At 39.8% G+C, this 144,179-nt stretch overlaps 2 protein-coding genes and 1 long non-coding RNA gene across 5 annotated transcripts in view; 2 read left to right on the forward strand and 1 right to left on the reverse strand.

The window, feature by feature from the left end:
• Positions 1–11,642: 11,642 nt before the first annotated feature.
• On the forward strand, positions 11,643–60,155 carry STAM2 (signal transducing adaptor molecule 2). Of its 2 annotated transcripts, none has more exons than XM_060016804.1 (14): positions 11,643–12,006; positions 40,062–40,146; positions 41,076–41,151; positions 41,262–41,360; positions 42,487–42,633; positions 44,178–44,247; positions 44,784–44,970; positions 48,208–48,302; positions 50,343–50,422; positions 50,557–50,644; positions 51,623–51,677; positions 55,483–55,636; positions 58,227–58,396; positions 59,876–60,155. In XM_060016804.1, the coding sequence occupies exons 1-14, from the start codon at positions 11,733–11,735 to the stop codon at positions 60,105–60,107; spliced, it is 1,812 nt and encodes a 603-aa protein (XP_059872787.1). In that variant the 5' UTR covers positions 11,643–11,732; the 3' UTR covers positions 60,108–60,155. The 2 variants fall into 2 exon arrangements, with proteins under 2 accessions (XP_059872787.1, XP_059872786.1); XM_060016803.1 differs by having other exon boundaries at positions 11,647–12,006; positions 50,340–50,422.
• On the reverse strand, positions 52,316–58,220 carry LOC132428635 (uncharacterized). The gene is made up of 3 exons (XR_009520167.1): positions 57,823–58,220; positions 53,455–53,566; positions 52,316–53,203 (listed from the first exon to the last, which is right to left on the reverse strand). It is a non-coding gene; the product is annotated as an uncharacterized lncRNA (long non-coding RNA).
• Positions 60,156–78,399: 18,244 nt separating the features above from the next.
• Positions 78,400–144,179, forward strand: part of CACNB4 (calcium voltage-gated channel auxiliary subunit beta 4) — a 266,741-nt gene continuing 200,961 nt past the window's right edge. The window contains exons 1-2 of one of the 2 annotated variants that reach the window (XM_060016805.1): positions 78,400–78,505; positions 79,017–79,100. In XM_060016805.1, the coding sequence (XP_059872788.1) occupies positions 78,446–78,505; positions 79,017–79,100 (144 nt within the window). In that variant the 5' untranslated portion in view covers positions 78,400–78,445. Of the gene's footprint in view, positions 78,506–78,693; positions 78,791–79,016; positions 79,101–144,179 lie in introns of those variants that run through there. The other variant, XM_060016806.1, reaches the window with a different exon arrangement.

Raw genomic sequence — 144,179 nt, forward strand, 5'->3', positions numbered from 1 at the left:
GGCAACCTGTTTATCTTCTTTGGAGAAATGTCTATTTAGGTTTAGTGCCTATTTTTGGATTCGGTTTTTTGTTCTTTTGATATTGAGCTGCATGAGCTGCTTGTATATTTTGGAGATTAATCCTTTGTCACTTGCTTCGTTTGCAAATATTTTCTCCCATTCTGAGGGTTGTCTTTTCATCTTGCTTATGGTTTCCTTTGCTATGCAAAACCTTTGAAGTTTCATTAGGTCCCATTTGTTTATTTTTGTTTTTATTTCCATTTCTCTAGGAGGTGGGTCAAAAAGGATCTTGCTGTGATTTATGTCACAGAGTGTTCTGCCTATGTTTTCCTCTAAGAGTTTTAAAGTGTCTGGCCTTACATTTAGGTCTTTAATCCATTTTGAGTTTATTTTTGCGTATGGTGTTAGGGAGTATTCTAATTTCATTCTTTTACATGTAGCTGTCCAGTTTTCCCAGCACCACTTATTGAAGAGGCTGTCTTTTCTCCATTGTATATTCTTGCCTCCTTTATCAGAGATAAGATGACCATATGTGCGTGAGTTTGTCTCTGGGCTTGCTATCCTGTTCCATTGATCTATATTTGTTTTTGTGCCAGTACCATACTGTCTTGATTACTGTAGCTTTGTAGCATAGTCTGAAGTCAGGGAGCCTGATTCCTCCAGCTCCATTTTTCTTTCTCAAGATTGCTTTGGCTATTCGGGGTCTTTTGTGTTTCCATACAAATTGTGAATTTTTTTGTTCTAGTTCTGTGAAAAATGCCATTGGTAGTTTGATAGGGATTGCACTGAATCTGTAGATTGCTTTGGGTAGTATAGTCATTTTCACAAGGTTGATGCTTCCAATCCAAGAACATGGTATATCTCTCCATCTGTTTGTATCATCTTTAATTTCTCTCATCAGTGTCTTATAGTTTTCTGCATACAGGTCTTTTGTCTCCTTTGGTAGATTTATTCCTAGGTATTTTATTCTTTTTGTTGCAATGGTAAATGGGAGTGTTTCCTTATTTTCCCTTTCAGATTTTTCATCATTAGTGTATAGGAATGCAAGAGATTTCTGTGCATTAATTTTGCATCCTGCTACTGTACCAAATTCATTGATTAGCTCTAGTAGTTTTCTGGTAGCATCTTTAGTGTTCTCTATGTATAGTATCATGTCATCTGCAAACAGTGACAGTTTTACTTCTTCTTTTCCGATTTGGATTCCTTTTACTTCTTTTTCTTCTCTGATTGCTCTGGCTAAAGCTTCCAAAACTATGTTGAACAATAGTGGTGAGAGTAGGCAACCTTGTCTTGTTCCTGACCTTAGTGGAAATGTTTTCAGTTGTTGACCATTGAGAACGATGTTGGCTGTGGATTTGTCATATATGGCCTTTATTATGTTGAGGTATGTTCCCTCTGTGCCTACTTTCTGGAGAGTTTTTAATATAAATGGGTGTTGAATTTTGTCAAAAGCTTTTTCTGTATCTATTGAGATGATCATATGGTTTTTCTTCTTCAATTTGTTAATATGGTGTATCACATTGATTGATTTGCATATATTGAATCCTGGCATTCCTGGGATAAACCCCACTTGATCATGGTGTATGATCCTTTTAATGTGCTGCTGGATTCTGTCTGCTAGTATTTTGTTGAGGATTTTTGCATCTATGTTCATCAGTGATATTGGCCTGTAGTTTTCCTTTTTTGTGTCATCTTTATCTGGTTTTGGTATCAGGTTGATGGTGGCCTCATAGAATGAGTTTGGGAGTGTTTCTCCCTCTGCTATATTTTGGAAGAGTTTGAGAAGGATAGGTGTTAGCTCTTCTCTAAATGTTTGCCATGGGCTTTTAAGATAAACCTTAGTATTTTTCTTAAAAAAACATACACACATGTGCACACACAGAATTTCCTGAATTTGTACCTCTGTTTTTCTTCTCCAACCCTTTTAACATGATTTTTAATGTTATTATCATTTGTTTATCCCTTACTTTTCCAGGTTATCTTTTTCTTTTTTTAAGCTTAATACATTTTTTTCTAGTGACAAATTTTTATTTTTTAAATTTTTTATGTTTATTTATTTATTTATATACAGTATAGTAGACCATGTTATCTTTTTCATAAGCTGATTTTCAAAATGATTTTTTTCTATACTGTCCATACATAGTTTCTCTTTATTTTGCTAAGGATTCAACCTATCCAATTTGTGAGAGTTTAGTTCAAGATAAAATTTCTTAATTACAATCGGAAGCATCCCAGACACCAAAATTTGTTAGGCTAACTACCCTCAACTAGGCAACTAAAATATTTTAAATAGCTACATACCAAAATACCATTGGTCTATATTCCACCAACAGTTGGTAATTCCCTTTTTCCTGTGTATTCTCTTCCATTAATCAATCATTTTCATAAATCACTCTCCTCTTCTAAATATAACTCATTCGAGAGCAGTTATATAATTTTCATGCCCCCATCATCAACTCTTTTTTTAAAAAATTTATTTGTTTGTTTGTTTTTTTGGCTGCATTGGATCTTTCTTGCTGTGCACGGGCTTCTCATTGTGGTGGCTTCTCTTGTTGCAGAGCACAGGCTGTAGGCATGTGGGCTTCAGAAGTTGTGGCTCATGGGCTCTAGAGCGCAGGCTTCGTAGTGGTGCATGGGCTTAGTTGCTCCATGGCATGTGGGATCTTCTTGGACCAGGGTCGAACCCGTGTCATTTTTTTTTTAATTTAATTTATTTTTGGCTGCGTTGGGTCTTTGTTGCTGCATGCAGGCTTTGTTGCTGCTAGGTGTGGCAGCGGGGGCTACTCTTTGTTGCGGTGCGCGGGCTTCTCGTTGCGGTGGCTTTGCGGGCTTTAGAGCGCAGGCTCAGTAGTTGTGGCGCATGGGCTTAGTTGCTCCGCAGCACGTGGGATCTTCCTGGACCAGGGCTTGAACTCGTGACCCCTGCATTGGCAGGCAGACTCTTTTTTCTTTGCCGTACGCGGGCCTCTCATTGTTGTGGCCTTTCCCGTTGCAGAGCACAGGCTCCAGACGCGCAGGCTCAGCGGCCATGGCTCACGGGCCCAGCCACTCCGCGGCATGTGGGATCTTCCTGGACCGGGGCATCAACCCGTGTCCCTTGCATCGGCAGGTGGACTCTCAACCACTGCGCCACCAGGGAAGCCCAAGCAGGTGGGTTCTTAACCACTGCACCACCAAGGAAGCCCCAGCAGGCAGATTCTTAACCACTGTGCCATCAGGGAAGTCTCCATCATCAATTCTTGCCCCTATCACTAATATTTTGTAAATAGTAGGCACCCAATGTTTAACTAAATTAAATGGGAAAAATGTAACGTACCTGAAAATATGCTTTTATTCATTTTGCAGGAGTGGGGAGAATAAAGTAACACAAAAGTAGAATAGAAAAAGATAAGTAAGTATTTTATTGGATATTTGGGCACTTCTTTCAGCCAAATTGGTAGTGGGAATTGGAAGGTGAGAAGAATGAATCAGAGAGGTAAAGGACAAGTAATAAATCAAACAGGGTTACTCAGTGTGTCTTAGTTCGTGCTGCTAAAACAAAGTATCAGAGAGTGGGTAGCTTATAAACAACAGAAACTTATTTCTCACAGTTCAGGAGGCTGGAAGTCTGAGATCTGGGTGCCAGCATGGTCAGGTTCTGGGGAGGATCTTCTTCTGGGTTGCAGACTGCTGACTTATTGTACATTCACATGGCAGAAAGAGAGTGTGCTAGACTCTCTGGCCTCTTCTTATAAGGGTACTAATCTCATTAGTGAGGGCCACACTCTCATGACTTAATTACCTGCCAGTGGTCCCACTTCAGAATACCATCACATTGGTGACTAGATTTCAACATATGAATTTGGGGGAGACACAAACATTCAGTCCATAATGCAGTGTTTACATATTTTAAGTAATGGGCTATTTGCCTTGGAGGGGCACAGAATCAAAAACCACACAGATCCTTATATTATGCTCTTGGGGAGTTACAACTATTGCACAAGATAGGTCAGAAGAATATTAAGTGCTAAGTAGTGCAGTGTTGACCATCTGTTCAACAAAAGTTTCAGAGAAGTGAAAGACGTGAATTGTGACCAACTGAGGAATGCTTCTTGAGAAGATGGGTGTTGAATTGGGTCTTAAATTTACAGATGTGAAAAATGAAAAGAGGTAAAAGATGAAGATAGGTGAATGAAGAAAGCACGCATTTCTAGAAAGGGAAGTATCATGAGATACAAGTAATACAGACAAAAGACACTTCTATTTCCTTCACCTGATTTTCACAATGTTTACTAGTGCTAGCTCCGTCTTAAATGCTAGCCACTAAGCTACATGTGGCTATTTAAGTTTAAATTAATTAAATGAAATAAAATTTAAAATTCAGACACATTTCAAGTGAGCAATAGCCACAGATGCCTAGTGGCTACTAAATTGAACAGTGCAAATAGAAAACACATCTATCATTGCAAAACTTCCTTTTGTAAATGCTACCGAGCACATACTATATGAAAAGCTCTCATGATCCCATTGAATCTTCATAGCAAACTTATGAAGTTATACTTACAAATAAGAAAACTGAGATTCCTAGAACTTAAGTATTTTCCCAAAGTCACATAGTCAGTGGCAAGGCTGTGAAAATTCACCTGACTTCAAAAACTGATGCTTTAAGCCATGGAAAATAAGGTTATTGGGTAGGGAAAAATGAGTTATTTACCACAGACAGTGACAGCCCAGATTGAACTTTCTGTGGCAGGCAAATCCAGTAGGTTCTTGAGGGAACAAAACCATAAAGGTGGTGTTTCAGGATAATTAAGTTGTTTTGTGGGCAGGGATAGGCTAGCCCATATGATGTCTTTAAAAGAAAAAGGCTCCCTCTCTGGGAGAGACGTAGCCTTATGGGTTCATGACTCAGTTAACAGAGCATGAAGTAGATCCCAGCCCCTTCTATTGGGTGCCCTTTCTCAAAGGGAAGAATTGGAAGGCGTGGAGGAAAAGAGAGCGTGGGATACAATAGAGGTGATGCCAAAGGGAGGGGGTGGGTGGACAGCAAAAAGAAAGTTTGAAGACAGAAGTGAAACAATTAGGTTTTTAAAAACTGGAAAAATAGAAGCAGAGTTAGAGCTTATTCTAAGGTTTCTAGTATGTAGGTCCAAAACACTGTAATGCCTATGATAGAAAAGAGAGAGAAAAAGAGAGCCAACTTCTGGTTTCTGGTCTAGAATCCAAGAAGCTTAGGAGTTGTCACTCTGGTCCACACAATAAGAAAAAAAAAGCTGACCTGAAAATCAACAACTCTTTTTAGCTCCCTCAGAGATCTGAGGTCACAGGGCAAACTGCTGCCCCCAAAGTTGGAGAGACAGACAGGCAGCAGAAGCCTCTGCTGGAACAAGTACTGGGGTAGGGAAACCTGAACTGTGATTGATGAACTGCTGGAGGCTCACTGTGGATAAGTCTGAGAGTTAAACACTTCATGAGGACCCAGTAACAGGGAGGCCCCCCCATTATTGTAAGTTTTACCTCTAGGAGCCCTATCAAGTTCCCACAAGGAAGATCAGAGAAAATCCCCTTGTGCTTCTGGCAGGGGCAGGAGGAAAGTAGCCATTCTGAAATAAGCCCAGAGCATTCTATTCTTTTTAAGGAGGCCTGACCTCAAGAGAAATTATTATTTTAGAATCTGGTAAAACCCTAGATTCTAACCTAAACTAGGGTTTTACCAGAGCCTAACTAACTAGGGTTTCACCAGAGCCTAACCAACCTGGCAGAAATTAAGCCAGGTTGAAGAAATGTCTAACATCCCTGCCATGTCTGAATCTAGTTCTGATGCTTGCTCTTCAAACTGTTTTGTTTTCGTTTTTGTCTTTTAGTATGCTTTGTGAGTTTTGGTTAAAAGCCAGACATGATATACTGGGTAAAAGGAACTGAGGAGAATAGGCCTTTTGTGTGAAGTTTTATGTTTACCTGGGTAGGGTTTAGGTTGTGCTCCACACAAGATTTACTAAATCAGAAACTCTGCAGTGGGGTCCAGCAATCTGTGTTTTTAGCAAGTCCTCCAGGTGGTTCTGATGCCAAATGTTAAGAACTACTTCCGTAGCATCACAATTACTAAGATCATGGTAAATTGGAGTTGGGTACAGGTAGAAGGGCATGCACTGGCTTCTATAATAGCTCTAGCATTTGAGAGAGGCGAAGACAGTTATAAAAACTGTGGAATTGGATGGCTGTTGTTAATTACTGTTAATGTGCTTCAGGAAGGAAATAACAAGCTCAGGTTAGCCAGCTCTCTACTTAAGGCATCATGAAGTCTAGGAATCTTCTATGGCAGCCTTTAAAGAGAACGTCAGAACCAGGTTGCCTTCGAGAAACGGTTGATTCTAAGAATGCAGCAGAGAATACACAAGATGAGCCTAGAGCATCTTATAGTACCAGGAAAGTAAAGAAATGCTAAAAAAAAATAGTAACACATCAAAGGGACATAGAAGTCAACTGAAAGAACTCCCAGTGACCAAAGATGGAACACTTTGAGCAAACGCAAACAAGAAAAGAGCAAAAAAAAAAAGTATTATTGGGTTACAACTCAAAGTATAAGATAAATATACATGAGTTCATACTGCTATAAACAATTTAATAAATGGGTAAATAGGATAAAAGAGACAAATTTTCCTTATAGAAAAATTCCAATAATATACTTAGATATTCCCCTCTACAGAAGGTAAAGCTTAATGCCCTTCCTTCCCCTTGAGGGTGGGCTAGACTCAGTGACCTGCTTCCTAAGAACAGAGTAGGGAAAGGGAAAAATATTAACTTTTAAGTGGAGGAACTTGGCAAATGCTACATTTACTAAGTGCTAAAAGTTACCATCACCAGATATCATGTACTCCTTACAATAATGTGATAAGGACACTCTACCTCTGTGAAATACTTTCCAAAATCCTACAACACCCATCTAATCATGAGAAAGACATCAGACAAACTTAGATTCAGAGACAATCTACAGCATATCTGGTCAGCACTCCTCAAGACTGTAAAGGTCATGAAAAACAAGGAAAGACTGAGAAACTGTCACAAACCAGAGGAGACTAGGGAGACATGACAACCAAATGAATTGTGATACTCTGGTATGCAGAAAAGGGTTAACATAGCAGGCCTGAGACCACTATCCTTAGAAAGGCCTGCTTGCCACACCACTATATATAAAGTAAATCAACAAGGATTTACTGTATAGCACAGGTAGCCATATTCAATACCTTGTCATAATCTATAATGGAAAAGAACCTGAAGCTGTACACCTGAAACTAACACAGTATTGTAAATCAATTATAGTTAAATTTAAAAAAGCAATCAGAAATGATCATGCTAAGTGAAGTAAGTCAGAAAGAGAAAGACAAATACCATATGATATCACTTACATGTGGAATCTAAAATACAACACAAATGAACCTATCAATGAAACAGAAACAGAATCAGGGACATAGAGAATAGACTGGTGGTTGCCATGTGGGGGGGCGGTGGGAGAGGGTTGGATTGGGACTTTGGGATTAGCAGACGCAAACTGGTATATATAGAATGAATAAACAGCTAGGTCCTACTGTATAGCACAGGGAACTATATTCAATATCATGTGATAAACCATAGTGGAAAAGAATATGAAAAAGAATGTATATATGTATAACTGAGTCACTTTGCTGTATAGCAGTAATTAACATGACATTGTAATTCAACTATACTTCAATAAAAAATAAATTAAAAAAAAAAGGAAAGTCCTGCTTGCAAAGTTGGCCCTTGACTGGCATCTGGGAACTTAGATTTTGGGAGAGTTCCCACAATTTCCCTGATAAGAATGGCTCATGGTGTCTAAACTGTACAAACAATGTGGTTTATGCTGACCACCTGCTTTCCTTCTGAGAGTCTGGAAACATGGGTGCATGTTAGGTAGAGGGTGCCTGTGTGACTAGACCCCGGTAAAAACCCTGGGCATTGAATTTGCAATGAGCTTACCTGGTAGATGACATTGTTGTACGACTCATTGTTGGAGGATTTAAGCACGTCCTGTGTGCCTTCCTTGAGAGAGAACTCTTAGAAGCTCGCACCTCCAGACTTTACCCTATGTGCCTTTTCCCTTTGCTGATTTTGTTTTGTATCCTTTAGTTGTAATAAAATATAGTCATGAGGATGACTATATGCTGAGTCCTATGAGTCCCAATGAATCATTGAAACTGGGGATGACCTTGGGGACACCTGGCACACCTGGATTGGATCCTGGAAAAAAAAAAGGAGGCCATTAATGTAAACATTGGTAAAATCCAAATAAATCTGTGGTTTAGTTAATAGCAATGAACTAATGTTAGTTTCTTAGTTTTGACAAATATACCATGGAAACGTAAGATGTTAACAGTGGGAAAAAGGGCTGAGGGGTAAATGAGACCTCTCTATACTATCTTTGTATCTTCCTTGTAACTCTAAAATTATTCCAAAATAAAAAGTTTATTTAAAAAACACTCAAACTGAATGCTTTGGAAATTAATGAAAAATAACATACCACTCATCCTAAAGACACATAGAGAAATTATCCAAACTGAAATACAAAGAGAAAAATGAGAGAAGGAGAGAGAGAAAGAGAGAGAGAAAGCTAGCTAGCTTTATTTGCTATGGCCAGAGGGGGGGCCAGAGGGACGGATTACAATTAAAAAAAAAAAATCAGACTCAGGACCTGATTGTGAGAGTAGCAGAATTTAAAAGAAGGTTGAATTCATAACCCATAGCATAATGTAAAGTCAGGACTCTGCAGGGGAAAGAATGAGACCCTGAGACCTAGGATGATGGGGATATCTGGGTGGATACTCTTGAGAACTTTGAGCTGATAGATTCACCTCAGTCCTCTGGACTGACAGAAGTGGTGTGCTTGCCCCTGCTAGAGGATAGTGACCTCCCTTTGCCCGAAGACCATGGAGAAGCCTCATCTGAGGAAGATGCCTTCCAAAATGCTACTTTCCCTTTCAAGATTTCCCTTTTGATCCAGAAAGAACCAAACCACTGCTTTCCCTGCTGACCTCAATCCTTATTCACTGAAGTATTGGGAGGAGGTCATGTTCATTAATCTTTTGCGAGGGAGAAAAAGAAAAAAAGATTTCCCACAACCCCCTTCAGTTTTTCTAGACCAATAACTAGAGTCAAGTTCCATCAAGTCTTGACTGGGGAAGCACTGTCACTGTTTTGGAATAAAAAGGGTTATTCACCAAATACGGACTGGCAGAGTTGGAAGAACATACCTGAGGATGGATCTTGGTGTATGTTCAGAGAAAGTGGTGTGAGGTAAGGATGTAGATTTGTTGACTGTAAACCCAAAATAATAATAACAACAACAAAAGCCCCTAAAGAGACAGAATTTAACTGAAATTGATGAGATTATTTTGTTATCAGGGAGACTGGGGCTCAAAAGAGGTTGTACAACAGAAATTTTGCACACCAGAACTTGTGGGCTGCCACTGACATATCTTTTACTTCTTCAATAACTTCATTAGGTGAAGTAACAATGAACAATCTTTGTATCTTCTTGTTTCTAACACAGGGCCTGGCTCTTAGTGACTATTAAAAATTTTGTTAACTGGATTCACCAAGAGACTGAGTATATGCACAGATGAGTAAATACCCATAGATTGTTTTTGTTTGCAGTACGCGGGCCTCTCACTGCTGTGGCCTCTCCCGCTGTGGAGCACAGGCTCCGGACGTGCAGGCCCGGCGGCCATGGCTCATAGGCCCAGCTGCTCCGCGGCATGTGGAATCCTCCCGGACCAGGGCATGAACCCGGGTCCCCTACATCGTCAGGCGGACTCTCAACCAGTGCGCCACCAGGGAAGCCCAACCCATAGATTCTTGAACATGCTTGCTATTAAAGATGTGGAGGAGCTAAAGGAATCTCTTCAAAATGTGAATAGTTTCCAAAGACAAATCCTCAGACCTTTGTTCTTATCTCAGTACAATCTCCTCTACAATATCTCTTCTTCAAATACTACGTAACTCCTAAACTGTTCCACTGCCTGGTCTGCTTCTTAATATATGTCATGCACACTGCTGTCAGATTACTATCTGGAAACTCTTTTTTGTGTACTCCTCTGCTGCTCAAAATCTTTAAATGATTATCTAGTGCCTTATGTGATAAAATTAAAAATTCTTAGCTTGCTCCTTAAGGCTCTTCCCAATCTGTTTCCTCCTATCTCTATCTACCCTTGTTTTCCATTCCAACACTAAGCCTTAATCCTAGACAAATTCACCTAGAAAGTCTCCAAACATATCTTGAACATCCTAGGTTCAATGGTTTTTGAAAATCAGCTCCTTTCACCTGCTGATGTTTCCTCCTTATTTGTGAACCTATCTTTATGATATAAAATGCAACAACCTTTCTGAACTATTCCATGTATAATGGTTCTCTCTCTTTTGTATCAAGTCTTTACACAGAGGTTGTAAAATGGTCTTGTTTAGCCCATTATTAAAAATGTTGAAGTAATTCTTAACATTAAAAAAAATCATTGAGGGATTCCCTGGTGGCGCAGTGGTTGAGAGTCCGCCTGCCGATGCAGGGGACACAGGTTCGTGCCCCGGTCCGGGAAGATCCCACATGCCGTGGAGCGCCTGGGCCCGTGAACCACGGCCGCTGGGCCTGCGCGTCCGGAGCCTGTGCTCCGCGACGGGAGAGGCCACAGCGGTGAGAGGCCCGCGTACCGCAAAAAAAAAAAAAAAAAAAAAAAAAAATCATTGAAAAACTGGAAGCTCTAGTAGAGCCCACACTTAAACAAATAGCTTAAGTTTACTGGTAGCTGCCATGCACTGTTTGGTTGGATTTGAAAAGTATTTACTGAGCACCTATTACTTGCTGGACACTGTTTTAGATGCTGGGGGTACAGCAGTGAACAAAAATAATCATGGAGTTTATAGTCTAAAGAGGAGAGACAGAAAACATAATTCTATATTAGGAAGTGATAAATGCTATAGAAAAATAAAACAGGGTTTAGAGGGTTTGGGAGCGTGTGGGTGGGAAGGGTGCTTGCACTTACACACTCATTTCAATACCTGGCTGTCTCCGATGGGAATTTGAGTTTGTGACCGCGATTGCATATCAGAACCGTCATGTATTGTCACGTATATGCTATACACTGTCCCCATAAAACTGTCAGCAACTTGAAGGCAGGGACGGTGCCTCATTCGTCTCTGGATTCCCAGAGTCGAGCAGTGTTTTCAGTGTAAGAGCGCGATGTAAAGCGAAAAGTGAGGAGTCCCGATTTCCACGGTGGTTAATTCTGGCGGGGTTTAGGCGCCGAGGAGAGTGTAACCCCAGAACCGCCAGGAGCGGAGCCAAACCTTTCGCCGACTCTCGAAACCAGTGAGGCTCCATCCGTTTCCAGGGCAACGGGACTGTGACGCGAACGTAGCCGCGGGCCCTCAGCCGCGTGGGACTAGCCCATATTTTAGGAAGGAACTAAACTGGAGAGAACTTGGCCGTCGGAACCAGCAGCCCTACGCAGGGAATCCCAGAACACCTCGCCCCCTGCAGAACTGCCGCCGGCATTGCAGCTCCCGGTTCTCTGGCGTCGCCAACTTATAGGCTCGACAACTTCCGGCCCTGAAGGTCCCCCCTCCATGGCTTGCCGGGGTCCTAGCGATGGAAAGGTGGCCTCGGCGGCCGCCTGACCCCTACGGGGGCTTCGGATCAGGGCTGCCGCCTCCTCTCGGAGGGCGGCGGCTACAGGGCCGCTGAGAAGATGCCCGCAGCTGGTGGGACCTCATACCGGGAGGAGAGGTCGGGGCGGAGCGCAAGGGCGGAACGCGGACCTGGAGCTGGTCCGTCAGGCAGGAGTGGGGCAGGTGCGGTGGCGGAAGTGCCGGACGCGACTGGAGCCGAGCCGTCTAGGAAGCCGGGGCCGTGGGTACCCCAGCCCGGAGCAGCTGCAGAGCCTCCGCCTGACCGCAGCAACTTGGGCTCGGGCGCCGGCGAGATGCCTCTCTTCACCGCCAACCACTTCGAGCAAGATGTGGGTAAGTGCTGGGCCGGGGCCCCAAGCCGTTGTTTGTTGTGCTAGAAAGTGGGCGGTGGCGACTTCGGGGACTGGAAAGCCTAGCAAAGGGGGAGGAGGGTGCGGCGTCGCCGCTGCCTGGCAGCCGGGATTTTTCTGGGGGCAACCTCGGCGCGTCCCTAGCTGCCAGGGGAGTGTCCCCAGCCCACCTGAGGTTGGGGACCCCGAAAGAGGACCGTTCCCCTCGCCAGGCACAGGAATAGGGAGGAGCCTGGGGTTCTCTGGAGACCGGACTAATTGAGCAATTGCGGAGTTGATGACACAGAACTTCCAGCTCCCTCTAGAACTGGTTGAGTCTTGTGTCCCCCCCTCCCCACTCCCCCGCCCCGCGGTTAAAAGTGATGCAGCAGACCCTGTTGTCTAGGGCAGCTCAGCACTTAGAGACTTCAACTTGCCCCGGTTCAATAAGAAGAACCTATTTTATCTCGCTTATATATAGATGCGTCCAACCCTTGATCGCACGGCTTCAGGATTTATTTATGATAGTTGGAAGTGTTACACTATCCATGGATAGTGCAAGTGCTATAAGGTGTTCTGCCTTAGGGTATGGAAAGGAAAACCCCAGGATTTCAAAACAGTCCAGAACACCTGTTTTACTTCTTGGGGGGTCGTCAGTGACTATGGAGTGAGAAAAAGATGGATTGGGCATGAGAACTCTTAACTTGTGGCTTTAGAAAAACAGTAAACCAAGCTGGCTAAAATAAATATTTTTGTAGCAGTAGTTAATTCTAGGTAGAGTTTTAGGATTTAGTGGAATGAAAAAAACACATGGCTGCAAATTGCCAGTTATACAGAATATTGCACCTGTTTCATAGTTACAATTTTCTAATTATGGGGAAAGTCTAGAAAGTGCCCTATTTTGGTATATTATGTGATTCCAAAAATGTGTTCAGAAGTCAAATATGATGTATAAGTACCTTCCTTTCGCAGAGAGCTAAAAAACTATAGATTTTGATCCTTAGATAGTCTTCAAATATGTATTTCCATAATTTCATTCAACTTTTTTCTTGGTAGTTTAACATTGCCGACTGCTATAAATCTAGGAAGCATAATGTTGAGGTTCACAGCGTCTGCTTTTGGAACACCTAATGATGTCTTCCTTTGCTGCAGTGAGACCTTCACTTTTTATTGTTGTGAAGACTTTCATTTTGTCATAGTGGAAAAAAAAGGCAAAATAGAATAAGACAAATGATTTTCAAACTTAACAACTGTGGAACTCTTCAAGGGAGATCTTTCCTGGCAGCCCATTGTTTTCTGATTGACAACTTCTCTGGTGAAAGTAAGCCAAGTTGCTTTTCTAAACCTCCCCCTCAGTGTCTCCTGAGGTTCCTACATGGTTTAGTGGATCACAGTTTAGTTCCACTGTAGTAAAAGAAGCACTGCTGTTCAGACAAAAAAAAAAAAAAAATACTGTGTATAGATTATTTCATGGGCAGTGCCATCAGCCAAAACTTCAAGTACTTACTTGTTAACTCAAGTATAACTGACTGAAGTCAGTTTCCAAAAGGCAGTTTAAGATAAAATAGAAAGTTTGATTGTAACCTCTTTTAGGCAAGTGGTTGGAATTAATAGAAAAAGTGGCATGAAATACTAAGGATTTCAAATTGGCTTTATACATCTATCATAGAAGAAAAATTATATATTGCACTTTTCAAAACTTAAAGCCCCTGTTAATTTGAAATACAGTAGTTAAGTAATATGACGATCAAGTCATTGTTTAACTTGAGATGCCCACAGGAATGTTCCTTTGCAGTGTCATTGTCCTTTTCATCTTTCTTTGATTCAGTCAGATTTTTATTACCATTGTTTCTTTTTTGTCATAGCTTTGTTTACCTTTCATTCAACAAACAGGCTTTGAGTGATTACTGTGTGTCAGACAGTGTGTATCAGACTTTGGGAGCACAAATTTAATAAATAAACTGGGTTCCCTCAAGGAACTCTCAATCTAATGGAGGACTCGTACACACATAAAAAGATAATTGTATTTTTCACACCATATTACGATACTAGAAATACAGGAGATGCTTTACATTCTCCCTGTATTTAAAACAATCATCTTCCCTGAAGAGAAGACAAGGACCTTCAGGCAGACACTTTATTTGTAAAAGTGTTGACACTATCCTCTCTCTTCCCCTGCTTTCCTGATAGCACTTACACCTGCAGGAAGTGACCATCTCTTACTATATGTATGGTTTGGTCATTTTTATAATTAACTGTAAAGTTGAAACTACATTCCTTTGGTCGATGCAGTCTCATCAGAGGGTGAACAGTGTTTCTGACATCATTCATGTGGGGAAGAAATCCTTTTCTCAGACCCTGAGACTCTGAGAAAAGACTGTAGTGACTCAAGATGTCTAGGAAGGCACTCATAAGTTGATGATGGTATATGACTTGTCAAATGGTAGCCGGCCAAAGGCTAAGAGGTAAGGAACTCTGGCAAATTCCTGTTTTTTTTCTTTTTTTTCTTGGAGTCAGAACCTACAAATCCTGAAAGGTATGCTAGGTATGGTAGCATTAGAGCTCTTTAAATATTTATTGGATCGCTTCTCAGCCTTTTGATCGGCTAAGATCAAGTGTAAATATTTATTGGATTTCTTCTAATATGGGTTTATTGTTTGTTTTCTTGAATAAAATTCCTTTGAAGCTGTGCTGAGAAAAAAAGAGAAAATATCCACACACATCCCCCCTCACCCCGGCCCTGATTCTTATCTTGAAGGGGAGTGTAGGTTTCCTAAGGTAGAGAGCTGGTTTGGGGCAGCCTTTTTAGGAGATCCCAAGGAGAAAGTAAAACGTGAGGGACAGAGCCACAATAGGAAGATTTAGTGGCAGTGTTAAAAGGGCAGACAGATGTCATTTCCTTACATCCTGTACCGATTTTTCCAGTCTCATTACATTGATTCCTGAGTCATGGATGTCTGTTCTGCTCCGTAACCCCAGTTCTTATTTCCGTGTCTTTTTTCTCCTTACTCAAGCCAGGCAATCTTTCTTGCCAGTTTCTGTCTCTGTGCCGTTTACTACTATTCACTGATAGATTTTTGCTTTTTTCAGCAATACTTGGTATCTCCTTTCTTAAAGATAAACTTACTTGTGTCCCACAGAGCTGAGCTCAAATTCTACTTCTACAAAAACTCTTTTCACACAGTGGATTGAAGTATGAACTTTATCTTAAAAGGAGACTTTTCCAAGTAAAATTTGAATGCATGTATTGCTATGTCTTTGGCTTGTGTTTGGTCAAATAACTTGACAGTGAGTAGCTTGGAGTTTTTGATAATGGAATCGTTTTCTCCAATGAAATTTTACAAGAAACCCTAATATAAAAATAGATATTGGGCTTCCCTGGTGGCGCAGTGGTTGAGAGTCCGCCTGCCGATGCAGGCGACACGGGTTCGTGCCCCAGTCCGGGAAGATCCCACATGCCACGGAACGGCTGGACCTGTGAGCCATGGCCGCTGAGCCTGCGCGTCCGGAGCCTGTGCTCCGCAATGGGGGAGGCCACAACAGTGAGAGGCCCGCGTACTGCAAAAAAAAAAAAAAAAAAAAAAGATATTGATGGCACTCTGGTAATACAAATTTACTTTATACATTTAAATATATTACATTTACATAGTCATTAAGGCAATTCTTGAACACATGAGGTTGTTGCAAAATATTAAAATTAAAAAAATTTTGGTTTTAGGTGAGAATGACAGCTGTAACAGCCAGTTTTTTTCCTATACTTTCTTTTGCTTACATGGTACCAAAAATTTCTAATACCTAGTCCTAATTAAAATAGTTACAAATTTTAATTAATATATTTTGTAATTTTTTAAACGATGAAAAATTTTTAGCATAAAGTACAGAATATAACATAAACTCTATTCCTGTCAGTCACCTCTGTCAAGTCCTAACATTTTGCCACACTTCATTCTTTTTTTTTAAAGAAAACATTCAAAATACAGTAGAAATTATTACTTTTATTTATTAGCTACCTGATAATCTTTTTCCTCTCTTCTCAGAGTTAAACACTCTAAAAAGATTTAAAAGTCTATTTTGTAATATATACTATACATACAAATATACTATATATATTGTTTTGCATGTTTTTAAACTTCATAAAAAATAATATTCTCTGTAGTCATTTGTAGCTTGTCATTTAGCATTTTTTGTGAGAGTTATTCATGTTGATGTTTGTAGCTTTAGTTCATTAATTTTAAGAGCTATGTGATATTCCACATTTTTTAACCCATTCTCCTATTAATGAACATGAAGTTTTTTGCAGTTTTTTGCTATCACAGACAACACTGCAGTGAAAGTTATTATCCACGTTTTCTTCTTCACAAGAGTGAGAGATTCTCAAGGGATTGTATCTTGAAGAGGAATTCTTTTTTAAAAATGCATATAGTGCAAAGTTGCAAAATGTTAAATAATACAGAATTGTTCTTCTAAGTGTTTGTGGGAGATTTTACTCCCACCAGCAGTGGAAGTGAAGTCCCTGTTGTTCCACAGTCTCACTAACGCTGGGTATTGTCAGACTTTAAAATTTATGCCAATTTGATGGGTGTGAAATAGGGCATTGTTTTCCATTTATTTCAGCTTCATTGCAGTTGAGCATCTTTTCATGTCTCTTGGTCAGTCTGTTTTCTTTTTGTATAAATTGCCTGCTCCTTACTTTCATGTACTTATTATTCTGTTGGATTATTTTTTCTTATTGATTTTTAAAGTTTCACATGCGTTCTCTACTAATCTTTTGTTGTTTATGTGAATTGCAAATATATATCCTTGTCTGTTGCTTCTTTTTGTTTTTCTTTTTGTGCTGCCTTTTACTATTAAGAAGATTGAAGTTTCGGTTTAGTAATATTGTCTTTCTCCCTTGATTTTATTTTTCTTGTTCAAGAAAAGCTTTCTCTCCTCCTTGAGTCTATAAGGATCTTGTTATGTTTTCTTCTGAAAGTTTTATTGAAGTTTTGATTTTCACAGTTAGGTCTTTAGTCCACCTGGACTTGGTCTTTATGTAAGGTCTAAGGAGAGATTTGATTGGATAGTCGATTCACAGTAGACAATTATCAGTTGCCTAATCACCATTTATTGAATTATCTATCCTTCCCCCACTAGTTTGGAGCACTTTCTCCTTCATATAGTAAATCCCTTTCCTTGTATGAGGTCTGTGTCTGTGCTTTCTGTTCTACACTGTTCTCTTTATCTATCCTGTACCAATACCACATTCTAATGCCATTGGCCTTTATAGGTGGTAGGGCAAGCCCCCTGTCTTGTTTTTCTTCATTTTTATACTCTTAGCTGTATTTTGCCTTTTTTCTTTCATATGGTTTTATTATCAGATTAGTAAAATCATAAAAGGGAATTTCTTTTATGTTCTTTTAGAATTTGAGAAGACATTGTAGTTTATATTTTTGATTCATATGCACTGATGATGTTGATAGTTAATAATACACTTTTTATTTCCTGATAATAATGTTTAGTTCTAATCTTACTTAGATTATATAGTTGACCCTTGAACAACTCAGGGGGTTAGGGATGCTGACCCCCTGTACAGCTGAAAATCCATGTGTTAACTTTTGACTCCCCCAAAACTTAACTACTAATAGCCTACTGTTGACTGGAAGCCTTACCGATAACAGTCAGTTAACATGTTTTGAAGGTTATGTGTATATCTACATATATTTTATACAATTCATGACATACTTTTTTCTTATTTTTTTTGATATTTCTAGGCTACCCGGTTTGTCTGCAAGTTTTTTCTAATTGTTACAAATCTCCAAAAATTTTTCCAATATAGTTATTTTTAAAAATCTGTATATTAAGTGGATCTCTGCAGTTAAAACCCATGTTATTCAAGGGTCAAGTGTAATTGTAAAGTTAGGTAAGAGAGCAAGAGGATGATTTTTCTACAAGTAAGTATACACATTCTACTACTGTCCCTTGAGGTGGAAGGGAAAGGGAAAGAACTTTTTTTTTTTAAATATTATTGCCTTATTAGGCTTTGTAACTTTACTTGATAGTGAATAAATGTTTGTACTGAGTATAGGGATTGAACCTAAGAAGGTCTATATGACAGATATCAGACATTGCCCCCTGAAAATTATTGACATTTTGAAGCCACCTACTTATTTTTAGCTCATATTACTTCAACTTCATATAAAAAATTTGTTGGTACATGGTGGTGTAATTTTAAGAATTTTAGCCATTCTAGTGGCATCTCTTTGTGGCTTTAATAAGTATTTATTTATCTAATCTTTAATATAGTTGTTCACTAAATTAATATCCTCTTTTTTGAAATATCTGTTTAAGTTTTTCACCCATTTTTCTTTTCACTTAATTTTCACAACTCCTCTTTTAAGCATGGCAGCCATTTTAATTTCCATTTTACAGATGAGAACATGGATTCAGATTTGAGTCAGAGCTGAGGTGAACTACCTAGCAACCTTAAGCTAATATGTAAGTTTCAGAGCTGGGAATAGAGAAGGTGGGTCTTCAGTGTTAGTGGGTGATGTGTGTACTCCACATGTGCGTAATGATTTCCTCAGTCTGCAGAGGTTATGTGGTCATCTGCCCAACCTAACTGCTTTTGATTCTCCATCTGTGATGTTTTGGCGTGTTAGTGGCTACTTTGAGACTCATTTTTCCTTTTCCCCAGCTCTTATTGTGTCTTGCACGTGAAGCTTCCAGATAGGTCTGTTAAAATAGAAATTATACTTACTACATTTATTCTTCTGCCCTGTTTCGTAATGTAAGGATGTTTGTAGAAAAGAGCATGCCTGTTCTGTGGAGTTGTGAGGGGGTATGGCTCTCAATGAACAGGATTACAGAGGGCATCTTGGGAGTATTAGACAAGAAGAAAGTGAACTTGTAGGAATGTAAAGGCTGGCTCTAGACCTTTTACCTTTTAAATAGATGATTTACAATATTAGAAGGAAGTAAAAGATGATTTTAATTTTGTTTCTTCCTTTTTCCTATCTGCCCAACTCTCTAAACTCTTCCTAGTCCCCCCACAAATGTTGGTGGTAACATGTGAAATGAAAAAAGAGTAGCAATCACTCTTCTGTATTCCACCAGAGCAAGAAGTTCTTAAATATGTACATTGTGTTATTAAATGATGCGGTAAATGGAGTTAAGTGTGGCATTGTGTCTGACTCTTTTCTTATAAACAAGAGTTGGTCTTGCATTTGTCCTATTCAGTATGTTTAAAATGTTCATGCATAGAGAAACTGAAAACTAACTTGTTGAAAGAGTTAATTTAGCAGTTTTGAACAAAAATTGCACCCAAGAGGCAGATTAATAGAAAATATGCCCTGAGCCAGACTGCCTAGACTGAAATCCCGCTTTTACTATTTAGTATCTGTATGATCTTGTGCTAGTTACTTTTCTGTCTCAGTTTGCTCATGTATAAAATGGGGCATCTTCATTGGATTCAATGTAAGTAGTTTAGCGTATGTAAAATACTTTGAAACTATTGTTATTTTTTTCTTTTTTAGTTAATTAATTAATTTATTTTTGGCTGTGTTGGGTCTTCGTTGCTGCGCATGGGGCTTTCTCTAGTTGCGGCGAGTGGGAGCTACTCTTCATTGCAGTGTGCAGGCTTCTCATTGCGGTGTCTCCTCTTTGTTGCAGAGCACGGGCTCTAGGCGTGCAGGCTTCAGTAGTTGTGGCACACTGGCTCAGTAGTTGTGGCTCGCAGGTTCTCGAATGCAGGCTCAGTAGTTGTGGCGCACGAGGCTTAGTTGCTCCGTGGCATGTGGGATCTTCCCGAACCAGGGCTCGAACCCGTGTCCTCTGCATTGGCAGGCAGGTTCTTAACCACTGTGCCACCAGGGAAATCATTGTTATTGTTTTTTAATTAATTATTACCTATCATTCATTACTCAGAGCTGTAAGTAGGCTTTCATTTTAGGAAAAGTAGAATTTATATTACTGTTTTCTCCAGAGTAAACTGAAGATTTGTATCAATAAAAATTTTACCCAAACAAATCAAAGCATTAAATGGGGAGGAGGATTAAATGAGAAAATGTATGTTGAACCCAAGTACTCTAAAATGCTAAGTGTGGTTGTTGTCATTGGAGTCAGAGAAGCAGTGAAATATTTATAATCTGTCAGTTTGAAGTATTGGGCGTTTAAATATTTTAATTTAACTACAGAAGAATTGTGTGGTCTAGAAATTTAATAACAAATATGTATTTAATAGTGTAAACATGTAAGATTTCTAAACTAGAAGAAATTGGCTGTTCTGTATTTTCAAGTAATTGTTTAGTTTATAATGAATTGGTACAAAGAAAAAGCATTTTTATATCTTTAGTAAAAGCTGTCAGCTATGGTTTCCTGTTAGATACCAAAATGAATTTTACTTATTTACTTGCTTTCCATTTTCTAGTTTATTTCTTCTTCTGGGAAAAAAAATTTTTTTTTTTTTTGCCAGTTTTCCCCTGTTCTTCTACTATAGTTTTAAGGTATAAAAATAATTGTTTAAAATTAATACATAAGAAGTAATTTTTCCTCTAAGATCTAAGCATTGCTTTAGTCATAGCCCAAGATATTGATATATAGTATCCTAATTATAATAAAATTTTATGTTACCTTCTGTTATAGTCTTAATTATATGTTGTGATTGTTAATGTCCATGTGATTGGCTATTATGTTTGATCTAATACAAATACAGTGTATTCAGAGAACACACTGAGTCTGTTGTCCTAGATTATTTCTAGGTGTTGGTAGTTTTGTGCACATTTGAAGAAATATTTAAACTCTGCTTTAATGTACAGGCAGTCTTCACTTTACGTAATTCCAACATGCATGAATTTAGTTACCATGTGTAATTAATTAACAACAATTCCCCAACAACAAGTCTGTAATAACCTGAGCATAGAGCCCAACTGAGCCTGCTTAGATTTTGAACTACAGAACTATGAGCTAATAATGGGTGGTGTTTTAAACCACTAATTTGCATTTGTTACATAGAAAGTTTAAAAACTTAATATACTGAGACTCTTCAGTTTTCTTAAATCTTTTTTCGCTGTTCTTCAAATTTGATAACTTTTGTTGACTTTTCTTCATGTTCACTAACTTTTTTTTTTTTTTACATGTTCAGGTTTGTATCTGAGGTTATATTAACTGTATAATACTGAAACTTTCTTTTTTTACCAAATGACAACCATTTCCTCCATTACTCAAAACTGTATATGAACACATCCCATAGTAGTTGACAGTTAGGACTTTTGACTTAATTGCATTCATTCACTTGCTCATTCATTCATTCTTCAAACATTGAGTAGTCATTTTAATTTCCCATAGATTGTGCTTATGTGTTTCCTTTCCCATGATAAATTAACTTTTGAGTAAGGATCACTTTTTAAAATTTTCATTTATTTTTTGGTACAGCAAGTTCTTGTCATCCACTTTATACACATCAGTGTATACATGTCAATCCCAATCACCGAATTCATCACTCCACCACCACCCCCCCCACTGCATCCCCCCTTGGTGTCCATACGTTTGTTCTCTTCATCTATGTCTCAATTTCTGCCCCGCAAACTGGTTCATCTGTACCATTTTTCTAGGTTCCACATATATGCGTTAATATGCGATATTTATTATTCTCTTTGTGGCTTACTTCACTCTGTAAGACAGTCTCTAGATTCATCCACGTCTCTACGAATGACCCAATTTTGTTCCCTTTTATGGCTGAGTAATATTCCATTGTATATACGTACCACATCTTCTTTATCCATTCGTCTGTCGATGGGCATTTAGGTTGCTTCCATGACCTGGCTATGGTAAACAGTGCTGCAATGAACATTGGGGTGCATGTGGTTTTTTTTGTTTCTTTGTTTTTGTTTAATACAGCAGCTTCTTATTAGTTATCAATTTTATACACATCAGTGTATATATGTCAATCTCAATCACCCAATTCAGCACACCACCATCCCCACTCCCACGTGGCTTTCCCCCCTTGATGTCCATACGTTTGTTCTCTACATCTATGTCTCAACTTCTGCCCTGCAAACCGGTTCATCTGTACCATTTTTCTAGGTTCCACATACATGTGTTAATATATGATATTTGTTTTTCTCGTTCTGACTTACTTCACTCTGTATGACAGTCTATAGATACATCCATGTCTCAACAAATGACTCAATTTCGTTCCTTTTTATGGCTGAGTAATATTCCATTGTATATATGTACCACATCTTCTTTATCTGTTCGTCTGTCGATGGGCATTTAGGTTGCTTCCATAACCTGGCTATTGTAAATAGTGCTGCAGTGAACATTGGGGTACATGTGTCTTTTTGAATTACGGTTTTCTGTGGGTATATGCCCAGTAGTGGGATTGCTGGATCATATGGTAAATCTATTTTTAGTTTTTTAAGGAACCTCCATACTATTCTCCATAGTGGCTGCATCAATTTACATTCCCACCAACAGTGCAAGAGGGTTCCCTTTTCTCCACACCCTCTCCAGCATTTGTTGTTTGTAGATTTTCTGATGATGCCCATTCTAACTGGTGTGAGGTGATACCTAATTGTAGTTTTGATTTGCATTTCTCTAATAATTAGTGATGTTGAGCAACTTTTCATGTGCTTCTTGGCCATCCGTATGCCCTCTTTGGAGAAATAACTATTTAGGTCTCCTGCCCATTTTTTGATTGGGTTGTTTGCTTTTTTAATATTGAGCTGAATGAGCTGTTTATATATTTTGGAGATTAATCCTTTGTCCATTGATTCGTTTGCAAATATATTTTCCCATTCTGAGGGTTGTCTTTTCATCTTGTTTGTAGTTTCCTTTGCTTTGCAAAAGCTTTGAAGTTTCATTAGGTCCCACTTGTTTATTTTTCTTTTTATGTCCATTACTCTAGGAGGTGGATCAAAAAAGTTCTTGCTGTGATTTATGTCAAAGAGTGTTCTTCTTATGTTTTCCTTTAAGAGTTTTATAGTGTCCTGTCTTGCATTAGGTCTCTAATCCATTTTGATCTCTAATCCATTTTGAGTTTATTTTTGTGTGTGGTGTTAGGGAGTGTTCTAATTTCATTCTTTTACATGTAGCTGTCCAGTTTTCCCAGCACCACTTATTGAAGAGGCTGTCTTTCTCCATTGTATATCCTTGCCTCCATTGTCATAGATTAGTTGACCATAATAGGTGCGTGGGTTTATCTCTGGGCTTTCTATCCTATTCCATTGATCTATAGTTCTGGTTTTGTGCCAGTACCACATTGTCTTGATTATTGTAGCTTTGTAGTATAGTCTGAAGTCAAGGACTCTGATTCCTCCAGCTCTGTTTTTTTCCCGCAAGACTGCTTTGGCTATTCAGGGTCTTTTGTGTCTCCATACGAATTTTAAGATTTTTTGTTCTTGTTCTGTAAAAAATGGCATTGGTAGTTTGATAGGGATTGCACTGAATCTGTAGATTGCTTTGGGTAGTATAGTCATTTTGACAATATTGATTCTTCCAATCCAAGAACATGGTATATCTCTCCAATTGTTGATATCATCTTTAATTTATTTCAACAGTGTCTTATAGTTTTCTGCTTACAGGTTCTTTGTCTCCTTAGGTAGGTTTATTCCTAGGTATTTTATTCTTTTTGGTGCAATGGTAAATGGGAGTGTTTCCTTAATTTCTCTTTCAGATTTTTCATCATTAGTGTATAGGAATGCAAGAGATTTCTGTGCATTAATTTTGTATCCTGCAGCTTTACCAAATTCATTGATTAGCTCTAGTAGTTTTCTGGTGGTGTCTTTAGGATTCTCTATGTATAATATCATGTCATCTGCAAACAGTGACAGTTTTACTTCCTCTTTTCCAATTTGTATTCCTTTTATTTCTTTTTCTTCTCTGATTGCCATGGCTAGGACTTCCAAAACTATGTTGAATAAGAGTGGTGAGATTGGACATCCTTGTCTTGTTCCTGATCTTAGAGGAAATGCTTTCAGTTTTTCACCATTGAGAATGATGTTTGCTGAGGGTTTGTCATATATGGTCTTTATTATGTTGAGGTAGTTTCCCTCTGTGCCCACTTTCTGGAGAGTTTTTATCATAAATGGGTGTTGAATTTTGTCAAAAGCTTTTCTACATCTATTGAGATGATCATATGGTTTTGATCCTTCAGTTTGTTAATATGGTGTATCACATTGATTGGTTTGCGTATATTGAAGAATCCTTGCATCCCTGGGATAAATCCCACTTGATCATGGTGAATGATCCTTTTAATGTGTTGTTGGATTCTGTGTGCTAGTATTTTGTTGAGGATTTTTGCATCTATATTCATCAGTGATATTGGTCTATAATTTTCTTTTTTTGTAGTATCTTTGTCTGGTTTTGGTATCAGGGTGATGGTGGCCTCGTACAATGAGTTTGGGAGTGTTCCTTTCTCTGCAATTTTTTGGAAGAGTTCGAGAAGAATGGGTGTTAGCTCTTCTCTAAATGTTTGATAGAATTCACCTGTGAAGCCATGTGGTCCTGGACTTTTGTTTGCTGGAAGATTTTTAATCACAGTTTCAATTTCATTACTTGTGATTTCGTCTGTTCATATTTTCTATTTCTTCCTGGTTCAGTCTGGGAAGGTTATACCTTTCTAAGATTTTGTCCATTTCTTCCACGTTGTCCATTTTATTGCCATAGAGGTGCTTGTAGCAGTCTCTTAGGATGCTTTGTACTTCTGCAGTGTCTGTTGTAACTTTTCTTTTTTCATTTCTAATTTTATTGATTTGAGTCCTCTCCCTCTTTTTCTTGATGAGTCTGGCTAATGGTTTATCAGTTTTGTTTATCTTCTCAAAGAGCCACCTTTTAGTTTTATTGATCTTTGCTATTGTTTTCTTTGTTTCTGTTTCATTTATTTCAGCTTTGATCTTTATGATTTCTTACCTTCTACTAATTCTGGGTTTTGTTTGTTCTTCTTTCTCTAGTTCCTTTAGGTGTAAGGTTAGATTGTTTATTTGAGATTTTTCTTGTTTCTTGAGGTAGGCTTGTATAGCTATAAACTTCCCTCTTAGAACTACTTTTGCTGCATCCCGTAGGTTTTGGATCGTTATGTTTTCATTATCATGTGTCTCTCGGTATTTCTTGGTTTCCTGTTTGATTTCTTCAGTGATCTCTTGGTTATTTAGTAAAGTATTGTTTAGCTTCCATGTGTTTGTGTTTTTTACGTTTTTATCCCTGTAATTCATTTCTAATCTCATAGCATTGTGGTCAGAAAAGATGCTTGATATGATTTGTTTTCTTAAATTTACTGAGGCTTGATTTGTGACCAAGATGTCATCTGTCCTGGAGAATGTTCCATGTGCACTTGAGAAGAAAGTGTAATCTGCTGTTTTGGGATGGAATGTCCTATAAATATCAATTAAATCTATCTGGTCTGTTGTGTCATTTAAAGCTTGTTTTTCCTTATTAATTTTCTGTTTGGATGATTTGTACATTGGTGTAAGTGAGGTGTTAAAATCCCCCACTATTACTGTGTTACTGTCGATTTCCTGTTTTATAGCTGTTAGCAGTTGCCTTATGTATTGAGGTGCTCCTATGTTGGATGCATATATATTTATAATTGTTATATCTTCTTCTTGAATTGATTCCTTGATTATTATGTAATGTCCTTCTTTGTTTCGTAACGTTATTTTAAAGTCTATTTTATCTGATATGAGTACTGCTACTGCAGCTTTCTTTTGATTTCCACTTGCATGGAATATCTTTTTCCATCCCCTCACTTTCAGTATGAATGTGTCCCTAGGTCTGGAGTGAGTCTCTTGTAGACAACATATATATGGGTCTTGCTTTTGTATCCATTCAGCAAGCCTGTGTCTTGGTTGGAGCATTTAATCCACTCACGTTTAAGGTAATTATTGATATGTATGTTCCTATTACCATTTTCTTAATTGTTTTGGGTTTGTTCTTCTAGGTCCTTTTTTTCTCTTGTGTTTCCCACTTAGAGAAGTTTCTTTAGCATCTGTTGTAGAGCTGGTTTGATAGTGCTGAATTCTCTTAGCTCTTGCTTGTCTGTAAAGCTTTTGATTTCTCCATCGAATCTGAATGAGATCCTTGCCGGGTAGAGTAATCTTTGGTGTAGATTTTTCCCTTTCATCACTTTAAGTATATCATGGCACTCGCTTCTGGCTTGTAGAGTTTCTCCTGAGAAATCAGCTCTTAACCTTATGGGAGTTCCCTTGTTTGTTATTTGTCATTTTTCCCTTGCTGCTTTCAATAATTTTTCTTTGTCTTTAATTTTTGCCAATTTGATTATTATGTGTCTCGGCGTGTTTCTCCCTGGATTTATCCTGTATGTGACTCACTGTGCTTCCTGGACTTGGTTGGCTATTTCCTTTCCCGTGTTAGGGAAGCTTTCGAGTATAATCTGTTCAAATATTTTCTCAGGTCCTTTCTCTCTCTCTTTTCCTTCTGGGACCCCTATAATGCGAATGTTATTGCGTTTATTGTTGTCCCAGAGGTCTCTTTATTTTATAAATAAAGACAGTCCCAGGCTGTCTTTATTTCTTTTCATTCTTTTTTCTTTATTCTGTTCCGCAGTAGTGAATTCCACCATTCTGTCTTCCAGGTCACTTATCCATTCTTCTACCTCAGTTATTATGCTATTGAGTCATTCTAGTGTATTTTTCATTTCACTTATTGTGTTGTTCATTTCTGTTTGTTTGTTCTTTAATTCTTCTAGATCTTTGTTAAACATTTCTTGCATCTTCTTGATCTTTGTCTCCATTCTTTTTCCAAAGTCCTGGATCACCTTCACTATCATTATTCTGAATTCTTTTTCTGGAAGGTTTCCTATCTCCACTCCATTTAGTTGTTTTTCTGGGGTTTTATCGTGTTCCTTCATCTGGTACATAGCCCTCTGCCTTTCATCTTGTCTATCTTTCTGTGAATGTGGTGTTTGTTCCACAGGCTGCAGGATTGTAGTTCTTCTTCCTTCTGCTGTCTGCCCTCTGGTGGATGAGGCTATCTAAGAGGCTTGTCAGGTTTTCTCCACTGATTCTTTCTGCAGTCTTCAATCTGTTTTAAGCCCATTTAGTGAAATATTTTAGTTGAGATGTTGTATCTTCAGTTCTAGGTATACCACTTTTTAAAATAGATCTTTATTGGACTATAATTGCTTCACAATACTGTGTTAGTTTCTGTTGTACACCAAAGTGAATCAGCCATATGCATGCATATGTCCCCACATCCCCTCCTTCTTGAGCCTCCCTCCCATCCTCCCTATCCCACCCCTCTAGGTCATCACAAAGCACCGAGCTCATCTCCCTGTGCTATGCTGCTGCTTCCCACTAGCTAACTATTTTACATTCGGTAGCGTATGTATGTATGTATGTCGATGCTACTCTCACTTTGCCCCAGCTTCCTCTCCCCCCATGCCCCCGCCGTGTCCTCAAGTCCATTCTCTATGTCTACGTCTTTATTACTGCCTGATGAAAAGGTTCATCAGTACCTTTTTTTTTTTTAGATTCCATATATATGCGTTAGTGTATGGTATTTGTTTTCCTCTTTCTGACTTCACTCTGTATGATAGACTCTAGATCTATCCACGTCACTACAAATAAATCAGTTTCGTTTCTTTTTATGGCTGAGTAATTTTCCACTGTATATGTGTGCCACATCTTATTTATCCATTCATCTGTCGATGGACATTTAGGTTGGTTCCATGTCTTGTCTGTTGTAAATAGTGCTGCAGTGAACACTGTGGTACATGTCTCCTTTTGAATTATGGTTTTCTCAGGGTATATCATTCTATTTTTATAGTTTCTATTTTTCTGCTGGGCACTCATCATCTACTCACTTATGACCATCGTTTGCTTTAAGTTCTTGAAAAAAATATATAATATCTGCTTTAAAGTACTTTTTTGCTAATTCTAACATTTGGATTATGCTTTTTTTTTTTTTTTTTGCTGTACGCGGGCCTCTCACTGCTGTGGCCTCTCCTGTTGAGGAGCACAGGCTCCAGACGCTCAGGCTCAGCGGCCATGGCTCACGGGCCCTGCTGCTCCGCGGCATGTGGGATCCTCCTGGACCGGGACACGAACCCATGTCCCCTGCATCGGCAGGTGGACTCCCAACCACTGTGCCACCAGGGAAGCCCTATGCTATCTTTTTTATTGATTATTTTTATCTTGATTGTGGGACACTTTTTTGCACATCTAGTGATTTTTTTATATTACGCTGGTCACTCCTTATTCTTTGTAAGGAGGCTAGATTATGTTGTCTTCCTTTAAAAGAGTGTTGAATTTTGTTCTGTCAGGTAGTTATATTATTGGAGAATCTTTTAGGTTTTTGTCTGGCCTGGTTTTCTTTGTGAGGTAGGCCTATTTCAATATTGTACTAAATTTTCCGGTACCTGTACTCCTAAGGTGTTTTAGCCTTTCGGGGGTTTCAACTGATAGCCTGAAATGTTCTCTCTACTCTAGTTGGGTGGAGTATTAATCTTCTTGGGCTGCCATAGCAAAATACCATAGACTAGGTAGTCAAGCAACAGAAATTTGCTTTCTCACAATTCTGGCAACTGGAAGTCCAAGGTCAAGGTCCCAGCAGGGTTGGTTTCTGGTGAGGGCTCTCCCCTTGGGTTGCAGATGGCTGCATTCTCACTGTGTCCTCACATGACCTCGTCTTTGTACATGTGAGGAAAGACAAGTGAACTCTCTGGTGTCTCTTCTTATGAGGACACATTCTCTTGGATCAGGACTTCGACCTTATGACCTCATTTAACCTTAATTACTTATTTTGTGTCTAGTCTCCAACTACAGCAATGCTGGGGGTTAGAGCTTCAAGGTGTGAATTTTGTGGGGACACAGACATTCAGTCCGTAACAGGAACTTTAAAAGACTCCTTGCATTGCACAACCTTTCAGCCTCATAGTAGGTTATCTGTGCTAGACCTCATAGAGCCTCACCCTGTGTGGATGTGGGTGTGGGTGTGTATAGCACAGCCCTTGAGCAACGAGGACCCATGATTAAATCCCTGTGCTCAGAAATCTGCTGTCTCCTAGCTGCTTTATTTGAGCTAGTCCTCCTTGTGTTGGGACAGGAAAGTGTTCCCAGGCAGAACACTGGGGCCATCGAGAGGCTCACTTCATATTTCCCTTCCCTCAAAGACCTCAGATGTGCACTGCTTGTTATTCATTTCCTGAACACAGTTGCTTTGTATATTTTGGCCAGTTTTATCCTTGTTTTCGGTAGAATAGCAAATCTGGTACCAGATATTCTGCCATGGTTGAAAGCAGACAAGTCATGAGTTTTTATTTTCAAACATAGTAGGAGAAGCTTTAAAGATCTCTTTTGGGCATTCTTGTTTTTCATAGTTAATTTTTTTTTTAATATTACTGAAGAAGCCTATTTTATTAAAAGTTTTATGGGTAGACTTGGACTTCCCTGGTTATGCAGTGGTTAAGAATCTGCCTGCCAGTGCAGGGGACACGGGTTCAAACCCTGGTCGAGGAAGATCCCATATGCCACAGAGCAACTAAGCCCGTGCGCCACAACTACTGAGCCTGCACTCAAGAGCCCACGAGCCACAACTACTGAAACCCACACGCCTAGAGCCCGTGCTCCGCAGCAAGAGAAGCCACTGCAATGAAGAGTAGCTCCTGCTCGCCGCAACTAGAGAAAGCCCGTGCAGCAAGGAATACCCAATGCAGCCAAAAATATATATATAAATAAATAAGTTTATTTTAAAAAAATGTTTTATGGGTAGACTTGAATTCTTTTTAATGCTGTGTGTTGAACATAATGGACTTTGTAGAGGGTGACTCTTTTGTTCGTTATAGGTATTGATGGACTGATTCTTTATGATATTGTTAGAACCTTTCTGAAGTATTTCACTGTGTATTTGAAGCTCTCTATATACAGTAATCAAAACCTGGTGATGAAATGTTATAACTTACACCCACCAAACCCTAGAAATTTAGCATTTATTTAGGCCTCAGGAGGGCTCTTTTAACTCTCTCCCCCATATGAATTTGACATAGGATAATGTGAGATATGGCCCCAACGCTGGGCAAAGTGACATGCTATAAAAGAATGGTTCCTTAATTATAATAGTTAAAATTTTTCCAGGAGTTTAAAATACTCATAAGTACATAATTTAACTGTTACTTCGTTCACTTGAAAAATGAAATCCTTTTTGGCAGGCCATTATAAAGTCTTTAGATTTTATACTTTTTGAAAAGAGTAATTATGAGTCCTGTATTTGTTGAAAGTAAACTATGCTGGATAGAGTAAGTCAGGATTTTTCCATTTTCTATAAGGATTACATCAAGTAAAAACAGTTCTGTTTAGATATTTTTGCAATTGTTAGAAGGATTTTGAGGGGTATTGAAAAGGCTTCACATTTAATTATGTATCACATCGCCAAAATTGAAAAAGCAATCATTAAAAGTTGAGTTCTAGCAGAAATAGGTAGGTTATTGGATGGTCCAAAATCGGACTCATTTGCATGTGGGGGGTGGGTATGAGTGGGTGTGAGTGTGTGTATTTGTACTCATACACATATGTACTGGCAAAATTTGGTAATTGATTATGCTGGCTTCTCAGATCAGAGAGGAAAGGATAGATTCTTAGATGTTGGAACTACTGAAATAATATATATATAATTTATATAAATACTTTTCTGTCCATGCCTCACTCCATGTGCCAAATGAAATTTCAGAAAGACTAAGGATTTGCCTGTAAATAATATATATACAGAAAAATATACGGGTGAATATTTAATCTCAGGTAGTTATAACATTGCCAAATGACATTTAAAAAAAAAAAAGATCAATCTGTACAGCAAAAACAAAACCCCATCGATTATAAGCAAAGAGAAGAGTTGAGCATGAAGCTGGCAAGTCATATGTAATATGTGATTTGTTCTTCAGACTCAAGGTAAAAAGTTAGTCACCTATATATCACTGTACAAGAAGTCCTTTGCCTCCCTCTCAGGCATTCCCTTCCGCACTTACCTTGTCTGCCTGTTGAAATTCCCAGAGGTATTGTCATTCCTCTTTAGTAAACAAGCAGAGAACTGGAACCTCCCTCTTAAGCCCCCGAGTGCTGTTGCCTGTTGTTGCCACAGGGTGTTGCTATTGAAGCTTGATCCTGTGCAGCCCCTTGATGTCTGCTCAGCGGTGAAGCTCGTAACTGGTCCAGAAGTTTGCACAGACTTCACTGGGGGCACATGGGGCCTCTTAAAGGCTTTTAGAGTTCATATAATCAGAAGTTCTGCTATTGTTTCCCACTTTACAGCCATTGTACCAGGGTTATAGGATATGAAGGAGCAATGAGCATCATTCATTCATTCGACAAATATTTACTCAGCACCTGCTATGTGCACCAAATACTGTTTTATGAATTGGAAATAATAATAGTGAACAAAACAAAACAAAAAATTCCTGCCATAATGCAGTCTACATTCCTTCTGAGGATTGGGTGGAGGAAGAGTAACAGTGGCAGAGACAGACAGTAGATAAGATTAAGTGTGTATGCTATGACACATCTACAGAAAGGCCTATGCATGAAGTCCTGACCTCTTTTAATTATTTTGTATTTATTCTATGTGGGACATCAATATGAATGGTAACAGTAAGTGTATCAAAGAAGAGAGGCTGAGTACTTGATGTATTTAAAATTATAGTTTGCTGATGACTTCTCACTAGCTTGTATAGGCACTTTGTGGCCACACTGTATACAGTGGTGCATCATGCAGCTATTAAAAATGTTAGTATAGACATATATTTATGAACATGGAGAGATGTTTATTATAAGTGGAAATGCAGGTTAGGAAATGATACATTTAGTAGGATCACGGTATCTTATCTGATTGGTAAATTAGGGAGTAACTGGCCCTACTGATGCCCTTTGTCAGCATAGCAGCTAGCTAGTCTTTCCACAGCCATTGAGTGATTTCTTCATGGAATAAGTTGTACAGGGGCTCACCCTGAGGGAGAGCTCTTTTTCTTTCTAGTGCTAACATGTCCACCTCTGGAGCTATTAGCAAGCCCATTTGTCCAGCACACCTAAAGCTTCTATTAGTAATGACAGTATAATATTTTATTCTTTGTTTTGTTTCTCAACTTGTTCATTTGGCAGGGAAGTGGTTATCAGCTTTTGGGTGCTCTCTTTGGACACCTTATACTTATAAGCCTATTTTGTTTAGTTTTACACATATTTTTATTATTTTTCCATATACATATATAGGAAGAAGTCTGGGGAAATATGCATCATAGTTTTCCAAGAGGTTTGTAGAATTAGAAGATTTTTGCTTTCTTTTTTTTCTTGTCTGTACTTTTGAATTCACTGGAATTATTAGATATGTAATTAAGAAATAGTTAAGCATTTTAAACCTCTGAAAAATATAGCCTGGTCTGACTTTCCCTGTAGAAGAGTTAGTCATCTTTGTACAAGGGAAGAAGCTGGACCTGAGTAGATGTTTCCACCTACAGAGCTTGGTGCTTGAGTCTAGAACTTATGGTAGGCAAAAATATATTACTTTTCTGAAGTCTCTGACTTGTCATTTCATCACATATGTCAGAATAATTGCCTTTTATCCTTAAATTGTGTTAGGCAATTTGCATGATTTTTTTTTTTTTTTTTTTTTTTTTGCGGTACACGGGCCTCTCACTGCTGTGGCCTCTCCCGCTGCGGAGACCGGGGCATGAACCCGCGGGACCTGCATCGGCAGGCGGACTCTCAACCACTGCACCACCAGGGAAGCCCCCAATTTGCATGATTTTTAAAAGTTTGTTACAGTATTTAATTGAGGTCAACTGGATTCTGTATTTTTCTTTCCTACTTGCAAAGTATAGCTGTTTGCTAATAAGCCTGTTTATTTTTTTGGTTTCTTTTACTATCCCTTGCCTTTAGAAAAGGAGCTACTCTAGATTCCTACCATCCTTTCTGTTTATCATAGTGATAATAGTACCCTTATATGTATATAGTACCCAGGTTTGTCTGTATTTGAAATCATAGGATATATTTATTAAAAGGGGAAAAGACATAAGGAAAATGTTTCTAAAGTGCTAGTTTTTATATCCCCACTTCTCTATACTAGTAGAAAAAAATTGTATTGTCCCTCTTGATATTGAAGTTGTAAAAGAGTAAACATGCTACATAATTAAATTATTATAGTTTGACCATGCTTTTTAAAAATTTACATTTTTAATTTTTATTTTGATCATGAAATATTTCAGACCACAAAAAAAGATACTGAGAATAAAATAAAGAATTTCTGCATACTCACTTTGCAACTTAATAAACAAAAGTTTACAAATACAATTAAGTCCCTGTGTACATTGTTTTAATTCCCCATCCACCTCCAGTTTGGTGTTTATCATTCTTGTGCATATGTTAATATATTTACTGTCTGTATATGTATATCTAAAGAATAGAGCATACTTTTAAATGTTTTTTTAAAACAAAGTTTTAATTTTATATGAAACATTCATATATTGCTAGTAAGAATGTAAAATGATACAGCTGCTTTGGAAAACTGTTTGCCATTTCCTAAAAAAATTGAACAGTTACCATATAACTCAGCAGTTCTCCTAGGTATATGCCAAAGAGATATGAAAACATATATCCACACAAAAACTTGTACACGGATGTTCATAGCAGCATTGCATTATTCAAACTTAGCCAGAAAAGCCACAAAGAAAACCCCACCCAAATGTTCATCAGCTGGTGAACGGATAAATAAAATGAGGTATATCTGTAGAATGAAATATTATTCAACATTGTAAAAAGGAATGAAGTACTGATACCTGCTTCAACATGGATGAGCCTTGAAAACATTATACTAAGTAAAAGAAGCCAGTTACAAAAGACTGTATATTTTATGATTTCATTTATATGTGAAGTCCAGAAAACGTATAGAAACAAAGTAGATTAGTGGTTGTCTAGGGGGAGAATGGGCTGTGATTTCCCATGGTTAGGGATTTATTTTTAGGATGATGAAAATGTTCTAAAGTGAGATAGTGGTGATAATTGCACAACTCTGTGAATATACTAAAAACATTGAATTGTACACTTTAAATGGTGAATTGTATTGGGATGTGCATTATATCTCAATTTAGCTGTTTTAAAAGTTCATGTGAATGTTATATATAAGCTTTTTAAACTCAGCATAAGCCAAACAAATCATTTTGAGATTTACAGATTTTTGGACAGTTCAGTTCTTTATAACTCATTTTCACATTCTGTTATATGAATTTACTGTATTTTCTTAATCCATTTTCCTTTTTGCTCTTAAAAAAATGCTTCAGTGAGCAGTTCACTCCATGTTTCCTTATATTGTAACACATTTTTAAGGCTTTCTTTGAAGTAAGAATTTGGTAGAATTATTGATCATTTGAAATTTATTTAGTATTTAATTATTTAGAAGACATTTTATTGGTGTACCTCAGCACATTTAATTATACAACTTAAAATTGAAATTAATAAAAGTACTCATTGTCTGAAATCTTTCTGTGCAACTTTTATATTTGGCAAAAGAAAAGGTAAGACTTCTCAATCTTAACTACTGTGCCTTTCTTGGTATTTTTATTTTATTTTACTGTAGTTTAACTGAAGTATAGTTAATGTAAAATATTGTTAGTTTCAGGAGTACTACATAGTGATTTGACATTTGGGTGCATTATGAAATGATCACCATAATAATAAGTCTAGTAACCATCTGTGCCCATATCAAGTTATTACAGCATTATTAACCGTATTCCTAATCCTGTATTTTTATCTCTGTGGCTTATTTATTTTAAAACTGAAGTTTTAAAATATTCCCCTCATCTTTTGCCCCCCCCAACCCTGCCAAATCCCTCCCTTCTGACAACCACCCACATTTGTTGAGTCTGTTTCGATTTGTTTCATTTTGTTTTGTGTTTTAGATTCTACGTATGAGTGAGTTCATGCAGTATTTGTCTCTTTGAGTTATTTCACTTAGCATAATATTGTTTATATCCATCCATGTTGTCACAATGGCAATTTTATTTTTTTCATTTTTTTAGAATATTACTGAGTAATATTCCATTACATAACATGTATATACACACACCACATCTTCTTAATCCATTCATCTTTTGCTGGGCGCTTTGATTGCTTCCATATCTTGGCTTTTATAAATAATGCTGCAGTGAACATTGAAGTGCATATATCTTTTAGAATTATTGTTTTTATTTTCTTTGGGTAAATACCCAGAGTGAAATTGCTGGACCACATGGCAGTACTATTTTTAATTTTTTGAGGAACCTCCATACCATTTTCCATAGTGGCTCACCAATTTACAGTTTCACCAGCAGTTCACGAGATTTCACGTTTCTCCACATCCTTGCCAACACATGTTATTTGTTGTCTTTTTCATGATAGTCATTCTGATAAGTGCGAGGTGGTATCTCACTGTGGTTTCGATATGCACTTCCCTGGTGATTAGTGATGTTGAGCATCTTTTCATGTGTCTGTTGGCCATCTGTAAGTCTTCTTTGGAAAAATGTCTATTCATTTCCTCTGCTCATTTTTTAAATTGGGTTGATGGCTTTTTTTGATGTTGAGTTATATGAGTTCTTGGTGTATTTTGGATATCCCTTATCAGATATATCATTTGCAAATATCTTCTCCCATTCAGTAGGTGGCCTTTTTGTTTTGTTGATAGTTTCTGTCACTGTGCCAAATCTTTAAATTTGATGTAGTACCATTTGTTTATTTTTGCTTTTGTTTCCCTTGCCTGAAGAGACATATCCAAAGAAAACTACTAAGACTGATGTCAGAGAGCATTCTGCCTATGTTTTCTTCTAGGAGTTTTATGGTTTCAGGTCTTAACATTTAGGTCTTTAATCCATTTTGACTTTATTTTTGTATATGGTGTGAGAAAGTAGTCCAGTTTGATTCTTTTGCATGTAGCTCTCCAGTTTTCCCAACACCATTTATTGAAGAATTTATTTCCCCTTTATATATTCTTGCCTCCTTTGTCATGGATTCATTGATCATATAAGTGTGTTGTTCATTTCTTGGCTCTTTATTATGTTCCATTGATCCATGTGTCTATTTTATGTCAGGACCATACTGTTTCGATTACTGTAGCTTTTTAGCAGTTTGAAATTAGCTAGTGTGATATTTCCAGCTTTGCTCTTCTTTCTCAAGGTTATTTTGGCTATTTGGGGTCTTTGTGATTATGTACAAATTTTAGAATTATTTGCTTTAGTTCTGTGAAAAATGCCATTGGTATTTTGATAAGGATTGCATTGAATCTGTAAATTGCCTTGGGTAGTATGGTCATTTTAACAATATTCTTCCAATCCAAGAAGACAGGACATCGTTGTTTTCAACTTCTTTCTTCAGTTCTTGTAGTTTTCTAACTATGGGTCTTTTACCTCATTGGTCAGATTATTCCTAGGAATTATATTCTTCTTAATGCAATTGTAAGTGGGATTATTTTCTTAATTTTCCCTTCTGATAGTTTGTTGTTAACATATAGAAAAGCAACATATAGTATATCATTTGCAAACAGTGACAGTTTTATTTCTTCCTTTCTAATTTGGATTCCCCTTATTCCTTTATCTTGTCTGGTTGCTGTGGGTAGGACTTCCAATACTCTGCTGAATAAAAGTGGCAAGAGTGGGCATCCTTGTCTTTTTTCTGATGTTAGGAGAAATACTTACAGCTTTTCACCATTGAGTATGAGGTTGGCTCTGGGTTTTTCATATATGGTCTTTATTACTTTGAGGTATGTTTCCTCTATACCCACTTTATTGAGTGTTTTTATCACAAATGGATTTTGAATTTTGTGAAAAGCTGTTTCTATTAAGATGCTCATATGATTTTTATTCTTCACTTTGTTAATGTGGTGTATCGCATTGATTGATTTGTGGTTGTTGAACCATCCTTGCATCACTGGGATAAATCCCACTTGATTGTGGTGTATGATCCTTTTACTGTATTGTGGAATTTGGTTTGCTAATATGTTTTTGAGGATTTTTGCATCTATACTTATCAGTGATATTGGCCTATAATTTTCTTTTTTTGTGTGATTTCTTTGTCTGGTGTTGATATCAGGATGATGCTGGCCTGGTAGACTGAGTTTGGAAGCATTCGTTCCTCTTCAGTTTTTTGAAATAGTTTGAGAAGAGTCATTAAATATTTGATAGATTCACCTGTGAAGCCCTCTGGTCCTGGACTTTGGTACTTTGGTTTCTTGGAGGGTGTTTTTGTTTGTTTGTTTGAATTACTGATTCAATTTTATTACTGGTAATTGGTCTGTTCATGTTTTTTTTTCTTCCTGATTCAGTCCTGGGAGATTGTACATTCTAGGAATTTATCCATTTTTCCTAGGTTGCCCCTTTTACAGGCATACAATTGTTCATAGTAATTTCTTATGATCCTTTGTATTTCTGCATTGTCAGTCATAACTTCTCTTTTATGTCTGATTTTATTTATTTGGGCCCTCTCTTTTTTTCTTGTTGAGTCTGTCTAAAGTTTTATCAATTTTATTCATCTTTTCAAAGAACTAGCTCTGAGTTTCATTGATCTTTTCTATTGTTTTTTTAGTCTCTCTTTCATTTATTTCTGCTCTGGTCTTTATTTTCTTTCTTCTATTAACCTTTGCATTTTGTTGGTTCTTCTTTTTCTAGTTCCTTTAGGTGTAGGTTGTTTATTTGAGAGTTTTCTTGTTTCCTGAGCCTGGCTTCTGTTGCTATAAACTTCCCTCTTAGAACGGCTTTTGCTGTGTCCCAAAGATTTTGGATCATTATGTTTCCAGTTTCATTTGTCTCCAGGTACTTTTTTTATTTTTTCTTTGATTTTTTTTCAGCGGCTCATGGTTATTTAGTAACATATTGTTTAGCCTCCATGTGTTTGTGTTTGCAGTTTTTTTCTTGTAGTTGATTTCTAGTCTCATACCACTGTAGTCAGAGAAAGATGCTTGGTATGATTTCATTCTTAAATTTATTGAGAGTTGTTCTTTGACCTAGCATATAATCTCTCCTGGAGAATGTTCCATGTGCACTTGAAAAGAATGTGTATCCTGCTGTTTTTGGATGAAATGTTCTATATATGTTTGTTCCATCTGCTCTATTGTGTCATTTAGGCCAGTGTTGCCTTATTGATTTTCTGTCTGGATGATCTGTCCATTGATATAAATGGGGTGATAAAGTCCCTTACTATTATTATATTACTGTCAATATTTCCATTTCTGTTTGTCAATATTTGCTTTATGTATTTAGCTGCTTGAACGTTGTGTGCATAATTTACAATTGTTGTATCTTCTGTTGGATTGATCCCTCTATCATTATGTAATGTCCATCTTTGTCTCTTGTTACAGTCTGTTTTAAAGTCTGTTTTATCTGATATACATATTGCTACCCCAGCTTTCTTTTTGTTTCCATTTGTATGGAACACATACCTTTTCCATCCACTCACTTTCAGTTGGTATGTATCTTTCGATCTAAAGTGAGTTGCTTGTATGCAGCATGTATATACAAGTCTTGTTTTTTAATTTATTCTGCCACCCTGTGTCTTTTGATTGGAGCATTTAGTCCATTTACATTTAAAGTAATTATTGATAGGTTTGTACTTACTGCCAGTTTGTGAATTGTTTCTGGTTGTTATCGTAGTTCTTTTTTGTTCCTTTTTCCTTTGATCTCTTGTGATTTGATGACCATCTTTAGTGTTACATTTGGATTCTTTTCTCTTTTTTGTATGCGTATCTATTGTAGGTTTTGGGGTGGGTTTTTTTAGTAAATCTATTTATTTATTTTTGGCTGCGTTGGGTCTGCATTGCTGCGCACAGGCTTTCTCTAGTTGTGGTGAGTGGGGGCTATGCTTCATTGTGGTGCGCAGGCTTCTCATTGCAGTGGCTACTCTTGTTGTGGAGTACAGACTCTAGGTGCATGGGCTTCAGTAGTTGTGGCACACAGGCTCAGTAGTTGTGGCTCGCAGGCTCTAGAGCACAGGCTCAGTAGTTGTGGTGCACGGGCTTAGTTGCTCTGCGGCATGTGGGATCTTCCTGGACCAGGGCTCAAACCCATGTCCCCTGCATTGGCAGGCAAATTCTTAATCACTGCGCCACCAGGGAAGTCCTTATTGTAGGTTTTTGATTTGTGGTTAGCATGAAGTTTATACATATCAACATATAGATATATATTGAGACATATACATATATATATAATCATATGTATATTTTTTGACTTGATGACTTCTTTTTTTATTATTTTATTTACATACTTGGCTGCATTGGGTCTTTGTTGCTGTGCACAGGCTTTCTCTAGTTGAGGCAAGCAGGGGCTACTCTTTGTTGCGGTGCACGGGCTTCTCATCGCTTTGGCTTCTCTTGTTGCAGAGCACGGGATTTAGGCATGTGGGCTTCAGTAGTTGTGGCACACGGGCTTAGTTGCTCCACGGCATGTGGGATCTTCTAGGATCAGGGCTCGAACCCATGTCCCTTTCATTGGCAGGTGGATTCTTAACCACTGTGCCACCAGGGAAGTCCCGACTTGATGACCTTAAGTTCAAAAACATTCTAACCACCTTACATTTCCCTACATTTTTAATTTTTTTATGTCATATTTTACAATTTTTCATTTTTTGTATCCCTTAATTACTCTTGTGGTTGTAGATGAATTTACTATTTTTGTCTTTTAACCTTCCTACCAGCTTTGTAAGTAGTTAATCTACTACCTTTACTGTATATTTGCTTTTACCAGTGAGATTTTTCCTTTCATAATTTTTGTATTTCTAGTTGTGGTCTTTCCTGCTTAGAGAAGTCTCTTTAACATTTCTTGTAAAGCCAGCTTAGTGGTGCTGAACTCTTAGCTTTTGTTCGTTTGTGAAATTCATCTCTCCTTCAAATCTGAGTGATATCTTTGCTGGCTAGAGTATTCTTGTTTGTAGGTTTTTTCCTTTAATCACTTTAAACATATTGTGCCATGTTCTTCTGGCCTGTAGAGTTTCTGTCAAAAAGTCAGCTAATGGTCTTACAGGAGTTCCCTTGTGTGTAACTGGTTGCTTTTCTCTTGCTGCTTTTATGTCTTTCTTGGTATTTATTGTTATGCAAGACATCCTTATTTTTGTGTGTGCTTATCTCTTATAGAAAAGGCCACAAATGAGTACAACACTACAGAAGATTGGAGTCTTATTATGGACATATGTGACAAAGTTGGAAGCACTCCTAATGGGTAAGATGCCCAGTCATGCCCGCTGAATGTCTAGGAACTTAATAATCTGTGTCTCTTATCCTGATGTAACTTTGGAAGGAAAATGGGATTTTTACTATTTCCTTTTGGGGGATAAAAGTAAAGACATGCTGGGTGGCTGGATTTATGTGGTTAACCTCATCCTGAAAGAACAAATGAAAAGAATTGACCAAAAACTTGAAATATTAAAACACATAATTAAAGCCTTTTTACAGCAGGGACACACGTTAACAATGAATAGACTTAATTATTTAGGGAATTCCCCTGTGACTTAGACATGTTTAATAATGAAGTAGGTAAATACAATAACATAAAACATATATACTAAAAAGACCTTTCAATAATGAATAGGTAAATGCAATAAATCATAATGAAAAAATGAATATAAATAATGGTGCTTTGGGGATGGAATGGAGCAGTCAAGCTGAACTGATTATACGTTAGAAGTTTAGAAGACTGATGAAAGCATTTGTTTTAACATTACAGCTTTTCAAAGTGCATTCATGCATGTTTATACTTAAATCTTTTGAGACTGTATATCTTGCTAGTTTTTTTTCCCACAAGATAAGAATTTGCTCTGTGAAAGCTCAGTCTGTCTTGAAGAAATGAAAAGGTAATTTATATGATATTATTCTCTTGTGTTGACTGACCTTTTTTGAAATGATTTGGCTCTTCATTTTTGATTTTGGAATGTACAACCTTTGCAACAAGTTTTCTTTTTCTTTTTTTTCTTTTAAGTTCTACAAGTCTATGAGCAAAACATTGTGTAAGATCATTTGATAGATTGAGTCCTTTAATGAAGTGACATTTGCAGGTGTATATATAAGGTATTCTGCTACCAAATAAGTTTAAATTTAAAAGTAAATGTTTGAATTGAAATTCTGAATACTTAACCTTCTTCATTTTTTTAGAGCAAAAGATTGCCTAAAAGCCATAATGAAAAGGGTAAATCATAAGGTTCCTCATGTTGCTCTGCAGGCGTTAACTGTAAGTGAAAGTCTTGTTATTATTTGACCCAAATTTTAAATGTGTATTTATTTCAGTTAAGTAAGATAATATCTCAACATTTATATATTGATTTTTATTTTAATTAATAGCTTCTTGGGGCTTGTGTGGCAAACTGTGGAAAGATATTTCATTTAGAAGTATGTTCCCGTGATTTTGCAACAGAAGTACGTGCTGTGATAAAAAATAAGGTAAATTTTAAAAAGAGAAGAAATTTGTCATTAAAAAATATATATGCTGTGTTATTTTAACTATATAAAGCATTAATAGAGTTGTATAGTAAGGGAAATCATTTTAAATAGATTTGAAATGAAAAAAACTTTCTGTTCTAAAATTTGTTGTTTGCATTTGTAACACCAAAAACTGTTTTCCTCCCCAAATCATATATATTAGTGATAATAGCTGATCTTTATTGAGGGTTAGCAGTCACTGCTTTAAGCATTTTATGTATGCTACCTTTTTTAAAGCTCTTAACAACCCTTAGAAGTTAGATTCCCTTATCATTCCTATTTTATAGATGCAGAAACAGACTTAAGAGAAGTTAAGTAACTTGTCTAAGGTTATGCAGCTACTAAGTGGCATAGTTGATGTTCATATTCTGGTTTCTGTGACTTCAGAGTCCAAACTAACCACCATTCTGTCCTGATTCCCATTAGAGATGGTGAGCAAAGGGGGCCTTTATTTTACAGCAGGGTGGAGAGGGTCTTCTTGATGGGGTTGTTATTAATTTATTTCTGTTAGAAGCTCTGAAGCACTATTCTCATGCTATTAGTGGCAAAAATATCAGAATTTTAGTTTAGTTGATATGAAAAGCTTAATCTAATATTGAGAATATTAAGAAAACATAAAAGAAATAACCTCTGAATATAATAGATTCATTGTCATTGTATAAGGCATAAATGTTGATGTTCAAAAAGGGTAATTTTCTGGGCTTCCCTGGTGGCGCAGTGGTTGAGAGTCCGCCTGCCGATGCAGGGGACACGGTTTCGTGCCCTGGTCCGGGAAGATGCCAGAGAGTGGCTAGGCCCGTGAGCCATGGCCACTGAGCCTGCGCGTCCGGAGCCTGTGCTCCGCAACGGGAGAGGCCACAACAGTGAGAAGCCCGCATACCGCCAAAAAAAAAAAAAAAAAGTAATTTTCCAAGAAACAACTATATATTAAAATGTAAATAAGCATTTATCAAGTGCTCATTTAGGCTAAGGATTGCTAGACTTTTGTTGATGTTCATAAAATTAGAGAATTTTGGTGGTAATTCTCTTTGTTAAATAATTCAAGTACTTATTTTAACAATTTTTTTCTTTGCCTTTTCTTTAAAAGGCTCATCCTAAAGTATGTGAAAAACTGAAATCTTTAATGGTGGAGTGGTCAGAAGAATTTCAGAAGGACCCACAGTTTAGTCTGATATCTGCAACTATTAAATCTATGAAAGAAGAAGGAATTACTTTTCCTTCAGCAGGTTCTCAGGTAAGAGATCATTCAGACTCATGGTTGACCCTATACTATTTTGAAGATATATACCTTGGGTAAAAGCTGGCAAGGTTTATCTTAGTCATCATTGCTTACCTGCACTCTACAGGAGTCTGTCTAGCGTAGTGCCTTATATTGAGTAGACATTGTAATTGTCAAGTGAATTACTTCTACAAATGAGAACTTTGAGAAGTGAATCATCCATAAATAATCTGTTTAATGCTACTCTGAATGTAGAGTCATGCAGAAGGCATAGATGTGTGAGAGAGCCCTTATGTTCAAGAAATTTATAGTCAATTTGGAGGGTAACTATATACATGTGAAAAATAACTAGTTATAATTGACAAATATGGATGAGGGATACACAAGCTAGATGCCAGGTTAACTACAGATTGGGATGGTGAAGAAGGTGAAGAGTAGAATTTTTAGGCTGGAATGTATTTCAGTATGTAGAGAGGAGTAAAGAGGTCATCAAGGAAGGAATGACATGAACCAGTTCATGGACTTGAGAAAGCTCAAGACCTGTTTGTTGAAGAGTGAATATGCCTGGAGTGAATAGTGTAGTTTACATATAAGATGGGGTGAACTATAAGATGAGAAATTTATTTGGGGATGTAGGGGGTAGCTTTAGTAGGACAGGGGTGGGAGCAGGGATGATGAGTCTCAGAGTAGGTTGTTTTTTTTAGTCTGTGGGAGAAAAACACTGTGTCTTGGCTTTTGCTCTCAGTGCCTCTTCTTTTCCAGGATGTGGGCTAGGCAAAGAGACTAAGAGAAGTACTGTATATTTTTTTTAAATTTTGGACTGTAGACTGAAGACACAAAAAGAACCTTTATAGCTGACCAGGCCTAAGAGTTCAAGATAGAATTTTGAGATAAAAACCTTATAAGTAACAAAAGTCTAGCATTTTCCTGCTCTGTCCTTTCTGCAGGTCATTCTCAAAAATCTGTGTTAAAGAACTGGTTGATGGTTCAGAATCCTGGAAATCTCTGTCTTCCATGCCTTTAAGTTTAACCATGACCTTCCTTAGTCCTCTGCTATGCCTGAAGAGCCACCACCATTCAAACACAATGAGTAGTAAAAGGGGGCTTAACGTGTATGCCTAGAGCTGCACCTTTTGTCTGCGTCCTCCCTCCTCTTTTCTTCAGTCATTATCATGGCTTCTTGCTTCTACTGCTCGCATAGCCCTGTGCCTCTAGCAGTATAGCACCTCTCACTGAATGAGAGACCTTGGACCACTGAGATCAGGAAGTGCAATCAGGAAAGATTCATATTTAAGTACTTTCTGTATGCCAGGTTCTGTGTCAGATACTAAGATTTATGCAAAATGTAAGCCGGTTCGTGCCCTTTGTGATTTTTTTAATGTTTCTTGAAAATTCTGATGTTCTGTTTTAGTGCTTGAAAACAACTACTTAATATTATCACAAAGACCTTCACTTTTAAGTGGAACTTAATTAACTTTTTAATTAGCATGAGCGAATAATCATAGAGCTTGTGTTTTCCTTGAAAAGGTAGTTGTGTTCATTTTACTCATACATTACAGACTGTCTCAGTTGCTGCCAAGAATGGTACGTCATTGAACAAAAACAAAGAAGATGAGGATATAGCTAAAGGTAAATAAAGGATCATGCACGTGTAATTTAGTGTTGCTAATCTAAAAACTAGTGGAGTCTGAACAGTAAGAGAAACAATTGATGAGATATAAGATTGATTGAACTCATAAGCGTTGTCAGTAACATGTATTTAATGTCCTACCTTTGACGAGATTACATTTCACCTTTTCTTTAATGCCAAAGTTATGAGTCAAGCACAGAAATATGTTCATGACTTGTCCTATATGGAAAGCTACCCATATTATAATGTCACAATCTGTTTGCTGTAAAAATAATAGCTGCTATATATGACAGACTGTGATAATAAGGAATGAGCAAAAACTTATTTTAAAAAATGTCATGGTTCTCTGCCCTGTCCCCTCTCCCCTTCCTGCCCCCACAAAAGCTAATTGTTTAGCGTTCAACTGGACAAATAAGATATTCACTTGATTTATTCTTATTAAATAGTACATTATGTAATATTTCTTATTAAAGTTTTAAAAAATAAGAATTAATTCTGGCTGTCTTGTTTTTTGTATTTTAATTTTTCAAACTAGCTATTGAATTATCATTGCAAGAGCAGAAGCAGCAGCACACAGAGACAAAATCTTTATATCCATCTGCAGAAATTCCATCAAATAATAAAGTTGCAAGGAAAGTGAGAGCTTTATATGATTTTGAAGCTGTGGAGGACAATGAACTCACCTTTAAACATGGTGAAATTATTATTGTTTTGGATGACAGGTATGTTTTAAATATTTCTTGGATATTTTGAAGTTATTAAGTATAATACCCTTAATTTAGAATGCTGGATATTCAGCTTTTGACTTTGGTGTATTTAAATCGTACTAGAACCTTTTCTACCTTAGTTATTTTTTTCTCAAATTAGACTGGGTAGTGTGAGTTTCTTATTCTTTTGTTAAATTTGGTAATAAAGTATTCTTTAGATCTTGGATTAAAAATGTATTAAATAATATTGTTTATTATCACAATTGGGAAACAGAAATATTCAGTCATCTGAATGGCATTTATATTAGGAGTTGTATATTCTAAAATTACTGGCAAAAAAAAACTTTAGGAAGAGATATAGTTATATTACCTTTGATCAGTGCAACCAAAAACTACTCAGCTCCTCCGCAATTCTTAATCTGCTACTGCCTCTCCCTCGCAATTTCTCTATCACTTAAAGTTGTAATAAAGAATAGATCTGTCTGTATTGGGCCTAAGTCTATTTTACTTTGCTTTTAAATGAAATTGATGAAATTTAGCAAGAGTGAGACCTCATAGCTTGTTGCTGTGAAGAGAGATTGCAAATGTATTTGGTATCCATTATAAATAACTTAGTAAGGATACATTAGTATATTTTTAAATGTGTAGATACATAAAATCATTTTACTTTGCTACAGTAAATATTTATTGAGAAAATGTTATGTAAATAAGCTGTGTTTATAATAAAAAAGTGACCGAGGGCACAGTTCTTTCTTCATGAAACCTAGAATAAAGTAAGGAAGTTAAAGTTAGAGGTAATTAGGTGGGATGCAGATTGTGAATGCCATAAGAGGTAACGTTGGGGTCCAGAAGAAAGCAGAATCACACCTGGTACAAGCATCTAGGAAAGAAGGCTTATCCAGGGGGTCTATTTCAGGTGTTTGGAAAGGAATAGACAAAATTATCATTTCCAGATTCTGTGGCTGTCCATTTACAAGGTCCAAGAGAATCAATGATCAAACTGTTAAAACTGATAAGAGTTCATCAGGTTGTTGGATATAAGCTCAGTATACAAAAATCAGTGGTATGCTTTAATCACAACTATTTAGAAAATGTAGTAGAAAAAAATGTCATTCTCTATAGTCACAAAAATTATAAATGATTGAGGAATAAATAAACCTAACAAAGGTACATAAGGACTTTATGGAAAAAATTATAAAATTCTTTGAAAGATACAAAGGAATATAAATATATGTAATATATTTATGTAAATATAAATGGAGAGAGATACCATGTTTATGGTGAAGAAACCTTAATATTGTAAAGATTTAATTTTTCCAATGTTAATGTATAAACAGTGCATTTCCAATTAAAAGCCCAATAAGACTTTTTTTTAGAGAACTTGAAAGCATTTTAATTTTAACATTAATATGGAAATGTGAAGGTATACAGTAACATAGGGAAGGTACTTACCCTGCCAAGTATCAAGGCATATTAACAAGCTGTAGTAAATAAATACATAGACTGTTGCAACAGGATGGAATCCAAAAATAGGCTCATGAAAGATAGCAGCTTGCTGTTTGAAAGATAGGCTATCATAAATCAGTAGAAAAATTGGTGTACTATTAAGTAAATTTTGCTGGGATGGTTTTTTGTGCAGTATAAATAAAATTTGATTCAGCTTCACACAGTACATAAAATTTCATTCCAAATAAATTAAAGAACTAAACGTGGGAGAGAGATATAAAGGAAAACCTGAAACTATTAAACAAATATATAGGAGAATAGGAGTTCAAGGATAGAGAAAGATTTCTTTTTTAAAAAAGTTAGGGACTTCCCTGGTGGTGCAGTGAATAAGACTTCATGGTCCCAATGCAGGGATTCGATCCCTGGTCAGGGAACTAGATACCACATGCATGCCGCAAATAAGAGTTCACATGCCACAATTAAGGAGCCCACCTACCGCAACTGAGGAGCCCATGTGTCGCAACTAAAGGAGCCCACGTGCTGCAACTAAGGAGCCCACCTGCTGCAACTAAGACCCAGCACAACCAGATAAATAAATATTTTAAAAAATAAAAAAAAATTAAAAAGTGTAAACCATAAAAGGTTGCTAAATTTGATTATAGAAACAGAAAACAACATGCAATAAAACTGTAAGCATATGTTAAAAGACAGTGACAGTTTGAGAGAAGGTATTTGCATAATGCAGACAAACAAATGCTAATCAGAATATGTACAGAACTCCTACATATCCATGAAAAGAGACAAATGACCCAGTGGAAAACGAAAAGTGGACAGAAGGTATGAACGAGCAGTTTACAGAAGAGGCATTTTGGATGCTCAGAAGTGCAGATGAGCACAGCAGTGAGATGATTTCTCCTGTGTGACATCATGTGTTGATTGGACAGTTAACACGTGTGAGCAGAAATGACATTCTCACACACTGCTGAGGGAAAGGAGGATGATGAATTGCCACAACCACTTTAGGGAACATTTGGCAATACTAGTAACGTGTTCTGTGGCCCTGCAAGTCCACGTCTGTGAATAAGCTAGAGAATTGTTGCATGTACGGCCTAAAATCTAGAATGATTATTGCCCCAATCTTCATAAGGGTGAAAGACTGGAAATAACCTAAATGTCCGCCTGTATGGGGATGGATAAATCAAATATGCCATGTTTGTGTGATGCATCTTTAAAAGGAATAAGCAAGAGCTGAAAGTATTGACATAAAATTTAAAAGATCTATAATGACTAGTATTTATATCTATAGAGCTGACTATAGATATCTATAGGTATATAGATATCTATAGATATATAGATATTTATATCTATAGAGTTTACTATATAGATATTTATATCTATAGAGTTTACTATATAGATATAGTAAAAGAATAAAAAATACACTTGAAGGAAGGTGACATACCAACTTGATAGTGGTGGTATGAAAGATGGATGTGAGTTTGGGACTTGGGGATGTTGATAAAGGAAACTTCAGTGTTATTTATAATGTTTTGATTTTTTTTAAGGCCCAGAATCAAATATGACCAGTTGCTGATTGGTTCTAAATTTAAGTATGGGAGTATGGATGTTTTGTTTTATTTGTGCTTTTTTATAGTTCCTATTAAGTTTAAGAAGAACTACATTTAAATATAGTGGGATTTGAGCTGGTATTTTCAAAGTAGGCTAAATTTAATTTTTATCTTAATTACTCTTGACATTAGTGTACTGAAATGTAGAGTAACAAGTGACATTTTTGTACTGTATTTTCAGTGATGCCAATTGGTGGAAAGGAGAAAATCACAGAGGAATAGGACTCTTCCCATCTAATTTTGTAACAACTAATTTAAACATAGAACCTGAGGCAGGTAAGTTAAGTCTGAGGGAAGGTTGAATCTATTGAAGTTTTTTTTAACTTGAATTTTGTGGTTCAGTTTGAAATATAAAGTAGATTGGCATTTAACTCTTGTTTTAAATCATTTATTTATAAGGAATACAGTGTAACATACTGCTTACCAAATTAAGGCATTAACTTATCCCAGGTCAATTCCAAGAGTTATTTCCTTAACATTATATTTTAAATCCTTTGAGAGCTAATGTACAGAGGTACAATTAAGGCATAAAATAAGCTGTGCTTGACCATGTAAATATTTAAATCAATGTAATTATAGTTTAAGAGGCAGTATGTGTTTGTTCAGTACAAACAAATATTTGTTTTATTCATCACTGAAGCACAGTATCAAAGCGGGCTGGGGGTGGGGTGGTGGTTGGGAGAACTGGTTGACAAGTGCTGAGTGTGATTACAGGGGTTAGGAGTACGCCTAAGTTTTAGACTTCTCCTCACCTTGATTTGATCCTAGCGAACTCAGAACAATAACAAAGTCATGTAATCAAGGCAGTAGGTCCCTAGTTCAGATCTTCTGAACTTCACTCAGTTTTGCAGCCATAGACCGTTCCCCTCAGCTGCTGCCAACCATACAGAGAAAGCTTCCATTTGTTAGGCAGGCAGGGAGTTGGGGGGAGCTGAGTGTAAAGAATAGCTGATGATAACACTAATGATGGTGAGGATCAAAAATAGAATTGCTCAGTGGTGTTTAAGCACTCATTTGTCAGGTGTTAAGCCAAATCTTTTGCTTGCACTATTTCGTTTAATGTTCATAAGTCTGTGAGATAGGTACTTTTGTTACCTCATTTTACAGATAAGGAAACTGATGCTGAGGTTATGTGGCTAGTAGGTGACAGCCAGGATACTAAAGTCAGCTAGTCTGCCGTTAGAATGTACTTGTACTAACTGACTCACTGCTGGACATACTGCTTCTAATCCTTATAGTTCTAGAGAAAGAACTTAAATTGAAAACTCTCTGCACTGTGTGTAACATCATCTTTGTATGGGTAGGGTGATGCATTCAATTAAAATGAAGTGTAGAGAGATGAATACTGAGTACTCTGCCACTATTTATACTTTTTATTCCTCTAGTCTGACTCTCTAAGTAGGTATGAAAATTGGAGACACTAGTTTTAATAACTTGATAGACCACGCTCAGGGAATCCTATACTATGGTCATTTCCCCTTGGCATAGGCTAGAGAGATTGAGCTGCAGTTTTAAAAGGAAAAAATATTTGGGGTTTTCAGTAAGTCCTCATGTTATGCTGAGGTCTGCTCCTTAGGGCATATTTGAAAGTTAGCCAAATATTTGAAATAACTGTTGGGACTTATAAGTTCTTTGGTTATATAAATTTTGATTTTAATTTTTTTTACTAAAATTTACTTTATTAAAATATAGTACATTATAGCAGTACTCCAGTGAGCATTTAAATAGTTTTTTGTATATGTATGTTTGTAAGTTATTTTTCAGCCTTCTTTTTCCTAGGAAAAGTTTCTGTTTTGTGTTGCTTTAACCGTTATCAAAGTTAGGTTGAAATCAAGTCTATTTTTTTGTACATATAGAAAATAATTTTTTATAGCAAGGAAAGAGTGTAGAAGTTGTTCATAGATTTAACTCTGAAATTAGCTAATTAGATAATACTCTGTCTACTCTCTCATATATATATATTCACCCTAGTGATAACACTCAGTTCTCAGGAAAGTGTCTGTAATGACAGTTCCCATGAATTGCTTACTTGTTCCTCTAGAATGTAAGTTCCATCAGGGCAGGGATTCTTATCTGCTTTATTCATTGGTGTATTTCCAATGCCTAGAACAATGCCTGGCACGTAGTAAGGGCTAAATAAATGGTTGTGGCATGAATGAGTGAACATACGTAATAATTTATATTGATTATGAAATGTGATGATTATTTAAAGGGTTTCCATTTTCTTATGGATAATCACAGGCTACTTATAAATTAATGACTAAAATACCAAAGTAAATACTAAGGAACTTAAAGTTTACTTTGTTTCCATAGCAGCTGTGGACAAATTGAATGTAATTGATGATGAAGAGGAGGAAATTAAGAAATCAGAGCCTGAGCCTGTTTATATAGATGAGGTAGGATCCTTCTTTTGTTTAATGGTTAAACTGTTGAGACTTAAAATGTATTATCCTTGAGAATGCTTGGAAAGAGTAATTTTTATTATCATTGAAATTAAAACTCTTTGTAAAGTGTCCTATTACTTTTTTAGGATAAGATGGATAGAGCCCTGCAAGTACTGCAGAGTATAGATCCAACAGATTCAAAACCAGACTCCCAAGACCTCTTGGACTTAGAAGGTGAATATTAGGGATTAATGTCATTTAATGTTTTAGCTATTTATAATGTCTTACATTTCTTCTGCCTTGGGTTGCTTCCAGAGTTTAGAAATCTCTGGTGGGAAATAGACTGGTGTAGTAAATGAGTAAACATATTACTTAGAAGATGTTGCTGTAAAACTGCCTATCCTGTCCAGTGAAGAAGTCTTTGCTTTTCTGTAATATCACTAGTGAAATTTGCAGTCCAAAAAAGGACAGAATTAGAAATAACAGCATATTAATTGAGTCAAAATGTTCGAAATTCTTATTCCTCTTTTAATTCTCTTGTGTCGTAACTTTAAATGTCAAAATTATACATGATCTGTGTTAACTTTGTAATGCAGTTATTTGATGCATGCTGATGTGTCTTTTTAGTCTCTAAGAAATCTGAAACAAAACAAATGTCTTTATGTCTTTTTTAATCCATTGGGAGAAAAATCTCTGTGATAAATGGATAAATGTTATTAAATTTTTTTATGGAAGAAAGCCTGGTTATGAATATATAATATTATGCTATTGTATCAATGTTTACATTTGGAGATATATAAAATGTTTTATTTTGAAATGGCTTAAATAAATGAAAAAAGTTCATATCTAATCTGTACTTAATTACATATTTTATACACTGTGACTCAAATTCCTTTTACTTTAGCTAATAATAGTTTTCTAGGTATTTTTAAGATTTTTGAGGTAACTCCAAATTTCAGTCTGCAAACTTAGTACTTCCAGAGAACATGGTGGGATTTCTGTTCTGATTTTGACTTTGCCTTGGTCACATGATATTAATGTTGATGCTGAATAGTATTAAATTTGGTCTTTTATAGTACCTTCTCTAGCATAAACTTAATTCTCTTTTTATTTTGCATGGTGTTGCATATGGTGCTCTGTTGTTCAAAATTTTTGAAATTGACTTAAACTGGTTTTTAGTTTCAAGATTTTAAAATATTTTTGTATTTACAGATATCTGCCAACGGATGGGTCCAATGATAGATGAAAAACTTGAAGAGATTGATAGGTGAGATTCTTCATGCAGGAAATAACAAATATAGTTTTCCTAAGTTTACTTGTTTTTGGCAGAACTTTAAGCTAGGGAGTTTTTGTGGAACTGTTCCAATCTTTTGAAATTGTTTCTCAGTTTCTAAAACTCTTACAAACTAATAGCAGAATGGTACTTTTGATTTTGGTGCAGTTTGTTTCATGGCAATATATTACATGCAGAATGATAGACTCCAGCTCTTACAGTGCCAGTCTTCCTTTTCCTACTTGGGCTGGAGTTGAGAGATAATGAGTTGTGAAGAATAAAGCACAAAAATGGGAATAGGGATCTTAGGCAAGCATTGTTTTGTTATATAATGAGAAGTAGTATTTGTAAAACTTTCAAATGAAATTTCCTATGTGTTTGTGACTCTAAATCCAGTGTATATACCTTCTGTTCTCATTTTTGTTCCCTGTATTTCTGTATCTCTGTTGTCCTTTTAATTTCATTATCCTATCTAGTCTTACACTTCCTTAAAAATAGTAGCACTGAAAGACAGACTGTCAGGGTTTTGAGCTTTTAACTTAATTTTGCTCCTTCTCTTATTCCTCAGAGCTTTCTGTCTGAAGTCAGAGGGGGCAGCCGTAGTGAATGGCAGACAAGGAAGAAGGCTTTAGTGCTCCACCATCCTCCCTTTCTGTTTACTGAACTTGTGTACAAAACAGCACAAGAACAGGAACTACTTTACTTCTTATCTACCTTTACCAGAGAAGAGTAGTAGCAGCAAGATTTTTTTCTAGTCACTGAAGATTATAATCTTTGTTCCCTGAGACTTTTTTTTTTGTAAATTTGTTGTATTTTCTACAGAAATGAAAAATAAATCCCTGTCGCAGTAAATGAAATGATGGTAGCAGTTTCATCACATTTTATTGGTCTTATTTTGGAGAAAGCATTGAGTATCTACCTATACATCTGTTACTTTGGTTTCATTGAAGGCATGTTAATGGTCAGTGAATAATCAAATGGGAAAGATTAAAAAGAAAGATAGTATTATCTTAGGTGTGGTTAGGGGTGCAATTATTATAAACCTTTCTGGAGCCTAAACATAGTCTATATCTTTTAACCCAGCAATACTAAATACATAGGGATATATGCAAAGATTTACCTCTTAGAGTGTTCTTCACAGGGTTATTTATAACAAACTTGAAAGTAACTAAAATAACTCTTTTTTTCCCCTTAATTTTTATTTATTTATTTTTGGCTGCATTGGGTCTTTGTTGCTGTGCGCGGACTTTCTCTAGTAGCAGTGAGCGGGGGCTACTCTTTGTTGCAGTGCTCAGGCTTCTCATTGCGGTGGCTTCTCTTGTTGCAGAGCACGGGCTCTAGGCGCGCGGGCTTCAGTAGTTGTGGCTCATGGACTCTAGAGCGCAGGCTCAGTAGTTGTGGCACAGGGGCTTAGTTGCTCCGCGGCATGTGGGATCTTCCGGGACCAGGGCTCGAACCTGTATCCCCTGCATTGGAGGTGGATTCTTAACCACTGCGCCACCGGGGAAGCCCTAAAATGTCTTTCAATGTGAAATTGGTTTAAAACGTATTCTACATCCATACATTCTACAATAAAAAGCATTACCACTGATAAATATCTATTGACATGGAAAGATGTCATGCTATATAATGAAAAAAAAAACCGAAGATATGACAGTATAATTTTATTTTTGTTGATAAAAAAGAATATCTTCAGAGAAAAAGGTCTAGAACAATTAAAAATCAGAGTGATATTTTCTGATATGAGTTAATTTTTTGAGTGAAAGCTCACCTGTTAACCAGTTCTCTCTTCAATTTCAGTTCCTGAATGGGCCAGCTGGCATTTTCCATTCCATGCCCACTAACTGCAGATGCATCTCCTGTTCTGGAAAATGCTTGCTGTTCTGCAACAAATTTTTATTGACTATTTACCTTTGTCAAACATTCAGAGATGAATAAAATATTGCTTCTTCACTTGAATGGATCATTGTCAGTTTGTTTTTCCTTAAAAGAAAAACAACTTTACTGTCAGAATTTAAAATTTTACATTTCATTTCTGTCTGTCATTGTACAGAATGAAATTTTGTAGCGTTTATCACACTAGGAAATTATATTGTGTAAACAATATAAATTAACCCCAAAAAAGTGTACATAGAGTTATTGAAGAGAGATCCATAGCTTGAACTTAACTATGTTCCAGGCTGTTCTAACGTTCTTTCCTTCTACCTTCCGAAAACCGTTTTCTACCACCTTAATCAAATTACCCTCTTCATTCTTCCCTCGTGTACCCTTCTCGTTCCTTTCACTTGCCTTAATTCACACTGTCCCACTGACCTGACTTAGCCTTCCTTTTTTTGCTTGGCCTCTCCATCCTTCCTCAGGTGCCAGCTTAAGTCCCAGCTTCTCCCTAAAGCCTTTTCAGTCAAATTAATCCCCTCCTCTAAACTCTTCTGTTCCCTACCTATTTCATTTAATTTTGCATTCAAATATATGCTGTCTTACATCATTTGCTATTTTTCAGGTGCTTAGCCTTGTCTTCCTAGTAAGTTGCAGTCTTTCTGAAGGAGAGGACCACACCTTCTGCCTAATTTCTCTGTCCCAGGATAGTGTTGGGCACAGTTTAGTAAAAAATTTGTTTCTTTGGTATTATGTCTCAAATCCTGGAAGGTGATCTCAAATGTGCTCAGTCATCCTGCCCTTCTATGTTCTTCTGGTATTCATCAGTATACTGGGTTATGTGGACCAATTGCCTATGGTTATTTCTTAGTCACAAATTTGTCAGCATGGACACTAATTTCTGAAGCTTCCTGTATGATTTATAACTGGTATTTCTGAAAATAGAGTTTGACCTCCTTTATACTGTCACACATGCAAGAGAGGAAACAGCACTTTTTGTTTGTTTGAGACATAACAGTCTCTGATAGAGGAAAGGTGACAAGTCCTGACAGGACTCAGTCCAGGTCATGTATTTGGGAGCCCTGTGTCTGGCTGCCTGTGTTTGCCTCTTGTCTCTCGAGTCTCTCTGTGTACATATTTAAAAAGCTACATTTAATAAACAGACTTGTGGGTGCTTTAGGCCAGATAAAGTGGCCGTTCAGGGTACTTCCCAGGGTAACAGGCAAAACTGTACCAAGTCAAAAGGATTTGCATTGGAGTTCCTTGGGCAGATTTGAAGATGCAAATTTGAAAATGTTCTTATTTGGACCTGGTTTCACTCACTTTTTCGGAAGAAACCAGCAAACAAGCAGTAGAGACTAGTTCATTATATTGTTTTCATTTTCATTTTCAAGGATAATTCTTCTTTTTTTTTTTTTTAATCCTTTCATGAGTATGAGCAGATGAAAATGTGTGTGATTTTGTTTGTGAATGTACTTTTATCTCAGTCATATTGTATTTCATAGCAGGCTCTGGGCCTTGCCTGAGGACTTTCTTCTACTAAGATTTTTTTAATTAAGGCTTGGACTCTTCCTAAATTTAGTAATTATTCTTCTTTGTAATTGAATTTCCAACAGAGACCTGTAACATAAGAAACAACATTCTCCTAGCACCAGAATTATGAATTGATTGCATTTTATGAGGTGTGGAAAGGAGTTCCCCTAATATTATGAAGTCATATCAGCCTAGATATTACATGAATTAAATAATTCCTCCTCCCATTTTCCCTTTTTGAATATACTTTCATATATATAAAGAACCTTTTAAAATATGAGTAGAAAATGTGGTAAATTTTTAAAAATAATTTATGTTGCTAAAAATTAAAAATATGCTTAAAATGCTTAAAAACTTTGAAGAGTATTAAAGTGCTTCCCTTCTATGTTAGGAAGCATTCAGAATTGTCTGAATTGAATGTAAAAGTCTTGGAAGCTCTGGAACTATATAACAAGTTGATGAATGAAGCACCAGTATATTCAGTCTATTCAAAGATCCATCATCCAGCACATTACCCACCTTCATCAGCTGGAGTTCCAATGCAGGTGAGCATTTTTGAGAACATTTTTCAAAATTTAAGAAAAGTTTTAAATTTAAAAAAAGAAAGCTTTAAAGCATAGTATTAAAATTTCTATGGTCTATGAATAACATTATAAAATTCACCTTTGTCAAAAAATGTTGGCTAAACAATTAGTGTTCACCAGGACAATTACAAAGACACTGATATTTCACAAATACATTTTAGTTCATTTATAACATAATGAAGAGACCATTAAATATATGAGGGGAGTTCTGTTCTTCATAAGCTTTTGTAAATATAAAGCATAAATCCTTTATGTAAGTGTAAATCCTTTTTGTAAGTATAAATCCTTTGATTTAGGACAGTGCCTGGCATGTCACAATTTCTACAGATGAGGTACTGATGCTGTTCCTGTTGCTCAGCAAGCAAAATTTAACATTTCTTTTAAATTTCTGTTAAGATTTCTTTGACTTACATGATTATTAAAAGGCTTCATTAAAGAACTCACTTTGTTCTCAGATCATGCTTTATATTTTCTTAGATGCACAACTTAAATTGTGCATGCATAACATATATGATGCAGGCATATAGATGCAGGTTCCATGAGCCATTCATGAACACCATCTTTTCCAGAACTTTACACCTTTTCTGTGTTTCCCAGCTGAACTGAATATTTATTTTTATCAATATCCATTATTCTGAAACCTTTTTGAAATTTCGGCCAGTTAGTGGTTGAATTCAGAATGAGTTTGGATGAACAAATTTCATATTAATTTACAAAAACTGGTATGTAAAGGAGTGTGTGAAGGAGACACCAAGGAGAAAAGATAGAATATGGATGCATAATCTAGATGACTTGACACAACATAATTGTTAAGTAAAAAAAAGAATAGTTACCATGGTAACTCACATCGGACAAGATGCATTTATCAAATATGCCATGCCCTGAACTTTTGAAAATGATGAAAGAGTCATTACATATGAGGATAGAAAGAATTTCTGGGTGCAAAAGACAGCTAGAGTTTATTCAATATTGCTTCTGTTTTCAAAGAGTTATCTGCTGCTGCTATGAACATGGAACAAAAAGAAATGCAATTTGCGCCATTGTGTTATGGGACTGTGTATTGTATTTACTTCTTTGTGTGTCTGTAAAGGGTTATTTATTATTCCTATGTCAGGTTTTTCTGTTTAGTTGCATACTATTTACAGTCTGTGTTTTGCTAAGCATAACTCATTTCTTTAAAAAGCTAGCTTTCAAAAAAAAAAAAAGCTAGCTTTCTGTCTAGTTTGAGTCTTCACATGATGCTATCTGTACTATTCGTGCATAACAGCATTTGAAATATTCAAAGTTCCTATTCTAATTTGAAAAAAAAAGTTCGTACTAAAAAAAGTTAGCGTAACACACCATTAATTGCATCTGTGAAGGCCACTCAGGAATCCTAACCTGCAGAAGAGGTCCGCTTCCACCATCTCAGCCTGTGGTCAGTGGGCTGTTATGTGTCTGCTAAGGAGGTAATATGATTGTACTTATTAATGTCATAGTTGATTTGGCATTTCTAGCATTCTAAATTTTCATGTCATTGGTCTTTGCTTTAAAAATAGCTTAGTTTAAAACTTATGGTTACCAAGGGGGAAGGGGTGGGGGGGGAGGGATAAACTGGAACATAGGAATTGACATATACACACTACTATATATAAAATAGATAACTAATAAGAACCTACTGTATAGCACAGGGAACTCTACCTAAAACTCTGTAATGACGTATATGGGAATAGAATCTAAAAACAGGTGGATATATGTATATGTATAACTGATTCACTTTGCTGTACAGCAGAAACTAACACAACATTGTAAAGCAACTATACTCCAATAAAAATTAATTTTTAAAATGAGCTCAGTTTAAAACTGGAGCGATTGATATTTATTAAACGTGCATCGTTTTGATGCTGTATTTGGTAAGCAGATGGTAGATCCTGTATGTTACCCTGGAAATTAAGTAGGGCACATATAAATATTCACAGAGACTTAGACCTTTGCTATTTCTTAAGAGTACATCTCCTTTACCCATAGTTCTTCTTTCCTTTTGTCCTATCTGTCCTGCAGGCAGGATGAAGGAGGCATTGGCAGAGAGGGCCTGCACTCTGCCTTGATACCATTTATTCTTCAACTTGCTCTTTTAAGTTTCATTCTTAAGAAGTTGAATAAGTCACCTGAGATGGGGGTGAAGAAGGTCATCTCTCTGATGGTAACTTGAAGTGATACTGTGCTGCCCTTCAAGGGAGTATATAGTTTTCTGTGGCTCTTCAGCAAGACATGTTACTTAGTAATAGGCAACCTGGGTGGATTCCAACGTGCTCCTTAAAAGTACACCACCTCCCTTCCTTTCAACCCCCTGCAAAATAAAAGAACAAGTAAATCATAAATTTCCATAGATTTGGCACTGTGATTTGGAAGCGCTTCGCTTTTTATACTAGGGTGGATAGATTGGTAGAATCAGATTGCTCCCCAAAGAAGTATAACATTTTATTTCATTTAAGTCTTTTAAAGTTTTAAATGAATTGCTAGGTAGTTGTTTGGGAGATCAGTAAGTCAACTTTTTCTCTTTGGTTAATAGACATATCCAGTTCAACCACATGGTGCAAACTATATGGGTCAAAGTATTCACCAAGTCACTGTTGCCCAAAGCTACAGCCTAGGACCAGATCAAATCGGTCCACTGAGATCGCTGCCTCCAAATGTGAATTCCTCAGTGACAACACAGGCTGCTCCAACTCCGTATTTAAGGTGAGTGTTTGGGAGCTGTGTTAATTTTGTAATTATATGCATTAAATTTTCACAGATTTTCAGAATGAGAATAATTAGACCCTTCTCTTTATAATAATAGTGCCCTCTTTTGCTATTGAGATGAAGTTGTAGAACTTCCCATTCAAGATCCCATGAAATTGGAATGGTGCTGTCTTAGCTTTGTTAACCATACTGAGATGGTGCCTAGACCTGGCTTATGGTCTGGGTCCCCGGGACAAAATAAAGCTAACTGTCCCTTACAGGACCCAAGCCTGTACTTGGGTCCTGTAAGGGTATACTTAGCATGGTGCTCTAATCAGCCTAGTAAAGTAGTCCCAGACATATTTTAGGAGCATGTACTCCTAAAAATCAGAAAACTTTTGTTACTTTGACTCTTAAAAAGAAGTGTGTTTGAGCTGTGGAATTAGTAGTCTAAGTTTTCATACTAACTTCTATTCTGAAAAACATGTTTAAATCTTGCCTTCTGTTAACTTTGCTTAACCACACAAAATGTTTATTCAGTACAGTCACGTGTAATGATTTGTAAGGTCTCTTCCCAATCTTAAATTCCATGTGTATAAATTTTAGACATTATCTGGAAATTAAATAAATCTGTTGGTATTGGTGTTTGATTAAGTTAAAATGTAAAAATTTTGTTATCCTGGGTGACACTAGGAATTACAGAGAGAAAAACGAGTATAGACATTACTCGTTTTTGGACGAGTATAGACATTAATCCTCCTATATTGAAGCAGTGTATTTGGTGCATTTAAAAATTATATATCTTTTATAAGATATGCTATAGTAATTACAGGAACAAATGAAAGTCCTGCGATTTGGTGTGACTTTTCAACTTAGTGGGGTTTTGGGGGTTTTGTTTTGTTTTTGTATAGTGTCAATAAGTAAACTATAGGTCAGGACTATTTTGAGGGTAGATTCAGGACCCTATGTGGATTACATGTTCTCCCTGCCTTTATTATTTTTATGTAGGGATTAAGGTTAAGCTATCCCGGGCAGCTTTGAAAGTGCCCTACCAAAGGAAAGTATAAAGAGTGGGTGAGGAATAGTGGTCTCCTCTGTGCTGATCGAGAGAAGAGGGAAGGGAGAAAATGGGCTGAGGGTGTACTTGAGCTGGGGTTTTGTTCTCATTGCAGCTGGCCAAGGACGCCAGCATCAGAAACAATCTGCGTCTCCTCAAAAGATTTCTAAATGTTTTCCGTGAGAGATTTTGGAGAAAACAGAATTAGATAGGCCGTATAAGCCTATATTTTATTTCTTTTTGAGTACTTTCTTCTTCCCAAATATAAAAATTACATTAACAGTATTGGATAGCTGGAGTAGTTAAATCATAATCGGAATAGTAGAGGTATATAAACTTAAAGAGACGGAAAAGACATTTTTATTTTCTCATGATGATTGATCTCTGACCGTAACTTAGATAAAGTAATTATGGTTTTCTTTTTAAAATTTTGTTTGTAGTGCTGGACAAGACACTGTTTCCAATCCTACTTACATGAATCAGAACTCTCACCTTCAATCAGCTACTGGTGCAGCTGCTTACACGCAGCAAATGGGGATGTCTGTGGATCTGTCATCTCACCAGAGCACTACTTCCAGTTTGCCGCGGTCGGCAGGCTTTGCAGTGGCAGCTCCAGCTCATTCAGTTTCACAGCAGCAAACAGATTACCCTCAGCAGCAGCCTCTCCTTTAAAAACAAACCAAGCAAAAAAAAAAAAAAAAACAAACAAAAAAAAACAAACCAAGCATTTTCTTGAAAGCCTTCCTAAGTGTACTGCTTGACCCTTGTGATTGTAATCTGAAAATATTAAAAGAAGAAAAAAAATTTTTCTCAGCTCAAAAGGCCCATGAATAAAGCTCAGAAACGTATTTTACTCTAACAGGCCATAAAAGGTTTTTTCAGTCCCAACTTGTTTGAGGTCAAATTTTTGATGAGAGGCAGCTTCAGGTTCCTTCCAGTTAGTTTTTTCTTACTTTCAAATCTCTCTACACAAATCCGGACAACCAGTAAGTAGCCTTATGACACTAAACAGCATGACATAGGAGCGTATAAAGAAACCACCATTTACCCCTAAAATATGGTAATTGGGAGAGCACTGAAATGTTTAAGTATTTTTTGTCTGCATATTTTTTTTTCAGAGTTTCCCACCCATCATTATTTTAAAAGGCAAGCATGTTTTTGTGTACGCTAGCTTCCCTACATATTTCCTTTGGCTTCTTAAATTGTAGTTGTGTTTGCAGTACTGTCAGTTTTGCTCTCAGTGGTGTGTTGAGTAGTAATTAGCATATAATTGTCTACAGAAGCAAGAGCACTTTGGGAGGAACAAAAATGTTTTCTGTTATTATCAGTGAAGACCATGTAAATGCAGTTGTGTGATAAAGCATTTAGCCAGTCCCCCAGGCATGCCAACAAGTGGGCTGAGGAATGCCCCACAAAACATTTCCATTCCCTGGAAAAAAACGATTTCTTTTCCTACAGGCTTCCTTGGCATTTAGAATTGCCACTAATGACCTTTTCAAGTGATTTTGGCCATTCTCTAATGAAGGTATGGTCAGTTTTTTTGTTTGTTTTGTTTTCCTGTAGTGTGGTGTGCAGAGATGCTGCATTCCCTTTTTACAGAGTATATGTGAATTTAAGCTGTGAGACATTCCTAATAATTTGATGTGATATATATACCAAGTGTGGATGATGTGTGTTTTTATTGATGTTGTTCTTTTAAAGAGATGGTTTGAGTACCACTGGTATGCCAGGCTGTTGAAAATTTTGGCCATTCCTTTCAAAAGTAATCCTGAGCCTGTGGAATAATAACAGGCAATGGCTTTATAGGGAAGCCATCAAGACAGTTTTCCTGAAGCCTATGTTTTAAAGTGAGTTTATAGTGCTAACAGATTCCATGTACTTTAGGAGTTCGGTAGTAAACCAATAAGGATTGTTTTCTTTCCTAAAAATTTGCACACTACTGCATCATCTGCCAACTTTTTAGATAACACAACATGCAAATACATATGCTTACAGATATATGGTATTTAGACTGGGGAAAAACAATGGACATAAGTTTTGTTTTTAAAAAGTTAATTTGTGGGAATTCTCTGGTGGTCAGTGGTTAGGACTCGGCGCTTTCACTGCTGGGGCCCGGGTTCGATCCCTGGTTCGGGGAACTAAGATCCCGCAAGCCGCCAAAAAAAAAAAAAGTTAACTTGCATGGAAGCAAGATTTCTATATTGTTTTTTAAAGAAAGCCCTTAATCTTTCTACCAAGAATCCGTTTGAAGACAGTACTCTGGAAATTTTTGTCATTTATGTAGTTACAGAAATTTGATTATAAGTATGTTCCTTTTTCAAAGAAACTGTATATTAGAACAAAATAGTCTTATGTATACTACTTGGTCTACATGTAAAGGGAAAAACAAGCAGTATTTGAAAGCCCAATTTCTGTCATTGTCTTATTTCAGGTACAAGTAACTGGAAAGAAACTTAACCTTTCATGTCTCTGTTCTGTTTTTTATCCAGTATTTTCCTTCTATGTGAATTCAATTATATACTTATAAAAAATTCTAAAATGGCACCTTTTTTGGAAATGAATCTTCTATTCTTTAAAGAAAACAAAACATAAAAAACATTTACAAAGCTGCTCTTAATAATAATTAATGTTTGCATATATATGGAAAATCTTATTTTTCCCCCAAACAATATTTAATAAAGTTATTTTAATGTTTGTGTAAATAATTCATGTATAATTGTGATCTGAGTTGTAAAAGCTTAATTCTGTATAAGTCTTTGAAGTAGAATAAATACTGCACACCCACTAAATCGGGATCTGCCATTTAAGTTCACCTAATGTAGTTTTGTAATGATATAACATGCAACATGTATATAGTGTATATTGGCATTTAGCAGTGAAATTTTATACATCCAGAAGTTTCTTCTCCCTTTTAAATTAAAAATTATTTTTGCCATACTGTAATGAATTTTGTGTTGCAGGTTGTTGATAGTATAAAAACGTTATTGAATCTGTGTACTGAGATGATATTTTTGGTGTTAATAAGAAACATAGGGTTGTTATTTTTCTTTCTTTTTCATGATCTTATGGATTGTATTTAAGACCTGTTTATAATTAAATGTTTTCTGCCAAAGGAATTGTCTAACATCAAATTTCTACATTAGGTTCATAGGTTTATATAAAAAATAAAAATAACTTCTGCTTTTTCATATTGTATCTTGGTACATTAGAAAGAATTCCTGAAAATTTATAATAAAATTAATTTTCGCTAATGTAGGAAAAATTTCCCCTGGATGTTAAACTGTATAAAGTAGGATATGTTCTTATAGTTTGGAAAATGTATGGTCTATCAGTATTGTCTTATAATTTGGTAATTTGTTTATAAAAGTACCTGAACATTAAATAATTATAATATATCAACTAGGAGTTGATACTTGACTACGTAACAAATTTCACTGTAAATTTTTGAAGATAGTTATAGTTTCATTGTCCAAATTTTTTAAAAAATTGATTATTAGATGTTAAAAAAAATTATGGCTTAAAGATTTAAAAAGCAAGTTTTTCTTAGTAAAAATTGTAAGTGTCAAGGCCCCTGACTTCTAAGAGAGGATTTATTGAATTGTCATTATGATGAGAAAGCTGAAGTTATTTTTGTAAATAATAAATTGTAAATAATATAGCACCAGTCTGTCATGCTTTGTTTCTGTCAAAAGGCATTTTTCTTATTTACTTACATCAGTTTTAGTAAGTAAAGGGAGGACTCAATTCTAGGGATTTGATTTTTTTGTTAATTTGATTTATTTTTGTTTGAAGGTTAAAGATTTTTGTTTTTACGTTTATTTATTTATTTTTGGTTGCATTGGGTCTTCATCGCTGTGCTTGGACTTTCTCTAGTTGTGGCGAGTGGGGGCTGCTCTTTGTTGCAGTGCGTGGGCTTCTCATTGCGGTGGCTTCTCTTGTTGCGGAGCACAGGTTCTAGGTGCGCGCGCTTCAGTAGATGTGGCGAACGGGCTTAGTTGCTCCGCGGCATGTGGGATCTTCCCAGACCAGGGCTGGAACCCGTGTCCCCTGCATTGGCAGGCAGATTCTTAACCACTGCACCACCAGGGAAGCCCCAAGATTTATTTTTTAATAAAGCTTTCTGCAGAAGAACTATTCTAATTTTACCAAGCCAAATTTGAGTTTGCATCTTTAAAAAACATTACTGTGTCAAAAAAAATTAGGTTGCTTACGTAGAGTAGTGGGATGAATAGTGTCCTCCCAAAATTCACGTTCACCCAGAATGTCAGAATGTGACCTTATTTGGAAAAAGTCTACAGATGGAAGTAGGTAAGGATCTTGAGATGAGATCATCCTGGATTTAGGGTGAGCTCTAAATCCAATGACAGGTGTCCTTATAAGAAGAGAAGACACAGAGACAGCGAGCAAGTCATGTGAAGATGGAGGCATAGATCGGAATTATTCTGCCACAAGTCAAGAACTGCCTGGGGCCACCAGAGCTGAAGGAGGCAAGGAAGGATTCTTCCCTAGAGACTTCAGAGGGAACATGGCCTTGCTGACACCTTGATTTCAAATGTCTAGCCTCTAAAACTCAGAAGAAATCAGTGTTTTAAGGCACTATGTTTGAGGTACTTTGTTATGGCCGCACTAGGAAACTAATGAACTTGGATAAAAGTGTACAGCAAAATCTGGATACCAAGCATTCCAAACTTTACAAGATTGGTTAAAATTGTCACAAGAGTTCTGAGACAAATGTTTGTAGCCCAATAGCAATCTTTTATTATCTTTTCCAAACTATAATGAAATTGCATGGATAAATGAAACTAAGACCCCTGATAATCCCATAATCCCATTTTTAGTGATTTTTTTAAAAAACATCTACATTTCAATTATTGCTTTCTTTATGCCAGAGGTGTTAACAAGATTGTAGCTTATGCATTTACTATTCACTCTTCTCCTCTATCTTGAGTAGTGGGTATTGAATGAAAGGAGAAATGTTCAAAGGCAAGCAGAGGAACAGAAGAAGAAACCAGAAAACTGGATTGGATATTCCCCAGAAAGGCTACTGAAGAATGGAGTTGTGTTCTTATTTTATACCATTTAATATACTCATGAGGAAAAGAAAGACTTTCCAATATCTTTATCCAATAAAGATAATAAAGATATCCAATACAGCAAGTCAGTGACCTCTACTAATTACATGTGGTCTAGGGAGCCTGCTACCTTTAAAAAAAAATTGAGGTGAAATCATATAACATAAAATTAGCCGTTCTGAAATGAACAATGGCATTTAGTACATTTATAGTGTGCAGCCACCACCTCCCAAAATTAGACTTCTTGTGTCTCGCTGTTTTCACTTAATATAAAGTTTTTGAGGTGCATCTCTATATATACCATAATATGAGGTTCATATACCACAGTTTATTCATTCATCTGTTGATGGATACTTGGGATGTTTCCACCTTTTTGCTGTTGTGAATAGTACTGCCATGGACATGCATGTACCTGTTATTTGAGTACTGATTTTCAATTCTTCTGGATCTATACATAAGAGTGGAACTATTGGGTTATGTGGTAATTCTATATTTAATTTTTTGAGGATCTGCCAAACTTCCACCAACAGTGCACGAGGGTTCCAATTTCTCTACATCCTCACCGACGTTTATTTCCTAGTTTTAAAAGTTATAGCTCTCCTGGTAAATGAGAAGTGGTACCTCATTGTGGTTTTTGTGTTTCCCTAATGATTAATGATGTTGAGCATCTTTTCTTGTGCATGGCCATTTGTATATCTTCTTTGGAAAAATATCTGTGTGAGCCCTATGCCCACTTTTTAATTGGATTGTTTGTCTTTTGTTATTGAGTTGTAAGAGTTCTTTATATATTATGGATACTAGACTCTTACTATATACCTGACTTAGATCTAGTTTCTTCCCTTCTATGGGTTGTCTTTTCACTTTCTTTTTTTTTTGCGGTACGTGGGCCTCTCACTGTTGTGGCTTCTCCCGTTGCAGAGCACAGGCTCCGCATTCGCAGGCTCAGTGGCCATAGCTCACGGGCCCAGCCGCTCCACGGCATGTGGGATCTTCCCGGACCGGGGCACGAACCCGTGTCCCCTGCATCGGCAGGCGGACTCTCAACCACTGCGCCACCAGGGAAGCCCTTTTCACTTTCTTGATGATGTTCTTTGATGCACAAAAGTTTTTAATATTGATGGAGTCCATTTTATCTATTATTTTTTTGTTGCTTGTGCTTTCGGTGTCATATCTAAGTTCATTACTAAATCCAAGCTCATGAAGATTTTCTCCTGTTTTCTTCTAAGCGTTTTATGGTTTTAGCCCTTATAATTAGGTCATTGATCCATTTTGATTTAGTTTTTGTACATGATGTGAGGTAGGACTCCCAACTTCATTCTTTTGCATATGGGTATCCAGTTGTCCCCTTTTGTTGAAGAGACTGTTCTTTCACCAGCTGCTTTTTGACACTGCTATAACGTACTCTAATGGTAGTCAGTTCTAGAACCTAAGTCCTCCAACTGCAATGCATCAACCACATAGCTGTATAGTTTGCAGTTCTAAGAGGTGACAGCCTTGTACTCATCTGATTACTTCTGTCACATACCAAAAGGGGAATCAGTGCTATCTTGTCAGCATATAGCTCCCCACTCAGTGCTATCTTGTCAGCATATAGCTCCCCACGGTGAACAGGTAGCCCATGAACAGATATGTTGGGTGTCAATGTAGAGGTGGTTTTTAGCTGTCACATAAATTTTTTTTTTCTCCAAGTAACTTCAAACAAGTGTTGTGAAAAGTACATTGTCTAAACTTTATAAATGGGACATAGAACCCCAGACAAATATAATCTTTATCATATTTCTTTCCTGGGAAACCCTCCCGCAGGGATTTTTGCCTACATGTCTTTGGTCAGGACTGTGTCAAAAGGCTACCCTTAACAGCAAGTGAGTCTGGGAAAGTGAGTATTTTGTTTTCCAGCCTCTATATAATATAGAGAAGGCAGGAAAGAAGATGATTAGGAATGAATGTAGAGTGAGCCATTCTATAGTATCTGCCACAGAGACAGACCTGTCCAGGTGTGTTTACAAGCTGGTGTTACTATTTGTGTGCCTGGTAAATAAATTCAGACTCAAATTGCTCTGTTACTGTCCCATGGTCAAATAAGCTCTTGTTCAGATTCTCTAATACAAGCACACCATAGTTTTTTAGTCAATAAAGGCTAGAATTAATATATTTACATCTGACTTGATTATTAAAACTGGGACATTTTTTTTTTAACCTCAGGAGAGACAGAGAAGTCCCTGGAAGTGGAGATGGGGATTAAAGATTTAAGCTGCTCTTGTCACTTCTATTTTAAAATAGATTTAAAAAATTACAGGTTTATTAGCATTCATTAATTAATTCATATAATAACATAGCTACTATATGCTGGGGATGCTAAGAACTGAATTTCCAAGGCTGAGTTGTTTCTCGCTTCACCATGCACTAACTGGTCATATAACATCAGATGTTGCACTTTGACTTGATTGTAAACCATTTTCATATACAGTGTCATTGAATTCTCAACACTTTTTAGAGAGGTAGGCAAAGAGGTTAAATAATCTTCACAAGGTCACACAGCTAGTTAAGTGGCAAAGTTAGGATTATGAACCGGTCTAACCGATGCTCACGCATGTGCCTTTTCCCTTTTCCCTTTTCCTTTACACTAGTGTGACTATTGCCTAGAAATGATTTGTATATTAAGGTTATCAGGTAACAGCTTCCTTTCTCACAAATCACTGAGATTGATGGGGTCCCAAAGGGCTCACATGGATATAAAATGCCTTCAGATGTGAGAACGCTCATCTAAAGAAGAGCATACAAGTGGCTGGATCTATTTACTGTGTAACTTGTAGTACACTTAGCTCTGTCACACAGGTGGGCTGATGAGACCAGAGTTTGATGCAAACAGACTGGCTCTTTCTGAGACTCTGACAGGGTTCTGTGTTTGCTGAAAGAGTGAAATTCAAGGGATTGCTCTGAGGAAGACAGCAAGTGACAACTAGTTGAGTGATCTGAACTAGGAGAGTAGTTCCGAGTTGAAGCCTGGGGACCCGCCATCAACATACATAGGCTGGTTTCTCCAAGAACCAAAGTTGCTGAGAAAAATCATTCAGCCTGAGCTTGGGGTTCCGTTACATTCTCGGTAAGGGCTAAACTCTTAAGGATCACATATTAGGTAGGGTCTTCATGATCTCACCCATGTCAGTCCTTCTAAGTGCCTCCACTTTCTCAAATATATGCTAGATTCCAACCCCCAAGCCCCAAATTCCTCAGGTGCTAATTTTGCTTTTTTGTGCCTGCGTTTGGCCCTATCGTTTTCTCTGCCTAAAATGCTTTTGATCACCTAATAAATTGTGTTTTTAAGTGTCAGCCCAAATTTCACTGATTCTGGCTTCCAGACCTTGCTGCCCTTCTGTGGGTAGCATCTTGTAACTCTCTTAGCCTAGTTGCCATGTTGCATTGGAATGATCTGTCTGTGTGTGATACTATAGTTTTACTCACCATGCATTTCCAACCATCTTATTAATATTCCTCCATATGGAAATCAGTAAATAAGATAATAGGGCTTGCGTTCCCGGACTCCTTTGCAGCCATGGGTGACCCAATGACACGGTTTCAGTCAATGAGATATAGGTCAGAGGTCCTGGGGAGGGCTTTCTAGGATGAGAGAAACACCTTTGAAAGAAAAGGCTTTTGGCTCTTTCCCCTTATGGCTTACAAGGCAGATGCAATGTCAGGAGATAAAGCAACCATATTGTGACTATGAGGAAGAAAGTTATGATGGCTCAGGAAGATTACAGATACCTGGCTCTGATGGCACCTTTGAGAGCACTACCAGTTCTAGACTCTCTTCCTCTGGACTTCCTCATATGTGAGAAAAAAAAAGTCTTTATCTCTTGTCAACCCTATTTGTATAGGTTACTGTTGGTAGGGTTTTGCTATTTGTATCTGAAAGCATTCCTACCCCCACTAGGTCTACAAAATCCTTCAGAACTTGGAGTTGTGTTTTACTTATTGGTGTATTCCCAGGGCCTAGCATAGGCATATAAAACATTTGTGGAATGAAGAATAAAAATTGATTTAGCAGAGAGCTGCATAGCACCTCACAGTGCCTGGCATTCAATAAATGTGTGTTTTCTTCTAACTTTTCTTATCCTTGTGCTTGTTGTTTATCATACTCATTCCATTTTAACGTGTGAAATCAGGATGTATTTTACAGTGGATAGGCATGCATTGTAGGACTTCATTTTATTCCCTCAAAGCTATTCAACCAATGATGCATCTTAAACTCCAAGTTGTCTTAGAATCCAGGGAATAGGGCATTATTTTAACTGTCAAGAGACAAAGGGGGCTAGGGTCCTAATTGTCAAGAAGGCCAATAGCTTTTAAAAAAACCTCAGTGTCTCCAGTGCTCATTGAATAATACTCATAGATGCTTTCCAGAACAGCATGCTCATTTCTCCACTCTGAGCTCAGGGACTGAAGCAGCACAGAAGCACAGTGAACATTTCTTTCTGGCTTACGGCAGGAAACAGTACATCACAGACCCTTGCTATGGGCTGGAGGAGGAGCGAGTGGTTATGAAGAACACTCAGTAAATAAAGGAGTCACCTAGAAGGTTGAAAGGTCATAGGTAATTTAGGCAGGTGACATTAATAAGAGACACAACGAGAGGATATGGGGATTAAGGAAAAAAACAAATTCTACGTAATCGTCCTGACAATACTGGATATCTCCATTTCCATGTTTACATGTTTATACTTGCTGTGAACCACTGGTATAGATTCATTCATGTTCTCTGCCAGCTTTGAATCTCTGTAAGCCTTTGTCCTTCACCGGGGACAGAACAGTAGGAAAACTAGTACAGTATTTGAATATTAGTTGGAATTTAATTAACATTCAGCACCAATGAACTTTTATTTATTTATTTTTGGCCACACCACGCAGCCTGCGGGATCTTAGTTCCCCAACCAGGGGTTGAACCCATGCCCCCGGCATTGGAAGCGCAGAGTCCTAACCACTGGACTGCCAGGGAATTCCCTAATTTGAACTTTTAGAAGAATGTTTCCTTTCAACATTATAGAAAGAATTAGCATTATTTATGACAACCACCCAAAAATGGCAGACTGAAGACGATGAAGGATAGAGGTGATCAGATTTTATACCTACCTAGTTCAGTAAGTTATCCTTCAAGTGAAGGGTTATATTGTTCTTTGTAGTTTTTTACTCTCCCCTTTCCTGGAGGAGGCTTATACATATCTGCCCATGCTCTTGACTTCTGGAGTTAGTATGTCTCCATTCAATGATTTTGGTATTGGTTGCATGTCATGCATTAGCCAATGGGATATGAGCTGATGCAACAAATGCCCACATCTAAGCAGAAGCTTAAAGAGGCATCACGAAATTCCTGTAACTCTGTTTTCTACCCTCTTCAGAGCTACTATGTCTCAGATCGGGGCTGCTCCTTTAGCCTGGGCCTGGGAATAGGAAGACAAGAGGAACAGAGCCACTGCCTGGACCAGAACCACGGGCTCCACGGCGTTGTAATCCACTAAGATTTTAGGGTTGTTTGTTACCAAAGCAAAGATGACAAATATGACTGGTAAAAGAATAGTAAACAATTTAAATTAGCTAATAGTTAGCATCTCAGTATAATTCCCCACTTATGAGTCATCTTCACAGTAATTATATTTCAAACTTAAATTTTAAAAATTTACTTCCATTACCATCTGAATCATTTGTACCCTTTAAAATTGTACCCAGAGAATAGCATTTTCACTGGGTTTTATAGCATATAAGCTTTTTTAGGGTTAAGAAAGTGGAATTTTTTTCCAATTTCTGAAACTATAATAATCTTTAATATCCTGAAGGTCCATGGCTTTACGTGACTTTTGAACAGATTTGCAAAGTTTGAACCAGAGCATTAGGGGAGGGGTGGGGGGAGAAGAGGTAATTGGAGAAATTCTTTAGAACAAGACAAAGTAGATCCTCCCAAGACAAAAACTCAGAAAATTTACATTGGGATTGTTACGCAGTTGAGCACATGTGCTACTGTTGTGATTTTGTATGCTCCTAGCTTAAAAATACAAACAATATTCTCCAGGTGCGTGGACCCTAGACAAAGTGTGTTGTAATTTGATTTTTAAATATGAAACCACTTCCATCTTACGATTCTGAGCTGTGAGTTCTGCAAATCATGGGTTTTTTTTTATAACAGTGCCTCAGACAGGATAGTAACTGTCGGAAGCACTTTTCAAAATGTATTAAGTGACAGAATAAAGTTTATTAAGAGTATTTGCAGCTGAAAAAGTGATTTGGCAGCATTCAGTGTTTGAGGAAGGAAAGCAGAGTGTAAGGTCATTTGCTCTTGAGCAAGTCATTCTCCTGAGCTCAGATTCCTAATTTGCTAAAAGCGGGGCTTGTTCTAGATGGTTACTAAGTTCCCTTCCAGCTATGAAATTTTAGACTCTTTAAAAATAAAATGTTATCTTGGGATCGTTTTAGATTTACAGAAAAATTGTGAAGATAGTACAGAGAGTTCTACACCTAGTTTCCCCTATAAACATCTTATGTTACTATGGTACGTCTGTTACCATTAAAATCAATATACATTATTATTAACCAAAGTCCATACTTGATTCAGATTTCCTTAGCTTTTGCCTCATGTCCTTTTTCTGTCCCAGGATCCCATCCAGGATACCACATGTCATTTAGTCATCATGTCCCCCCAGGCTCCCTTTGGCTGTGACAGTTTCTTGGACTTTCCTTGTGTTTGATGACCTTGACAGTTTTGAGGAGAACCAGTCATATATTTTGTAGACTGTCCCTCAATTGAGATTTGCATGACATTTTCCTCATGAATAGACTGGGGTTATATGTTTGTGGGAAGAAGACCCCAAAGGTAAAGTGCCTTTCTCCTCACTTGATACCACGGGTATGTACTGTCATCCTGATCACCGTTGATGTTGATTGATCTCGAACACCTGGCTGAGGTAGTGTTTGTCAAGTTTCTCCACTTCTCCTTCCCACGTTGCACTCTTTGGAAGGAAGTCACTATGCGCAGCCCATACTGAAGGAGGGGCAGCTGTGCTTTCCTCCTTGAAGGGTGGAGTATCTAATAAGAGTATTTGGAATTCTTCTGCATGGAAGGTTTGTCTCTTCTCTTCTGTTTATTTATTTAATCATTTATTTTTATCACTATGAGCTCATGGATATTTATTTTATATGTTAGGATATATTCCAATACTACTTTATTTTATTGCTCAAAGTGTTCCAGCTTTGGCCTTTGGGAGCTCTTTCATTTTGCTCCTGTGCCCCTTTGATATACTCCCAATCATTTTTTTTTTGTTTTTAGCACTTCTTTACTTTCTGGCACTTTAAGATGCTCCAGGCTTATGTTATATATTTCCTGCCCCACTCCTAAAATCAGCCATTTCTTCAAGGTGCCCCTTTATTAGAGAATAGTATTAGAAACCAAGACCTGGATCCTAGATGCATTTGTTGCTGCTGAGATAGTTATTTCTAGGCCCTCAACTGAAGGCAAGAAAATATGTGTGTATACTAACCTGTGTATATACACATATCTATAAACGTTTCTATATGGAACCATCTGAATCTATATCAAGGTACACTTGAGCTCATACCAGTGTCTCTGACTGTAATCCATTACCACATGGATCACCCCAGCCTTCTCCTGTTGCTCATCTGTAACCTTCCACTCCAACAGTAGAAAAGCTGGCTCCCAGTACTGGCCATCTGTTTACCTAATTGTCCAATTCCAGTATGTATGTATAGTGACTTCTGAATTGTTAACCTTTCCCCATCAGGAAACAACTTTGTCAACTGCAGTACAGTGCTTATGCACAGTTCCTTTTGCCTTTAGTCTTACAGACTCTACTCATTTCCAGAGTTACTTAGGCCAGTACTCTTTCCCCCACGCCCTTCAGTGAAGTTGTTTCATATATTTATAATAATAAAAATTAAAATTAAAAAAAATAATATTCTTTTGTCACATTCTGCATCCCATCTTGGAATCGCCAAACTTCCTAAATGATTATTTTTTAAAATTTGCACACATTAAAGTTCACTCTTGGCGCTGTAAAGTTCTATAGATTTTGACAGATGCAGAGTGTCAAATACCCACCATTACAGTATCATACAGAATAGTTTCACCACCCGAAAAAATCCCATGCTTCACCTAGTCAACCCTCCCTGTCTCTAACCACTGACCTGTTTACTGTCTTTATAGCTTGACTTTTTCTAGAATCGCATATAAATGTAATCATTTATGTAGCTACAAAAGTAGCCTCAGACAGGCTTCTTTCACTTAGCAATATGCATTTAGGGTTTTTCCATGTCCTTTTATGGCTTGTTCATCCTTTTTTATCACTGAATGGTATTCCATTGTATGATTTACCACATTTAAAAAAATCCATTCACCTATTGAAGGACATCCTGGTTGCTTCCAGTTTGGGGAGATTATAAATAAAACTGCCATAAATATTTGCATGTTGGTTTTTGTGTGGACGTAAGCTGGACTGTTGGTGTGTTTAGCTTATTAAGAAACTGACAAACTGTCTTCCAAAGTGGCTGTACCTTTTAGCATTCCCATCATCAATGAATAAGAATTCCTGTTGCGGGCTTCCCTGGTGGCACAGTGATTAAGAATCCGCCTACCAATGCAGGGGACACAGGTTCGAGCCCTGGTCTGGGAAGATCCCACATGCCGCAGAGCAACTAAGCCCATGCGTCACAACTACTGAGCCTGCGCTCTAGAGTCCGTGAGCCACAACTACTGAGCCTGTGTGCTGCAACTACTGAGCCCGTGTGCCGCAACTACTGAAGCCCACACACCTAGAGCCCGTGCTCCACAAGAGAAGCCACCACAATGAGAAGCCTGAGCACCACAACAAAGACCCAATGCAGCCAAAAATTAAAATAAATATAAATTAAAAAAAAAAAGAATTCCTGTTGCTTCTAATCCTCACTAACAATTGGCATTGTCAATTAAAATTTTTTTTTAACCATTCTGATAAGTGTGTAGTGGTATTGTCATTTTAATTTGCATTTTCCTATTGACAAATGATGTTGGGTATCTTTTCATATGCTTATTTGCTATCCATATGCTTATTTTCTACCATCTTTGGTAAGGTGTCTGTTCAAATTTTTTGTCCATTTATTAATTGGGTTTTCTAATTGTTGACTTTTGAGAGTTGTTTGTATATTTTGTTTACAAGTTCTTATCAGATTTGTGTCTTGCAAATGTATTCTCCCAGTCTGTGACTTATTTCATTCTCTTAACAGAGTCTTTCACAGAGCAGAAATTTTTAATTTTAATAAAGCCAAACATACCAACTTTTACTTTGTTGGATCACATTTTTGGTAGTGGTGTTTCTAAAACCTCATCACCAAACCCAAAGTCATGTAGATTTTCTCCTATTTTTTCTCCTAGACATTTTAAAGTTTTGCATTTTACACTTAGATCTATGATCTATTTTGAGTTAACTTTTTAAAGTCTGAAGATTTTTCAAAATAGAGGCTTTGAGATAATCCATATACCATGCCATTCATCCATTTAAAGTGTACAATTCAGTGCTTTTTAGTGTATTCAAAGGTATGTGCAACCATCACTCTAATCAGTTTTATTAACATTTTCTTTGCCTCAAAAAGAAGCCCTGTACACTTAGCTATCACCTCAATATCCCCCCAGCCCTAAGCAATCACTAGTCTATTTTTAGTCTCTATAGATTTCCTTATTCTGGACATTTCATGTAAATGGAATCATACACTATATGACCTTTTGTGATTGATTTCTTTCACTTAGCTTAATATTTTCATTTTTTTTAGCTTAATATTTTCAAGGTTCATCCATATTGTAGCTTGTATCAATACTTAATTCCTTTTTATTGCCAAATAATATTCCATTGTATAGAGATACCACATTTTGTTTATCCATTCATCAGTTGGTGGACATTTGGGTTGTTTCCACTTTTTGGCTATTATGAATAATGCTGCTATGAGCATTCTTGTACAAGTTTTTGCGTGGACATATACTTTTGTTTATCTTGGGTATATACTCAGGAGTAGAATTGCTGGGTCATTTGGTAACCTTATGTTTAACCACTTGAGTAGTTGCCAAACTGTTTTTCAAAGGAGGTGCACCATTTTACATTCCCACCATTAGTGTATTATATTTCGAATTTCTCTGTGTCCTTGCCAACACTTATTATCTTATGTTTTCATTATAGTTATCTAGTGCATGTAAAGTGGTATCTCATGGTATGTTGTTTTTTTCTTTGGCCACACCATGGAGCATGCAGGATCTTAGTTCCCTGACCAGGAATCGAACCCGTGTCCCCTTCAGTGGAACATTGGAGTCTTTTAAAAAAAATTAATTAATTTTTGGCTGTGTTGGGTCTTCTTTGCTGCATGCGGGCTTTCTCTAGTTGCGGCAAGCAGGGGCTGCTCTTCGTTGTGCTGCGCGGGCTTCTCACTGCAGTGGCTTCTCTTGTTGCAGAGCACGGGCTCTGGGTGCACATGCTTCAGTAGTTGTGGCACACGGGCTTCAGTAGTTGTGGTTCACGGGCTCTAGAGCTCAGGCTCAGTAGTGTGGCACACAGGCTTAGTTGCTCCATGGCATGTGGGATCTTCCCGGACCAGGGCTCGAACCCGTTTCCCCTGCCTTGGTGGGCGGATTCTTAACCACTGCGCCACCACAAAGTCCCGGAATATCGGAGTCTTAACCACTGGACTGCCAGGGAGATGTCCTCATGGTTTTGATTTGCATTTTCCTGAAGACTAAAAATGTCAAGCATCTTTTCATGTGCTTATTGGCCATTTGTATATCTTCTTTGGAGAAATGTCTATTTAGATTCTTCACCTATTTCAAAATTGGGTTATTTGTCTTTTTATTACCGAGTTGTAATATATATGTGTGTGTGTGTGTATATATATATTATATACAAGTCCCTTATTACATATATTGAATATGATTTGCAAATATTTTCTCCCATCCTGTTGTTTTTTCACTTTCTTGATATTGCCCTTTGAAGTTCAAACATTTTAAATTTTGAAGCCCAGTTTACTTTTTTTTTCTTTTGTTGCTTGTGCTCTTGGTGTCATATCTCAGAATCCATTACAAAACCCAAGATCATGAAGATTTACCCTTATGCTTTCTTCTAATAGTTTTCCATTTTTATGTAAAACTTTCTCATTTAGGTCTTTGGTCCATTTTGAGTTAATTTTTGTACGTGGTGTGAGGTAGGCGTCCAACTTCATTCTTTCAGCTCTGGTTCTGGGGGCAGGGACAATGGTGTATCTCTCTGAGTGACACCCTCACTTTAGGAGCTGAGTGCTTGGTAGGGAGGGGCAGTAGGCCGGTCTTCTGGCTTGTCTCTCCATGAGTGATCAGGGCCCCAATATTCTCAGTGGCACTGTGTCCAAGGTAGAGCCCCCATCCCACAAGTGAGGGCTGGGCTAAAGAAGGGAACCCCCACCTCTCTGCTATATTTGATGGGAACTTAGCCTCAGCAACAGGTGGCTGCTGCAGGATGATAAATGCCCCATGACCTGTCCCTCTCAGGAAAATAACCCTCCATCTGGGAGCTGAGGGGAGAGGGAGCCCTGTGTTCTCAGCTGTACCAGTGTACAGTAAGTTTCCCTCTTTCTGAACTGGATGGAGGTGGTGGTGGAGGGGAAAGCAGGTCTTAGTTCAAATACCACAGGCTCACTTTTCTTACTGAGTTTTAGTAAATTTTCTTGAATAAAGGTTTCTTCATTGGCTGCATACCCTCAGGACCATTTCCAGAGACTAAAGAATTTTTTAGAAACTATTTTCACCATTTCTGCTATAAGGTAGGTACAGAGAACCCCTCACTGTCATGCTGCTGTAGATTCTTTTTTGATAACTCAAAGTAGTAAGACTGTGGGCAGTGGAACACCAGAAAACTCAAATCCCAGTGCCCACATAGTAATTCATTCTGTAAGTATTGAGTAAGTATCAACTAGGAAAATGGCTGAGAACTAAAAATGGATTGAGTTGACAGTAACTAAAGCAGGAGTTATGCATTGGCAGACATAACATTACCCATATACTTTATGAAATATCTACTATATGTGAGGTATAAGAGTGGAAGATAAAAAGCTAAAAATCTATTTTAGAAATTAGACTTTCACAAAAAGAGAACAAGTAAACCAAGGCAGTCTGCACTAAGTGCCCAGAGAATAAATGCTCCAGTTTTTCAGGGGCACAAGAAACTACCCAGACCTGGAATGGTCAGGGGAGATTTCTGTGGAGGGAGAGTGTGCTGAGCTAGGCTGGGAAGAAGGGTAGCATTCAGCCCAGTGTGGGTTGGGGGAAGGATACATTCCAAGGCAGAGGTGCTGAAGTGGGATTGTATTTGGTATGTCTGAGTAATAATGAGTAGACCTGTCTGCTTGCCGGAAGGTCTGTTTAAAGATCAAGTTGGAGAAATGAGGTGGCGACCAGAAAAGCAGGGGCTTGATTGTTGGACCATGGAGTTTGGACCCTGTCTTGTGGGCTGCTGAAAGCAATGAGTGCTTTTTAGAGAAGAGTGGCTTGGGCAAAGAGATTTTAGGAAAGTGGCTTTGCTTGTAGTGTGTAGATAGAATGGAGTGTGTGTGTGTGTGTGTGTATGTGTGTGTGTGTGTATGTGTGTCCAGCAGGGAGCCAGGAGGCAAGGAGACTAGTTATTAGGCTGTTACAAAAAATTGAAGGTCTGGATTAAGTGAAGGGGGTGGGAATGTAAAGAAAGTGTCTGGTGGATGGTAAAACATAATCAGGACCTCAATAAGGCCAACCAATTGTTAAAACAAACATGGCAGTTTCCCTAAAAAAAATACTAGAACCCAAAGTGACATGGGCTCATTTAGCAGTTTGAGATACCATGCAAATTTTATTGATGGATTTCTCTTGCAGTTACTGTAATTAAACGGGGTCTCTTTATTTTTGAATTCGCATGTTTTTCTTCCCTCTTCTTATTACTTCAAATCCCTCTTCTCCACAATTCGCTTTTAATTTGATTTCAAATTAATCTCTAGTATGTTTTTGCAGGAGGAAACCAAGGGTTGCAACAACGGCAAAGATTGTGTATGATTTCAAAGATGAGTTTCCTCCCTTGAAAACAGATGTCCGCGTAGAAGTGGGAGGCACGTGGCCAACTCTTGCTTTTTAGCAGGTCTAAAATGACCTTCAAAACTCCTTGGGGTATGCTGGTCTCCTGCGGGGCTGCATCCCCGTCAGACTCAGGTTGTCATAGTCTCCCGCGGCTGCCTGGATGTGTATGGCTTGGGGTTCTGAAGCTAGAGTTCACAAAACAATACAAAAACACCGACAAAAACCAAACCACAAAACCCCATGCCTTACCACCGTGGGCAGATGAGTGAAGTCGCGGAAGAAAGGTTCGACTCTTGCTTGCCCTTTTAAAATTCCAGTGCAGCAAACACACACGCGCGCGCGCGCGCACACACACACACACCCGGGTCGGCTCTTCCCACTCACTGCCACACTGCACCAGCGTCCCTCCCAAAGTCCTGATTCATGAACCGTGCCACCTTTGTCTCATTCTAAACTGTGCAGACTATTTTAATCCTCCCACCCCCATCCCCGATTCCCCCCCTCCCTTTCTCCTCTGGAAAGCTCTGATGTAAGGCGCTCGCTAGGTGGGAGAGCGCTTCTCCCGATCGGCTCCGGTAGGCGAGATTCCGAGAAGCCCCTTCCGCAGGACCTGCGCCTGCGGGGTCCGCTGCCCGCGACCCCGCTGTGGGCGCGGGGGAAGCGTCTCGGTCGCTTTAAGGTGTTGCGCTCTCGGAAGGAGGGGCAGGGAGCACGGGAGCCGGCGCGGTCCCGGGAGCGGGTGGGGAAGTCCTGCCGCCCTCCCCTACCTCCCGCTTCCGAACGTCCGGGGGCCTCACCGCCCTCCGCCCACAGCGCCCGGGCCCGCCATGCGGCTGTGAACCATGTCCTCCTCCTACGCCAAGAACGGGACCGCGGACGGGCCGCACTCGCCCACCTCACAGGTACCGCCCCCTCCTCCACCCTCCTCCCCCCTCTTCGGCTGCCCTAGAGCGCCCCGCCTTCGCGCCCGGCGCGCGTGGCCCCCAGTCCTGGGAGTCTGAGGCCCCGCTCCCTCGCCCCTCCCCCCGCGTCCCTTCCTCCTCCGCCCCTCCTCTTTCTCCTCCTTCTCTTCCTCCTCCTTCTCACCTCGTTCGGGTCTCTGCGCTCCCGCTCCGGAGCCCGCAGCCTTCCCCAGCCCATGCCGGGGACTCGGCCCCGCACCCTGAGAGTCTTTGTTAATGGATGTGGTGGGTGCTCGCGGGCTGCTCTTCTCGGGCGCCTTTTCAGCCGTCGAGGCTTGAGTGGGTGGGTGGGGTGGAGGCTGTATCTGGGGACCGCGGAGGAGACTTGGGTGCGGGCTCTGGGGGACCCCGGGGATCTGGTGTCCGGAGGCGGACTCTAGCCAGGGGTGGTCGCCCGGTTCCACACTGCCGTCCTTACCGGGTTCTTTCTGGCTCCGTGTGTCGAGTCCAGGTGGCCCGAGGCACCACGACCCGGAGGAGCAGGTTGAAAAGATCCGATGGCAGCACCACTTCGACCAGCTTCATCCTCAGACAGGTAGGAGGCGGGCGCAGGGGAGCAAGTTGGGCAGAAAGCCGAGCGCGCGGCCCCCACGTGCCGGAGCGGCTGGTAATGCCTCAGCGCGTCGCTTTTCGGCCGCGGGCGGGAGCTCCGGCTGGTCCTTCACCCTCTGCCCCGGGTTCCCAAGTCTTCGGGTCCTGGGAAGTTAGTTTGTGGGTGTGGACACAAGCCGGCGGGGACCTAGTTTAGGTCAGGGACGTTGAAATTAAGACTGGAAGTTATTTCTTTTTGCACTTTGGATGCGTGAGGAAGCGTTTTAGTCTTGTGACTGGACTTTGAGCGATCAAGAGCCCCTGGGGCCGGACAACTGCTGTGATTCGGCTGAGAGAGGGCTCTTCTATTTTGCCCTATTTTGAATACTCTCCTTTGTCATCTCCGAGCTCTGGTCAAATGAAAGACATTTGGAACAGAAAGTTTGGTCTTGCTTTGGGACCTATTTGGTTCGCTCAGTTAGGGAAAGACAGCGGATCTGGTTTAAATCGAAATAAGCGAAGGCCGGCCCTCAGTTTCGGGGGTCTCGGTGGTGCTACACTTAGTGTTTGTTTTCTTAGGGGTTTTCTTCTGCGTGGTTCTAGTGCGTGTTGACAGTGCTAAAAATCGCCGGTTCAGCTGAATGCTGAGGTGCCTTTTACCTTGACACAGGAAATTGCTCCTTAATTTGCTGCGAAGAAACTACCCCTACATAGCTGCTGGGTGCTAGAGAGATCATGCAAAAGGGAATCACCTTGATCTCTCTTTGGAACAGAAACTGTCGAGGTGTGTGAGTTCGGGGTACCCTGGGAGGACTTTGGTCATCGCACCACGACGTTTTTATCCCAAGGCTCCGCTGTGGGCTGCTGGAGTGACACTGGGAAGTTTTTTTCCCTGTGGGTCACTCAGATCATTGTGTTTTTAACCTATGATGGCAGCTGCACTGTGTTTCTGTAGTGATTGTTATCAATTTAAACAGATTATCCATGACGAATTGGGTATTAGACTCAGAATTGGACTCAGACCTCTCCTAAAAAGTCCATAGAGCATATTTACATAATATTGATTACATAGGCATTCATTTTCTGCAGAAACAGAAGTTATTCCTACGACTCTTTAATCCAGTGAGTACTAAGCATGTACATTTAAAAAATAAATATATTTTGGATTCTGAATTCATTTGAAAGTGTATTCTATCCTTTTTGCAGTGTTTAGATTATTTATGTATTTAATAAAGCAAAGACATTCTTCATCTTTTACAAAAATTGAGTTAGGTGACTGAGATCTTGTTTATGTTATTTTGTAGGTGCCTATTTTTGGTAGTGTTTTATTATTGCAACTTCTTAGAAATGTTAATTATACAGCAGTGTATTCCATGAGCTGTTTGACTAAAACTTTTGAGTTCAGCTACACCATCACTTCACTAATGTTTTATTCTTCCAAGCACAGAGCCATCAATATCCTTTGTAATATATTCTTATTCTTTCCTCAATTTAAATGAAAAAGTGAGATAATGCATGTATAAGTTCTTGTTAAGTGTGCTGGTATGTGTTGGCTTAAAAATGTAAAAAGTATTCATGCTAAATAATTTCGAGAGTAATTTAAACCATTGCAGATTTTTGGAACAAATATATTTCATAAGTCTTTCTGAAAATAGGCTAGGATTTGTTGGTGTAATAAGATGGCCTAATTTAAATTCAGAAGCTAGCTGTAATTGTATTATATACACAATCTTAACTAACTTTTCTGCACAAAAATAATAGATAATTTTTGTGAGCACTTACAGTTCGGTACGCATCCTATATATGATCTTGTTTAAATGGCATAATATAGACTTCTATAATGGCTACAATAAAATAACTGAGGGATTTTTATTTATTTGACAAGAGATGAAAAATGATTCCAAATGTAACTTTAACAGTGTATTTTGAAATTAAATTAAACAGTTTTCACCCAAATGCCAAAAAAGTATTTTTTTAAAAAGCACAACAGCTGTTTATGTTACTAGAGACTCATTATTTGTAGAGTGACCAGTGGCTTATTGTTTTCAAATTCTTGATGTATTTCACAATCTCTGTGATGCCTTTGCACATGATGAAGATAGTGAGGATACCAATAAAAACAGTGCTGCTCATTTCTCTGCTATATCATTTACAGAGATGGGAGGGGGAAGATTTCACTTACTAAAAAAAAAAAAAAAGATTGTGTTGAATCAGATGGGTAAATCTGGGCTGGTGGTAAAGAACAGAGGACAGCTGGCAAACTCATCAAATAGAACAGTGTTTATTCTTTGAGCTGGTAAAAAAATTTCAGTGTTCATGTGTGTATATGCACAGATGAATATGTGTGCACACACATACACAGGTACACATGTGAGTTGGCCTGAAAATGAACAGACTGAGACAGAGAGCCTGCCTCTCCCCTGAGGACTGCTCACAAAGTCCCTCTGGCATCTTTGACCTTGTTTCCTGGTCTCCTAGATTGCTGCCCTCCACAATTTAGGAGGGATGGAGGTTTTGGAATGAATCCAGGGAGCAGCTAAATTATTTCTTTGAGGAAAAGTGAGAAGATTAAGTATTTTGCCACTGAAAGGAGAGAGAGCTAGGGGTGACCCAGTAATGATCTTCAAAATGTACACAAAGATGGGACTTCCCTGGCGGTCCAGTAGTTAAGACTCTGAGCCTCCCCTTCAGGGGCTCGGGTTGATCCTTGGTTGGGGAACTATGATCCCATATGCTGTGCGGTGCAGCCAAAAAAAAAAAAAAAAGTACATAAAGACGTTCTTTGGAAATGTGATGGGCTGTTGTCAGTCTTCACTGAGGCCGAAACTCAAGAATTGGCTACAATTAGAAAGGAATGATGCTTTTACAGCAGGACTTTCCGAAGAGCGTTGATATCATCGGAATGGCTTTCCAAGAAAGGCTGTAGAATTTTGTCTCGGGAGATTACTTTTGACAGGCTGTTTATGAATAGATTGTTTATTCATGTTTTAAATTTTTAGGAAACACATTAAATATTTGCTATGTGCCTAACACTGCACTAGGTACTGTGGAATAGGAATGAAAAGAAGAATGAGACACAGCTTCTGTACCCAAAGGATTTTATGATCTGGTTATGGAGACATAGATGTATACAAATAATACGGTGAAATGGAGCAAGGAATTAGGGTGTCTGCAGAATGCCCATGTGTGCTGAGTATATGAAATACCCATGGGTGGCACTGCAGGTTGTGTGGTAGAATGCTACAGGTTACTCTCACTGGGGTTACTCCCACCTTTCTCCTCACTGGCTTTCGAAGGAAAATCTGATCAGAGTGAGATCAGTTTGTTGACCTCTCCTTGTTAAGTCTGCCTTTATGAGAACTGCAGAGTCTCAGAAGGCCTGGCTCCTACCAGCTTCCAGCCTCATCTTAAGCCATGATCTCTAAGCTCTGGACACAGATCTTGAACACACCACCCTCCCTCCTGCCATAGGCCCTTTGCACATGCTGAGTTGTCTGTGTGGAGGGCTCTTGTTCTCCCCTCTGCCTAGCTGATTTTTTAATCTTCCTTGAGACCTAAGTTTAGTCTTCACTTCTTCTTCTACCCTCCCTGTTAAGGTTAGTTCCTTAGCCACTTACCTCACCCCAGAGTGCATTGTGCCAGTTCTCAATAGTACCATCACGATTTATTTAACATTTCATTATTTAACATGTAATTAGATTTTTTTGTTAATGTCTGTCTCCCTGTCCAGATAACAAGTTCCACTAGGGCAGGGACATGTCTATATTTGGTCTCCTTTTTGCCCTCAGCACTTAGCATAGTAGATGTTCAGTAAATACTTATTTGATTGAATGAAGGAGTGGATGAATGGAGGACTAGCTTGATGTATTTTAGACATGAGGTTCTGCTCCAATATTAAACTCTGTTTAATCTGGAGAAATTGCCTCCTAACAAACCTCCTTCAAATTTAGTGACTTAAAGCAACAACATTTTAAAAAATGTCTGTGTACTGAGCAGACACAGTTCTTCTTTGTGTGATGTTACCTGGGTACTGGGAAGGCTGAAATGTCTAAGACAGCCTCACACGTGTGGTTGGTGGTTGGTACTGGCTGCTGGCTGAGAACTCAAGTAGAGATTTTGGCAGAGGGCTCACTTTTCCTCTACCTGGGCCTCTCAGCATGGTTGCTTGAGCTTCTTCCCAACATGGTCGCTAGGTACCAAGCAGGACCATCCCAAGAAGCAAAGGCTGAAGCTGTAGACTTTATAAGACCTGGTATCAAAAGCTATATGACATCACTTCTGTTGCAATCTCTAAGTCAAAACAAATCAAAGGGATAGCCCAGTTTCAAAGGGAGGGGAAATAGACTCTATCTTTTGATGGAAATAGACTCTATCTTTTGATGGGGTGTGTCAAGGTCACCTTACAAAGGAGCACATAGAATGGAAGATATTGTTGCAGCCATCTTTGGAACCATCTACCTTAAAGCAAGGTTCCTGCTGTTTTTTTCAGATTATGCTAATCAGATAATCATTACAATAATTCAATGAACCCACACTGTAGGTAGAGATCTAAAACACATTCAGGTACTAAGTTGATACTATAATAAAACAAGTTGGCAAAAATATTCTTTGGGTTCTAATTTGAGCACTGGTTATAGACACATTTCTCTGATGAAATGCAGATTCATCAACAGAAGGTATAGGCTTTGTGCACAGCTCTAAGAATAATCATACACTTGGAGTCATGCATATATGCAAAATTTATCCATAAGCTTAGAATCACAGAATTATAGAACTGGAAGAGATTGTGGAGGGAAAGTACTTTGATTCCCCATTTTTAGATGAATGAAACACAGACCCAAGGACGTAAAGCCCTTACCAAGGTCACACCAGTAGATAGTGGCAGAACAGAGACAGGAGACCCCCACTTAGATTCTACAGTTTTTCCACCACAACACACTTCATCCCTGAATAATCACGACAGGCACACAAACACACAAGGACTTACTCCTCTTAGAGCCTAGAAATATTCCTAGTTTATATGGTTACTGTGAAGAGCAAAGCAACCACTGAAGAATCTGCAGACTATAGTTTTTTCCCAGTTTTATCATGGGATGGAATTTTTGTTTGCATGGTTTACGGTTCATGGAGGTTTGTTTGTTTGTTTACTTACTAACGTACTAGTCATTGTATTAGCCAGTCCAACCAGAAGATGAAATTACTTGAGTTTTTACAGCTGAGGGACTTGAATTATAGAGACATGATTAAACAGGTGAGGGGAGGGCTTAAAAGCTAAACCTAGAGGTTAGCAACAGCGGGAAGCTGCTATCACCTCTAGGTACAAGGACAAGGGGAGGAGACTGTAACTAGAACCCAGGGGCCAAAATCACCTGGTAGATGCTGGAACCAGTGGGGTACTGTTTGTAGGAGCAAGAGACACAGAGGAGATGCAGCCTCTGTCAGAGAAACCACTTGAGGTGGAGAAAATGGGGAGAAATACTCTGGCTTCTCCTTTCTTGTGCTCCCAACCCCTGCCTTGTCTCCCACTGGCTGACCTGGACACCAGCTGACATGGGAGTCTGGGAAACAACCTGCAGGCCATGGGCCCCCTGAGACAGAAAGCAGAGCAGAAAAAGGAGAGGATGAATCTGAGGAAAACAGGCCAGGACTGGCACAACTATTATTATATTTTAGCTGCCTGGAAGATAATAATGAATCGTTTTCATCAGCAAAATTGGAAGCTTTTACTTGCTCTGTAAGTCAACTGTCCTTGCTAAATGATATAATCCAGTGACAGTGAACCTTAAGGAAAAGTTTATACCTATTTCCTTTGTGAATTCTATCCGGAATGCATCTTCCCAAATTGAGATCTGATAGAACAAAACAGAACTCTGCCTCTGTGGCAAACTGTGCTGCGTTCTGGCTCTTGGGCTTGAATAAATGGAACTGAATTTATGAAGCTTCTTTCGGATTGAGAAATCTAATTACTAGGCAGCTAACCCGTTAAGCAGTCGTTTTTGCTTTTCTCCGAGTTTCTGTTCGTGGCGTGCAGAGTTCCCAAAATCTCATTTTTTATAGAATAAAGAACTATGTATCCTTCAGTTTAGGTTGATCAGATTTTATTGAAGCTTACATAAATTCTGATTCAAATTTTAATCCTTCTAGAAAATTATAGGACGCCGCGTGAAAATGAAGCTGAAAATGACCTTGGCTTTGCTGTGGCCCTCTCCCTGTAATTATTCCACGTGCTGCCCCAGACAATGTTGTTACCAAGGATCAGGGACTGTTTCTTCATCAAGGGAAAAAGCAAGGGCAGAGCGGAAGAGAATGTAGTTTTGTCTACAAACTACAGTTAGTAGCTAGTTGTAGAAACGAGTCTCTTCACTCCTGATGAGCCTACTAACTCAGTGGGGTTAGCTGGGCTTAGCAGATCGAGTTCTAGCCCATCTTTTCTGGCCGAGGTTGTGGCGTTGTCCAAGCTCATCATTGTCCCCTGAGTCTGGCCCTTTCTTGGTCTCATTTCTGCAGCTCAGATTCAGAAGAAAGCATAAGCCCTAACCAGGGTGAGTGGGCTTGCACCTCACTCAGGTTCACTGAAGACCCCAGGAAATGTCCACAGACTTGTGGGGAGTGGAGCGTGCAGGCCGCATTCCATGTTTGGCCTCTGCAATGCTTTGGAGAGGAGTGCTTCCTAGAACAGCGCCACCCTCTCTGCTTGCTTGCCCTTTTCAGCCAGAGTGTGTGTGTGTGAGAGAAGGACCATCTGAGCCCCTGCCTGGTATAGGCAGAGCCCCTGGATGGTGTTCACTTTCTTTTGAGTCCAGGCTGTTGCACCGGTATTTCCCCTGTGGGCTGTGCAGAGCACTTCCTTACCGTCCCCAATGACACATTCTCTTGATAATACCTCTCCAGATTAGAATCCACCAAATTGATAAGTCTCAAGAAGAGCTAGGCTGTTATCTTGTAAAGAACCCCCATAAAACCCCATTCCGATTTAAGCAGCCAGTATGGTCCTGCCTTCACACAGTTACATGTCCTCATTCTAACTGAGCCAGGAGAACGTAGAGGTAGCACACGCACTCTTTGTTCCAGAAGAGTGTAAGTTATGAACTTGACTACAGAGTGACACATCAGACGTTTTACATGGATTCAACCATGTGAATGGGGTCAGGGAGGGGGGTAGGGTGAGAACTGGAAGCCTGAACTAATGAAGAGGCTAAATTATAGATTCAATTTTAAGGGAATAGTTTTATTGCTTTCAAGTAACAATAATGACAAGCTGTGTGCTTCCTTAGCTGGCATTCAGAAAGCGAGAAGGCTGATGAATTACCAACACCTGGCTTGAATATAGATGGTGCTTTGAAATTCCTTGAAGATGGTTTTCATTTTAACTAGAAAAACATGCCGCTCTGCAAACTTCCTACTTTCTTTACTATATCCTTTCTTATTACACCCATAAACAGAGCAGAGGTAATTACTGGAATCCGAAGGGATGACATTCAGCATTGTGCTTTATTTACTGAAAGTATAAGTTAGATGGGGCCATAAAACTTGAGGGACATCTGCTGAATCTTTCTCATCATTTTCACTGTAATCATTGGATGACAAAGTGTGCCTATTTTATTTCTCATTTTATGTTCTTTTCTGTTGGTGGAGGTATCTTGCTCCAGGGCTGCAATTTAAATTGCTGGAGCAGAAGTCTTTGTTTTGAGAGGAAATATTTTGTAAACAAACTTGAAAAGAATCTGCATCTTTTTCAGGTTGTGAGAATCACTAGAAATGGTAAACTTTTGTAGTGCTCACTGTGTCTGAATGTTACGATATTATTTTTTAACTCCTTAGGAAAAATTTTTTTTTCAATTTCTTTTTTAATACAGGAAAGACCAATAGTAAGTGAAATGCATAATAACTCACGTAGATGAATTTATCATCCTGGCCCACTTCCTTCTCCAGTGGCCTAGTGCTAGGGTAACAGCTCAAAGGCTGATTATGTTTCCAAATCAAACAAGTGGATAAAATCCTCACTGTTGAGGTTGGAGTGCTTTATGGTCACACCTTTCTTATTTGGCCTCTTTGTGTGTGTGAGTGGAACAGAAATGAGGAAGTCGTTCTTTCAGGAATTCAGAGGCTGTATTCTGTTATCACCATAATCTAATTTTCGAACATTTTCGTCACCCCCCAAAAAAACCTTGTAACCATTAGCTGTCATTCCCCAACCTCCTTCCCACCTCCAGCCCTATGCAACCACTGATCTACTCTCTGTGTCTATAGATTTGCCTGTTCTGGACATTTCATTCCAAATTACATTCATGTAACTGGAACCATACAATAATATGTGATCTTTTGTGACTGGTTTTGGATTATTTCATTAGCATATTCTCTACACCAGTCTGAAGGTTTCCAGTCGTAGCCCCTGGTCTAAATGCAAATGTTGGCCTGCCTGTGGAAAGAGACTTGCCTTTCCTTAAGCCTAGATCCAGACAGCACTTCAAGTCATGGTGTTGAATTGGGTGGATCATATTTGTATTTATTTTGGAATTGCAGTGTCAGGTCATAAAGCTGAATTTGGGGGGAGGGGTAAAACTATTTGACCTGCATGGAAATCAAATCCCTGACCTTGTCCTCCTTGTCATCAAGACTGAACAAAACTGAGTGACTCTCATCTATAGAAGGGATTTATGTAATAGGATGAGATCGACAGGATTAAAGAAAAATGTCAGGATTAAAGAAAAGTGATCAATGCCATCATTTTCAATAATTTTTAGTGATAGAAATGTCTTGGGTACTTACAATTCAAAATACTTCTTTTATCTAGATGTTTGTAATAACTCAGCTTTGGTAATTATATTTCTTCCTTGAGAGATACAGTTAAGGAGAAAGCAGAGTGCTTGAGTCCCAAGCTAAGTACAATATTTATGAGAATTATTGGGTGTATAAAACTGTACTTTCTATGTGGCAGGTGCTGCTCAATTATATTTGAGCACTTCCCTGGGGGACAAAAGTCAATTATCAACATAGTCCTGTGGGCAAGAAATAGGTCAGCTGCAAACATTCTCTGCTAATTTCAGAAAGCTTGAGGGGTGATTTCTTTTGGGGGATTTTTTTTTTTTTTATTCCTTTGGTTGTTGTAGGAAGACCTTCTGATTAGGGAAGGCTCTGTTTTTCATTTGGGTGTCTTATTCAGTTACTTTACTGTGAATATTTCTTTTGATCATGTAAAATGAAAATTAAACAAAATAGTATCTTTTAAAAAACTGTCAAATCTACATTGTAAGAATAATGTGTACCATGGGTATTATTATTACTGTTTCTTATACATTAGTAGAGATGCTCAGGCTTTAAATTCACCTGGTAAAATGCAAATTTCATATTTGCAAGTATTTTGTTTAATAGTTCTGTTACATAGGAAGCGTAAAAAGTGTTAATTGTTAAAAAAAGGAAGGATACTGGTGTTTTTTTAAAAAAATTATGTTTATATTTTTATTGTGGAAAAATACATGTAACAAACTTTACCATTGTAACCATTTTTAAATGCATAATTCAGTGACATTAAGTCCATTCGCTGGTGTCATTTTTATTTTATTTTACTTTATTTTTTTATAAATTTTATTCATTTATTTATTGGCTGTGTTGGGTCTTCATTGCTGCACGCAGGTTTTCTCTAGTTGCAGCGAGCAGGGGCTGCTCCTCATTGCGGTGCATGGGCTTCTCATCGCGGAGGCTTCTCTTTGTTGCGGAGCATGGGCTCTAGGCATGCGGGCTTCAGTAGTTGTGGTGCACAGGCTTAGTTGCTCCGTGGCATGTGGGATCTTCCCGGACGAGGGCTTGAACCCATGTCCCCTGCATTGGCAGGCGGATTCTTAACCACTGCGCCACCAGGGAAGCCCTGCTGTCATTTTAAAAATGAGTGTGGCAGGTTATTTAAGAAGTGCAGACCAGGCAAAACTTAAATATATCCTACTTCAAAATACACTAAAAATGTCCACCATTGTCCAGGCCCCCAAACACAGCTGTGACCTTGTTTGAAGCCACAACAACAATAGCAGGAAACCGGCCCTGGAGCATGTCACGGTGCCATGGGGACTGCAGCTGAGCAGAACCAGGAGGCACTGTGGATGCCCAGCCGACCCCCAGGCTGGGTGTAGAGAGGTGGATGGGAATAGGTTGGGGCCCTGCCCCAGAACACCTGTCTTCTTCTTCCTCCACTGTCTGAAATCCGAACAGTTTCTAGATGATTTGGGTTAAGGAGCAGCCTATTTTAAAACTGTGAACGTTCCTGGGAGTCTTAAGGGGCTCTCGTCATTCATCTGTGATCGTGGTTTGACTTACTGCCTGCAGGTAAGCTCATTTCACTCTTGTCCCCAAGCCCACCTCAACAAGGCAGACGGTTCCCAACAGAGACCCCAGTCTCCCTGGGTCTTGTTTGTCCTTTCACACCTGTGTTCTCCCCTTACTTTCCCCCCTCCCCGAACCCGCCCCTGCTACAAGCACACCTGCCCAGACGCAGACTCAACTCCTGCTCTCTTCCCTCACCCCCTCAGTCATGCCATTCCTTCTCCTTGAAGAAGGTCTCACCATTTTCACTTGATGCTGATCTTTCCATCTGTTAAACCCTTCTAGAACCTTCTCCTCCATGAAGTTCTGTGATACGGCTGCAGGTCTCCTTCTCTGGCACTCCCTGACATTCTGTTTTGACTGTTCCCTATTAAATTCTCCTTTGTGTAACCTGAAGGACCCCGTGCCCCACCAGCCTGTGGGTCTGTGTGGCCATTGTCACTAACTAATCACATGGCGCAAGAGAAAGGAGAAGCAGCTTGAAAAGGAAGTCTTGATGTAGAGACATTGATAATGTTGCATTTTGCTTGTTCACTTCTCCTAGCTGTAGACAGAGGACTGCAACGCCTTGCCTCCTAATAGCCTGCCCACTATCTCTGAGTCGAGGAGGTGATCACAACTCTGTCCCTTATTGAGCTCGGCTGCCACAAGCCTTTGAAGGAGGTTATTCCCGCTGCAGTTGCTCTGCTTCATCTGTGAGGACACTGCTTCCTTCTTACTAAGATGCTGCTTCTCAGGCAAAATCTCTAAGGTGACTAACAGCACTATACTCTTCAGCCTCTCTGGACAGGTTGTGTTCCAGACTTCCTCAACTCTGGGTCACACTCTGAACCCTGGGCCCTCGAGGGGCACTTGCTGTGCCCTGCATCTCACATGTCCCCTTGTAAAGCCAGCTTCTGTGCTTTCAGCCTGCATCTCACTGTAGGGTTACACTGGGAAACAGACGTCATTCTGCCTCTGCCCCAGGACTGTACACAAAACTTGCTTCGAACAGCGACCCTCCCACCCATGCATACGTGTTGACCTGTATGTACAGTTTGAGGTAGCCAAGGCCAAACTTTGAATCCCCCATTAGTCTCATTGATAAGATACTAATAGTAATTTATGTATTTTTTTTTATTTTTGTTTTATGAATTTGAATGGGGGTGCGAATAGAAAAAATAAGAGGAAAGAGGAAGGTAATATTGGGGCCTGAAGCACTTTGGGAGTTAGTGCAGGCCTGGGTTGGATATCAGAATGGAGACCTTGGGACAGAAGGAGGGCACTGGGTGCCTGGAGAGAAAAACAGTGGCTGGTGGGAGATGGTTTCAGAAAGGGAAGTGAATGAGGAACACACTTTGTTTATTTCAAACTTTGTTCTGGAACTGTATCTGTTGGGAATCTTTCAGTTGCAAATAAACAAACTCAATGCAATTGGTTAAGGCAAAGTAGAGAATTACTGGCGTATGCTAGTGAAGAGTTCAGGAGTACGTCTGGCTAGCTTCAGGTATGGCTTGTTCCAGTTCATGACTTCATCAGGGCTTCTGTTCCCTTTCTCTGCAGTTCTTCCAGTACTGCATGATCTTCTGTGCTCAGTTCTATGTGCTCGCTCAGGCCTCGGTTTGGCATTTTTCATGGTGGCAGCAGTGGCCACAGTGGCTCAGGGTCTCCCATTCATCCACTCCCCTGTTCAGGGGAAGAGCTAGCTCTCTTATGGTAGCTCCAGCAAAAAGGAAAAGAAGGTTTTGTTTGTTTGTTTTCAGAGGTACCACCCTCCCTCTGAAACAACACAATACACACACACACATACACACACATATACTTCTTGAATCTTATTGGCCTGAAATGGCTCATGAACCAGTACTGTGGCCAGGGGACTGCCTGAAGCCAGTGGTTGGCCACTCCTGGAGACGAGAATGGGGTCAGCCCCGCTAAGACTGAGAATGGGGAGGACCAGTTCCCTAAGGGAATTTGGGAGCTTAGTGGTAGACGGAGGGGAAAGTGGATGTTGCAGAAGCAATTAATCAGACGTTTATTCAAGGAAGGACCCTCAGGTGGACCCAGCCAAGATGGTGGGATTCATTCCTTCTCTTCCTTCTTGTATTATGTTTCATCCACTTCATGGGTTAAATAAGAATTTTTAAAAAATTGTGTTAAATACATGTAACATAAAATTGACCATCGTAACCATTTTTCAGTGTACAGTTCGGTGATGTTAAGTACATTCTCACTGTTGTATTATCATCACCACCACCCATCCTAATTATAATTTTGTAGGGAGTCTAACATTCTGTTGTAACATTGTTTCTTAATGAGAAAATATGTACCAAATTTCAAATAACTGACTAAACAATGAATTTATGGGACACCACGCAAGTATTAATACAGGAGTGGCTACCTGAAGGGCCTCTGTTTTCCTGTCTGCAAAACGGGGGTTTGAGTGGGGTGGACTAGATGACCTCTGAGGTTCCTTCAGTCTCTAGTATTATAGAGCTTCACGTCCGTGTCTGCAGGTGTGTGTGGTCAGTTCATGCATCTTGGTAGAAAACACTATATTCTGTAGTTTTTGCGGAAGTCCAGTGACACTTAGCTGCTGAGATGAACTCATAAAACATAGGGTCATTCAATATCAAATATTATTGAAAGTATTAGATGAAGGCATTCTTTATAGAATGTAGCAAAGAGATGATGTGGAAAGGTTTACAAGAGGAAAGATAATTTTGGATAGAGCTGGAATTTATAACTCTTTCAGGCACGTGCATACAGCCTGAAAGGATCTGCAAAGAATAGAGTGGGTTGTCAAGAATGAGATATTTGTGAAATGTGCTGAGATGGTTCTCAGATGTGCATCCTGGAAGCTATTAAGAGGAAGTCAGCTGAGAAGTAGTGTAGCTCCTGCTATTATGATGATTACAGCCACCAGGAAGAGCAGTAGCTAATGGGGCTTAAATCTATAATAAAGAATAACAAAAGTTGCCATATGGAAACTTTGCTGGAGGTGAGTGGAACCACAAGATTGATTCTTATCATTTAAAAACACTGCATTAGGAGCTTTCAGTACTGACTTTCCTGCGTACCCCTAGTTTCATAGGGGAAGGATATTTAGCATTTGTAGTTCAGCATGGCTCCCCATATTCCAAAAAATGAGGCAGGAATTTCTGTTTTTAAGTGACATTAACTATTTAATAAGTAGACTTTGGTGGATATGTTTATAGAACTTTGTGTGTTCAAGTTGCCTGGGTAAGCTGGTGCACTGGATTGTTTTCCTTCTCATCCCTCTTCCAGTCAGTGGCACATGCTCCTTATTTATTATTTAAAAGATATGTTTACATCATGGCTTGGTCTGGAAATGACTTAAGTTAGCTTGTATGATGTCACAAGTGAAGAAAATGAACTAAGGAGAAAATAAGGCTAAGATGGTGTGCCAGTAAAATCCGAGTCACTTGTTAGTTGGGGGCCTCCAGTTTGACTCTGAACTTTCTAGGACGTACCCAGAGAGGAAAGCAAGGTCATTTACAGGATTTAGGATGTCCAAGGGTAAAAGTACACTTGTGGTTTAGGAGAAGCACAAATACTTCCCATTCTGAGACTAGAGAGAAGTTTCTCATGGAGTTGAGAGTGTGTAAGATAGTAAATTAAACCCTGATGTGACACCTTATCATTATTCTGGAGTTGTTTTTTTACTAATATCATTTACTATACAGATAATGTCCCTCATCGTGCTGGAGTATAGTTCAATAAAAGCAATTATGTGGGAGCCGTTGCTATATCATCCACAGATGTCTGTAATTCTCAACCTTGGCTGCATATTAGAATCACCAGGGAAGTATATAAAAATCCCCGTGCCAGGCTGCACTCCAGCCTCATTAAATCAGGATTTCTGGATATAGGACTCAGGCATCAGTATTTTTCAAATCACTTCAACTGACGGATGGGCTTATCTGGACTCAGTAATCCAGGTAAGGTTTTTTTTTTTAATAACATCTTTATTGGAGTATAATTGCTTTACAATGACGTGTTAGTTTCTGCTGTATAACAAAGTTAATCAGCTATATGTATACATATATCCCCGTATCCCCTCCCTTTTGCGCCTCCCTCCCACCCCTCTAGGTGGTCACAAAGCACCGAGCTGATCTCCCCGAGCGATGCAGCTGCTTCACACTAGCTGCAGTAGTGGGATTGCTGGGTCATATGGTAGTTCTATTTGTAGTTTTCTAAGGAACCTCCATACTATTCTCCATAGTGGTTGTATCAATTGACATTCCCACCAACAGTGTAAGAGTGTTCCCTTTTCTCCACACACTCTCCAGCATTTGTTGTTTGTAGATTTTTTTGATGATGGCCATTCTGACTGGTGTGAGGTGATACCTTACTGTAGTTTTGATTTGCATTTCTCTAATGATTAATGATGTTGAGCATCCTTTCATGTGTTTGTTGACCATCTGTATATCTTCTTTGGAGAAATGTCTATTTACATCTTCTGCCCATTTTTGGATTGGGTTGTTTGTTTTTTTGATATTGAGATGCATGAGCTGCTTGTATATTTTGGAGATTAATCCTTTGTCAGTTGCTTTATTTGCAAGTATTTTCTCCCATTCTGAGGTTGCCTTTTCATCTTGTTTATGGTTTCCTTTGCTATGCAAAAGCTTTTAAGTTTCATTAGGCCCCATTTGTTTATTTTTGTTTTTATTTCCATTTCTCTAGAAGGTGGGTCAAAAAGGATCTTGCTGTGATTTATGTCAAAGACTGTTCTGCCTATGTTTTCCTCTAAGAGTTTGATAGTGTCTGGCCTTACATTTAGGTCTTTAATCCATTTTGAGTTTATTTTTGTGTATGGTGTTAGGAAGTGTTCTAATTTCATTCTTTTCCATGTAGCTGTCCAGTTTTCCCAGCACCACTTATTGAAAAGGCTGTCTTTTCTCCATTGTATATTCTTGCCACCTTTATCAAAGATAATGTGACCATATGTGCGTGGGTTTATCTCTGGGCTTTCTGTCCTGTTCCATTGATCTGTATTTCTGTTTTTGTGCCAGTACCATACCATCTTGATTACTGAAGCTTTGTAGTATAGTCTGAAGTCCAGGACCCTGATTCCTCCAGCTCCATTTTTCTTTCTCAAGATTGTTGTGACTATTTGGGGTCTTTTGTGTTTCCATATAAATTGTGAAATTTTTTGTTCTAGTTCTGTGAAAAATGCCATTGGTAGTTTGATAGAGATTGCACTGAATCTTTGGGTAGTACAGTCATTTTCACAATGTTGATTCTTCCAGTCCAAGAACATGGTATATCTCTCCATCTGTTTGTATCATCTTTAATTTCTTTCATCAGTGTCTTATAGTTTTCTGCATACAGGTCTTTTGTCTCCTTTGGTAGGTTTATTCCTAGGTATTTTATTCATTTTGTTGCAATGGTAAATGGGAGTGTTTCCTTAATTTCTCTTTCAGATTTTTCATCACTAGTGTATAGGAATGCCAGAGATTTCTGTGCATTAATTTTGTATCCTGCTACTTTACCAAATTCATTGATTAGCTCTAGTAGTTTTCTGGTGGCATCTTTAGGATTCTCTATGTATAGTATCATGTCATCTGCAAACAGTGACAGCTTTACTTCTTCTTTTCCAGTTTGGATTCCTTTTATTTCTTTTTCTTCTCTGATTGCTGTGGCTAAAACTTCCAGAACTATGTTGAATAATAGTGTTGAGAGTGGGCAACCTTGTCTTGTTCCTGATTTTAGAGGAAATGATTTCAGTTTTTCAGTTTTCACCATTGAGAATGATTTTGGCTGTGGGTTTGTCATATATGGCCTTTATTATGTTGAGATAAGTTCCCTCTATGCCTACTTTCTGGAGAGTTTTTATCATAAATCGGTGTTGAATTTTGTCAAAAGCTTTTTCTGCATCGTTGAGATTATCATATAGTTTTTAGCCTTCAGTTTGTTGATATGGTGTATCACATTGATTGATTTGCGTATATTGAAGAATCCTTGCATTCCTGGGATAAACCCCAGTTGATCATGGTGTATGATCCTTTTAATGTGCTGCTGAATTCTGTTTGCTAGTATTTTGTTGAGGATTTTTGCATCTATGTTCATTAGTGATATTGGCCTCTAGTTTTCTCTTTTTGGGACACCTTTTTCTGGTTTTGGTATTAGGGTGATGGTGGCCTCGTAGATTGAGTTTGGGAATGTTCCTCCTTCTGCTATATTTTGGGAGAGTTTGAGAGGGATAGGTGTTAGCTCTTCTCTAAATGTTTGATAGAATTCACCTGTGAAGCCATCTGGTCCTGGGCTCTTGTTTGTTGGAAGATTTTTAATCACAGTTTCAATTTCAGTGCTGTGATTGGTCTGTTTATATTTTCTATTCTTCCTGGGTCAGTCTCAGAGGGTTGTGCTCTTCTAAGAATTTGTCCATTTCTTCCAGGTTGTCCATTTTTTTGGCATATACTTGCTTGTAGCAATCCCTCATGATCCTTTGTATTTCTGCAGTGTCAGTTGTTACTTCTCCTTTTTCATTTCTAATTCTCTTGATTTGAGTCTTATCCCTTTTTTTTTTATGAGTCTGGCTAGTGGTTTATCAATTTTGTTTAACTTCTCAAAGAACCAGCTTTTAGTTTTATTGATCTTTGCTACTGTTTCCTTCATTTCTTTTCATTTATTTCTGCTTTGATATTTATGATTTCTTTCCTTCTGCTAACCTTGGGGTTTTTTTCTTCTTCTTTTTCTAATTGCTTTAGGTGTAAGATTAGGTTTTTTATTTGAGATGTTTCTTGTTTCTTGAGGTAAGATTGTATTGCTATAACTTCCCTCTTAGAAACTGCTTTTGCTGCATCCCATAGGTGTTGGGTTGTCATGTTTTCATTGTCATTTGTTTCTAGGTATTTTTTTATTTCCTCTTTGATTTCTTCAGTGATCTCTTGATTATTTAGTAGCATATTGTTTAGCCTCCATGTGTTTGTATTTCTTTTAGTTTTTTTTCCTGTAATTGATGTCTAGTCTTGTAGCGTTGTGGTCGGAAAGGATACTTGATACAATTTCAATTTTCTTAAATTTACCAAGCCTTGATTTGTGACCCAAGCTGTGATCTATCCTGGAGAATGTTCCATGAGCACTTGAGAAGAAAATGCATTCTGTTGTTTTTGAATGGAATGTCCTATAAATATCAGTTAAGTCCATCTTGTTTAATGAGTCATTTAAAGCTTGTGTTTCCTTATTTATTTTCATTTTGGATGATCTGTCCATTGGTGAAAATGGGGTGTTAAAGTCCCTGCTATTTTTGTGTTACTCTCCATTTCCCCTTTTATGGCTGTTAGCATTTGCCGTATGTATTGAGGTGTTCCTATGTTGGGTGCATAAATATTTACTGTTGTTATATCGTCTTCTTGGATTGATCCCTTGATCATTATGTAGTGTCCTTCTTTGTCTGTTGTGATAGTTTTTATTTTAAAGTCTATTTTATCTGATATGAGAAGTGCTACTCCAGCTTTCTTTTGATTTCCATCTGCAGGAATATCTTTTTCCATCCCCTCACTTTCAGTCTGTATGTGTTCCTAGGTCTGAAGTGGGTCTTTTGTAGACAGCATATAGATGGGTCTTATTTTTTTTTATCCATTCAGCCAGTCTGTGTCTTTTGGTTGGAGCATTTAATCCATTTACATTTAAGGTAATTATCGATATATATGTTCCTATTACCATTTTCTTAATTGTTTTCAGTTTGTTTTTGTAGGTCTTTTTCTTTTCTTGTGTTTCCTGCCTAGAGAACTTCCTTTAGGATTTGTTGTAAAGCTGGTTTGGTGGTGCTGAATTCTCTTAACTTTTGCTTATCTGTAAAGGTTTTAATTTCTCAGTCAAATCTGGTTGAAATCCTTGCTGGGTAGAGTAATCTTGGTTGTAGTTTTTTCCCTTTCATCACTTTAAATATGTCCTGCCACTCCCTTCTCGCTTGCAGAGTTTCTGCTGAAATATCAGCGTTAACCTTATGGGGATTCCCTTGTATGTTATTTGTTGCATTTCCCTTGCTGCTTTTAATATTTTTTTTGTATTTAATTTTTGATAGTTTGATTAATGTGTGTCTTGGCATGTTTCTCCTTTGATTTATCCTGTATGGGACTCTGCACTTCCTGGACTTGATTGACTATTTCCTTTCCCATGTTAGGGAAGTTTTCAACTATAATCTCTTCAAATAGTTTATCAGTCCCTTTCTTTTTCTCTTCTTCTGGGACCCCTATAATTTGAATGTTGGTGCATTTAATGTTGTCCCAGAGGTCTCTGAGACTGTCCTCAATTCTCTTCATCCTTTCTTCTTTATTCTGCTCTGTGGTAGTTATTTCCACTATTTTATCTTCCTGGTCACTTATCCGTTCTTCTGCCTCAGTTATTCTGCTATTGATTCCTTCTAGAGAATTTTTAATTTCATTTATTGTGTTGTTCATCTTTGTTTATTTGCTCTTTAGTTCTTCTAGGTCCTTGTTAAACATTTCTTGTATTCTCCATTCTGTTTCCAAGATTTTGGATCATCTTTACTATCATTACTCTGAATTCTTTTCGGGTAGACTGCCTATTTACTCTTCATTTGTTTGGTCTGGTGGGTTTTTGCCTTGCTCCTTTATCTGCTGTGTGTTTCTCTGTCTTCCCATTTTGCTTAACTTACTGTGTTTGGGGTTTCCTTTTCGAAGGCTGCAGGTTCACAGTTCCTGTTGTTTTTGGTGTCTGCCCCCAGTGGGTAAGGTTGGTTCAGTGGGTTGTGTAGGCTTCCTGGTGGAGGGGTCTGGTGCCTGTGTTCTGATAGGTGGGGCTGGATCTTGTCTTTCTGGTGGGCAGGGCTGCATCCAGTGGTGTGTTTTGGGGTGTCTGTGAGCTTAGTATGATTTTAGGCAGCCTCTCTGCTAATGGGTGGGGTTGTGTTCCTGTCTTGCTAATTGTTTGGCATGGGACATCCAGCACTGGAGCTTGCTGGCCGTTGGGTGGAGCTGGGTCTTAGCATTGAGACGGAGATCTCTGGGAGAGCTCTCACCGATTGATATTACGTGGGGCTGGGAGTTCTCTGGTGGTCTAATGTCCTGAACTTGGCTCTCCCACCTCAGACACTCAGACCTGACACTCGGCCAGGGCACCAAGACCCTGTCAGCCACACGGTGATCATGAAATTGGAGGTAGCAAAAATGGATATATGCAAGTCACTCCTCTTTTGGCTGATGGTACTCTCTCCAAAGGCTGTGACTTGTAATTGGAAAGCCAAAACTTCCAGCTACAGTCATGATCACAGATGCCTAGTTCTTCAAAATGAAATGAAATGCATGAGTCAGAACCAGGCTGCTAGTATTGGAGGGTCTCCTGCAGAGGCGGGGGGCAGCTGTGGCTCACTGCAGGGACGAGGACACTGGCAGCAGAAGTTCTGGGAAGTACTCCTTGGCGTGAGCCCTCCCCAGGTAAGGTTTTAAAGTAGCTATTTTTCAACCAGAATGTATTAGTCAGGATAGGTTAGGTGATGCTGCAGTAATAAAACTTTCCTCAAACAACAACTACAACAGCAAAGGCTTATTCCGCACTCACCCTCCATCTATCTCCTGGGTTAGCTGAGAGTTTGTTCACTGTTGTTCTCACTCCAGTGGAGCAGCCACTATCTGGAACGTTTCTGTTTCCTGCAGAAGAGGGAATGAGACACATGGTGGATCATATTCTGGCTGTTGAAGCTCTGCATGGGTGTAGCTAAACTGCTGCAACACTGTAGTCAAAAGGTATCATATGTATTTGTTTGTCACTTAAGAGTCCAGAGGTTGGTGGGCAGTTCAGAGTGGGTAGAGGGCTCTATTCTAAGAGATCAGTGGTCCGAGGACCCAGGCTGGTGGGTCGGCTCTGCTGTTCTCAGCATGTAGATTTCATCTTTGGGTCTAACGTGGCTGCTACCATTGTCATCATTTCCTAGGCAGCTCAAAATGAAGAGATTAAGTAGCTTCATTTTCAAGGGAATGACGTAGCAGTTAAACATATTTCTTCTGCTCACAGCCCATTGGCCTGAACTTTGTTGTGAGGCCACGTCTAGCTTCAAAGGAGGCTGAGAAATGTGATCTTTAGCTGAGTAGCCGTGTGAAGGCTAAAAATTGCGACAGCTCTATTTCTGGAAGGATAGAGAGAATGGATATTGGGGCCAGTTAGGCAGACTCTGCCTTATCACAGTAGTGGTTTTCCAAGTTTGGTTTTACCATAAAAACCCTTTTTCCAAATGAAATTGCAGATGTCATTCTTGGCAATCAACATATTTGGAGATGCTTTGATTGATGTGGTGGCCTATATCTGGACCACTCTCCCATTATACACCTCATGCTCTCTGCAGCAGTTCTAGTGACATCTAAGAGAATCCATAAAAATCACTGATGTAGATGAACTGATGCATATGCTGTAGACCATCCTCCCAAAATAGTCTTCCAGTCACTTCTATCTCAAAAGTCCTCTCAAGTCCATCCACTTCTCTCTGCATCTCTCCTGCCACCACCCTAGTTCCTAGTTGGAGCCAGCATCATCTCGTCTGGTCTACTGAATCTCCCTGCTTCCTTTCACCACCAGATCCATTCTCCACACAACTTCTGGAGTTTTTTTTTTTTTTTTTAGCAGTACGCGGGCCTCTCCTGTTGCGGAGCACAGGCTCCGGACGCGCAGGCCCAGCAGCCATGGCTCAGGGGCCCAGCCGCTCCGCGGCGTGTGGGATCCTCCCGGACCGGGGCACGAACCCGCGTCCCCTGCATTGGCAGGCGGACTCTTAACCACTGCGCCACCAGGGAAGCCCCTGGAGTTATCTTTTTAAAAAGGAAATCAGAGCATGTCATTCCCCGGTTTTAAGCCCTCCAGTGGATTCCAGTTGTGTTAAAATGTAATCTGAATTCCTTATTGTGGTCTGCAAGGCTCTGTAATAACCTGACTCCTGACAAACTCTCCTTATTTCATCTTCAACTCTCCTGCTTGCTACTCTGCCCTGCCACCCCTTCCCCATCCCTGGCCTGCTTTTGTGTACTTTGAATAAGCCAGGATTAATCCTGTCTCTGGGCCTTTGCACTTCTGCTCTCTTGTCCTGGAGTGTTCCTTCCTCAGCTCTTTACATGGCTGGCTCCTTCTCATTCTTCTCATCTCAGCCCAAACATCACCTTCTTACAGAGACCTCCTCTGGATGCCTGTCTGAGGCAGCCTCCCTCACCCCTCCTTCCATGCTTTCTTGCTGTCACTTTCCGTCACGATCAGAAATCACCTTTTTTTTTTTTTTTGGTACGTGGGCCTCTCCTGTTGCGGAGCACAGGCTCCGGACGCGCAGACTCAACGGCCTTCCCCACCAGGGAAGCCCAGAAATCACCTTTTTAATGTCGTTTTCTTTTTCCTTATTCCTATCAATCTTCACTGGAATGTAAGCTTCAGAAAGGCAGGGAACTGGCATATCCTTGTCATTGCACATTCCCATGAACAGAAGAGGCATCTGGCGCATAATAAGTGTTTAATAAACATTGATTTGTAAGTGAATAGAATGACAGTGATTTTGAGGTTCAGTAGCTGGGTAAGAATCTGGGTAGGACTGAGTCTTTGTTGTCAGTTAAGGGAGAAATGGTGCCAAAGATAGACTTGATGTCTATCTTACAGACCTCAAGAACTGAGGTCTCTAAGAAGAACATGTTCCTGAAAAAGAAAGCTAAGAGGTGGTCCAGGGGCCAAAGGTCTTCTCAGAAAGTAGCTTGGAATTTACTCAAAAACACACAATTGGATGTTTGTGGACCCGTAGTTTCAAGCCCAAAGACAGAGCTGCAGTGTTTTTGGCTTGGAAAAAAAAGCAGTTGTGGTCACATGCCACCTTGGCCCCTACCTTGGTACACCTTGCTTTGAGAAATTTCCTTCCCAATCTACTTTCCAAAAAGGCCTCATGACAAAATGTATACCCCAAGCACTGAATTGCGTGGCTTGGTATCAGGGATGTTAGCTGCAATTTGGTGACATGCAGGTTAGCAATCGCTTTACTTGATTGTTTCATTTGGACACTCGGTCCTGGATTTGCTTTGGGACAGTATCTGCCCGAATAGAGGGTGTCTAAAGAAGCCCCTTGGTCAGTCCCAACTGACTAACACTGGGCCTCAGCTCTTAATCTCCTTGTGGCTGATGCCTTGGTCCGGTGCCCGCTATTGGATGCCTGAGTTCCTGCAGACCAGATCCTTTCGTCCCAGACTTCCTTGGGAGGCGACAGGATGTGTTGGACTCTGGATTTTGAGCCAGAGTTAGGAAGGGCTGAGACAGGTGTCTGTGTGTAAGGCTCGGTGGAAGCTAGCGGTTTGACCAGACCTGAGGCGAGGCCCTCAGTCAGACCAGAGGTCAAACGTGGGAACATCAGCAGAGCCAGCGGGAGCTAAGGCAGCACAGTGTGTGTCCTTCACATCTGCTGGCACTCCACCTGGAATGCTCTCCCCTCCACTGCTTTATCTGGTGAACTCCTACTCCTTTTCTTCTTGATTGTATAAATGCCACATCCTCTGTAAAGTCTTCTCCAACCACCCCCCGCCCCGTCCCGGACAGAATTAGTTTCTTCTTCCCTTAGTACAGTCGAAACACTTCTCACATTGTTTTTGTTTGTTTGTTTGCGGTACGCGGGCGTCTCACTGTTGTGGCCTCTCCTGTTGCGGAGCACAGGCTCCGGACGCGCAGGCTCAGCGGCCGTGGCTCACGGGCCCAGCCGCTCCGCGGCATCTCACTGTTGTGGCCTCTCCCGTTGCGGAGCACAGGCTCCGGACGCGCAGGCTCAGCGGCCGTGGCTCACGGGCCCAGCCGCTCCGCGGCATGTGGGATCTTCCCGGACCGGGGCACAAACCCGTGTCCCCTGCATCGGCAGGCGGACTCTCAACCACTGCGCCACCAGGGAAGCCCTCTCACATTGTTTTGAAATATGTTTACGGGCCTCTCCCACTGCCAGTGAGCCCCTCGAGGATGTGGCTGTGTCTTAATTTTCTTTAGAGAGGCGACACAGCAGAGCTGTTCATAGAATCAGCTGCGGAAGCAGGTGGGCTGGAGTGTGAGGTCAGGCTCCATCACTTTTTACTTGTGTGACCCTGGGCAAGTACTACTGTCCCCGAGGTTCATTTTCCTCACTCGTAAAATAGGGGTAGCCATGCCTGCCTCCTAGAGTTCGTGAGAATTTTAAGAAGTGAGCTAATATATGTCTATCCTGGATGAAAATTATTAAACCACACCTACTGTAGCTGTTCTGCTTTGTCAGCTGGGTAGTGGCCATCGTTTGTATCAGTACTGCCATCTTCCATTTTCAGGGACTGGTGGGGAAGGTTGACATTTCAAAGCCTCTGCCAGCTCCTCTGTGCTTGTGAAGGGGACATCCTAAAGGGATGATGGTCATGGGATGATGGTCATATTGGCGACGTGGCTGGTGGTAGTGATGGTGGTTGTGGTGATATTAGTGGTCACGATGGTGGTGTTGGGAGTGAGGGTGAGGGTGGTGGTGGTGAGGGTGGTTGGTAGTGTGATGGTGATGACTGTAGGATGGTGATGGTGCTGATGGGAAGGGTTGGGTGGAGGTGGAGGTGACGGTAGTGATGGTGGTGGTGATGGTGATGGAGGTGCTAATGGGGGTGGGGGTGATGTTGGTAATGGCGATGGCGGTGGTGATGGTAAGGATGGGGCCTGTGATGATAGTTGTGGTGGAGCTGATGGTGGTAGAGTTGGTGGCTCTGAAGGTTTGGGGAACAAGCTAGTTACTTTCTTTTTTTAAAATTTATTTTATTGACATATAGTTGATTTACAATGTTGTGTTAGTTTCTGTTGTACAGAAAATGATTCAGTTATACATATGTATACATTCTTTTTCATATTCTTTTCCATTATGATTTATTACAGAACATTGGATATAGTTCCCTGTGCTATGCAGTAGGACCTTGTTGTTTATCCATTCTATATATAGTAGTTTGCATCTGCTGACCGCCCCAAACTCCCAGTCCATCCCTCCCCCACCCCTCTCCGCCTTGGGAAGCTAGTTTCTGGCATTTACTCCAGGATCCTCACTTCTGTTGCTCAGCCTGCTAGTTGATACTCATGGCCTCCAGCTCCTGGAGTTATAACCACAGGGATTTGTTTTCTCTTGTCCTCTGCCTGCCCACCTGCCTCATTCTGAACTCAGTCCCCTCCACATGGGCTTCCCTGGGGCTCTTCACCTGGCTTCCAGCCCTTGACTCTGTTTGGACACTAGCTTTGGTGGCAGATTCCCAGATCTAGCATAGAATCCTATCCCACCTGTCCCCATTCTCTACTCTATAAAGCCTTGCCTCTTCTGGTCCTAGATCCCTGCCCTTCACCCTGGAGCCAGGGACACGGCCCCAGTACATTAGTCCTTTGAGTTGCCTGTCAGAGTGAGAGATTTTAGTGCTAGAGGACCACATTTCTTATTGAAGGGGATGCTCTGAGTTCTGAGAGCCCCCCTTTGAAGAACATGGCTGGCAATGGAGAATGGATTTCCTTTTAAGCAATGACAACAGGTTGACCAGTCAGCCCACAATTTTATTCTGTTCTCAAAATCTATCTTTAATTATTTTCACAGACAGTTTTTATTATCCTGCATTGTGTTCCAATCTCTTAATGTTATTTAACCTGTTTTTAAAATTTATATATTTAGCAATTCATTTGTTTACATTTCTGTCTTTGCTTGTTCAAAATTCATAATTCCGTCTTCTATGCCAGACGTGGTGATGGCACTAGAGTGTGGGGGTGGTGGCTAAATTCTTGTGGAAACATAGTGAAAACATGATGGCCAGCTTACTATATAGGGGAAACTGCATTGAGCTGTAATGGAGAGGACACTTCCAGGTGTGTCGAATTTGTTGCAGGGGTAGGGGGTGGGATGGGTGAATTTTTTAGACCTTTGGTGACCAGGAAGAAGGTCTCTTCGTTAAGGAAATCATTATGCTGACATTGTGACATTTTTTTGTTCGCTGATAGCTGACTAGTGTCAGTTCTCCGGGACCTTACTCTTTCTCTGCCAAGTACACAAAGTAGATATGTACAGATTTCTCCCAAAGACCAGTAGCATTTGTGATATAGTGCTCTGTGAGAGCACTTCCCTGTTATTTTGCAAAAACCCTTAAATTGGCAGTAAATTCTGGTCTAGTAGAAAGAGGACAATATTTACAGCAAAAGCCCAAGTTCAAGGCCTAGCTTAGCTATTTACTAGGCCTGGTGTATGTGAGTCACTTAACTTCTTTGAGTTTTAGTTTCCAGCTCTGTAAGATGGAGATAACTGCTGTGCCTCATAAGGTTTTTGTAAGCCTTGACTGAGATATGATCTGTGAAAAACGCTTAAATGTTAAAAAATTTCTACTGCTATTTTTATATTTGACTTATGAACTTAGCTTGAGGCATGAATGCTCTGTAACTAGGAATTTTGCTGTTTAGGAAAACTAATACAACTATCACAGATATTTGTGAAAATAATTATATATATATATAATTTTTTTTTTTTTGCGGTACGCGGGCCTCTCACTGCTGTGGCCTCTCCCGTTGTGGAGCACAGGCTCCAGATGGGCAGGCTCAGCGGCCATGGCTCACGGGCACAACCGCTCCACGGCATGTGGGATCTTCCCGGACCGGGGCACGAACCCGTGTCCCCTGCATCGGCAGGTGGACTCTCAACCACTGCGCCACCAGGGAAGCCCAATAATTATATTTTTAAATCAGTTTGCATGCAAAAATTTCCCTACAATTTCATATTCATTAAGCCACTCTAGCCACGTAGAGTTTCTCAGGTTGTCTTGGAGCTGGGAAGTAAAAGCTGGCTCAGTGACAGGTGTTCTCCAGATCTCTGCCTCCAAACTGTGCTCTCTGGGTCAGGAATGACTGTCCCCATTCCTGCCTGGTGTGCTCCTCCTCATCTCTGAGGCCCCAGCTCAAAAGTCACCCCTTCTGGGATGTTTAAGTCCTCCTGGCAGAAGGAGTTTTTTCTGTCCTTTTACATCTCCTTGTTCTTATCTCTAAGCCTCCCCTCTCAGTTCTTATCATCTAATTGTAAATGACACCTGAATGTAAGCTCCAGGAGGGCAGGGATTTCTGTTGCTTTCTATCACTGTGTGATTCCCAGGACCTAGAGATGTGCCAGGCACATAGTGGGTGCTCAGTGAACCTTTACTGAATGAACGAATGGGTAAATGAATGAAGATACGTCACCTCCTTCAATTGCTTAAGGGCGTGAACTGGTTTACATTGATGTTTCTTGTGCCTTCATCTTGGTCAGGGCTTGACACCTACTAGGTTTACATGTTTGTTGAATGAATAAATTTCTGGATTAGGAACTAAAAAACAGAAGAGAAAGGCTAAATATTATAAGGTCTTAATGATGTCATTGTACTTTTATGCTATAATTGTTTAAAATGCATCCTTTTTATTTTGTTTTTAGGTTATCATAGGCCCAAATGCTATTTTATTATTATTATTTTTTAATGAGAATCACACTTTTACTCACATCGAACATCTTAAATGTGAAGACCACAGAGGGAATTTCAAGAATTTAAAAGTCATTTAAAAACATACACAATTAAAAATTACTTCCTACTTAAATAAATGAATTTTAAAACTTCTTCCTAAAGACATTTTTTTTCTTTTTAAGTCATGAAAGCAAATAGAGGCATATTTCTTAAATAGAGACATACTTCTCTCTTTTAAGTTTTATTGGAGTATAGTTGACTTACAATGTTGTGTTAGTTTCAGGTGTACAGCAAAGTGAATCAGTTATACATATACATATATCCACTCTTTTTCAGATTCTTTTCCCATATAGGCCATTACAGAGTATTGAGTAGAGTTCCCTGTGCTATACAGTAGGTCCTTATTAGTTATCTATTTTATATATAGTAGTATGTATATGTCAATCCCAATTTCCCAGTTTATCCCTCCCCCGCTCCCCCGGTAAACATAAGTTTGTTTTCTACATCTGTGACTCTATTTCTGTTTGGTAGATAAGTTCATTTGTACCCTTCTTTTAGATTCCACATATAAATGATATCATATGATATTTGTCTTTCTCTGTCTGACTTACTTCACTCAGTATAACAATCTCTAGGTCCATCCATGTTGCTGTAAATGGCATTATGTTGTTCTTTTTAATGTCTGAGTAATATTCCATTGTATATATGTACCACGTCTTTTTTATCCATTCCTCTGTTGATGAATATTTAGGTTGCTTCCATGTCCTTGGCTATTGTGAATAGTGCTGCAATGAACATTGGGGGTACATGTATCTTTTCAAATTACGGTTTTCTCCAGATATATGCCCAGGAGTGGGATTGCTGGATCATATGGTAGCTCTACTTTTAGTTTTTTAAGGAACCTCCATACTGTTCTCCATGGTGGCTGTACCAGTTTACATTCCCACCAACAGTGCAAGAGGGTTCCCTTTTCTCCACACCCTCTTCAGCATTTATTGTTTGTAGATTTTTTTGTTGATGGCCATTCTGACCGGTGTGAGGTGATACCTCATTGTAGTTTTGATTTGCATTTCTCTAATAATTAGTGATGTTGAGCATCTTTTCATGTGCCTTTTAGCCATCTGTATGTCTTCTTTGGAGAAATGTCTATTTAGATCTTCTGCCCATGTTTTGATTGGGTTGTTTGTCGGAGTAGTTTTTAAAACCAAACAAACCAAGTCACAGATTTCTCTGGACCAGTTTTTAATATAAATTCCTAATTTTTTTTCTAAAAAATGATATAAACATCGTTATAATAGAACATACCAAAATATGTTTTACATCTTTAGTATCCTAATGTACAGATATTAGTAGTTCCCTCTTAATAAGAGTTACCGCAAATTCATGGTTAATATCAAAGTAATGACAGCCCACAGTTTTGCACATGGCTGTTTGCCAGGCTTTCTGTAGCTGCCTCCCCCCTACTGAGTTTGAGGAAGTCTTTCTCATAGTAAGGTTTTTAAAATTCTACTTACAAAATTTTATATCCTCTTCAGCAGATGGGCTGACCGGCTTGCAATCTCCATGGTAACAAGGTTTCTGTATCCCCCCGCCCTTTTAAAATAGCCTAAAGTCACAGAAGGGAACTTAGTTATTAATAGCATAAGAAATTTCAGTGTGAACAACAGTTATTAAATATGCAGCTTTTGATTACTTGTTTCTTGATCTAGAATCATTTATGATATATAGCAACTGTGATTAAGCATATATGAATATAATTGTAATACTCAGGGATTAGGAGTAGCAGTTGGTTTGCTGAAATGATTAACTGTTGGACAACCTGTTTAAATTAGTCCCTACTTCCCAACGTCCTTTTTGCCAGCCAAATCAGATTCTGCCCTATCCTTCACTTAGGAGTCAACAGCATAGTAATAATGCATTACATTATTTTAACCTCTATGTGGAAGACAAAACCAAGACTCTTTTGTGGCATTCCTGTGGACACCCATTTCTGTGTTAAGCATAAGTGTGGTGTTTGTTCTAAATGTAGGAAAAGCATGGATGATTTCTTGGGGTCACAGCCCGCCCCTGTTGACTTGATTGGGTTCTGGTATCTTTGATTGGCACATATAAGGCATTGCAACTCCAAACCCAGATAGTGCATAAATGATTCTCTAAAACTAGTACACTAGCAAAGCATGAAAAGCTATTTTTAAAAGAGAGGTGTATTTGGTTTGCTAAGATTCTGGCTTTTTCCCAAGAAGTGCCCTATTTTTGATACAGCATGTTGAGCCTCACACAGAAAAATCGATTCTTATTTTTGGGTCTACTTATAAATGTTTGTTTTCGAGACGTCATGACATATTCTTGCTTGTTTAGCTGTAAATATTGACATAGATTGTTATTCTATCAAAAGATCTTGAATAAAGGATAAGTTTTTCTTTAAAACAGCAGAAATTTATTAAGCATACCTGGAATGCTTGGTCCTATGATGGGCTCTTTTGTAATATATTATTGGGGCTAAAATCCTATTACAAGATCATCTGAGAGTTTCACTTAAACATTTCACTAAGACTTTTTCCTCCTTGTTTTCCAGTGTCATGTCTCTATATTTACGTTCTGTGCTGTCAACTAATTAGGTTGAGCTGTAAAAGACCCAGTGTGGAGGGTATGTGTCAAAGTAGCATTTGATTCTACTGGAAAAGAAAAGAAGGGTGTTGCCTCTATGCTCGTGAAAGAAATTTAGTGAGAGATTGGTTAGGCTGGGAATCTGCTGATGACGCCTGTCGTCACTGGGACTTCTGCTGTGGGACCAATTTCCTAGGAGGCTGAGGGCTTGTCCCATATTAAAGCCCTTTCTCCCCCATTATCCCTAACTACTGGGCTTTGTTTCATCCAAAGTTCCTCTGAAAGCTTTTGTGCAGGTGCTTTATTTGGGAAGTGATTTTTCAAGCAGCGGGGAGTGGAGAGCAAAAGCCAACACCAGAATGTGTTAATAGGTTGGCCCATGCTGGGAGCCACTAGTGATCGATGATGACACCAGGCCTCCCTAAGGAGCCTTGTGAGATGCATGCAGAGCTGTCTACTCTGGACAACAGGAGGGGGAAGCATTTCTCCATCAGCTTCTGTCCCTCACTGACCAAGGGTGGCCCCGCAGAGGTTGGTTCCCTCACACTACCAGGCTGCACGTGTGTGAGTGCCAAGTATCCTGCACTGACCACACTGTCAGAGAGGTCCAAGGCCAGGAAACCAAAGGCCCATGGAAGGCGAAGGCCAGGCACTGTCAGATCTCACCAGGGCAAAGCTGGTCATGGCCCATGTGGAGCTGATACTGCAGCAGTGATGGGAGTAAGAGGTGGGACCTAGAGGCTGAGAAGTGGTTCCTGAAAGATGTACAATTGTGCATCTAAAGATACCACTGCCTCTGTTTGCAGTCCATTGCTTATCATCTTGGTAAAGGGAGGACTCTTCTCTGTGCCCTTCCAGGAAACATAGGTAGCGGGTTCTTCAGTCTCATATGATAAATTCATATTTATAGTCTCACCTGCCTGATCCTTGGATCCCTTTCTCGGTCTGGCATCTCCACTTCATTAACCAGGGAGCCATCATCCAGTCCAAGCTTCATGAGCCATTCCAGCTGGATGTTAGGACCAGTGTCAGGTATCCTTGCCAGGACTTTGAAACCAGAGTCATAGGAGAGTGCTCCCATGCCAATGAGTTATTCTTTATCCAGCTTTATATTTTGCACCCCCTGGTCTAAAACCCTCAGGATCCACTCTAAATAATCTTCCTCTGGTTCCAGCTGATATATATGCCCTTTGATAAATAAGCAATTTACTTCAGCAGTAGGAACTCTGTTTCCCTGCTTGGGCGGTGCTGAGATTTGACTCTAGTTATTAGTTCAGAGGCAATGGGATGAGGTGGCAGCAGATCTTAAAAAGGACAACAACTGGGCTTCCCTGGTGGCACAGTGGTTAAGAATCCACCTGCCAATGCCGGGGACACGGGTTCGAGCCCTGGTCTGGGAAGATCCCACACGCTGTGGAGCAACTAAGCCCGTGTGCCACAATTACTGAGCCTGCGCTCTAGAGCCCACGAGCCACAACTACTGACTGAGCCCACGTGCTGCAACTACTGAAGCCCGCACGCCTTGAGCCTGTGCTCCACAACAAGAGAAGCCACCTCAACGAGAAGCCTGCGTGCCACAACTAGAGAAAGACTGTGCACAGCAACAAAGACCCAACACAGCCAAAAATAAAAATAAATAAATTTATTAAAAAAACCAACAACAATTACCTTGTTAGGCACCTACCTACCTGTGAGGTGTCTAGGAAAGGGGAGGCTGCTGTCCTTTAGCAAGAAGGAGCGAGACGCTGTTAATGGTCTGGAGGATTCAGGGATTTAAGATTCTTAGGCTCATCTACCCAGATGTACAGATTCCTGGTCACAGAGTCACCAGTTTTCCTATCAGAGTCCAGACGTTGACATAGGAGATAAATTGAGACCGCATTCAGTCTCCTTTGCAGGACTTCCAATTATAGTTCCTGAGCGTGAGTTCCAGCACTGCCTGCCTTGAAGACATGAATGAAGGTCAACCTAAATGCTATCAAAGAAGCATTTCAACTGTGCCTTGTGTTAATAGTTGACTGACCTGGATATGGAATTTTAATTTTACCTCTTCACAACTTCCAAAGAAGTTAACAAAAAACAGACAGTTCTGTGATTCTTGTCATTACCATTGACCCCCTATCATTCAAGTACCTCAACTGCCAGTTAATTCAGCACTTCACACTCCATGTGCACCTCAGCCTCATCCACCACAGGTAAGAGTATTATTAAATGGGCTACTGCCACATGCCAGGGTTTATCATCATCTTGCTTACCACCAGCAATGGGGTGGGTGATCCAGCTCCTTAATCCAGAGGGTCTGCCTTTCAAGTCCACTTGCTTATCAGCACTCTTAGCTTTGGTCCCCAAGAACGCCTGAGATAACTGCTTGCATGCAGGTAGTTTATTTGGGATGTGGCCCCAATTGGAGTAGACGACCTAGGAAGAGAAAAGGGAAGGAGAGAAAGCCGAAACACATCTACATTGTCAAATTACCCACTGCTAAGGGCAATGGATGCTTGATTCCCCAGCACTTTTCAGGCACCATATAAAATGCATCCCAGAACTGTCTGCTTAGGGGCTGAAATGAAGAAACATCTATCCATTGGCTTCTGTCACTATTGGTCAAGAGTGGCCCATAGAGGATGACTCCCCTGTGTTCCTGGGTTGCAAATGCATGAGCATGGGATGGATACCTATGGGCTCCAAAGCCTTGGTTGGCATTAGAAAGCTCTGGAGCAGGAGGTGAAGGGTATGTGGATGGGGAGAGGGAGGCAGAGGCTGGGAGCCGTCAGATTGTACCTGCTTGAATCTGGTTGAAGCTTGCATGGACCTGGTCACTTCATCAGGGGCTGGAATAAGACGTGGGGCTTGAGAGGTTGTGAAGTGCTGAGTGAGGGATATCTGATACAGGCTTCATCCCACCTGATACATTGGTTAAATGGATTCATTTTTTATGCTCCTTAGCAGTAAGCACTTCTTCTTAATTTTTTCTAATATGAACATATTTAACTTTCGTAGTCAAAGAATATTACCCCCGGGCTTCCCTGGTGGTGCAGTGGTTAAGAATCCACCTGCCAATGCAGGGGACACGGGTTCGAGCCCTGGTCCAGGAAGATCCCACATGCCGCGGAGCAACTAAGTCCGTGCACTACAACTACTGAGCCTGCGCTCCAGAGCCCGAGCCACAACTCCTGAAGCCCGGGCGCCTAGAGCCTGTGCTCTGCAGCAAGAGAAGCCACCACAAATGAGAAGCCTGCGTACCACAACGAAGAGGAGCCCCTGCTCGCCGCAACTAGAGAAAGCCCACGCGCAGCAAGGAAGACCCAACGCAGCCAAAAATAAATAAATAAAATTAAAAAAAAAAAAGAATATTACCCCATTTGTTAAAAAAAATAAATATTGGAGTCTTAAAGCCAGGATATGTAGGACTGCCTGGGGGGAAAGGACAAGTGAAGCATGTAGAGAAGAGAATAAATTATGTAATTAAATTGCTGCTTGCTGTTACTTTTCAAGGGGAAAGTAGGGAAGCTCAACATTGTAGCAAAGAGCCTGAATTTGCACTGTGTGACGTCCTTGAAGACCTGGTAAGAACAGCTCATTGCTAAGAACTCCTATTTCTAGCACTTTCCTTTCCCTCATACTTAGGAGGATTATCTGTGTGCTTTTAGAGATGTAACCAAGCCTTCAAAATAGATATTGTTACCAGCCAAGGAACTCACCAGAAGTGAAACTGGAAAAAAAGTATATCGCTCCGCCTAAAATTGGCACTATCTTGTGGATCAAGGTTGGAGGACAGATAAACAAGTAAATAACATTTACTACACAAGCAAGAGTATACATTAAGCCTACTCTTTGCTGGGCATCTGACACAAAAAGGTAAATAAGGATCAGCCCTTGCCCTCAGGGGCAGTTCCTTCTGCTGGCCCTGATTTTGTAGGAGCACTGCTGTGTAGCAGCTGATTGGGGACTGAAGGGTCAAGCTTTTTGGTTTAATATTGAGTTTGTTGGTGAATTCCCTGTATGACTTGTGTAGACAGGATTTCTTTGATTTCTGGACTATATAGATAGAATTTTTTACGTTTTATGGTCAAGTTTCTTTGAGTATATGATATCAGTGTTGGTGTAACTGTCATAGCCATTATTTTACTTTAATGTATATCTATTATTTGGAAAATATGTATATGAGGTACTTTAAAGTGTATTATGAACATTGTGATGCAAATGTAAAAAATAAAATTTTAGAAGAATAAAAAATAGAAATATAAAGTGGAATATTTTCTTCCTGCACCCCAACAGCTGTCCGTGCATACCGCCTGGAGTGCCTGAAGTCCACTTTGGAGACTCTTGACTCAGGTGCCCTTGGCTGCATTCATATACTATAACAGGGGTGAACCTTGGAGATGTTTGGATTCATGTACTTGCCATTAGACATAACCAGACCAAAACCAACATCTTTGTATACGGACCTTCTTTGATTTATGATGGGGTTATGGCCAGATAAACCCATCATAAGTTGAAAATTTTGTAAATCAAAAATGCGTTTAATACACCTAACCTACCAAACTTTATAGTTGTGCCCAGCCTACCTTAAATGTGCTCAGAACACTTGATTTAGCCTACAGTTGGGCAAAATCATCTAACACAAAGCCTATTTTACAATGAAGTGTTGAAGAGCTCATGTAATTTATTGAATACTGTACTGAAAGTGGAAAACAGAAAGCTCCTGTGGCTACAGAATGGTTTTAAGTCTTTCAGTTGTTTACCCTGGTGATCAAGTGGCCGACCGGGACTGCGGCTTGCTGTAGAATATTGTACTGCATATTGTTAGCCCAGGGAAAGGTAAAAATTCAAAGTACAGTTTCTATCGACTGTGTATTGCTTACTCAACATTGTGAAGTTGAAAACTTGTAAGTTGAACCATCGTAAGTCAGGGACCATCCACAGTTATATATTGATGACTATCTTCTTAACATTTCAGAATTTCTACTAATTTCCAGTACTCTGCCATTTAGAAGGCTACTATTGCCTTGCCTGCTGAGAACTTCGATGAATCTAGAACAGAGGTGGCAGCCTGTGTTTGAAGATCAGTTTTGTTTGGCTCATCATTCAGAGAAAAATAATCTTGAATGAGTGCCAAAATTTGAAAATTGTGGGGATTTTGCTCAAGAGTCCGAATTTTCAACCTTTGAAAAAATGTGAGAATTGGCAAAACTAGTTCTCCCATCTTCTAGGGAGACAGCTGTCTGGAGAGACAGGTAGACATTTGCTCTCTTGGTCCTCACTAACTCCCGTCCCCCCACTCCACCATCTCACATTCAGCATACATCACCCAGTTATGCTTTCTGTGTGTCTTCTGTGGAATTTAAGTTGTTTCCTTTGATCTAAATTTTGTGAATGGTTGATGTTAACAAAGAAGGTCTCTTGAAATTATATAATCTTCAGAAAACCTATTCAAGGCTCATTCTGCAAGGAGTGCTGTCTATCTGGTTTACTCACTCAGAGCCACAGAATAATCTAGATGACATGCGCCGGTTGGAGTTGACCTGGTACAGTGTGGTTTATTATAGTTTAGTGATTACAGCACGCCTTTAAAATGAGATTGCCTGGGTTCAGGTTCTTACTCTGCCATTTCCTAACTGGGGCCTCAGACATGTTACTTAACCACTTCCTGCCTCAGTTTCCTCATCTGTAGAATGGAGATAATAACAAGTGGATAGATGTAAACTAACCAGCTAATAACATTGCCTAACATGTAGTAAGTACATGTTGGCTGTTATATTATCTTTAATTTATGAATTTTTTAAATTAGGTATTTGATAATGATTATGAAGAGGTTTGTACTGTTTGACAATATCTAAACTGGTTGAGAATAACTAAATCCACAATGTGGAATGAGCTATCGATATATGCAGTTTCCTGAACAGTCAACTAGTCATAAGTATGTGTGTAACGAATTCCCAATAGCATGCTGGTGTGTCTGGTGTTAAATCCAATCCCTTTCACTGAGGGAATAGTGAATTCCTTAGTGTGGAGCAGCTACAGGCATTGTCTCTGTCCTGGTCCATCTGGGTATTTCTCAGCTCATCTCCTGCCTGGAGGGCTGGCCCACACCCTCATGCTGATCTGAGTCCAAAGGGGCACTTCCTTGTCCCAAAGCGGATATGCTAATTTCAGAGAAGTGCCAGCCTTTCTGTCTAAAATTGCTCACAGTTCACACCTCACGTCCTGCCTTCTGCTCTGTTTCCTTCCAGTTTGTCAGTACACAGGTCTGAGCAGAGCCAGACTTTAAGGAAGTTCCCTCTCCTCCCCTGTGTCCTCAGCCTCATGCCTGCAGTCTGTCTGTCTGGCCAGGCTGCTCCAACTGCACTGCTCCCTGAAGAGCCTCCTTCACTGTCCAGAGATGAGGAGATGATTGATTCTATCGCATTTCCAGTCTGGCTGGGCCACGAGGGGTCTTACTGTTTAAATTTCATGCCCATCTGGATGTGTACCACCTTTGCTTGCTTTGGGAATGCATGTATCTGGTGGAAATGCTGTTTTTCTGAGTATTTCTTTGTTGTGGTGGTTTAAAGCAGACTTCCCTATACAATTAACACGGACATAAAGGGACTGGATCAAATTCAAAGTAAAATGACCTAAAAGAGTGGTCAATGACGTGTTGGTCTCACCTCCGCAGTGTTGGCAAGACCTCTGGCTCTGGGGATGGGGACTTTGTTCTTCACAGTATCTCGGCTGCCTGAATACTGGTTTTCTTAAACTCTCTGCCTGTTTTTTTCTTTCTACGTATCTTGATACATTAGGAGTTCCATATATTGGCCTGTGCTTAATTTTTAGTACCACTGAAAAGCATAGTTAGCTGAAATTTTCAGAAAAACTTATAAATAAGGCGACATGAAAATGAATTTATCCAGCAGTCTTCAGTATTTGCTGAAAAAAAATTACTCAGTATTCCAGTATGTTCATGAAACATTCTTAATCATTATTTTTGTGATCATTCCTAATTTTGCTATTTGAGATGACCAGTTGCATCTGGAACCATTCATAACATTTCCCTTCCCTGCTTTAGGACTCAGATACCATACATCTGTTTTTTTTTTTTACTTACTCGGTATGTGACTTGAGCAAGTCATTTGATATCTGTAAAATGTACTTAATAAGCTCTTTCTACTCACAAAGTTTCGGGAGGCTCAAATGAGTCTACTTAAAGTTGCTTCAAAAATTAAAATGTGATCGATTATGTGAGCTGCTTTTACATTCCAGAATATTAATTTAGTAAATAATTCAATTGGTAACCCATGTTTACCAAATTAGGATAATACTAATTAATTCTTTCCTCTATTTTTAAACAGTATTAAATATTTTTGATTAAAAATAAACATATGCTCATTGAAAAACATCTGAGAAATATAGAAAAATACGAAGATCAACTATAATGTGATTATGGATATCTATTAACATTTTGGTGTATATCCTTTCACATTTTTCGATACATATGTACACAGAGATATAGGCAAATACACTTTTATAAACATTTATGTACCATTTTGTTACTTGCTCTTTTCATATAATACTCTATTGTAGACGTATTTCTCTGTTAATAAATAAGATCTGGTTCATCAGTTTTAATCCAATGTGTGTATATAACATGACTTATTTAACTTGCCCCTATTGCTGGATATTTGGTTCCCCAATTTTTTACTTAAAAAAATAATGCTAATGTTTTATTCTCTTACGATAAATTCCTAAAGCTGGAATTCCTGAGCAGTTGCTTTCTAGGCAGAGAAGCTAACATATTCCCACCGTGAGTTATAGAATATCTAGTAACATAGAACATGTCCTTTTTAAAAGAGTATTTAATTAATACATTATGAGCCTCACAGCATGCTGTAGTATTGGGTTTATCAGAGCACTAGTTTTTCTTGAAACTTTTTAAAGGAGTTATAGTTGTTTGAAATATCTGAGGACCTTATTATAGTATAGTTTTACTTGTAGCCCAGTACAGTGGTTCTCCTGTGCATTAATAATTAATTTTAAATGTAGATATTTTAATGTAATGGTATTTAATGAATACACATTCAGCAAACATTTACTGAGTCCTGACTGTTTAATCAACTTTGTAGTATGCACTGGGGATATAAAGATGAATAAAATCTGTCATTTTCCTTTAAAAACTCAGTCTAGTGGGGGAGCAGATTTGTAAGCAAATAATTATAAAACATCATGGTAAACTGTATTATAGTCATTATATTATACTATGTCCTTGGAAAAATAAAAGTCCCTCTCACCACTGCCTGCCCTAGGCAGAAATTAGGGAGAAAGATAGTGCTTTGTCAGTGTACCTTATTAGGACCTATCAAGGGTCAGATATTCTCTGGGGTCAAATCAATCTCTCTGCCTCTGTCTCTGTGTGTCTCTATCTATATATTAAAAAAATTTTTTTTTAGCCTAAGATAGAAGATGTCATAGTAGAGGAGGGAGGGAGAGGCTGAATAACACGGTGGAGTGGCTAAAGGATTCTTATAGAATGTCCAAGATGCACCTTTATGCTTTTAGTGTTTCTGTGGTACAAAGCCTCTATGTCTCCTAAACGATGAGTAAAGTCTTCTGTATACACAGACGTCCCATGTGAATGGGGTTGCTTGTTTATTTGTTAGGTTTTGTATTAGTTACCTATTATTGCATAAACAGCACACATTTATTATTTCATGGTTTCTCTGTGGTTGGGAATCTGAGCATAGCTTAGCTGGGGCTTCTGTTTCACCTGCAGTCACAAGGTTGCAGTCAAGGTGTCAGTCAGGGTTGGGGTCTCATCTGAAGACTTGTGTGGGGAAGGATGTGCTTCTGTGCTCACCTACATGGATGGTGGCAGGATTCAGTTCCTTACGGTCTATCAGGCTGGGTCTCAGTGCTTTGGCTTTTGACCAGAGACCACCCTTAGTTCTGTGCAGCATGGGTCTCTCCAGTCAATGAAAGGGAGTCTGATAGCAAGTCAATGTCATTATCTTTTGTCATCTGATCACAGAAGTAACATCCCTCAATATTGCCAGATTTTATTGGTTAGAAGCAGGTTACTCAGGGGGAGGGAATTGTACGATACCAGGAATATCAGGAGATGGGGATTGTTTGGGGCCATCTTAAGGGCTGCTTCCTGTAGTTTTCAATGGAAACCAGTATAATGAGTTGAGGTCCACGTTTGCGGAAGCAAAGACACTGAGCAGAGAATAGGAACTCAGTGGAGATAAAAAGTCAAACATAATAGTATCTACCAAGATGAAACACCACTGTCTCCTCAGCCTCTAGGAATTTCAGAAATCTTGGATGGGTATTGAATTTTCCATGGGGTAGAATTGTGTTGTGAGCCAATAGTGACTGTAGCATAAAGGGCAGGGTGATTCTAGTTGCCATCTGGGTTATAATAATAATAGAACTATGAAGAAGATGCTGAGGATATCATAAAAGTAGAATCTGTTAATTGGCTGGTGAAGTTGGGAAGACTTCACCAGGGAGGCAACACTGTCTGGGTCTTCACGCATGAGTAGGAGTCTGCTTTGTGCAGAAGAAGGAAAGTACATTTGAGAGCACAGGAAGTTTTAGGGGTCCAATGGTTTTGGTAAACTGGGAGAAATTTGATAAGGCTCAAGTGTGCGAAAGGTGGGAGGTAATTATAGGAAATGAGCTGGAGAAGCATCTGGGGACTTAAAATTTCTGATTTCTAAGTTTTTCTGACTTCTGAAAAACCTTTCATATATTAATGAGTCAATTGATATAATCAGATTTTTGAGTTAAGATCCCTCTGGCTGTGATGTGGTGGGTAGTCAAAGGGGGTGGTGGTGAGGGTGAGTGATGAAATAAGGATATTAAACTTCAGTTGCCCCAATTTGCTGTGTGTATTGAGCTCTCCTTCTCACACGTTGCCCAGTTTCTATTTCCTTCCTCTTTCCTAGTCAAAGTTAGAGAAGTTCAGAGGCTAAAGTTCCTCTGACGAAAGTTATTTGTCTTTAAAACAACTTTTTAACTGTCTTCTTATCTCAGAATGGTGGTGGCGGGGAGATCACCTTCCTTCTTATCCCTCACAGCTATTTTAAGTATTAATTAATAATTCTGAAAGCCTGCAGAAGCTTAAAAGCCTTCCATAGCTGTGTGAGTGTTCAAGAATAATCATAGACATAATCAGAGAGCAGCAGGACTCAGTGGGGGTGAAAATCCATTCATGTCTCGCATTGCCTGGGGGCTGTGTGCTCTGCTCTCTCTGCATCTATGAATGAGTCAGGCCAAGGAGAAGCCCTGCTGCTAAAATGGAAAAGAACCAATGCCTGAGACTGCGAAACACAAGCTGAAAAAAGTTTGTTTTAAAAGAGTTTGATCTTGAGATATGACACCAGAGCACAAATAACCAAAGGAAAAACAGATAATTTGGACTTCATCAAAGTTAAAAACTTTTGTGTTTCAGAGGACACTATCAAGAAAGTGAGAAGACAGCCCACAGAACGGGGGAAAATATTTGCAAATCATATGTCTGATAAGAGACTTGTATCTAGAATATATAGATAAGCCTTACAACTCAATCATAAAAAGACAAACAACCCAATAGAAAATTAGGCAAAGGATCTGAATTGACATTTCTCCAAAGAAAATATACCAGTGGTCGATAATCACATGAAAAGGTGCTCAGTGTCATTAGTCATCAGGGAAACACAAATCAAAACCACAGTGAGATATCACTTTACACCAACTAGGATGGCTGTAATCAAAAAGATAATTTTTGGTGAGAATGTGGAGAATGTAATGTGGAGAATAATGTAATGTGGACAACCAGGTAGGAATGTAATGATCCAGCCATTTTGGAAAAGAGTTTGGTAGTTCTTCAAAAGGTTAAATATAGTTACCTTATAGCAATTCCATTCCTAGGTGTATACCCAAGAGGCATGAAAGCATATGTCCACATAAACATCTATAGATACAAGAATGTTTATTGCAGCATTATTCGTAAGAGCCAAAAAAAGGAAACAACCCCAGATGTCCACCAACTGATGAATGGATAAACAAAATGTGGTATCTCTACACAATGGAATATTATTTGGCAATGAAAAGGGATTAAGTATTGATACATGCTGCAATATGAATGAGCCTTGAAAACATTATGGTAAGTGAAAGAAACCAGACACAAACCCCCCACATAGTGTACGATTCCACGTATATGAGAAGTCCAGAATAGGCAATTCTACAGAAACAGAAAGTAGATTAGTCGTTGCCCAAGGAGAGGAGGGGCTGGGGGCTTGGGGAGTGACTGCTAAAGGGAACAGGGTTTCTTTCTGGGGTGATGGAAATATTCTTAAATTGTGGTGATGGTTGCACAACTCTGATTATACTAAAACCACTGAATTGTATGCTTTAAATGGGTGACTTGAATGGTTATGTGAATTATATCTCAATAAAGCTGTTACCAAAAAAAAAAAAGTTGATAGTAGAAAGCAGGATGAGGGAGGGTCTGGGAAAAGGACTTTATTAGGTAAACTTGCTCAGTGGTCACTTGTCTTTACATTACGTCATTCATTGTGTTGCTTTTAGAAAAACTGGATATGCCTACATTTTTCTTTCCTCGCTGTAGTGGACCTGGCCCTATTTGCTTATCAAAAAAACAGTGAGCATTGGTGGAATGTTAATGGTCTGAACTATATTAACTTCCCATCTGTCTGTTACTCTCCAGGAAGTCTCTTTTTATTTGATTGTGACTGATTAGAGGTTTTGTTCATGTTCCATTTGTGCTGATTTGGCTCATTGAGAATAAATCTAGTTTGTGATGCACCCTCCTCCCATCGTGTAGCATTTTAAACAGCCCTCCTCCAGATCTGTGTTCTCTTCATAAATAGCAAGTGAGACTTCTGACCAGCCAGAGTGGGATACAAATTGAGGGGAGAGTGAGGGTTGGAACTGGGTGTGGGAGACCCTGCAGCTTTCTTTCCTGGTCTCTAAATGACAGGCGGCAGGCTCAACACAGGGCGTTACTTTGGGAAGTCATTTTCCTGGCTCAGCTGTCATCAGCTGTATTTCACCAAGAAACCTGTGGTCCTCATCCAACTTGCTATGTCCTGGAGCAGTGCCAGCTCCTTGGAGCTGCATCCACACAGCACGGGAAGGCTCATGCTGGGGTTCTCTGGGCCAAATTAAGGCATTTGGGCACCCCAGCTCTATATTGTGTCCTGGTTGCTTCAGACACAGTTGCCTTGCAAACAAGTCAATACATCTGGCCTTTATTAGGAGTTCTTCATCTCAGGTTAATGATGGTCATTTGCAAACATAGTCATGACGTATGACAGTCTTATGTCCCATAAAAGGAATCATTCATTCATATGATAAAGGAGGAACTTAGCATATGGAGGCTTCATCCTTCAGGACACAGTTTGACTTTCTTTCTGTAGAGCTGAATCTTTTGAGGAGATGGAATCTAGGGCTGCGGCTGGTAACCTATTTCCTTCTTCTGATGAAGAAGGTCAGGGAGAGAGAGGGAAAGAGAGCGTGAGCCAGTGAGAGAGCCACAGAGAAAGAATCGTCATAGAGAATGAAGAGAAATGAAGGGGTCTGAATATAGAATAGGGAGAAAGAAGCGGGAAACCGGCTTGTAAAATACGAGGGAAAGAGAGTGCATATGGAGAGGAGTATTGGTATCAGGGTATGGACAGGACAAGTTACGATGGGTAAAGATGCTGGGAGTGCTGGGCAATATAAAAAGCTACTTCTTTTTTTTTTTTTTTTTTTGCTGTACGCGGGCCTCTCACTGTTGTGGCCTCTCCCATTGTGGAGCACAGGCTCCGGACGCGCAGGCTCAGCAGCCATGGCTCACGGGCCCAGCCGCTCCACGGTATGTGGGATCTTCCTGGACCGGGGCACGAACCCGTGTCCCCTGCGTCGGCAGGCGGACGCTCAACCACTGCGCCACCAGGGAAGCCCAAAAGCTACTTCTTATTAATCCTTCCTTCTTTATGTCCTAGAAATTGCATTTGGTTGTTGCTGGTCTTAAGCCTCCCTGAATTTTCCCTGAATTTTCTTAAAAACCTGAATTTTCTTAAAAACCTATCTTAGGCCCTGTCTTATGCATACCATGCAGTCACCTGAGACTATTCTGTTGTTTTCTAGGTTCTTGTGCCTCTGTCTTCTCCCTGCTCCTTCCCTGTACGGTCCCCCAAGCATCTGGCCCCTAAAATAGTTGTACTCCAGATCTAGAAGTAACCTCAAAGGAGGTCTAAAAGATTTGGCTCATTTGCTTTACACTGAGGAAAAGACATCTAGCAAAATTAAATGCCTTGCCCAAGGTCACGTGACCAGGGTTGCACAGCTGGACTAGAACGCAGAGCTTCTGTCCCGTGGGCACCTGTTGGATCCCGGTGGGCCCACCTCTGTCAGTGTAGAGCTGTCTCCCTGTAGCTCAAGTCCTTGGATAGATCGCCTTCTTGGCAAAGTGGAGGGTGGAGAGACCACAGGCCAATGAAGTGCTAGCTTTGTCAGCTCTTTCACAGGTGGGAGACGGAGATTTGAGGTACTTCTTATATTCTCCTCTCCTTCATTTAGCTTGGAGATTGAAGTGGAGGCCAGTTGGTTTCCACTTGGACAAATTCTCATCCTTCCTGACCTGGGTCCTACTGATGGGCCCTCCTGGATCTAACGCACGTTCTCAGGAGTGATGGGTGGGGGCGGGACAGGGGAGGAGTGTTCAGATTGACGTTTATGATGGTGGTGGGTGGTGGGATGGAATCTCATTTCACCTTAGTGGTTCTCAGCAGGGGTGATTTTGCCCCTGTGAGGACTTTCAGCAGTGCCTGGAGACGCCATTGGTTGTCGCCTCTAGGGGGTGCTACTGGCATCTAGCAGGTAGAGACCAGGGATGTTGCTAAACTCGACACAGACAGCCCTCCCACAACAAAGAGTTCTCTGGCCCACAAAGTCACTAGTGCTGAGGTTGAGAAACCCCGACTGACCAGTCCCCGAAGCCCAGGACAGACAGAGACACTTTTTCCTAACTGGGTGGAAGCACCAGGGACGGTTAGTTCAGATACCCGGGGCTTGGGCAGGCTGCCTGAGATGATAAGCTGACTAGAATTTCTGGGTTAATTAACTTAATTTAAAAAAAGCAGAGGTTTGATGAAAAGCAGGCAGAATTCTCATCTCCTTTTGAGATTCCTACAGCCCAGCAGGTGTATCTTAACCCCTCTCATCAGTGGCCTCTGCCCGGGTGACATCTTTAACAGGCAGAAGTAAGGGCTCTCTAAGATGAAGGCTTCCAGTGGTCTATGCGTGGTGCCGGATAGACTGAACTGTTAGTTGTGGAGAATTAAACAGAAAGGAAGTAAGCGTGAGGCTGAAGCGTGACGGGCAGATTTTTAAAAGAGCAAAATAGATCGTTCTGTTTGCCGCAGTCAAGTTGAAACCAGTCACAGCTGTATGGAAGAAATTATGGAAGGAAGATAATCATCTTAGCAGTTGTTCTATAAAATTGCTCTAGGCCAGAGGTGTTTTCTTTAACATTTTTGTAATTTAATCTCTTTTTACCTTGTTGGGCCACAGAGCGCATTTGTGTTCCTAAAATACCTTTTTTTCTCCAGGAAGGAGCTGTTTCTGCCTGTGGTCACGTTTGAGAAGATGGGTGCTTGTGTTCTCTTGTCTCCTCTGAATGCATAGAGCATGAGATATAAAAATACATTCTTGGGCTTCCCTCATGGCACAGTGGTTGAGAGTCCGCCTGCCGATGCAGGGGACACGGGTTTGTGCCCCGGTCTGGGAGGATCCCACATGCCGCGGAGCGGCTGGGCCCGTGAGCCATGGCCGCTGAGCCCGTGCGTCCGGAGCCTGTGCTCTGCAACGGGAGAGGCCACAGAAGTGAGAGGCCTGCGTACCGCAAAAAAACAAAAAAAGAAGGAAAAAAAGAAATACATTCTTATGTAATCAGAGTTTCCAGGTAAAATGTTGCCGTTTCCCTCCTGATCACTTATTTTCCTTTCTATTTTATTAAAAATGCTAACTCAAATTGATCTTATTTATATATGATGATTCTTTTCCCTCATTATAATAGACGTTGTTATTAAAGAAAAAATTTCCCATCCTTTCATTGATTCTCAGTTACTCGGAAGATTGACTTGTTGGTTTCTAATCTGCCTACCTTCTAGTCAATTTATCAGAACTTTTTACCCCCTGTCTTCCAACCTCAGTTCCAAAAAAGGAAAAACAGTCCTTCCAACTGTTTATTACCTGTGCTTTTTTCCTTTTCAGTGAATCTGCAAATGTTTAATGCACCCCTGCTAGCTGCAAGTCACTGTATTTAGAGCATGGGATCTACAGTTATGGATAAGGCACCATCTTGGCTCGCTTGGAACCAGAACAGGGAATTCACAGGACTGTGAGTTCCCAGTACTATGTGTTTGAAATGGGATGTATGAAGTAGGGGGATGTGAGGTCACCTGTAAATCTGTGAGTCTGCACTCTGGATCCTCTTTTCTAATCCTTATCTTTTTTTTATCGTGATTAAATTTACCGTCATAACCATTTTCAGGTGTACAATAAAGTGGCATTAAGTACCTTCACGTTTTGTACAACCATCACCACTGTCCATCTCCAGAACTCTTTCATCATCCCAGAGTGAAATTTCCTCCCTCCTGCCCCTGGTAACCACTAGTTACTCTGTTTCTGTGAATTTGACTATTAGGTACTTCATGTAAGTGGAATCATACAATATTTGCCCTTTTTTTTTTTTTTTTGCGGTATACGGGCCTCTCACTGCTGTGGCCTCTCCCATTGCGGAGCACAGGCTCCGGACGCGCAGGCCCAGCGGCCATGGCTCACGGGCCCAGCCGCTCCGCGGCATGTGGGATCTTCCCGGACCGGGGCATGAACCCGTGTCCCCTGCATCGGCAGGCGGACTCTCAACCACTGCGCCACCAGGGAAGCCCAATATTTGTCCTTTTGTGTCTGGCTTCTCTCACTTAGCATAATGTTTTCCGGCTTCATCCATGTTGTAGCAGCTATCAGAATTCCATTCCTGTTCAAGGCTGAGCAATATTCCATTGTGGGCATGCACCACATGTTGTTTATCCATTCGTCTGTGGATGGACATTTGGGTTGTTTCCGCCTTTTAGCTGTTGTGAATCATGGTGCTATGAGCATTGGTATACTTCCGATCCTTTTAAAGCGTGTTAAAAACCTCGTCTGCTTTGTGGAAGCACCGAAAAGACGTTAGCAAATGATACCTCTCTATAACCATACATATATACATATATTTATGTATTTATCTAATTGCATGCTCTGGGAATAGTTACATGGTGGAAAATGATTTTTTTCTGGCCTGAAATTCTGAGCCAGGCCAATATTATTGCATTCACTTGCTTCATATTCTCCCTTCTCTGCACCTAATCTCCCTCTCTCTCTCTTCTCTCTTCCTCTCTCTCTCTCTATCTCTCCATCTCTGTCACTCCACCACCATCTCTTTCCAATGTCTTCTTTCTCCTAATTCAGTTCAATTTAGCAAACTTTTATTACTAAGAACTTTTTGGGTGCAACATGCTCTGGGAATTTTGAAGCATAAAACTTCTGTTGGGTTGTTTATAGTCTCTCATTGGAGACAAGACCTCTAACACCAGATGTGTGGGCCAGGCCAGGTACCTGCTATGGCGGCCAGGCTTTCTGAAGGGCGGCAGAGGTAAGGGCAAATGTGTTTCGGCCAGAGAAAGCCACCCAGCAAAGGACGAAGGTTGGGAAATGTTAGGGACGTTTCATTTTAAGTTGATTTTGTTTGAATGTGGCCTTTAAATGTTTTCCATTATTATGGTGTGCTTGATAAGCCCTCTACCTGGGAACAATAGTGATTTTTCTAAACCCTGTATTGGAGACTTTATTTAGGCAGTTTCTCTTTAGTAATTTTGTTTTAAAAGAGGTGCGTTTTTGTTTGAGGTAATCTCCACAGACGTTCTCCATGGTTCAAAGAGAGGAGCAAGTTTTTTTGGTGTATTTTACGTCAGTAATTTATTTGGATTTTTTCCGTATAATTCTGTTGGTTTTTTAATTAAATAAATCTGATTGAATCAAATGTTTGTGAAGCCTGGAAAAGAAGACTTCTCAATTTAACAGTTTAATATTTGAAGAATGAAGACGTTTCTATTGATTTATTTAACAAAAGAAACAAGTGAATTCTAGATATTTTCCCACAACTATGTAAAAGACCCAAGTATTTATATGTGTGTATATATATATATGTCTGTATGTGCATGCACACACACACACACACACACACACACACACACACACACTTTTAACTCCAAGTGTGAAGGTAAAAAAATCAATACTTTCAGCCAGAAGGGACACCCGAAGATTCAAAATACTATTTTTCTTTCCCATGATCATCTTCGAATGATTATTTGCTTTTAGCAGATGGCCACACAGTATGGGCAGTAAATGATGTAGTAAATTTAGCTGGTGTTTCTGGTCAATGGTACTGCCAGTCTAGCTCCTTGGACCTCAGCCTGACTTCGAAGAGTGAGTTCTCCTGGTTTATAGGACTCACTCAGGAAATCTCAGAGGTCTAAGAGGTCCAGGATTTTTCTTCCGCAGGAGCCTGAGAAATACAATTCAACCCCCTGGGAAACAGCAAAGATATGAGAACAGAGCCTGCGGAGGGGACAGATGGAGGAATGAAAATGGAATTGGACAGCATTCCCAGGGGTAGAAGGAAACAGGAGCAGGACACTGCTTGAGACCTTGCTGGTGACCCCAGATTAGGTACTAGGGGGACCCAAAAGGCATTCTAGCCTTCCCACGGTCCAAGCTTCTGGGAGCTTGTCCCCCTGGGAGTCACTGACGTGCTCTGGCCATGGATGTTGGGGAGATAGAGTGTTGCATCTAAAGCACGAGTTAGTTAGTGTTGCATTTGTGGTGAGGTTTGGCTGGACTGAACGGATCACACAGTTTACTCATTTGTTCCCATGTGCAGCTAGTACTTATTGAGCACCTACTATGTGCCAGGCATTATTCCAGGTGTTAGCAGTGATGGGGTGAGTGGGACAAAGACCCCACATGGTGTTTATGTTCCGACGGATTTTAAAATTTTGATACATGTATCTTTTGTGAAATGATTACCAGAACAAGGTCAGTTAATGCATCCATCACTTCACATACGTACAAATTTTTTTTTGGTAAAAACATTGATTTACTCCCTTAGTCACTTTCAGATATGCAGTACAGTGTTGTTAGTTAAATTATTGTCACCATGCTATATATTAGATCCCCAGAACTTACTCATCTTTCTGATGGGATTAAGAGGAGAATTAGTGTTAACGTTTGGTCTTCCGACTCCCAGGGGAGTATCCTTCCACTAGTGCTAGACCACTGTCTTTTAATTACTTGCAAAATCTTTCTTTTTTTTTTTTGATGGTTTTGGAGGAAGAAAGAGAAGCCATACCCAAAGCTGTTTCTGGAAAGACTCAGTGTTTCCAGGGAAGTGTTTCCAGTGCTATATCTCCAAGTCTCTTGGCCATGGATGATTTGCCCAGATTCTTCTTTCTTCCTGCAAGGTCTCCATGCTCCAGCCCCCTATCAAAATTCAACCTTGCCTGGTAGTGATTTTAGTAAACTCTCTCATAACCAACAATTGCATTCTTCCAGCCAATTGCCTACTTTCTGTGTTTCTTCCATTGTTATATTAATATTGTTTTTTTTTTAAACTGGAGTTAATCCCTTGTGGCAAATTTAAACAGAAATGTATAATCTCCATTACAGACTGCCCTTTACCTTATTCCAGAAATGCTTCCCTTGAGTACTCAGTTTATGCAACTAAAAAACAATGATGCCTTGTAAATTCACGGGTTGTTAAACAGATGCTTGAGCCTCAAAACACAGACCTATCTATGCACAAAGGATTCTGCAGTGAAAAATTCCACAGGGAAAAAAATAATACTTTGGAACTAGCTAATGGGAATGGGAAAAGTCATCTGTATGTCTTAGTGTCTCAGAATCACTATATTAAAGGCTAAGCGTTTGTTGAGAGAAACCAAAAGGGCTTTATTTGAGGTTGAAATCCTTGTTGTGTTCGTTCCACAGAATTCACAGATTCTACTCTGGCTGCTCAGAGGGTGTCCATCCTGAGAGGCTGAGATCGGGGGTCACAGTCGTTGCTCTACTGCCATGGGCATTTAAGACTTTGCAGAGATGACCAACGTGGAGATTTGATCATAATGCAGCTTTGTTTATGTGAACATTTTCTTACTAGGAAATGGTCCTGAAAATACCAATTTGTGTCACAAAAAATATCAACTGGGGGTTAATTACCATCATTTGGCACTGGCAACTTGCACATTTGGGTTTGAACAAAGGGCCAGATTTTTCGGTAAGGTCTAATAAATATTTCTCTGATCTTGAAAAATTATTACTGAATTTAATTTGCTGAAGGAAATATAATATCAGTGATTGGCTATACATGGTTCGATTCTCATCTAAGCTAGATTTGATAATAGAGATTTATAAATTTGAAGGTTCTAAATTTATTGAATTCTTTTTAAAATGTAGGAGTTAAATTCCATGAAATAGGAGAATCATGAATTTTCTGATACAACAGATGTAAAAGAATCTTTTAAACTAGTATATGGGTTAGACCTCTGGTGTTTTTGATACTTAAAAAAAATCTCCCGGCTAGTTTATTCAGCATAACCCATAAATGAGACATTTCCATTTAGCTGTAATGAAAACAGGGGCCATCGTTCATTAGCCAGTGTGATTTTTTTTTGTTTGTTTGTTTTTGCGTTACGCGGGCCTCTCACTGTTGTGGCCCCTCCTGCCGCGGAGCACAGGCTCCGGAAGCGCAGGCCCAGCAGCCACGGCCCACGGGTCCAGCCGCCCCGCGGCACGCGGGACCCTCCTGGACCGGGGCACGAACCCGCGCCCCCTGCATCGGCAGGCGTTCTCTCAACCACTGCGCCACCAGGGAAGCCCAGCCAGTGTAATTTTTATAGAATAGAATGTGGAATTAGAATTCATATCCTGCTTGGATGTAAAGTACATTCATTTCCATAATACAATTAAGGGGCTTTAATCTTTGTCAACAAATTATGCCCAAAGTGTTCACAAGGTATGTGTTGTAAATATCTTTATTTTGTTCCCTTGTCTTTATTTTAAATTCTTTTGAAAAATAGATGTTATCTTATGTACGTTCAGGTTCAGTGCTTCCTCCATGTCTACAACTGTTTCTGAGGACTTATTTCATTTTCTCAGAGCTTTGCTCTGCTTGCCCAGTGTCATAAAGGAAATTCTGCATTTCTGTGAGGAACACTGGTCCCAAGCTGCTCCCTTGCGCTCCCTGCTGGCCCTGGGTAGAGTGATCAGTCAGATGTTCTCAGTAAGTGATAGAAAGAAGCACACAACAAGGCTCTAGCCTCAAAGAGCAAACAACATAGTTGGAAGGGTAAGGTAGAAGCTATATGAAAACAATGAAGAATATTCCAGGGCTCCACGTGCTGTTGGCACGTGAATAGAGTAGGAAGGTGTAGGCTTTCTGCAAAAGGCCGGTCAAGGAAAGGTCTGGGTTCAACACTGGGGGTTAATAAGGTTTTTAAATAGGTAGAGAGATTGGAAAGGTATATTTCTTGATTTTTTTTTAAATACAAGGAAACATTAGCTTATAGAGCTAAGCCTTTAAAACATGCTGTTTAATGACCACTATATAAACTAAACAAGGGACCTGAGTGCTGTATTACAGTCGACTCTTGAACGACACAGGGGTTAGGGGCCCTGCCAACCCTCCCTGTGGTCGAAAATGTGTGTATAATTTATAGTCCGCCCTCTCAGTATCCACGGTTCCTCCATATATCCATGGTTGTGCGTGTGCAGATTCAACAACCCTGTGTCACGTAATACTGCGGTATTTACTATTGAAAAAAATCCATATATAAGTGGACCCAAGCAATTCAAACCTGTGTTGTTCAAGGGTCAACTGGAGTTTCTTTCCTTTCCTCTGTACTGGTCCAGAGCTGTGATAAGGGGCTAGCAGGAAGGCATCTCTGGGGAAATATCCTCATGTCCTCTTGGGGTGGGCATGCACAGGCCTGGGAAGAGAGTGGGAGTTTCTTTTCTGCCCAGAGTGTCCTGGGCCTGGAGGCAGGAGGCCTGGGCTCCTGTCCCTCCCCACCACCAACATGCTGTGTGACCCAGCCAAGTCATAGCACCTCTTAGGGGCTCTGTGCCCATCTGTGTGGCAGCATTCCCTCCATCCCCCAACCCCAATCTCACATTCTCTGAGTCTTTGAAAATGACTGAATTTGCAGCTGGTCCTACCTTCTATTACCTGCGTCTTTCATGGAGAGAGATTCAAGAAGAAATGGGATCCTCAACCTCTGCTATTAAAGAGCTGAAGCAGAGAGAGACTGGGCTATGATAAAGGGCCGGTGTGAGGCAAGGACGGCCTTTCCTCTCCCGGGCCTCCAGCCGCTCCCTCGCACCGCCCCGCTTACATCTCCCAGCCAGATTCAGGGCCCGGCAGCAGGCCTAGGTGCTCATCACCTGTGCTGAGCGCACTCGCTATCTGCAATCAGGCCACACTCCACCTCTGCCCTGCCAGCAGCCAAACCCCTGTTGTCTTTAGTAGAAGCTGGATCCGGGATACATGGTCTGAATTCAGCCCCGCAGGCCAAACAAAGGCAGACAGCAGAACCGAAAAGGGCCTGGGGAGGGCTGTCCTGCCATTCGCACCCAGCAACTTGTACACACCTTGAGAATTAGCAAAGCCCAGAATTCCAAGCTCACCACCCTCTTGCCTTACAAGGCTGTTTGTTCTGTGTGTCCATTGCAGGTGAGCATCCCTGATGCTTTAAAGAATTTAGGAACTCTGTCATGGGCAGGATTTATGAAAGCAAGCAGCACTTCCACTCCCGCCCCCAAACACAGCATATGGTAAATCACAGGAGGTTCTTGACACGCCTTTCTTTGGGGACCCCTCTGATCCTCCCCAGTTTTCCCTGCCAGCTTGAACACTGAACAGGTTCCCTGGGCCCTGCATTTTGTCACTGTCTCTTTGGGAGCCGTTGCCTTCGGCATCTGGCTGCCGAAGCCTGGCTCCGTCTTCCCTGCAGGTTGGGGCTCTGCCAGCTCCCTGCTGTAGCATTTGGTGGGCAGCTCTGAAGGTGAGGGGCGTGCAGCAATACTGCGGGCCCGCTGATGGCTTGGCTGCAGGATGGGCGCCCTGGCTGACTTTCAACCAAGTGGGAAAAGGAAAATCTCTCTGGCAAAACACTTCCTCCTTTCAGGTCACAGAGGGAAGCTCTGGCTGCCCTACAGCAATTCTTTCTCTCCCTCTCACCCATAGGAACAGAGGAGTGTCATCCTGAATGCTGTGCCCTTGCCTGGAGGGGTTAGGTGCTTTGGGTCAAAGCAAGATGAGTGAAAAAAATCTAGATTCACCAGGAGTCAGAAGATCACATTGAGTTGTTCATGGAATACTTCAAAATGTGTTAACATGTGTTTCTTTCCTTAGCATGTTTTTTGCTTTGAAATACCTAAAATAAGAAGTCAGACATATAAGCATTCTTGGAGGTAGGGTTTATGCTGACTCGAGAGCATCACAATTCCTTTGTATTGTCTGCAGATGTGTTTCTTTTACGAAAGATTGAGGTTTGGGTCCAAGCAGTGTTTATTTTTCTTGGAATGCTTGATTTTGTAAATCAGTGGCACGCAGAATGCTACACAAGCACCTTCTCAGATTCATACTCAAAGGAGAGAACCTTGTTACATTCTTAGTGTAGTGTTATACTTTATACTATACTAATACATTATTAGTATAGTTATTGCAGTATCTACCCTATTAGAGTACTCATCAAAGGGGATGAGTGGAATATTGTTATTATTTCTGCCTAAACCAAGGTTCTCAGATATGACTTATGCAAAAGGTAATGAAACAGAAGTCCAGGGGAGAAGACCTTTAACTAAGCACTTCGGAGCCTATTTGCCCTGGAAGAATAAACTGTGAGACAGTAGGTGTGCAGTATGGTCTATGAGCGCCATCTTGTGGCTAAGGCCATTATAATTGTTTTGAGATAGAAACACCCAAAGACTTTGCCCAGGTTCATTGCCCTTTTGAAGCTGGAGCTCATGATAGCTGCTTTCTAGCATCTGGTGCAGTTCCTGGCATACTCAGTTAATCTTTGTCAAATGAAGGGATCTCATATTGTGACAGAGGACCCTTGTTGTATGTTATACTAGAAGGCATAGCCAAGACATTGGTATTACGTCTTTCAGCCATGGTCCCTAGGCCACTGGGTCCATTGTGAGAAAGAATAAATCTAAATCTAAATCTAGTCTGAGTGCTCTAAAGTATCCTGGCAGTATAACTTCCCAGGTGCTGGAAACTCTGCTTCTAGAGGTTGATATCCTCATCAAAATCTCTCCTTCATCACATTTAACACTTCTATTCTCGTTGTTATGATGGGGTGTAAAAGTCTTATGGAGAATTTAACTTATTCTTGAAGTTTTAAACTCAGAAATGCTTAAGGGAACAAGCTTGAGGGAGATTTTAATTTTATTTATTTATTTATTTATTTTAACATCTTTATTGGAGTATAGTTGCTTTACAATGTTGTCTTAGTTTCTGCTGTATAACAAAGTGAATCAGCTATATGTATACATATATCCCCATATCCCCTCCCTCTTGTGTCTCCCTCCCATCCTCCCTAACCCACGTGCCTCTAGGTGGTCACAAAGCACAGAACTGATCTCCCTGTGCCATGCGGCTGCTTCCCACTAGCTATCTATTTTACATTTGGTAGCGTATATATGTCAATGCCACTCTCTCACTTCGTCCCAGCTTACCCTTCCCCCTCCCCGTGTACTCCAGTCCATTCTCTATGTCTGCATCTTTATTCCTGTCCTGCCCCTAGGTTCTTCAGAAACTTTTTTTTTTTTTTTTTAGATTCCATATATATGTGTTAGCCTGCGGTGTTTTTCTCTTTCTGACTTACTTCGCCCTGTATGACAGCCTCTAGGTCCTCACTATAAGTAACTCAATTTCGTTTATTTTTATGGCCGAGAAATATTCCATTGTATATATGTGCCACATCTTCTTTATCCATTCATCTGTCGATGGACACTTAGGTTGCTTCCATGTCCTGCCTATTGTAAACAGTGCTGTAATGAACATTGTGGTACATGACTCTTTTTGAATTGTGGTTTTCTCAGGGTATATGCCCAGTAGTGGGATTGCTGGGTCATATGGTAGTTCTATTTTTAGTGTTTTAAGGAACCTCCATACTGTTCTGCATAGTGGCTGTATCAATTTACATTCCGACCAACAGTGCAAGAGGGTTCCCTTTTCTCCACACCCTCTCCAGCATTTATTGTTTGCAGATTCTTAAAAAAATTTTATTTATTTATTTATTTATTTATTTATTTATGGCTGTGTTGGGTCTTCGTTTCTGTGCGAGGGCTTTCTCTAGTTGCGGAAAGTGGGGGCCATTCTTCATCGCGGTGCGCGGGCCTCTCACTGTCGCGGCCTCTCTTATTGCGGAGCACAGGCTCTAGACGCGCAGGCTCAGTAATTGTGGCTCACGGGCCTAGTTGCTTTGCGGCATGTGGGATCTTCCCAGACCAGGGCTCGAACCTGTGCACCTGCATTGGCAGGCAGATTCTCAACCACTGAGCCGCCAGGGAAGCCCTGTTTGCAGATTTTTGATAATGGCCATTCTGACCAGTGTGAGGTGATACCTCATTGTAGTTTTGATTTGCATTCTCTAATGATTAGTGGTGTTGAGCATCCTTTCATGTGTTTGTTGGCCGTCTGTATATCTTCTTTGGAGAAATGTCTATTTAGGTCTGCTGCCCATTTTTGGATTGGGTTGTTTGTTTTTTTGATATTGAGCTGCATGAGCTGCTTGTATATTTTGGAGATTAATCCTTTGTCAGTTGCTTTGTTTGCAAATATTTTCTCCCATTCTGAGGGCTGCCTTTTCATCCTGTTACGGTTTCTTTTGCTGTGCAAAAGCTTTTAAGTTTCATTAGGTCCCATTTGTTTATTTTTATTTCCATTTCTCTAGGAGGTGGGTCAAAAAGGATCTTGCTGTGATTTATGTCATAGAGTGTTCTGCCTATGTTTTCCTCTAAGAGTTTGACAGTGCATGGCCTTACATTTAAGTCTTTAATCCATTTTGAGTTTATTTTTGTGTATGGTGTTAGGGAGTGTTCTAATTTCATTCTTTTATATGTAGCTGTCTAGTTTTCCCAGCACCACTTATAGAAGAGGCTGCCTTTTCTCCACTGTATATTCTTGCCTCGTTTATCAAAGATAAGGTGACCATATGTGTGTGGGATTATCTCTGGGCTTTCTATCCTGTTTCATTGATCTATATTTCTGTTTTTGTGCCAGTACCATATTGTCTTGATTACTGTAGCTTTGTAGTATAGTCTGAAGTCAGGGAGCCTGATTCCTCCAGCTCCGTTTTTCTTTCTCAAGAATGCTTTGGCTATTTGGGGTCTTTTGTGTTTCCATTCAAATTGTGAAATTTTTGTTCTAGTTCTGTGAAAAATGCCATTTGTAGTTTGATAGGGATTGGGGAGATTTTATTGATTAAACTGAGATAAAGTAACCTTGTGGTTTGTCAACAGGGGCAGTCTTAATCCATATTGGGTACATTCTAATACCCTAATATTTTTGAAAATTGTCTTAAATAAGTTTTGGAGCATGGAAGGGACTAAATGTACAAAATAAAAGAGTCCATTTAAGAAAGTTCTGGCCTCCACAAGGCCTTTGGATATTGCTTGTAATGTGGTGGAGATGATGTCAGATATTTTTCTCTTCATAGGAATGTCAGACTTTCCTTCTCCTTCCCAGAGGCTTGGGGTTTTGAAGGGCATGGGATTGTAAAGTAGCCTAGCCAACTGACGATTAGGTCAGGACCCTGGAAATGTGTTCACTTAACAGGGGCCACTTATCAACCACTGACAATGCTTTTGCCACTACATTCCCCGCACTTCAGCTGCCTGGGTGGTTCCTTTGGTCAGCTTCTCTGCCTTAACCCATCTGCTGATCCCACGGAGAATACAAAGTCAAAACCAGCTAGTTCCACTTAAGTAGCACCACACAGTGCTTAGGAAGGAATAAAAGGGCCAGGGCAACTCTTTTCCCCATAACTTATTTTTCTTACCTCAGAGGTTAGCTGTGTTTGGAAGGGTATTTTTGTGAGGGGCGCCATCACAGAAAGTGGCAACTCTCTATATGATGCCATTCTCTGGCCTTTTAAAGCTGGACGGCAAACACCTAGAGAACAAAAAAGCCACCACCTCCTCCTCATTCATATGCAAAGCATTAAGTAAAAATGGACATTTATGTGATGCTTTTCCTGTCCATTTTGTGGTAACAGGGCTTAAAATAAAAAAGAGGGAAGGCCAGAGCAGGCAGGGAGATCAGCTTGCTTTCCTTGTGTGGTACAGATTGTCCTCACTCTTAATTCCCCTGCAGGGTGGCCTTGTCCCTTCGTTGTCACCGCCTGTCACTGGAGTTCTGGGTGACCATCCTAATGGAGACCTTGGCAGCATTCAGTCCATAAAGTGTTACCATCTGCACCCCAATCCCAGCTCCCACCTCCCCTGCAGACCTCTGCTGCCTGGCATGGAAGTATTCAGACCTGCTTGCACGACATGACTTCTGGTGGGATTTTAATTTGAAATGAAACTTAAATGCACTAACCCTGTGCATTCTGATAATTTAACAGCCCTGTTGGGAGACGAGAAATGAGGAGAAAGTTGCTCTGAGTCGATCTTGCTCTTAAGCCTGACAGGTTTTATTTGGAAGAGCTGCCTGTTAGCAAGGGACAAATGCTCATTTTTTTTCCTGCCTGAGGAGCTGTTGAACTTTATTTTCCCCCCAGGTGTTAGGAACCAGGAATTAAAAATAGTATGTGACCCAGACACTGTGCAATAAAAAGTTCTTTCCTTGATCATGTTGCTGATTACCTGAATCTTGTGAATAAGGAAGAAAAAGATCTGTTCCCCCAAAACTGAAGGAGTGTATCATTCTATTCAGGGAAATTTGAAGTATCAGAGGAATTGGTGGAGTTCTTGAAAAAGAGCAAAACCCTACATTTTTCAGTTTTCTCTTTATTTCATGTGACTTTTGCCCTCCTCCCCACTTCCCCCCACCCCCCCACTCGCTAAATGTTGTGTCAGATTATTTAGAACTTTCTAAATAGGGGAGAAAAAACTCTTCCAAGTTTGGCTTCCCAGTTTTTTGAGGAGGTACCATCTGTGGAGGAGAATTTATAAAAAGATGGGAGGTTTGGGTTCCTGTTACTTTTGGAAATGGTATTTACCCAGACCACACTAAATCTGCGTCTCCCCCTAACTGGCAGATGCTGATGGGGTGGCATCTTCATGTGCTAGAAAGGCTGCTGGAGACCGAGCTGAGACCTCAGGTGACCTGAACTACAGGGGTATCCAAGCAACTGCGGAGAGGGGCTGCAGTTTGCTCTTGCAGGATGCTGGGCTTCACCCCTCACTTCCCCCTGTGTTGTCTGCAGTAACCTTAAAGGCGTGGCAGTCCGTTCACAACACTCGGGAGAACTTACCCAACGAGTTTAATCTGCACGGGCAAGTAGAGATCTGCCCTCTTGCCAAAACACTTGTCAGCGTAGCTCTCCGGCCTCATTTCCCTCCATTCTCCTTGGTGGCTATTTTACCAGCTACAGGAGCCTTCTTGCCCTCAAATAAGCCAAGCTCATGCCCATGTAGGCTGTGGAATCTCTAGGTCTTTTTTCCCGGCTCCCTCTTCTTCACTCAGGCCTTAACTATGGTGTGACCATTGCAGGGGGGTGAGGGGGCTTTCCCCACCAACCTAGTCCATCATTTTTCTCTTTTCTATCGTCATAGCCTTTTTCAATTCCAGAAATGGCCTTAGATCTAGCTCGTTAAAGGCACGGGCTGTGGCGTCAGGTCCCTTAGGTGTATCTCATCAGCTCCACCACTTAGGTGCTGTTTGCCCTTCGGTTTGAGCTTCCACATCCGGGTCCTCTCCTCATTGCTCTGTGTGGGAGGGACCACGGCTGTGGGGCTTCTTACCTCCAGCTTTCGGTTCTGCTAGCACAGCGGGGGATGCGGTGGTGTGGGCGTGAGCGGCGGTCCGGGCAGACCCCGGGCTTTCTCGTAGTCCAGGCACCTACACCCCTCGAGGAACGGCCACACCTCTGCCCCAGCGGCACCGTCCATGGAGCCACCGTGTCAACGTCTTGCACCCGCTCCTTCGCGCTGGAGTGGACACGGCCCCCGCTGTTCGTGCCCTGGGGTTCTGCACTACCCCTTGTTGGTTTTCTTAAACACTTTGAAAAGCACCTTGATTAAACTCTCCTCAAATCACTCAGTTTGAGAATGCTCTTTATTTCTCCCAGAGGCACGTAACTTACTAGCTATATGAACTTGAGGTAGTTAATTAACCTCTCTGTGCCTCTGTTGCTGCATCTGTGAAGTCCACATAATAACAGAACCTGCTTCATAAAGTTGTTGTAGGATTAAATGAGATAATATATAAGAAGTTATTAGCAGGATGCCTGGCACATGGTAAGTACTATATAAGCGTTTGCTTTTTTTTATTACAGTTATAATTGTAATTATACAGTTATACAAATGTAATTATAATTATTGTGTGGTTGTTGACCCATGTATTGCCTCGTTTGTCCCCACTAGAATGCATGCTCCCCGGGGGCAAGGGCTCTATCTTCTAGAACAATGCCTGCTCCATAGAGGCACTTTATTTATTTTTCTATTTCTCTAGCTATTTATCTATTACCCATTTATTTATTTTTAAAACTGGCTGTCAGATAACCAGTAAATTGTATTCTGTAATAAAATTCAAGTCCACAAACATTTATTGCATGTGTCAAGTTTTATATTCTAAAAAGTTCAAAATCAGTTATTGATTGATTATTGAATGAATTTTAATTGATTCAATCATATTTGAAACAGAATAAAATCTCTTTAAATAAACTCTAGTTTTATCAAGCTGATGAGCTTTAAATTTGCTAATTTTCAATACAGTAAAAAAAATGGTTCCCAAATTACCTAAGTTTTCCAGGGTCTTAAACTTTTCATTTAGGCAGACTTTGCCTGCTAACCTGGAAAATAAATAAATAAATAAAGCTAAAGGCATGCTTTTAGCTGGACAAGTGTCTCTTCGGGGCTTAACATAAACCCTGCTGTGTGTGAGGAAATACAAGGCTGCTTATAACACTAGGAGCACATATTCTGGCTGAGGGGATATAAGATTCCATAATGTTAATGTACTTACTGAATATATCTCTTTTTAAACTGAAATCAGTCAGTTTCAAAGTACCGTTTACAGCTTCATACATGCATCATGCAGTGTAGACTTCCAGGCCTTTTCTTCCTTTAAAATTAGCCATATTACATATTTTCAGAGGATCATTGGCTTTTATGTCTTTTGAGTGTCTCTTGATATCACTTACTTAATGGCAGTGGCAGTCGGACTATTTAGTAAATGCATTGAATCAATCCTTAAATCCTTTTACTCCTCTTGCTATTTAGCAGAAGTAGCAGGGCTTCCCATGGCTGCAGTTTGGGTCTGTAGCATTTATTGAACAGTAGACTTCACTGCGGGGGTCGGGGAGGGAGCAGGGTAAGTGGGAAGAAAGAGGGTAAAGAAGACGAAACATAAAGTAAATAGGAGGCCATCCTTCCTTCAGGCAGTTCACAGCTGTGTTAGATACGTGGGAAAGGAAAAGGCTTGAGGCCATTCAGAGATTAAATGAGTAAATAAAATTAAGTCTTAAGTCTGTGTATACAAAGGGACTGTGAAAAACATACATTATATTTATTTATTTTTATAGGGAGATTATGTTAACACAGATCATACAACTTCTTTTAGCAACATTGGTATTTACTCGCAGTAATCAGTGCCCTCACTGTACAAAGGAAATGCAACGATGGGACAGATTCCAGGGAATAAATATTGACAAATACTTAGAAGATATCGAAACTTATTTTGTCCAAAATGTGGTTCATTTAGGAAGATTCCAGCATGACAAAAGGGGAGGGCTAGGCCTACCTTGTTGAGAACTTGTTGTAATGGGATTTAGAGAAGTTGTCTAGTGTCCCAGTTCCAGAATCAGGTGTTCATATCCTGGCGCTATCAACTAGCTGCGTACCTTGGTCAAATTTTGCTGCCTCAGTTTTCTCATCTGTAGAGGGGGATAATAGTGACCCTTCTCACAGTGTTGTGAGGAGTAAATGATTCAATACAAGTAAGCCCATGAGTTCAGTGTTAGCTGTTATTATCTGACATGCTTATTCATCTCCCAACAGAAATATCAAAAACCTTTTAAGGTAGAAAGATATGAAGTACATTGAGATCTTCTTTGGCAAGAGGAAATGCATTAAGTGAAAAAGCATTTAGACTTTTGAATTCCTTATTATTAAAAATTAAGTTTTATTAAAGCATCTCAGTAATATATGGTTAAACCACAGTGTTCATTTGCTGTGGTTAAGGAATTTATAGTTCATTACAGCATCCTTAAAATCATACCCACTGAGTCAGATGTGCCAGCTTCAATAGTTGATGGATTGGATCAGTTGCAAGTTAGCAAGTCAGTTGTTGACTCCTGTGGGCTGCAGAATATGTTTGATTCAATATGTCAGTCCTTCTTTCTTTAAGGGAAAGGTTAAACGAAGATGTGACACCTGGCTTCTGTCCCTGCTGGCTGTGTGGCCTGGGTCCGTCCTGTTCCTCTCCTGGCCCGTTCCTTCTCTGTGGAACAAAGATACTGGACCAGTGAGAAGAGGATTCCTTCTGGCTCTGACAATCTTGGATCTATATTTTGAAACCATCTGCTGGGCAGTTTTAACAGAAGGTCTGGAAAATCAGACTTGGTCACGTGCCTCCGTTCCTTTTCTTCTCCTTTCTTTGCCACATTTCCCCCCATCTTGAATATCCAGAGACTTGAATCATCAAGGCTAGGCTGCACTCTGTTCTTGCCTGAATATGAAACAAGAAAGTTCGCCCTCCCCTAATTGAACCTTAGTTAAAGCAAAGTTTTAAGCCCTTGGCTTTGCAAGACCATTCTTACACTGTTTTACATTTTAGGGAGCTGGATGCTGACAGAAAAGGGCAGACTTTCAGCAACCGAGGGAAACATCCATTTTCAAAAGTGGATTGTTATTAAAGCATTATCCTCTCTTCGATGCCTGTGACCTAGTTCTCTATCATTAACCCCAGGTGTCCCTTCAAGGTTTCCCAGAGTTTCCACTGACTCTCCTCCAGCTCCCTGGAGGCTCTCGGGCCTCAAACTGAGGATGAGGCACTGCCAGCATGGGTAGATGGGGAGGTGAGAAAGCGGGTGAGGAGAGCTGGGTGTCTGGAACATCCCCCGCCCAGTCCCACGGCTTTGGGCAGGAGGCCGCCGTGGGGTCTGCAGTACAGATGAGGGCACCTGTCAACAGTGGAAGGTCAGGAGGAAAAGAAATCACTCTCCTGCTCTTGAAATTCCTTAGTGCCCTGTGTTTCCAGTGTCTGGAGTGTACTCCCACTGAGCCGAACTGCATGTCCCATGTAACATGTGACTGCAATTTAAGTCATGATTCACCCTCAGACTTTTACCCATCTTTACTTCATTATCTTAATACTTTATACTTGCTCGGATTTAATATTTGTGAAGTGTCCTTTGTGGGGTCACATATGTCCTGGAGGCTGAGGGGTTTTGCAGGACGAGGGCGGATCGTTAGGTGCTAAAACCAAGCTGTTTCAGGCAACCCAGGATGGCTGGTCACCCTTGCTTGAGGTCCTCTTTTTCTGTCTGGTAAGGAGTTTGTCAATGCATTGTTCCTTCTTCGTCTTTAAATATCTTGTTAGCTCATGGCCATACCTTTCGTCCGCCCCAATGCCCTTTCCCTGGCACGGCAACACCCCATCTGCCCGTCACTCCCCTGTCTTCCTCCCAGACCCGATACTGTGCAGTAAGTGAACCTTCCTTCCCGGCCTCGTTTTTAAATTTTTATTGGAGTATAGTTGATTTACAGTGTTAGTTTCAGGTATACAGCAAAATGAATCAGTTATACATATGCATACATCTATTCTTTTTTTTTTAGATTCTTTTCCCTTACAGGCCATTACAGAATATTGAGTAGAGTTCCCTGTGCTATACAGTAGGTCCTTATTAGTTATCTATTTTATATATAGTAGTGTGTATATGTCAATCCCAATCTCCTAAGTTATCCCTCTCCCAGATCATTTGACATCAGTCTCAATCTCAGAAGGTGAGAGTGCTTGGAGTTTGCCTCTGAAAAAAGGCATCTTGAACTTGGTCTTCAAGGTTCTCTACTCAGTGCAGCCTTTTCTGTGATTTCCTCTTTACTTGTCGTCAGGATACTTGCCTTTGCTTCCATGTGATCAGTATGGTCCGTCTCCTCAGCCCTGGCTTATTTCTCCTGGATGGAATGTCCCCTCCCTAACCACCTAGATTTTTCTCCTCAAAGTGGAGTATTGCCTTCCTCTCTGAAGCCTTCTGGAACAAACCTCTCCTTCATTTTCCATCCCTAGCACTTATTGGTGCTTGTTGATGTATGTATCCCTTTATTGCTGATGTCCACTTGTTGAGTTCCCTGTTGCTTATTAGATTTTAAGCACTAAACGCACGGATCTACTGCTCCTTTCCCGTGACTCCCCTGAAGCTCACTGCAAGCTGTTCACCACGTGGCTACACATGAAATATTTTTGACCAACAGATTGCTCATTTGGTCTCAGGCTTGGTTGGATGCCAAGGAGAACACATTAGAATAATACAATCTCTTCTGCTTCCTTCACAGAAAGACAGATACAAATGATATGGTTATACATATTGCACGATGATGATGAAATGATTGCATCATTATCTGGAAATCACATAATTAAATATTCAAAGGTGCAGTTAAAGAGTGGTTTGTCTGTAGGCTGCAGTAGAACTCAGAACTGAAATGAATGAGGGCAGGGATGGGGCTTGGGCTGGTCTGTGCTGTAAAACAGGAGATGCCACTGGGTGTCAGGAGAACGTGCATTGACTCATGCAGGGCACATGCGAGTCTGGGCCACAGGGAAGTGCTTGTTCATGTCGCAGTGATGTGTTTCAGGTAGCTTTAATTTTGTAACACAACTTTTCTCCATTTTTCCCAGTTGTTGGTCTGGAGGTGCCAATAACAGCCAACAAATCAGTAACCCTTTGGTTTAGCATGCATCATTGGAATTGCTGGCATTCCCAGCCCTAAATGATTTCTTTCCATTTGAAGGGGCTTACAGGTACACCCTCCTCCTCCGCTCTTCCCTCCTTCCCTTACTTCACTGAGGTCTTGGCTCAGATGACTCAGGTCTTGTCGGGTGGAGAAGATCCAAAATTTGGTTCTGATGTGGAGACTGATGATGCCACATGTGCAGGGAGAGGGTATGAGGAGATTTATTACTCACAATGTGAGGCTCTGTGAGAGACCAGGGCAGGATCCAAGCAGGTCTGAAATGGCTTGAAGAGCAGGGAGGGGCTATTGGCTGTGGCTCTTATGGTGGGTGGGCTTTGGGCTGGGGTGGGCCTTGTGAAGTTTGAGCTTCCCACCAGAGCCAAAGGAGGCAGCACATGGCTTTCCTCCCTGCCTCCCCTGACGTGCGTCAGCAGGGGAGGAAGGAGGGATGGGGCTTGAAAGCTGTCAGGAGTCCAACATCAAAAATGGGGGCAGCCCTTTATTTCAGCCCTTTTCTCTGACCACCACTTGGCACTACTAGGTTTTATATTAAAAGTTTATTCATCTGATTGTTGTTCCCCCCACTAGGTTATGAGGCCTGATTTGTTTACCATCCGATTTCCAGGGCTGAGAACTGTGCTGAGCAGTGGTAGGCTCTCAGTAGATACTTGCTGAAAGGATCCTGGGCGTGGATGCTGGACGCCCCAGCATCCTCCTTATGACTGGCTGCATCTCTGACCCTCCTGCTTGTGATATTCTTCTCTATTCCTTCTCGTCTTTGGCTCCCAAGTCACTGATTAGAGTCTTCTTTCTTACTTTGAGTTCATCTACACTGGCATCGTTGTCAGAGTAGCATTGGTTTCCCTAAAGATCTGGAGATGTGATTAATCTTGGAGGTTAGCAATTAGCCTCAGTATTTTCTAGTGGTTAAGAGTCTACACTTTGGGATGAGATATACTTGGGTTTATATCTGGGCTGTTAAATAATTGTATAATGTTGACAATTTAATCAACAGTTCTCTGCATACAGGGAGCTAATAATAGAACTTAGCTCTTCAGCTGGGTGTGAGGCTTAAACGAGTTAATATATGAAAGTGCACATTATAGTGCCTGCAGAAGTAGCAGGGCTACTTATGTGCACCCGCTGCACATAAGAATCACCTGGTAAGTTTTTAAAATACATTGATGCCCAGGCCTCAACCAGACTAATTAAATCAGAGTCTCTAAGGGCTAGAAATATTAATATTTCTTAAGAAATATTAATAATTATTATAATTATTGGTCTCCTCATTCATGCATTGAACTTTTATTTATTGAGTGCCTACTATAAGCCAGCACTAATTCTAGGTGCTGGGGACCAGCAATGAGTGAGCAAAATGGACCGAAATCCCTGTCCTCATGGAGTTTACATTCCACTAGGAGAGACTGAAAATAAACAAGATAAAAAATAAAAATACATACTATGTTAGAGTGTGATAAGTGTCAAGAAGAAAAATGAAGTAAGGTCAGAAAAGACTTGCAATTTTAAATAGGGCTGACAGGAAAAGACCTCAGTAAGAAGATGACATTTAAGTAGAGACCTGAAGGAGAAGAGAGAGGGAGGCAAGTGGTTAAATGGGAAAAGAGTGTTCCAAGTAGAGGTTACAGTAAGTGCAAAGGCCCTGAGGCAGAATCATGCCTGGTATGTTTGAGGAACAAAAAGGGTCAGTAGCAGATGTGATCTAAGAGGTCACAGGGGGCCAAGTCATGTCATCCTGACTTTTACTCCAGGTGAGAAGGGAAGCCTTTGGGTGGTTTGGAGCAGGGAAGTTACATGTTCTTTCTTACATTTTAACAGGATCTCTCTGCTGCTGAGTTGAGAGTAGATTTAAAGGGAAAAGGGAGGGTGGAAGCAGCTGTAGCATTAATTCAGGCAATAGATGATGGCTTGGACCTGGAAAAGTGGAGGTGGTAAGAAGTGGTCATAATCTGGATATATTTTGAAGGTAATGTCAATAGAATTTGCTGATGGATTGAGTGTGGGGAGTGAAAAAAAAAGGAGCCGAGATGACTTTGAAGATTTTGGGCCTGAGCAACTGGGAGAATGGTGGGGTAAGGAGTAGATCAGGAACTTGGTTTTGGACGTGCTACGTTTGAGATACTTGTTAGAAATCCAAGTCAGTACGTGAGTCTGGAGTTCACGGGGAAGGTTAGGGCTAGATATATACAGTTTGGAGGCATCAGATGTAACACCCACATTGGTTACCAGGTGGCCTACTTTTGATATCTACCACAGGTGCGCTAGGCAGGTCACTGTGAGGTCAGACTCACCTCAGGTGCAAACTGTATCTTTCACTTTCTGTGCCTGGCTTTCTCTGAAGCTCACTGCAGCTTAGAAGTGCAAGGGAGTTAATACCTCTGGGCAAACCCTCCACCAATGCGAAATGAAGCAAGTGGGTAAATGCTTCAGCATCCTGTGGAGGGGGGTTCTCTACACTTTTCAGGAGGGCCAGCAGAATCCAGTCCCTGTTGCCCATAACGGTGACCCTGAAAACACACTTCATTGTT

This window comes from Delphinus delphis, chromosome 7 (genome assembly GCF_949987515.2).
Source record: "Delphinus delphis chromosome 7, mDelDel1.2, whole genome shotgun sequence".
Classification (NCBI taxonomy): domain Eukaryota; kingdom Metazoa; phylum Chordata; class Mammalia; order Artiodactyla; family Delphinidae; genus Delphinus; species Delphinus delphis.

Coding starts and splice junctions, on each gene's coding strand:
- STAM2 (XM_060016803.1), top strand. CDS start 11,733: ATGCCCGCAGCTGGTGGGACCTCATACCGGGAGGAGAGGTCGGGGCGG. Junction 40,147..41,075: donor GTTGGAAGCACTCCTAATGG/GTAAGATGCCCA, acceptor TCATTTTTTTAG/AGCAAAAGATTGCCTAAAAG. Junction 50,645..51,622: donor AGACCTCTTGGACTTAGAAG/GTGAATATTAGG, acceptor TTGTATTTACAG/ATATCTGCCAACGGATGGGT.